The sequence below is a fragment of the Chenopodium quinoa genome, unplaced genomic scaffold (genome assembly GCF_001683475.1).
Source record: "Chenopodium quinoa cultivar QQ74 unplaced genomic scaffold, ASM168347v1, whole genome shotgun sequence".
NCBI classification, from domain to species: Eukaryota; Viridiplantae; Streptophyta; class Magnoliopsida; order Caryophyllales; family Amaranthaceae; genus Chenopodium; species Chenopodium quinoa.
The window spans coordinates 335,652-479,830 of record NW_018745082.1 but is presented as its reverse complement, the minus strand read 5'-3'; positions in this window follow the sequence as shown (position 1 = coordinate 479,830).

The following is a 144,179-nucleotide window of genomic DNA, read 5'->3' as shown; positions in this document are numbered from 1 at the left end:
GAATGTTCCGCTGGAGGATGCCTTTCCATCATCAATGGAATGTATCATCTTCTTCAGATAATCCTTGGTGCCCTGAATGGTCGGGCCACCACATCAGACAGCCCTTGGATTTGGATTCTCACTAGGTTGAACCGCCTGACATAGGAGCGGAGCCCTTATCTCTCTCCATGCTGGATGGTGCTCAAGTCTGGACTTGTTTTCTTGGCAGGGATGTTCATTGAGAAGTTGGAGGCAAAAAGGAAAACAAGCTTCCTAAAGCTGTCAATGCATCCGGCTGGCAGGTTGCCAAACCATTGTTGGGCAATGTCCTTTAATGTAGCCGGGAAGCACCGACACCACATAGCGTCCTCCAACCCTTGCATGTGCATGAGATTGGAGTAGGCCATGAGGTGGTCCTCCAGGTTGGCGGTACCATCATAGACACCTACCAATACATTCTTTACCTTAGCCGACTATGCCGCCTTGGTTATCTCCTTGGTGAACACACAAGTTTGTTCATCAAGTTTGAGCAGACGGAGATGCCAGTCCAAAGGTTGGACATTGTATGCTGCCTAACCCCCAAAGAGGGCTGGCTGCATAAAATAAGGAGAATACGGACCGTAGACCATGGGGGGTATGTATGGTGCATTCCCAATCATTTGAGAGCCAGAATGGACGGTATTACCGCCTGTATGGCTCTTATGAAAGGATTAAGTATTCAATGTAGATGTATTCTTGAAGCTGTCTTGAAAGCTTGAGGTAAAGGCTTACTCAGACAGCTGTTGGCTCCGATTTCGCTCGATGACATGCCGAGATTTGGTGTAAGTCTTCTTGGTGCCATCCGGTTCAACATGAAGGATGACCTTCCTAGTGCCCGTCCGGGGCAGAAGGATCTTTGACCAGTCAATGGCAGGTTCAATCTTATCCTTGGGTTGTTGAGTGGGCTGCCTGTCTTTGATTGACTTCTTCCTCGCAGCTCAAGAAGCCTTTTTAGCAGGCTGACCCTTGCTAGAGCCAGCCGTTTTCTTTTTGATCAGGTCCTTGATCTCACCCTTGAAACTCGTCATGAATTTCATGAGCCCGTCTCTGGTGACTGGAGCATGAACTTTTGCGGACTGGGTTTCCCCTTCTGGCTGACCAAGGGGCTTGCTTGTACCCGCCTGACTTTCACCTAGTTCCAGAGTGTCTTTGGGACGGATGCGCCTAGAGATGAGTGACGACCCATGTCTAGCCATGTATGTTTTGACCTGGGGATCATCCTCCTCATGGTCTGTAAAGACCTCCGACTGATGAATCTTAGGGTCAGGAGGCGGTACAGAATCTTGAACCATCCTTGTGGTACTCTCCCAACAGAGGACACCAAATGTTTTGGGTGTTTTTTTTCCCTCGGGAGAGTTACTGCTCGAAGTCTGGTTGCGCGCGGCCTGTACCTACAAAACAACAGACACTCTTGGTGGTTTGAGCTCTGCCTCCAACGGTCAAGTCAGTACTTGAACAAAAGTAGGAAAAAGGTGCGAAAATTTAGGTGAGATCTTCTCTGATTCCGAGATTAGGTGTTTCGCTAATGTAAGAGAGTGTAGGGTATGCTGTAATAAATTGTAGGTATCCCCAAAATGGGGGAAATCTCCCTATTTATAGGGTCATCGGGGACCGTGCCCTTGATTAGGTTATTCTTACATAATCCTGCTAGGCTGCGCCGAATTACATCTTTCTCGGGATTTGGGCCCATAACAGCCGCCTTTTTCACCTAAGCTTTAGGAGTGACACGTGTCAAATGGAGATTGGTCCAATTAGAGTATGACACATGTCACAACATAATTGGCCCACGTGGCATGGGTAAAATTACCCAATACAATTTCCACAAGGACCATGGGCATACCTTTGACAATGCACACACTTGAAAGACAACATAGAGGACTTAGTTCGGAGAGGATACTATAACCAGTCCAAGCAACATTCCGAATCTTCCAAAAGAGGAGAAGAGGACATGTATGGCCATGACTGTAGAGGAGGTCACAGAGGTCAAGCGGAAGGCGGAGACTTAGATAGCATACTAGTGGGCAGGGTGTACGTGATAAATGGTGGACCAGTGCATGGTGGAACCGTGAATAGAGCGCGGGTTGATTTGCGAGCAATGATCCACCAGTTAAACTATAACGAGAAGCATAGGTGGCCACTAGTTCCTCCACAACCCCAAGTTACGTTTGATGAGTATGACTAGGAAGGCGTAATTTACCCCCAAGACGACCCTCTGGTGGTGACAATGAGAATTGAAAACCGAGAAGTAGACAAAGTAATAATAGATGGTGGCAGCTCATCCAACATCATATACATCAACGCATTCAAAGAATTAAAGCTCGACAGAAAATACCTAAAGCGGGTGAGATATAAAGTTACCGGGTTAAATGGGTTCGGACTTATCCCGGATAGTATAATCTAGCTTTCAGTCCGAGTAAGGGAGAGGTCAAAGTGACACGATGTTCGAGCAGAATTCCTAGTAATGGATTCTCCATCACCATACAAAGTAATTATGGGAAGACCGCTCATTCTTAAAATAGGTTGAGTGGTATCCACTTATCACTATGCCATGGCATACACTACCAATGACGGACGGTCTGCAAAGCTTAGGGGGAGCCAAAAGACAGCCCAACAATGTTATATAAAAGTTGTTCCGGGTGTGGATCCAAGGGTTCTGCTGGGTGAGCCAGGCCCCGTCAACAACTTACACAAGTCAACACACGTAAACTCCCCTCGAGGGTGGCTCTAGGAACCCATCTTTGATTCTTAAGTTAGAGAGTGTTTAGAGAGAGAAAGTGTACTTAGACAGATGTAGAGAGTGTAATAACTTGTGTGTCTAACCTCCTTTTCGTTGTACTTATCCCTCTATTTATAGGTGTACGATCTCCTATGTGGAGAGTTCGGTCTATTCAACTCTACGGGCTGACTCTATCGGGGTAATAAGCCCCTACACATTTGTTCTCTCGATAATGATTGCGCACCCCGGGGAGCTAGGCAATAGTTTAGCGGGAGCTATCCTATACAACTAGCCCCTCAAGAGGTGGTATGAGGTCACTCATGCCGACTCTTCTTTTCATGCCGGAGCCTTCCTATCTTGAGCCCAGCCGGAAGGAATAGCTTAGCAGGAGTTATCCCCTACAACTAGCCCCTCAAGAGATGGTATGAGATCATTCACGCCAGCTATTCTGAGCGTTTAGCCTTATCGGCCATGACTCAACGGGTCGTCTGACCAAATTACCCAACACACTCCTAGCCCCTCCAGTCTCTAGGTTGGTGATGCGATCCAGAGACTTAAGTGGTCAGGTCGTAATCTTTGTGAGGACTCTATCGTATTATTGAGTGTTAAAGATGGCTCTGTTTCTGCTTTCTGTTTGCACACTTGGTCGCTGCTTGCTAAAACTGCAGGGTACGATTTTGATCATTCCCGCTTAAGTCCGAGAAACGACAATTTTGCGGAGAGGAATTTCGATAATTCCCGCTAAAGTCTGAGAAATGACTATCTTGCTGAGAGAAATTTCGATTACTCCCGCTGAAGTATGAGAAATGAAGACCTTGCTAAGAGGAATTTAGATCACTCCCGCTGAAGTCTAAGAAATGACGACCTTGCTGAGAGGAATTATGATCACTCCCGCTGAAGTCTGAGAAATGACGATCTTGCGGAGAGGAATTTCGATCACTCCCACCGAAGTCTGAGAAATAAAGACCTTGCTGATAGGAATTTCGATCACTCCCGCTAAAGTCTTTTTTTTTGGCGGGAATAACACATGCATGAATAGGACACTACAGTTTTGATTTTACCGAAGTGACATGGCGGTTTGGTTTTACTTCATGCCTAACTGCCCATTAATTCCGTATTAATTTCACTGTCCCCCACTTCTTTTTACCTTCCTTATTTTTTATCTTCCCCGTCTTCTTTCTTTTATTTCAAATTTCCTTTCTTTCCTGTACCTATTCTCAGACGCGCGTTCCCCTCCATTGTTGTGGTATGTACTTGCTTCTTTCGTCTTCATTTTTGCTTCAATTTCCAGTCATTTTTACTTTTCTCCTCCTTGTTCTTGCTTTCTTACTAAGTTTGTCTTTCTTTTTCTCTTGGTTGCAGTTTTGAACTCCTCTTTTGTTCGAGTTCTTGCGTTCGCCATTGTTGTTGTACTCTGTTGCTTTCTGCAACTTTTGCTCTAAAGGTACTTACTTTGTACCTTATATTGTATGTACTTACCCAATTTTACTTCTTTTGCATTTTTCCTCACAAAATTGTGTCTAGTGACTCGTTTCAATTGTCATTGTCCGATTTTTACCCCCTTGTTTTTTTGTTGTTGTGGTAATTGCGCTCTTGATTCCCTCTTTTCATTTATCCATAAAATACTTTTCAATTTTTGGTACCTTATTGCCTTCTTATTCCTTTCTGCGGGCTTTTTGTCTTTGTAGATTTCACAATGTCTGACGTTTCTGATAGTCAGAATATAAGTGAGACTCAAATGGTCATTGAGTCGGATTCTTCTTCTCGATCCTCTACTCCAGGTGAGCACTCTGCGCACACTCCTCCTGTTTTTCTTTCTTCTTCTCCCATTCCTATACAAATGGTTATGCCCCCTGATTTTCCCCCCGCTACGAGCAGGACGGGTACTGCTGTGACTCCCACTGCTGCATCTGGGTCAGGTAGTAGTCGTCTTGCTGAGGGTAGTGCTTTTCACCCTTTCCGACGGGAGCCTCGTTCTGACTTCTTTGATCCTTACTACGAACGGGTGCTTGTTAAGGATAAAATTCCTTTGTCCCAGCTCACCCGTTTGAGGCTGCACGCAATGCGCCATAAGATCTTAGCTGACGCTGTCAAGGCTAATCCCTCTGATGTGTCTCTTGTTAGCCCCATTCCCCATGTTCAGCCGATAAATAGTTTTGCTTGGCTGGATGATATGGCTTATATGAATCGGTTTGACCGTTATGTAGTGCGGGTTGGCGGTGTTGAGACTTCATCACCATATCCTTCTCCAGGCATCTCTTCGAGCAAGATGACTGAATCCCCAAATGATCGCTCTTTTATGACTGTCAGCCCACTTATGTTGTGGAGCATTTAGAGGAAGGCAAGACTGATTTTTTTCTGGATGACAAGTTCTATGGACCCAAGAAGTGCGTGCTGGACTCCAGTTGGCGTAAGGACCCCAAGAGGTTGAACCTTGCTTTTGTCGGGCAGAAGTTTTATGGTTTTAGTGAGGGATAAGAGTTGGTCCTGCGCGCTGGTGGTGCGAAGGTTTCTACTCCCCCTACTTATCATATTGCTGTTTTAACTTCTCAGCTGGATTCGGGTTTGAGGTTTCCTCTTGACCCTACTCTGGAGAAGGTGTTTCGTGCCTTCAATATTTGTATATCTTTGCTACATCTAGTTACTCTTCCAACTTTGATCTGCCTGTTACGGTTCCTGCGGTTTCGAAGGTATCCTGAGTCCCTGCACCTATTCAAGTCTTTAATCAGCCTGAAGAGGTCTGCTTCTGGGTTTGAATCTAGGTGGTACTATGTTGCTCCTAAGGAAGGCAGAGTTTTGTCCTTCCCAAAGCTTGGTCGCTTCAGGGATTTGACTGGAAAGTTTTTCTAGGTGAAGGTGCTCTCTACTTTTTATATACCGCGCAATTTAAGGGAGATTCGTACCAATATTGAAGGGGTTACTGTCTCCCCCTCTGAGTTTGGTCGTGACAGAGGCCTTTGACGCTCTTTAGGGAGCGAGGACTGGTGATTCAAAGTTTCCAAAGATTTGGCTACCCAACTCTATATACATTGTGGGCAACGAGCAGCTCTCTTCCATGCATTTGTGCTATACGCATGAGGCTGGTGTATTTTTTACCTTGCTTTCCTTCCTTTCTTCTTTTGCTTTCTTTGCCTTGGTCCTTATATTATTTTGTCTCCTTGTTTCCCCTCTTCAGGTTACGACAAGCTGGGCTGGCGCATTCTTGGGTTGGCTGACAATTGGAGGGATCCCTTGACTGCTACTCCCGATAATCCCCTAGAGCTTTTTGACACACGTAGGTGTATGCTAATTCCCTGAAGAATGAGGTGCGACTAGCTCCGGCTAAATTGCGGGCTGTCTTTGGCACTTAGACAACTGCTGACCGTGCGGGGTCTAGCCGTGCTGAAGCTGAGCCCTCATCCTCCACTGTTGGGAGTAGACACAAGACTCGGCCTGCCCCTCGAAGAGCGGCTTCAGAATCTAAGGCGTTATTGGCGCTAGGTGCTTCTCCCGAGAAGCAGCCTGCTGTGGCTTTCGGCCAGGTGGCACCTCAGACTTTTGTTGCCAAAAGATAACTTGATCAAGCTTCTAATGGTCCAAAGAATACTGGTGATGATTTTGCGGATAGCATTCTGAAGTTTTCCACTGATGATGTTGAGACTACTACTGCGAGTGTAAAGCCCACTTCTTCTGCTGAGCATGTTCTTCTCTTTTCATCTGACATCGATGCTGCTATTGTTGCAAAGGATTCTGTGGTTCCTTCTACTAAAGCCACTGACTTCCAGCTCCCTGATGAGACTATTATGGAGCTTCCAAAGTTTCTGCCACGCCCTGCCGGACTGAGAGGAAAACTCCGAAGCGCCACCAGAGGTGGGCACTCTTAGGCAGGGGGTACTAATAAGCAGGATCAACCAGTTATTAACTTGGAGGATGATCATGTGACCTCTCCCCTTACTGAGGATGAGCCTGCTGCAAAAAAGGCTCGCACCTCCTCTGGCCTTGATCCCTTTGCTTCTTACTCTGCTAACACTAGGCTTCCTGGTGGGAATGCTGACAGGGGGGTAGATACTCAGAACTCCAGTGAACTTAATCATTGTGTTTACCAATTTCTGAGTGATGTAAGAACCCGCTGCCTACTACCTCCATCTCTGTTAGGGGTACCTTCTGCCCTACTGGGCCCATTGAATTTTCTGAGGTTACCATATATATCCACCTTCGCCCTTTATTGTGCCCTGCTGGAGCTTAGAATGCTCCCTTTCGACTTGAGATGAATGTGAGGGCTGATGAATCCTTGTTTGTGGACGACCCCCAGAAGGGCGATACCTTGTGGTATTGTCTTACTCTGGGAGTTCGTCTTCTAACGGATTCTACGCGCAGCTTAGTCAGTCTTCCTGCTGCTACGGCTTGTCATGACTTGTAGAAGGTTAGCTCTTGCTTCTAGTCTTCTCTTCTTTGATTTTGGTTTTTCTTCCTTCTTTTGCTTATTCTTTAGAAAATATCTTGTCTAATTTTTCTCCTTAATTGATTTTTATTTTGTCTTACTCTTTTCTTTCTTTGCTTTTTTTTTTTCTAGTTTTTCAGGTCTGTTAGAGACTTGTCCAATGCCTTGCTTTCAGTGGAGAAGGAATATCAGAATCAGTGCCTGATTTATTCTCAGAAGAATTTAAAGGTTCAGTAGGCTCGTGCTGAGAGGGATTCCATGATCAGCGAGGTGACTCCTCTGAGGGAGAGGGCGGACGCCCTGCAGCTTCAGTTGGGAGAATTTCAGCTCACCCCGACCAAGCTGGCGAGCTGTGAGGAGCTACTATTAACCTCTCAGGCCAGGGTTCAAGTGTTGGAAGCAGAGATTGCTGATCTGCGAGCTGGGCATATAATCAAGCTAGAAACTGCTAGGAAGGAGGCTCTTAAGCCCTTCGCTCTCTCCCCTGCTTTTGCTAAGTTATTGGTTGATCGCCATGACGGTGGATGGGAGGCTGCAGCTCGCTGTGTGAGCAGCTTGTATGGTGAAGGTGCGGAGATGCAAGCTCACTTCAACACCTTTTAGGTTAAGGTGGAGGCTGCTGGGGAGGCTGGCTTGTTCGAGTTTCCTGCTGACCATCCTTGTGCTGCCAACTGCAAGGTACCTGACCATGTCGTGCTGAACTTAGAGGTTTCCCTCTGTCCTGACATTGTTGCGGCTATTGGGGTGGAGTCCTTTGCTGGTGGACAATAAAGGTTATGGCGGGTGTCACCTTCCTATTCCAGTGGTTTTTCTGAGTTTCCATCACCTAGATCTGTAGTGACTAGGTAGCTTTTGTTGTTGTCCTTAGGGTGTATAGCCGGTAAAGATTATATTTTCATGTGTCTTTTTCAAAATACTTTATCTTTTATTGTTGGGTCTGTCCAGCGTGACTTGAATTTATGTCTCCTTGGATTAATTTGCTGAGTGTTTCCTCGTCCTGGTGGACGAGGGCTCAGTTTTGCATATACTGTAACTGACTTGCTGGATGTTTACCCTGTCCTGGTGGGCAGGGGTTCAGCTTGATGTTGTATATACTTAATGATTTTTCTGCTATTTTTTCCACTGATTGTTTTGTAGTTTGCGTGCGTGTTTGAACCTGCTACTAAGCTAAGGTGTAGTAGCGCCTAGACCATAGCACAGTAGCCTCTTCGTTGCGTTTTAGTGAAGCCTTGTAGGTTGGGCCTCCCTGTTTTCTCGATTTTGATGTTGGGGGCTTTCTTACTTTCTTTCTCCCTTCTATATTTAGCTGGAGCTTCGATGAGCTTTGCTCTCTCTGCCCTGTTTGTGTTGTGTGCTTAGAAACATGCTTGCATATTAGTTAGCTAATACTATTTGTTGACTGTTTGGCACCATTCATTCAGTCTGCTTTGTTGAGACTTACTTGCGTTAACCAGCTTTCGGCTATTTGTTTGTGTCATTCAGCTTATTTATGTTGTGACTTGTTGTTCTATGTCATTCAGCTTATTTATGCTGTGACTTTCTTTTTTGTGTCATTCATCTTATTTATATTGTGACTTGCTATTTTGTGTCATTCATCTTATCTATGTTGTGACTTGATGTTTTGTGTCATTCAGCTTATTTATGCTGTGACTTGCTGTTTTGTGCCTCTTACTTCTCTTCGTAAGAGCTTGACATATATCTATCTCTTGCTCCTCTCCCCCTCAAAGAGGTGAGCAATGTGGGACTAAGAGAACCTTAGTGTTGCCCGCGCAGCTCATCCTTCTTCGCTTTCACTGCCCTCTCTTGCTCAAGTTGAACGTGCCAAGCCTCCCCCTTAGGCGTCCCCAAGGTGGTGCCCTGTTTTACTTAGAGCAGGTAAGGTGAGTTTTTAGGGAGGGATGTTCTTTTTTCCTTTAGCGCCGTTTCGCTGCCTCCTGCTAAGGTGCTTTCTTCCTTTAGCACTTGCATGCGTTCTTTCTCTTCTTTTTTTTTTTTTTTTTTTTTGCATGTTAGTATATGATGCTAAAGCATGATATATTTAAACAAATTTACGCAATATACTCCTCACATAGAGGCTCGTATTTCATTGAATTATAATGGCTTAAATGCTTTAATTGACATAACATGAACTAAAAAGAGTTTTTGCAATATTGAAACAATTATCCCCAGCTCTACTTAATTTCTTACTTTATCAAACAATATATTTCCTTAACACATCAGCATTGAAACTATTCCTTAAGACCTGACCTTCTTGATCTACGGGGAGAAATGCACAAGGTCCTACTTGCTCATGGATGATGAAGGGGCCTTCCCAATTGGCTGATAGTTTTCCATGCTGGTTTCCTCTTCCCACTGCTGCTGTCCTTCTGAGGACCAAGTCTTCAGGAAGGAGCTCCCGCTGCTTGACTTTTTTTGTTGAAAGCTTTGGAAATCCTGCTTGCAGCCTTAATTCTAGTAGGAAGTCTAACTCCTCCAGCATGCGCTTTTCATTTCCTTGTGGCTCATAGTGTTGTATCCTCAGGCTGGGAATTTGTACTTCCACTGGAACAACTACATCAGCCGCGTAGGCTAGAGTGAAAGGGCTTTACCAGTGGACTCTTTTTCTGTGGTTCTGTTTGCCCAAAACACCTCAGGGACTAGGTCAGCCCATAGGCCTTTGTGCTCCTCCAGCTTCCTCTGTAGGGCTATTTAGATCAGCTTGTTTGCTGCTTTAGCTTGGTCGTTACTCTGCAGGTGACAGACTGAGGCACTTGCATACTTGGTGCCCATGTCCTCCAGGTAGTCCTTGATTGTGTCGCAGTCAAACTGGCATCCGTGGTCAAAGACCATGCACTGTGGTACCTCGAACCATGTGATGATGTTTTTTCATATGAACGTCCTCACTTGGTTTTCCTTTAAGTACTTAGTGAGTTCAGCTTCTATCCACTTGGTAAAATAGTCTACTGCCACTATGAGGTACTTCCTACCCGCCGACCCAGTGGTGAAGGGTCCCAATATGTCTATTCCCCACTGAGCAAACGGGATCTGGCTGAGGATTGGAGTTAGATCATTTGCCGGTTGGTTTAAGGCTGGGGAGTATTTTTGACACTTGTTGCACCTTTTCACATATGTCATTCCGTCTTGAGCAAGAGTTGGCCAGTATGCACCCCTTTTGTTGACTTATATTCCCAATGTCTTTCCACCAATGTGGTTGGCACATATTCCCAAGTGTGCTCCTTCCATGATATTCTCCTGTTCCCACTCAGGAATACACCTTAGTAGTGGCTTTGAGAAACCCTTCTTGTTGAGCTCTCCATTCATTACCACGTACCAGTTAGCATCTTTTTTCACTTTCTTGGCTCGTACTTCATCGTTCGGCAGCGAGCTTTGAACTTTGTATGCCAGTATGTCTGTGAACCAGGCTTGTTGCTGTCCAATGCAGTTCACCTGCTCTTTTTCAGCGATGCTGCTTTCCTCCAGGACTTCTACCATCACTGTCCTCGTGAGGCTCTGCAGAGTGGAGCTAGCTAACTTCGATAATGCGTCAGCCTGGGAATATCCTGCTCTAGGGACCAGGACTATCTGAAAGTGAACTAGGTGAGCGGCCAGCTCCTTCACTTTGGTCACATACTTCAACATTGTGGATTCCCTAATCTCATACTCCCCCCTCAACTGACTGGCGATAAGCTGAGAGTCAGTCTGCAGGTTGACTTTCCTGGCTACGGCTGGGATACTCATACGCAGGCATGTCAAAGCTACCTCGTACTCTGCCTCATTGTTTGATGCTTTGAATTTGAACTTTGTGGCATACTCAAACACATTTCCCTCTGGGGATGTCATTATGATTCCTGCTCCGCTTCCTGTTTGGGCTGACGATCCGCCTACCTTCACCTTTCGGATTCCAATATCATCTTCCTTTTATTCATATGAGGCCTCCACAATGAAGTCTGCTAGGGCTTGTGCTTTGATAGTTGCCCTAGGTTTGACCTCTAACTCATACTCGGAAAGCTCAAAGGCCCACTTTTGTAACGCTTTCTCCAGTGGGTGATTTGTGAGGATTTGTATTATGTGTGTGTCAAAGTATTGCTTCAACTTTCTTGATGTTGTTACCACCGGAAAAACAAACTTCTCCGCCAACGGATACCTTTGTTCAGCCTCAGTCGGCACATGGGTCACAAAGTATATTGGTCTTTGTTGCTTTTGTCTTTCTACAAGAAGAATGGCTGCGATTATCTGAATTGATGCAGAAACGTACAACTGTAACTTTTCCTTCAGCTCCAGGCTGATCATTGTTGGGAGCTTGGTTAGATGCTCCTTAATGCCCTCAAAGGCCTCTTTTTATGCGGCTCCCCACTTAAATTCCCTATTTCGTTTTATAAGCTGATAGAATAGTAAGGCTTTGTCGGCTGACTTGCTGATGAATCTAGTCAGTGCGACCATTCTGCCTGTCAGCCGCATGATGTCTTTAATGCACTTAGGCTCAGATAAGCTTAAGACTGCTTCAACCTTCTCCGAATTTGCGTCTATTCCTCTCTCGCTTATCAGGAAGCCCAACAAATTTTCCTGAGCTTACCCCGAAGACACATTTCTTCGGGTTGAGTTTGATGTTATACTTGTTCAAGGTGGCAAATGTTTCTTCCAAATCCATGATATGCCCTGCCCGTGTGACGCTCTTAACAATTGAGTCGTCCACGTATACCTCAACATTTCTACCCTACTGGTGCATGAACACTTTATCCATTGTCTTCTGAAAAGTTGCTCCAGCATTCTTCAGCCTGAAGGGCAAATGTAATTGTACACTCCTCCTTCAATGATGAATGCGATTTTTTGCCTGTCCCAGTTGTGCAAGCTGATAAGATGGTACCCTAAGAAGGCATCCATGAAGCTTAGCAAAGCATGCCTGCTGGTTGAATCTACTAGCTGATCGATTCGCGGCAGCGGGTAACAGACTTTAGGGAAGGCTTTCTTGAGATATGTGAAATCAACACACATCCTCCACTGGCCATTTTCCTTCTTCACCATGACCACGTTGGCTAGCCAACCTGGGTAGTCACAGGGCTCGATGAATCCAGCTTCCAAGAGTTTTTCCACTTCTTCTTGGATTGCCTGATTTTTCTCTATGGAGAAGCTTCCCCTTCTGTGAGCTCAATTGTAACATGCTCCCCGCTGGGAAGTGATCTAGCCACTTCCTCCTTTGCGGGCTCAAAATTTTCAATGGCTAGCTTTTGTTTCTCCTTCTCCCTGTGATATTCCTCGTGCTTCCTCTTTCTTGACTTTTTCTGAGGTTGCTCAGTGGGCCTTTGCTCTGATACTGGATGCTGTCTAGTCCTAGCGGGTTGTTTTAGAGCAGTTATGTAACATTTTTGAGCCATCTTCTGGCTCCCTTGAGCTTTGCCGACCGCCCTTCATTAGTTCTGTAAGCCATGGCAAGATGATAGGGGGAAACTACTCCGCCGATCTTCTGGATGAGCGGCCTTCCCATGGTCACATTGTAAGGCGAAGGAGAGTCTATAACCAGGAACTTTGCTCGAAAATCAAGCCTTTTTTTACCTTTCACCTACTCAGACTGAGAGCTCGATTATGCCCTCCGGGGTCAATCTAGACCCGTTAAACCTAGTGACTTCATAACAAACCCTTTTTAGATCTTTCCTGTCTAACTTCAGGTCTTTGAATGCACTGATGTATATGATGTTGGATGAGCTCCCACCGTCTATCAGTATTCGGTCCACTTCCCAATTTGCTATTCTCATTTTCACCACTAAGGGATCATCACGAGGATAGATTATGCCCTCTTGATCATACTCATCAAATGTTGCTCGTGGCTGCGGGGGAAGAGGTGGCCACTTGCGCCTCTAATTATAGTTTATCTGATGTATCATTGCCCGCAGGTCTGCTCGTGCCTTGTTCACTGTTCCCCCATGTACCGGTCCTCCACTGATCACATACACCCTGCCCTCCGGCTTGCTATCTCTCTCTCTATCTTCAGCGGGACCCCTGTGACCTCCTATGTGGTCACGGCTTACTTTATCCTCATCCCTTCTTTTGGGGGGGTCAACATACTGCTTGAACTGATTTAAGTACCCCCTTTTGACTAGGTCTTCTATGTTATCTTTCAGATGTGTGCATTCATCAATTATGTGGCAATGATCCCTATGGAAGTCACACCACTTGCTGGGATCACGGTTCCTATTAACCATCCTCGGGGGTCACTGCCACTTATCATCAGCTTTGTTCACGCTGAAGATGTGAGACCTTGAGTGAGTGAGCGGGGTATACTGGTCGAACCTTCCAGGTCTTCCTCCTCTCTTCGGATCTGACCTTCTCACCCTAACAGCTTGATCAGCCTCCCCGCGACCATGTTCAGCTCTACCGGGCTGATCCGCCCTGGCTGCGTTTTCTGCCCTGGTGACTTCTGCCCGCTTCCTGGGTCGTTTGGCGCCTTCCTTCTCAGCATCGCCCTGTTAGTCTCGTCTTCCTTGATGAACTCGTGCACTTTACCTGGCGCTTTAGCTAGTGTTTTAAGGTTCTTACACCCCAAATACGCTCTAAACGGTGAGCCTGGTAGAAAACCGCTCTGCATTACCAGTAGCGCTACCTCCTGGCTCAAATTCGGGATGGTTGTTGCCTCCTTGTTGAATCTGGTGATGAACTCCCTCAGGAGATCGCGAACTAGTGACATCAACTCAGCTATCATCTTAGTTCGGTCTACCAAGGTTATAAAATGTCGCATGAACATCCTTTTCATATGATTATATGAGTACATAGAACCTTTGGAATGGCCCCATGCCACTCCGCTGCCAGCCCCTAAAGTGTTGGTGGGAAGGCTTTGCACCAGACTGAATCCGTCATGGTATAGAGCACCATATGATTCTCAAACGCCGATATATGGCTCTTAGGCGTTGTAGTTCCGTTGTATCTGCACCTTGGCATCTTTATTTTCTCCATCGGTTCCTCCAGAATCTCCCAACAAAATGAGGAATCATCTGGAATAACCTGGATCCGTGCTCGCTTCTCCCTACCCGGGCTCTAACTCCGCTCTGCGGCTGGTGACCTGCTGCGGGCTACTCCCCTCTCTGTGCTGCCTTTAGTCTGAACTATTTCGTGAAAGGAATGGTGTCCTTCGAACAACTGTACTATTCCATTATTGGGTTCAGAATTATTAGAAAGCTAACATATTCAGTAAGGTTAAGTGATCGGAATGCCTGGGTGGAGGCCGCTTCCGATCAGTAATATTAATGTATAATTAATATTACAACTTAATCTTGACTGAACCCTTCGGGTCACACCCAAGCAAAAAAACGAACCGAAGCGACGAATTAATCCGGAAGGTATTAATAAGTCAACCGAGTAATTAATATTAAGACGTCGGCAATTCGAGATTAGAGCATCGAAACTGAACGTCGGAAGTCGAGTCGAAAAATAGTAAAAGACGAGACATGAAAATAATGATAAATCAACAAAGACCAAAATACCCCTAGCATTTGAATGCCCCGAGCAAACCGAGTGCTAGGAGCATATGACCTAGCATGGCGGCAAGCATGCGCACCAAGCCGAGCCTAGGCTGGCTGGTGCGTGCTAGTGCACTATTGCTAGCATCGCAAGGCTAGCCGCGCCAACTGCAGCAACTAGCAATAGCATGGCTGGGCCAATGCGTGCTGCCTAGCAATGCTGGGCCAACGCGCAAGGCCTGCGGCAGCTCTCAGCAGCACCCAACATCTATGGTGCGTGGCTCGCTGGCTGAGAGCGCAAGCAGCCCGCACAAGTGATGAGTGTCATTTATGGCACTCATAGGGTAGTCTTTTCGGATGATTTCATCTCCTTTTCATGCTTTCTTATCTTATTTTTGGTCCATTTTCTTTAGTTCCTTTCTTTCTTTCTATCTTTGTGTTTTTCGTGTTTTCTTCGTGTTTTTCTTTTATTTGACCCCTTTTCCCTTTTATTCCTTTCCTTTGTTTGTTCTTGTAGGTACCTAGGAGTTGTCTTTGCAAGTGGATCAAGATGAGCTATATTGACTAAGCAAGGAGGAAGCAATCTTCTTCGAGAGGGCTTGGAGAGGCCTTAAAGAAGGCGTGGAGGGGGCTTGGAGAGGGCATCAAGTCTTGCCAGGTTGCTACAGGCGCGGGTCTTGAAGGCTGCATGCGCGGGCTCTATTGCACCAAATTAGCCACTTTCGACCAGGAACTCTCCGCTGTCTGGCCGCGGGCTCCCCGTGGGCGCGAGAAGATTGGAGAGAGCGCTCCAGAGTAGTGAGACCGCGACCCTCTAATTACTCTTGGGAGCAAGGGATTCGCCGCATCCTTGTCGCGGGCGCGGAGGCTTTTGCTGCGGGGGCGGGCTAGAAGACCCGCGCGGGCGCGGCTGTTGCCCAAATAGCCCGCGGAGTTTGTTATGGGTTCCGTACCCATTTCCCCGAGGGTGCGGGATTCCTTAGAGAGGGCGCGGGGATCCTGTTTTCCTTCTTTGCCTATAAATACACTTGTAACTCCTTTTTGAAAACTAACTTTTAGATAATTTTCATTAGCTTAGTTTTAGAGAGAGAAGTTAGAGACAAGTTCTTGGTTTTGGATTTGTATTTCAACATTGGATCAATTGAGCTTGGATTTCTTCATCTTCAATCATCAATATTAGTGAGAATCTCTTCTTTTAGTTCATCTCTTTAATTGTTTGCTTTAGATTCATGTTTGATTATTTGATTTCCTTGGATTTGAATTTGATAATGTTGTTGATATTGTTTTATCTTGATTTTTATTTAGAATGATGATCAATCCAATTTCTAGTGATTTGTTCTTGAATTACACCGTGATTAGTGAGTAGATTAGTTGCTAGGGAGAAGGGGAAGCATGCTTGATTAATAATTTGTGCTAGTTGATGATCATTGATTGATTAAATTGTTGCAATTAAATTGGTTGACATAGTTTTTCATGTGTTTAATTGTATTAGGGGTGATCAACCTATAAGATCAATCTAGATTGCATTGTAATTCTTAATGACATGAACCATCAATTTGAGAATTGCTTTAATTGATTGAGTTTGATAGTGAATTTCCTTGATTAGCCATTCATAGTGACTTCTAGCTTGGCCTCTAGGAGATAGCTCTTAAATTATTTTGATTGCTACTATTGTTTGTCTTTTGCAATGCTTGAATCAATTGAATGAACTATCAATTAGAATGATTATTGTACTTGCATGTGGAACCTACATCCCTAGTGTTTAGTTTCTTGAATTACTTGATTAATCTAGTTTTGTTACCATAGTTCAACCATTTTCTCACCACAATATTCGAAGTAGCTTGACTTAGGCTATAGTTAATACCGACCCACTCCTTTGGGTTCGACCCTATACTTGTCTTATACTTGTATTAGGTTTGTTTAGGTTGTTATAAATTGAGTTTGACCTAGGGATAGACTATTGACGACACGTTTATTCCTCAATCAACAAGCATGCTGGGCTTGCTGGCTGGCAGCGCTTGCAGCCCGCACGCTTGTGCTAGGCCAGCTGGGCGAGGCAGCCCACCTTGGGTGCCTTGATGCCCAAGGGTGGGTGCCACGTGGCGCGAATTGAGAGGAGCTTGAAGGGATGTGTTGACCGGTTTTTGGAGAGGGAGTGGGGAGCAAGTTTGGTCCCCCCTCCTCCAAATGGTTCTTACCTAACCTCTCACATGAGATTGCCACTTGTTAATATATTACTAGTTTGATTATTAATTTTACTTTAGCTTTAAAATAAAAGGGAAAAATCAAATTCTCCCACATTGATGGAAGAGCTTTTCACTCTCTTATTTTCCCTATAAATACCCAAGTTGGAGTATTGGGAAAATCACTTGAGTGAGAGTTGAAAAAGGCATCACCATTGTGAAACCCTTTGAACTCATTAATCACTCGGGTTTTTGGTCGGTCCTTGCTAACTCCAAGGCATTGGACCATTTTCGGTGGTCGGGTTGTGGGTGGACTATCGTTGGAGGCCATCGTATTTTCGAGGCTTGCTTTCGAAGTAAGAGCCCGTTCCGTTTGGGCGAAGCACGCTCCAAAGGTAATTATATTGTCTTAATCTTGTGAATAATTTATTTATGTTTATGGTTTTATTTATTGCGAGTGCAGTCTTGGTTTTGGGTTTGTTTCCGCAGTGAGTTGGACTCACCAAACCCCAACAGTGGTATCAGAGCCTCGCTCGTTTATTTTTAAAATCATAATATTTTTTCAAGGTGTTTTTATGGCTTAATTTTTCTGGTCTTGAAGTGCTAATTAGATTAGTAGCTCTTATTGTTTATTTTAACCTCGTATTAAAGCTATCATCAGCCCCGAACCCAGATTTCGACCCAAAAATAGTGAATTTTGGGTGAAAATGCATTCTGGAAATGGTTTTATCCTTTCAAGTCTCGATTTTTAGCCAAAAAACGACCAGAAATGCACTTTTCGAGGGATTTTTCGTTTTGACGAAATTTTTTAAGTCTTTCTAACCTTGAAAATTCATTGCATATTTATGGTGGTTATGTAATTTGTTTAATACATATTTTATATGTAATTTAAAACCTCTTTAGGCATGATTACTTGGTGGTAATTTGTGTTTCAAAGCTTGGTTTTATTTTTCACATAGTTGCAAACTAATTGTATTAAGTGTGAAATTGTTGTTCTTTGAGGCTTCCAAGTACTAAAGATTAAATCTTTAATTATGTTAAGTGATTGAAACTTTATGTTACTAAATTCCATGAATTTGTATTAAACTTTGTTGAATAAATCATTTTTGGTTGATTGAAATCATAAAGTTTGAAACTTTATGATAGAACACTGTTTATCTTCACATTGCAAGATATAATTTTTCAATGAAAAATTAGAAAAAATAATCCCAACTTTCATCAATTTTGATACAATAATCCCAACTTTGGATTATTCTGGAATAATTCGAACTTTAGGGGGTCTTCTTTTTCTTCAATCCCAAACCGGTCAACAAAAGTCAATGACCCATTATATTAGGTCACTTGACACGTAAGTCCTGATTGGTTTAATTTTTTTTTTTAAAAAAAAACAAAAAAGAAAAAAAAAACCTAAAAAATTAAAAAAAAAAACTTCCCTCCCTCAAAACCACCAGCCCCCCACCCAAACCACCCCCTCCACCAGCCCTTCCCCACCCCTTCCACCAGACCCCACCCGAAAACACCCCCCACGTAGCCGAAAAACTGCCCCACCCCCGACCACCACTCCCCACCTGCCGAAACTGACCCAAACCACCATCCCCGTTGCAACACCCAAAACCCTCACCGCCGTACTCCAAAATTGAAACCCCAACAACTGTTTTAAGGTTTCGATTACGGGTCAAAATTGAGGGAGAAATGGGCGGAAATGGTTGGGGAAGTGAAAACGTCGGCATAGAGGAGGAGTTGGGTGCCAGTGAGTGGTGATGGAGGGTTTTTTCAAGGAAGGGATTGAGGTGGTTTACGGGATGGAGGAAGGGAGGGGGGAGGGTTTCGTGGGTGGGGGAAGGGAGGGGGAGGTGTTTCGGCAGGTGGGGAATGGTGGTCGGGGGGTGAGGGCGGTTTCCGGCTGTGTCGGGGGTGTTTCCGGGTGGGGTCTGGTGGAAGAGGTGGGGGAGGGATGGTGGATGGGGTGGTTTGGGTGGGGGGCTGGTGGTTTAGGGGGAATTATGTTTTTTTTTTTTTAATTTTCAAATTTTTTTTAATTTTTTTTTTATTTTGGACTAATCATGTAGTGACACGTGGCTTTAAAAAACATAAAAAAATAACCTTCTCAACAGGTAACCGGTCATAAGGACTGAAGAAAAAGAAAACCCCCCAAAGTTCGAAATATTTCAGAATAATCCAAAGTTGGGATTATTGTAACAAAATTGATGAAAGTTGGGATTATTTTTTCTAATTTTTCCATTTTTCAAGGATTCACAAGTATTAAAGTTGGAATCTTTATTGAACTAATGTTTATTTTTCCAACTCCCTCATATTTTGTCAAAAACTCAAGATTAATTTAAATTAATTAAATTAATAGTGAGTAATTGCCCTCTTATTTTTGTTGCACCAAGTTAAACAAATTTAATTAAAGAATGGTTCTTGGGAATTATTTTGGTTGGATGCACTTTGAATTTTTTATTTTAAGTTAGACTGATTTAAATTTTCATTTTTGCTCAATGAGTTAATTCTAAAATTAATTTAGAATTGATTAGAGATGTCACACAAAATCGGGAATTAACCCCGAGGCACAAGCACGCAAACCAAGGCAGAATAGTAACGTGTATCCCTCGGCCAGTTGGGCTGCTTGCATAACTCGCATGTGGCTGCTGAGGGACGAGGCTCCTGCGCTTGGTGCGTGTGGTGCTAGGTGTGTGCAAAGAGCTGTGTGCTGACTTGGTGCATGAAGGCATGCGAGTTGGATGCAAGGCGTAGCAGCAGTGCTAGGCAGCTGCAGCTAGACGCGCATGGAGGGCGCGCTGCCAAGCAGTGCCCAGCAGCATCAGAGCACGCAAGGATGAGGCTATTAGGCAAGCGCTTAGCACTTACGTGCGTGTGAGTGTTCAAGGGTGCTAGCCTTGGGTAGTCGATGCATTTTCCCTCTCGTTTTAATTTTGCTTTTTGACCGTTTTGTTTATTTTAATTTATTTTAATTAAAATTTTGGAGGCTAGGCATCAGGTTTTGAGCGGCATTGGCAAAACTTATTTTGTTAAATTTTTGGTTTTACCGGCTTAATTAATTGGATTAATTGAGTTGGATGCGCAATTTAGTCGGAGCTTCAAATTTTAATTGCGCTTATTTACATAACCAGTTAAAACAACTTTGACTAGTTTTAATTAGGCGTGTTAATTGGATTAACCACCTAGATTAGTTACTAGTTCACGCGTGTTTATGCATTGTTACTTGTTTATCATCGTAAAATGCATGAGCCATTCACAAATAGTGAATGGATGAATGGAATGTATATTCTCTCACAGGTTTTATGAAATGGCAACTAGTGGGGCCCGATTAGGATAAAAAATACGAACTGTGATCCGTGATGTATTTTTGTAAATCTAAATACGGTCTACGTACCGTTGAGTATTTTTGTACCTTAATATTTAGATTAGTCCTAATCGTAGATACTAGTAGTTGCATTCAATTGTGGTCAAGTCTTGAAGATGGACGTTCTTGGAAGACGTAGCCATGAAGTTGCAAACAAAGACCTTTTGAAAATTTGAAGATCTCAAGGGGTCATGCTTGTTGCCAAATGTATCTATATTTATGTTTTTTGATAAATATATATGTATATGAATTATATGTTAGATGCATGTTTAGGATTTCAAATGTTGTGATGATTAGTTAAGTTCACTTAAATCAACCAACATAGAAACCCTAGGTCCCTAAATACACTACTACATTTTGATCAAATGCAACGACCAAAATATGGTTGATGCAACGGCAGCATACATAACCGTTGCAATAGTTAGGTCTATTGCAACGGCTGCTTCATACTTCCTCAATAAAATGGTCTAATACAACGGTTAAGAGATAGCCGTTGCAATAGGGCAATCTGATCATGAAAATATAGGAGCGTAAAAAATCCCTCCAAAATTTTCCCCAATATTAAAAGCCTTCACGTTTCCTACAAAATCCCACCCAATTAAAAGCCCACCCATCCAATTTATCTATCCTTCATACGAGTAATAATCATAATCTCAACTACTGTATATGTTCTCAGTAAAAGAAAAAAAAGCTGTAAAAAGAAAAAAAAAATTAGTTCTCTTCCTCACCCAAATTTACAAATTCGAAGTCCAAAAATTACCACCAGCATCTTGAAGTAAAGGAGTGATTAAAGAAACAGATGTGAGAGGAAGTAGTTAAAAATGGATCTCTCACCAACCGTCAGCTAGCAAGAGTAGGAACGACATTTTGCGGTAGCTGCGATGTTGGAGATAATATACCTGTCGAGGACGGTCCATTCTATATTTTCACCGGCGATTTGTGTATCTTTTGATCCGACGGTGTCCCTCAGTCTCTTCTGGTTTTCAGCTTTCCAAGTTGTAAGTTTTCGTCCAAAATTAAAACCCTAGATTCAATTTCATCTTTTTTTTTGTTTAAGTCTTTAAATTTGCGGTGCAATTTTACATTTCTCTGTGTTTTTTAAATCATAATTTGAACACCCTAATAGTTTCTGTGGTTTAAATTGCTAAAGTTGAGCAACTGAGAAGAAGAAGTTTCTGAGGTAATTTTCTTATTTTTTTTTATTCGTTTCAATTTTTTCTATATTATTGCAATTGGTCGATAATTAAATTACAATATATGTTTAGTGGTTACTGGAGACTCTAAACCTGATAATCTTTTTTCTGCCCGGAGCCTCAAAATAGATGTCTTGATGCATAGTAATAAATTAGGTATAAATTATCATGTATTGGATACAAATGTATTAACATATTTAATTGTCAGCATTATAGTCCATTACCATTAATTTAGCTTATTGTTACATTAGCAGAATAGCCTTCACTCTCTCCTTTAGCTTAATGTCAGGTTTCCACTAATTGTTTGTGAATGTTGTGCATTTATTGATAGCTCATGGGGTATGTTAGCCAACAGTATGCTCATGTTAAAGACCACATCATGTTCACCCTTATTGAGGTATATATTTATCATTTACTTGTCTTATTGCTTCTCTAAACATTAGTTATTTGCTTGTGATCTCAGTATCACCCTAATCACCTTCCTAGAAACAGGCCAATGAAATTTCGTCATGATTTGATATGTGATTGAGAGAATTTGCAGCAAGTCACTTGACAAAGGTTATTTATAAATTTCTGTCATCAAATGCTTTACAATGTCTTCAAAACCGACTGTATAAAGAAATTTAATGTTATATAAATTGTATTGAACTGATGTGGTTATATTGGAATTGTGACTTGTTTCATACTTAATAATCCTCTTGAATGTAAGCTATTGGCGTTATGGTATTATTTATGTGATTTTCTTGTGATATTGAAACAACAATTGTTCTTATGTTGATATTGATTTATCAAAGCCAAAGTATTAACTTTTGGGATTAATATACTTTTTTTTTCTTTGAAGAAACCATATGGAATTGATATACATTTTTTATGGCTAGTGTTACTTTATTGCTTAATTATCCTACAAATTTATACCTTCAAATTAAAGAACCTTACATCTAAGAATTTATCTTGGACATAAAACCTTAGCATCACAATTATCTTTACCCGACTTGGACTGTGCCCCTGCTGTTTATTAGTCACAATTTCTTCCATATAATGCTCTAAGTTGAGACAAGTAAAGCTCATAATTTGGGCTCTAATACTGGGGACTTTACTGCTCGAGCTGAGTTGCCTACAAAATCATCAAGTGTGAGCCTATTTCATTAGTAGTGCGCACTAGGGTTGACAGGTCACTTCTGACTCCTCCTGTAATCTGAGCTCTGCTGCAGGTGAGAGCTGTATTTATTTCATGGTACTGGCATTGCTAAGGTAGAGTATCTTACACCTTTAGTCTATGTCTTAAATTTTTGTATTATATCCTTCTAAGTTTTAGATCTTAGAAAAAATTATGTTTGGTGAGTTTAAAATATATAAAGGTGAATAATTAAACTATGTACTATATTATTATAGGAATAGTTAATATGCTCAAATAATCTAGAAACATCTTGCAGACTCTGCAATAGATTTGTGTATGCTAAAATTTTACATGTAAAACAAAGGAAATGCAATGACAGTTCGTACTAGCTTCCGTTACATATGATATGGTATTTGGTAATTTTTTTTAACATAATATTTTGTGTACTTATTTCATTTCCAATGACATTCAATTATCTAATATTGTGCGCATTATGCTTCTGTTGTGTGTGCATAATATCAGGTTTATACTTATGGTCAACATGGGGCAGTAATAGTAGGGCCAAGCCTCCTGTTTCAATTTAAAGGAGGAAAAAAAAAAAACAAACAAACATGAAGTTCCTTTTTTTTTTTGAGTGCTTGATTCTTCTATTATCCTACTTTGATTTGTATCTGTGTTTTGTTTAACAGGGGATTTAGATCCATTAAATATGTGTAAACATTGCTAGAGGTGGATATTTAAGCTGAAGAAGATGCTTCCTGTATTGCTGTACTTCAGAAATTGGAGAAGTAGGAGAAATTAATGATGATGCGGTCCAAAGAATTGTTAAAAATATTGTTTGGGGACAAAATAATTTAGTTTTAGCTTGTAATTGTTTTTTTCTTAGTTTAACTAGTGATAATTAAATTTTGTAATTTTCCTTAAGAGATAACAATGTATAAACTTTTAATTTATATTAATAAAATTCTAATTTTATTTTTTTGGAAAATTCTTAATATTATTATTATTATTATTATTATTATTATTATTATTATTATTATTATTATTATTATTATTATTATTATTATTATTATTATTATTATTATTATTATTATTATTATTATTATTATTATTATTATTATTATTATTATTATTATTATTATTATTATTATTATTATTATTATTATTATTATTTGGCATTAGGGTATATGCATTGTGGCATTAGGTATACGAAACCGTGGCATTAGGTGTTATAGCTAATGCCACGACAATAATGATGTCGTTGCATCATGTGTTGATCTAACGCAACGGATCATTGATGCCGTGGCATTAGGTGCAATATGTTGTTGCATTTGACCTACTGCAACGCCAGCAGATGCCACGGTACATGGTCGTTGCATTAGAACTAATGCCACGGATTTTAACACCTAACGCAACGGATTTGGGGGTTGCAACAGGTCAAAAATGTAGTAGTGATATTGAGTAAAATTTGCCATTCCAAAACAATACTTACCAACCGAACGAGGGTTGTGGTGGGCTACGCCAAAGCGAGGCATCACTACCTCTCCTAGGAGCGTAAAGAATACCGGGTATGCAAGTTGGTTTTGGTTCTACTCAACGATATGAGTGATGGAGTCCTAACATGTCGTGGAAAAGTGAATAAATTGTTGAGAGAGCATTAGATGCGACGATTTATTCAACAAAGAGTGGCTTGGAGCCATTAGCAAAGCATTGCTTACCTTAGGAGATTGAATGTTAAGACAAGCCAAAGCATGCTTAACCACTCTTTGTTTCTTTAGATCTTGGAATCAACTTATTCTCGCCAAATGGGGACAATTTTAATGTGTGGATAAGACGTTTAATAAGATTGAAGATTTGCATGAATACCTTTTAATTTTCAAACTTATTATGTTATTTACTTAATAAATGGTTATACTTTGCACTTATATTTGTAGAATTCCAAATCAAACTGTATTGCTTTCCATGATTGGTAAAGGAAATCTTTGAGAATGGTTCTCAAAGAAATGTAAAGCACTTCTAAAATACAACTCTCATAAATGACTTTTATAACATAGTCTGAAAGGACGGTTGGACATCATGTATTCAAAATACTAATCATGGATTTGTGTATGGCTAAGTGACTCAGTGGGAGCTAAGTGACTCAGTGGGAGCTCACCAGCTTAGCAAGAGCTAGGTGGTTGAGTGGGAGCTTAATGGCTCATTAAAGGCTAAGATAGCTCAAGTTGGAGCTAATTTTTTGTTTCATCACAACGAACTTTTAACCAAAGACAATATACATGTCTCTTTGTAAGGATTCAAGTGAGACCATGGGCATTACCTCCACAACCTAATTGAGAACATAGTGTTTGTTTCTCTAAGTGTGGTGTCTTTCTGGAAAGTAACACGTTTCCAAAACGACAAGTGGGAGGAAAATGAACTCGATGACCATCGAGCATAGCAACAAACTAAAACTAAGAATCTCGAAAGACCTTAAATGGGCTTCGTGAGAATACTTGATCAAGAATACTCAAAAGGACTTTACAAGTGCCTTAAAAGAGAATTCATTTCTCACAAAACTTTTGAAAAGTTGGAGTAAGATCAAGAATATCAAAGGGCTTTGGAAGCGCTTTGAAACTCAGTGTTTGATGCAATAACCCCGTATAGGAATAGAATTCACCAAAGGCTTGGGTTAAATCCTATAAATTTTCTATTAAGTTAGAAATAAACCTAAGACTTATAAGCATACTATTTACTATTAGATAGTAAAGGAATAATTTCTTGTAAGATGGCTACTACAAATCCAAATTCTGAATAATGGTTAGAGGCCAAAAAAAAAATCCGAGATAGACTCCATGTGTGAAAATCACGTTTGAAACTTGATAAATTTGCATAAAGGGTGAAAGACCCATCGATTGCAAATAAGTTTTCAAGGAGAAAACTAACAAATGTGGAAATGTATATTCATACATAGCTAGATTGGATGAAAAGGATACAATTAAATTCACGGAGTTGATTTAAATAAAAACCTATTCACCAATCGGAATGCTAAAGTCTTTTCGTGATTGTTTTAGCAAAATTGCTCATATAAAATATAGCAAAATAGATACCAAAACCACCTTCCCAAAATAGGATTTTTGAAGTGACTATGGAATAGTCTAAGGGTTTTGAAAATCTGAATAATTCTAGATTTGAAAGCAAGCTCAAGGAATTTGTCATAGGATTAAAGGAAGCATTGCATATAGGAACTGGAACATGTTTTCTCATAAAGTAAATAAGAGGATCGACTTATGGAGAAACATAGTAATTCTCATGAATAAGAAGTTTAGTAGGAGCAAGAGTAAAGGTCCAACGAGAAGTTTACGAACTCTATTGTGAAATAACTATCAAATGCTAAAAGCTTAGATTTGAAAGTATTTTCGACAATGGGACAAGCAAAAGACGATACTTAGTACGTATTGGGTATTAAGTTCTATTGTATAGACTTAACAAAATGTTTGAACGTGTAAAGGAGTTTACCGTGTTAGACATGAATTGAAGGACTAGAAAGACTTTCGACCCGTATGTATAAAACAGAGTAAATGTTTGAACTAAGTATAAGCTAGGCTAAATACTAAGTCAAACATGAAAGAATCTAATAGAGAATTTCAACCATATCACACAGCAAACTGTTTAGCAAAGACTCAGTGAGCTAAAATGACAAATTGATGGAAGAAGATTGAGAATTACTCTGCAATTTAATCCATCATGTACGCTTTGATAAGGAATCGTCGCACGACTTACTTTCTTAGAGCATCTAAAGTATGTATGTAGTACCAATCAACCTGAATCTATGTAATAGATCGTTAGATTATGGCCAAGAACATCCAAAGTACTTGGATAAGTAATAGGATGAGCTCTTGGCTTATGGAAACAGATACAATTTGAGAATTGATGTTGCAAGCACAAGCCTTAACAAGGAAGTATTTTATAAGCACGAGCTAACAATAAGTCGTGGCTTGAGAATGGTAACATGGACGTGGATCCATGTGTAATGTGCAGGAATTTAAGGAAAATTTCCATGATCACAAGTTATTAGGGTATCCCAAATCATTATGAGCCGTTTGGAATGAAACCCAAGCAAAGCATCATCACGAAGCCTACTAAAGTATATGTTGAGAATATTGTTGCCTTAATGGCAATAATAAAGAAGATGTTCTATGGAAAGTTCGTTACTGAACGTTAATGATTGTAGGTCGTCAAGTTGAAGGTTTCAATCATGAAAATGAGTGGGAGCCATCACTTGGAAAATAAATCCTAAATCACATATAATCCATGACACTCTCAAATTTTATCATCTTATTATGAAAGTGATCAGTAATGAAGATGCTAAGATTAGCAAAGTAATCATAACTAAACCTATGCAATAAGTGAATGTCAACATTCACAATTACATAAAATAAATTAAGCATATTAGATATGGGTATGATTTCTATAAATTTTTTAAAGAGTGATACTCTTAAAACATTCGGAAAAACCCTTTATCATAAGATGAACCATTTTGGTTTTGGAGTAATTTAAAATTTCATGCAATTTTATCACTCCGTTTGCTATTTAATTGTGGTTTAGAATTAAATAATGAGTCCATTCGATTCTTGGAATATTCAAAATAGGGAATCAAGACCAGTCTTGGTAAGGAAACACCTATTAAGTGAACGTTGAATATTATAATCGAAAATAATCCCTAATCGAGGTCATTTAAACGATGGACGATTAATGACCAGTTGAGATTAGTGTGTAGTTTGATTCATAGCACCGTTTCATGTGCTACAAGGACATGATTGTCATGAATCATTTGCACAGGTGTTGGCTTAGAGCCATACTGGATCGACTTATGAGAATACTTTAAGAGATTAAAAAATCGTCATAAGTATACTTCTCATTATGGTTATCGAAACCTATTTACTTGACCATGAGTATTGTGAGTTCTCTTGTTTGAGTACTAGTCCACTTTGATGTTGTCAAACGTCTGCCGTAATAGGGGATTATAACGGCAACATTCGGGCGGCTAGGTCCTCTCAGTAAGAGGAGCTACATTACAAGACTGGGAATGTCCCCATACTAAAATAGGGAAGATGTCTTTGTTGTATACAAGGCCTCTCGTAGAGCGAGACTGTACAAATGTATGGTCGTGCTCGGATGGATTTAGAAATCATCTGTTTATTGACAGTCAGACTTGGAATCGAGAAACAATTCTGGACGTAATAAGGATGAAAAAATAATCTTACCTTATAGTTCATGAAGAGACATTAAGCGACATAGGAAAAAGGTTGTACACTAAATGCGCACTTGTCCGGAAGGACAAGTGGGAGATTGATGGGCGTTGGAATGGTCGTACATTCCACACTCAATCAAACACATTTATTAACAAACACCTTACAAACCAAGCATAATGACAAGTAAGAGTTCAGTCCACAAGGAACGGGATATGATTGCCAAAGATCTTTACACTTAAGCTAACTCGAAGTCAATTGATGAATTGGGGTTCGTCAAGAAGACAAACAAACTATGGTTCTAAATCAATGAATTAAAGATACTAGGGAATGAGATCCACTCAACCAAGGCAAATAGGTAAACGGGGAGTAAAATAGACAAGATATAGCAAGGACTATATGTAAAATCAACCTCATGCAATTAGAAAACAACTCACACTACTAAACTTAGATTCCTCATTAGTTTAGCAATAGACGATACATAATCAAATTACAATAAGTAATGACGTACTCAATTTACACTTCCATGTCAAATTAGGCATATCATACTATCAAGCTCCTTAGTCAAGGGTAGCTAAACCTATCATGAGGAACTAACAAGCAATCTCATATAATCAATTTAATTGCAATTCAAACATCAATGCTTCTCCCACATTTGCATAGTTAACCCAAAAGGTCGAGCTTCACCCAACCCCTAGCAAGAAGACTACTCACAACTCATGTTTATCAACATGCAATCAAGAATTAGGGTTCTAAATACTTCAATAATTGGGGAAAAGTGGTTAACAATTGAAATAACTATCATCCAATAACAAATTACCAAGAACTAGGAAGATTTAAATAACATGCAAATACCAAATAAAATCTGAAATTAAAAGGAAGAAGGTTGGAGAAATTACTAATTGAAGCTTCAAATGTTGAATACAAATTGCCAAACTTTGAGAATAATTCTTGAATTTCACTAATACAATGATTTGATTTGATGAAAACTAAGCTAAATTAATCCTAAGGAATGTTTCAAACTAAGGGAGGTTTCTGAAAACTAGGCTACTGTCCTGCTTCTCCCGTCCTTTTAAACGATCACAAAAGGACCTTAAATAGTCCGTACAAAATTGGCTGAGATCGGGAAAAGGTCCGACCGAACTCTGGGTAAGTTCGGTCGGACTCAGGGTAGGTTCGGTCGAACCCTGTGTAGGTTCGGTCGAACCTCCCTGATCCTTGTTTGGTCGAACTTTTGAGGTTCGACCTCTCCTGCAAAATTGCTGAAAACAGGTTTGACACTGCCTTCACTGCACCCTGGAGGTTCGGTCGAACTTTTGAAAAGTTTGACCACACCAAGGTTCGACCGGACCTTCCAGAGGTTCGGCCACACCTCCTCTTGCACTTCCTTTTCTTGCTTCCTCTCCTTCCCTTTTGCTCCTCTTGCCTTTGTCCATGGCTTCCATGCTTGGCCAAGGGGCCTCCCACCGTGCATAGGACCGTCACGGAACCTGCAGAAGATACCAAAGTTCACGAGAGCATGGGGATGATAAAATAATGCATAAAGATTATCAAAATAAGCATTACTTTTCATCAACACAAAAAGAAGCCATAAGAGGACAATGAGGTGAAAACCTAAGAAAAATAAGAGGAAAAAGACCTAAATACTACCCCTAAGAGTGACATAAATGTCACTCATTAAACTCCCCCACGCTAAGCCTTTGCTCGCCCTCGAGCAAAGCAAAGGAAAAAGAACAAGGGAGAAAGAATTAGTTATTCAAACATGCAAGGAACAAAAGAAAAACCGAAATTGCTTTTAGCAAAAGCAACAAGCCATTTAAACCCCAAGGTCGCCGATGAGGACGAGTTGTGATCTCGTGAGGGTTTCCAGAGAGCATACCCCACAACTCTTACAAAATTGCGTTCAAGACAAACCAAAAACAAGGGAAAGAGAAACAACAAATCCAACACAAATCATAGCCAAATCAAGCTTTTGGAGATAACAAACATGAATGAGTGTCAAACTTTCTGAGTAGTAGAAGTGAGCATGCAAGGGGATGCCGAAAGTTGATTGAAGGATAAGTTATGCTAAGCATAGAGAACTTAAACATGCACCACTCCCCCCGCATTCCATACAATCTTACCGCGTTCCCTCATCTAGATTCAAATCCGCCCTTGGAGATAGCATCAAGTGACTCCTCGAAGGAACCGGAACAAAGATAAAACACTGCAAAATAGGGGAACCCGACATCTCACCAAGTCATGCCTTCTCTATATGCTTGAGTTCCAGCTCCCTCCACCGATTAGTGACTCAACCAACCTAGGTCAACAGGGCATTGGAAGGGTTATAACGATGGCTAGGGGGTAAGGGTGTGGAGGAATTTGGAAATTGGTGCTTAGCCTAACCGTGAAGCAAAGGGTGATCAAGCCTCTTTTTCAAAATCAATCATCAACCAATTTTCAAACTACGTTGCCACAATCTTGAACTATAATGCCAAACACTTTTGAGCTTTCGCTTTCCTCTTACATCATCATTCATCAACCCTTCGTTTGTCACATTCTCTCTCTTTTTTTTTTTTTAGCTTCAAAGGCTTTTTCTAGGATTTACATTTGCTTTTCTTGAACATATATTCACAAAAACACTGCTTCACTTTCCAAGTAGAACCATTCCCTTCCAAATTTCAAATCAAAACTACAATAAGCCCTCATGGCTTGAGCTTCACGATTCTAAGGGTGAAAGTAAAACAAAAGGGCCATGGGCTTGCAATGTGCTATAATCAAGGAGGGGAAGATTCAACATGGTAAGGGCAAATGCAACCCAAAATAGTCACCGAAGGAAGAATGCCTTTGTCATTTGTAGGTTAGTTCGGTCTCGATCTCGGGAGCCAGACGCCAAGTTCTAGATCTAAGCATGCCTTGGTGAGGATCCTACGCCGCTCATACAAGTAATGTTGGAGGCTTGAACAATAAAGCTCACATCGGGTTACAAAAACCATCTCTAGGGCTTCAAATCCCCTAATGAGAGCAACACCTTCTTACCACAAACAAGTGAATTTGGGTTCGATGGGCCTAACGAGTTCTAGAACAACTACCTTAGCATGAACATGTCCCAGAGTCAACCAATGGCAATCCCGAAGCATGCAAACTTATAACACTCAAGAAGCAAAGCATTCAAACACACGAGTCAACATTATTATGCTCGAAATGAAAATGAAACAACTAAGCTTTTCATGGTTTGCCATGAATAAAAAGGAAAATCTTTTTCATTTTTTTTTGTTCACATTTTCGAATTTTTTTTTTTTTTTTTTTTTTTTTTAAAGAAAGGAGTACCAGAGAGATAAGAGGCTAGTAAACATATAATTCTCAACCGACAAACAAAGATCGTTCGGCATCAATACCAACGATCACCAAATTCTGTGGAATCAAATGCAAACAACCTCGAACAATCAACTCCATTCTAGTCTAAACTAACTATGCACACAAAGAAAAATAAAGGAAAGTAGGGAAAGATCTCACCAAATGCTGCTTGAAATAAAACACAAGGCAAAATTGCGATCTCACTAAGGTTTCCGGAGCTTGAGTTGCTCCTTCTCCCATCATTTTGTGCTTCCGTTTTCAAGCTACAAGGAAAGTGAGCCAAAAGAAAAGAAACACTACAACTATACAAAGAAAAGTTAGTGAACAAAAGGAAAAGACTAGAATTATAAACAAAAGAAAAAGATTGACAAAAAGCTATCTACAAAATTTGGATTTTGGGATTTGGATTTTGGGATTTGGATTTTGGGATCAAGAGAGAAGAGGGAAAAACAAAAAAAATATTTTTTTTTTTTTTTTTTTTTTTAACATCATCATCATAAGAATATTACCAACCAAAAATCATCTCTAACTACAATAAATTCATTATCCGTGATGGTTCTCCATATGCACAAGCTACCATCCTACCACACTACCCTCCTATGTACACTTCAACCAAAAGGAACATCCTCCCCCACACTAGTCTTTTGCACGTCTCGAGCAAAAGGAATAGGCATGAAAGTCCGGGGGGGGGGGGAAATGGAGGGAGAGAACCCTCATTGGGGGTTTCTATCCTCTCGTTCCTGAGGGGGGTTCATGAAATCAAACCCCGGGCGATCCATGGATGGATGGAAAGGTTGGTTAAAGTGCTCATAGGGCCACCCTTGGGTACCCCAACCACCATCAAAAGGATTCGGGGTTGATGGACTTGCCGGATCATAGGCGTAGTCGCACCCACCCGGCCGATAAGGGTTGTATGGTGGGGTACCAACACGTTGGGATGGGTCGATAGGACCTTCCCAATAAGCATAGGTGTTGGGGGAGGGGTTGTTAGGGTCATAGGTGTCCCAATGTGGAACTGGGCCCTCTTGATGCGGGTGGTAGGGATAGTTAACATAGGGCGTTTGAACGCCCGCTTGCACAAGACTATCATAGTTCATCCTTGCGTAGTACCCCCATTGTTCAATAGAAGCCTGATTATCAAAACGAATACCATCGAGGGTACTACGCAGGGCACTCATATCAAAAGGAGAAGAGGAAGAAGAAGAAGATGTCTCACCTCCCCCACTAGGGGGGGGGGGGGAAATTATGCTCCACTTGGTAGACTGGTTGAGGGTGAGGGATTGCACCGCGGGCTTGTTTTTTCCTTAATTCATCGGGGATGAATTTTCGCGCAATCTTCCACCTTAGCGGGTTGGAAGGGTCTACCGAAGTGTGAGGAGGATCCGGGAGGACAAACCATTCTTCTCCATTATCTACCAAGAGGATAAATTTGCGATTCTGGGTGGAGTAGTTGATGAAGCGTTGGTTGCGGAGAGCAACAATAGAAAGAGCATAAGGAGGGTAGCCGACGGCCTCTTCTTCTTTGTTTTGGACCACATGGGGGAGCAAATCAATTTGGTCCTTGTAAGCTCCACCATTCAAAGAAAGGGCAATGAGGGTGATCATGCCCCCCATGTGTATCTCATCACCATGCCGCCCATCTCGAGTGTCCAACAATCTCGAGATAAAAGTGGTGGAGCATTTGAACTTTAAACGCTGAGGATTGTCGGCCAAGAAAAGGCAAGCTACCTCATCTTTCACCATAGAGCCGAGGTTTGCCTTGAAGAATACGGCATACTGAAGGAGCCGGGCAAAGTATCTCAAAGCAATATGGATGATGTTGTTGACCTTTGCGGTGTTAGTGCGAAAGATGGGCTTGGTGGAGATGCTCTGCCACCATTCTTGTTCATTATAGGGAATGCGACACATTGAGGTCATATCGGAAGGCCGATGCATCCCGGTTGCTTGCCAATGGAAGATCTCATTGAGCTCACTCTCGGATAGGGAATGGTCTTCGTTGAACATACGAAAGTGAAGAATAATTTGAGATTCATTCCCTTCATCATCTTCTTCAATGACTTCCTTGCGGAGGGAAGCAAGGAACTCCAATGTGACGCGCTCATAGGTGTGAGCGTGGAGGTCAATGAACTCGCCCCAACCAAAGTTTTGTGCGAGCCGGACTACTTCATCCATGATGCCAAGCTTTCTTAAGGTGTTCCCGCAGAAGAACCTTGTAGATCGAATGGGACGGTCTATGAGGGTTTTATAGACATCCCAAAAGTGTTTGTTTGGAGCGATGATGCCATGATCATAGATGCCGGGTGGAGGAGGAAAATTTGACGATGAAGATTCACCCGTCCTCTTCCTCTTGGACTTGCTTTTGCCAAAAAGATGCATTGTGAATCTACAAAAATCGCCAAGAATTAACATTAGGAAGATTCAAGCCAAAAGGGGGCACAAGAAGCTCGTCGAGATTAAAAGTGTGGGCAATGAGAGTAAAAGCCATGAGTTGTGAAATAGATGTAGGCGGTAGCAACAATACAATTCAAGGCATGAGCTAAAAATCCTATGGCAATCGAATGCAAATCCTAAGAAAACCTAGGCGAAAATGGGCATGACGTCCCCTAAAATTCATGAAATCCACTCAAAACTCATCGAAATCAAACCGAGAACAATGAGTAATAGTCACAAAATTCCATCCAACTCAAGAATTTCTCAATCAAAATGTAGCATGAACAACCTAGTGAAAGATTAACACATTCAAGCAAACAAATTGAAATCATGAAAACCCAAGTCATACATGCATATTCATCATGAAACAAGTTCTACTAACAACAACCAACCAATTACAACAAGGAAATCCCAATAACCATTTAAATCAAACAAGCCATGACTAACAATATCAATTGTACCACATATCATACTTGAACATGTAAAACATGGTAAAACAAAGAGAAATTGAAGAAATGAGCTTGCAAAAGTTAGAATAACCATACCACAATTGATTGGAAGTAAGTAGAAATCAAGAAGTTTCAAGTCACTCAAACCCTAGAAATTGGGGAAAATTCAAGGAGTGATTTTTATGGGAGATTTTAGGAATTGAGTAGTGGATGTAAATGAAGTGAGGAGGGAAAAAGATAGGAGTGATTTTTATGGAGATTTGAGGTTGAAGGAGGGGTGACTATGGAGTATTAGGGTGAGAAGGAGAAGAAAAGGGAGAGGGAGAGCCGAATGTAAGAAGTAAGAGTGAGAAAGCAGCGGCTCAAGTCTATTAAATCTGGGCAAAATCGAAAAAGGTTCGGTCGGACCTTACGAGGTTCGGTCGGACCATAATAAGTTCGACCAAACTTTTTAAAAGTTCGGTCGAACTTTTTGGATTTTCCAGAAACTGCCAGAATTCAGCCTAATTTGATTTCCAGAACAGGAGCGGCCGAACTTTCTGAAGGTTCGGTCGGACCAGCATGAGTTCGACCAAACTTATGAAAAGTTCGGTCGAACTCTTTGATTTTCCAGAATTCGACAGTTTTTAGCCCATTATGAGTTCTAGGGGAGGAGCGGCCGAACTCTTGGGTGGTTCGGTCAAACTTTTGCAAAGTTCGGCCGAACCTTGTTGCAGTTTGGTCGAACACCCCTAAATCCCTCTATCTGAAAATTTGCACAAAACTTCCCTTCAAGACACACTAAAATACAACACAATCATGCCTAAGGTATATGGAAAATGCATTCCTTTTTAAGGCAAGACAAACAAGAATACCAACACAAACCAAATACACGCAAAACCATCAATCCAAAGTTGTGAAAGAAGAAAAGAAAACATCAAGCAAATAGAATAGAGGAGGGTTAGAAACTCGGGTTGCCTCCCGGAAGCGCTTCTTTAACGTCACTAGCTTGACGTACTTCACACATTCAAGAGATGAGATTGCATTGCATTGACTCAATCAAACCAACATGAGCATCCTCATAATAAAGCTTGAGGCGATGCCCATTGACCTTGAAAGATCTCTTGCCGTCCATATCCCAAACTTCCACGGCTCCATGAGGAAACACTTCCTTGACAACAAAAGGTCCACTCCACCTTGATAAAAGTTTCCCGGGAAACAATTTCATCCTAGAATTGTAGAGGAGTACCTTATCGCCTTTTAGAAATGCTTTCTTTTCAATGTTCCGGTCGTGGCAATCCTTAGTGCGATTCTTATAGTTGCTAGCACACTCATAGGCTTCCAACCTTAGCTCTTCAAGCTCATGCAAATCAAGCCATCTTTGCTCTCCCGCGCTAGCCAAGTCGAAATTAATCTTCTTGATCGCCCATTGGGTCCGGTGCTCAAGCTCCACCGGTAGATGACAAGATTTTCCATACACTAGACGATATGGAGTTGTGCCTATTGGGGTCTTGTACGCCGTTCTTTATGCCCATAGAGCGTCATCAAGCTTTTCTGACCAATCCTTCCTGTTCTTAGCAACCGTCTTCTCGAGGATTAGCTTTATTTGACGGTTAGACACTTCCGCTTGTCCACTTGTTTGTGGATGATAGGTAAGGCCGAATATTTGGTGGACCCCGTGCTTTCTTAGCATCTTTTGAAAAGCACTATGAACAAAATGTGAACCATTGTCACTCACCACCGCCCTTGGAATACCGAATCTTGGAAATATGACTTTTTTGAACATCTTCATGACAACCTTGTGGTCATTAGTTGGGGAGGCAATGGCTTCCACCCATTTTGATACATAGTCGACCGCCACAAGGATGTATTGATTCCCATGAGAATTTGGGAATGGCCCCATGAAATCCATACCCCATACATCAAATACCTCAAGCTCAAGAATCGGTTGTTGGGGCATCTCATTGCGCTTGGATATGTTGCCGGTTCGTTGACACCGGTCACAAGTCTTCACAAATCCCCAAGCGTCCTTGAAGATGTGAGGCCACCACAAACCGCTATGCAAGATTTTCAATGCAGTTTTGTTGGCTCCCATATGCCCTCCACATGGATCGGAATGGCACATCTTGAGCACTCCTTGCACTTGTTCATCCGGGACACACCTACGGAGAAAACCGTCTACTCCTCGTTTGTAGAGAATGGGATCATCCCATACATAATGTCTTGCTTCCCTTTTTAGCTTCTTCCTTTGATTCTTGGAGAAATTGGGTGGGCATTCTCCACAAGCCAAGTAGTTTACCAAGTCGGCGAACCAAGGAAGCTCCTTTTCATTCAAGATGTAAAGCATATCATCTCTCAATTCATCACATATAGGGATTTCATCATCACTAGCTTGCACATTCTCTAGTCGGGAAAGATGGTCCGCAACCACATTCTCGGCCCCCTTTTTATCACGGATTTCAACATCAAATTGTTGGAGAGATAGGACCCACCGAAGAAGACGTGGCTTGGATTCTTTCTTTGCAATAAGGTACCTAATGGCTGCGTGATTGGTATAAACAATAGTTTTGGAACCAATGAGGTAGTTCCAAAACTTCTCAAAAGCATGAACCACGACAAGAAACTCTTTCTCCGTTGTGGTGTAGTTCCGTTGAGCTTCATTCAAAGTCTTAGACATGTAGTAAATCACGTGAAGCCTCTTCTCTATCCTTTGCCCCAATACTCCTCCAATCGCAACATCACTTGCATCGCACATAAGTTCAAATGGCAAATCCCATCTCGGCCCTTGCACAATTGGAGTTGAGATTAAAGCCTCCTTTAATTTGTTGAAAGCTTGGAGACACTCTTCATCAAAAATAAAGATGGCATCTTTTTGAAGAAGAGCATTTAGGGGTCTAGCAATTTGTGAGAAATCCTTGATGAATCTCCTATAGAACCCGGCATGCCCCAAAAATGACCTTACTCCTCTCACATTGATTGGTGGGGGAAGCTTCTCTATCACTTCAACTTTGGCCTTGTCAACCTCAATCCCTTTGTTTGAAATCTTGTGACCAAGGACAATTCCCTCTTCCACCATAAAGTGGCATTTCTCCCAATTCAAAACCAAATTGACCTTCTCACATCTTGTCAAGCACTTGCCCAAGTTGGACAAACAATCCTCGAACGAAAAGCCCCCTACCGAGAAATCATCCATGAAAACTTCCATTTCGGCTTCAAGCATGTCCCCAAAAATACTCATCATGCATCTTTGGAAGGTTTCCGGTGCGTTGCAAAGCCCGAAGGGCATCCTCCTGTATGCAAAGGTTCCATAGGGACAAGTAAAAGTTGTTTTCTCTTGGTCATCCGGGTTTATAGGGATTTGAAAGAAACCCGAATAGCCATCAAGAAAGCAATAATACTTGTGCTTGGTTAGTCTTTCAAGCATTTGGTCGATAAAAGGGAGAGGAAAATGATCCTTGTTGGTGGATGCATTTAGACGTCTATAGTCTATGCACATCCTCCAACCAGTCACCGTTCTAGTTGAAATGAGATTACCATTCTCATTTTCAACTACGGTCATTCCTCCCTTTTTAGGGACCACATGAACGGGGGAAACCCATCTAGAACTCGAAATGGGGAAGATGATGCCGGCATCAAGGAGTTTGGTGATTTCTTTCTTCACCACCTCCCCCATTTGAGGATTGAGCTTCCTTTGCCTCTCAATGGAAGGCTTAGCACCCTCCTCAAGTGTTATGTGGTGCATACATAAAGCGGGGCTAATACCTTTGAGGTTATCTATGGTATAGCCTAAAGCACCTTGGTGATCTCTCAAAACACCACATAACATTTGAGTTTGGCACTCGTTCAAAGAAGAATTCACAATAACCGGAAAAGTTGAATTGGGGCCCAAAAACTCATACCTTAGGTGTGATGGTAGAGGTTTCAACTCTACCATTGGAACACCCTTACCTTCACTTGAGGTAGCTACTTCTAATGCATCATGTGTTGTGATTCCCATGCACACTTGCTCATTGCTTGGTTCCGTACTTCCTTCAAGCATCTCTTCATACAATGCCATCTCTTTGCTTTTGTCACCTATCTTTTCCTTGTTCAAAAGGACATTCTCAAGGGCATCGTTAGTAGTGAGAAAGTGCTCATGCATAGAAGTTACAATAGAATCAATAGTATCAATCATCATGCAATTATCAAGACTAGAGCTTGGATATTTCATGCTCTCATTCAAATCAAATTCTATCACCTCATCTCCTACTTTTAGTGAAATTTTAGCACTTTGAACATCTATTAAAGCTCCCGAAGTAGCAAGAAAAGGTCTTCCTAGAATTATTGGAATGTTAACATCTTCATCCATCTCTAACACAACAAAATCCACCGGGATTACAAACTTCCCCACCCTTAGAGGAACATCCTCTACCTTACCCTTTGGGAATTTAATAGAGCGATCGGCCAATTGTAGGGTGATGTTGGTGGGTAGAAGTTCCCCTATCCCAAGTCTTTGGTATACCGAGTATGGCATTAGGCTAACACTAGCCCCTAGGTCACACAAAGCATTATCAATTTGCATCCTGTATATTGCACATGGGATAGAAAAGTTACCGGGGTCTTTTAATTTGGGTGGCATCTTGTTCATGATAATTGCACTACAATTCTCGGTGAGACTCACCGTTTCCACCACATCACACTTTCTCCTTCCACTCAAAATGTCTTTTAAAAACCTAGCATAGTTAGGCATTTGCTTGATAGCATCGGTAAAAGGGATTGAAAGGTGAATTTGCTTCAGTGTTTCAAGGAATTTTCCGAATTGCACATCTAATTTGTGTCTCACAAATTTATGGGGATATGGAAGTCTTTGCAATTGTTTGGTTTCTTTTTCACTCTCTTTTTCTCTTCTCTCTTCACTCTCTTTTTCAAAATCTTTTTCTTTCTCACATTCTTTCTCCTTTTCATTCTCATGGTTTTGCTCTCTCTCTTGTTTAAAATCACTTTTAAAGGGAGGCTCACTCATGTTCATTCTCTCGTTGCTTTTTTTAGGAACACTTTCTTCCAAAACTTTACCACTCCTTGTTGATATAACATTTACAGGCCTCTTAGGATCTAGTCCTTGGGGAGGTAGTTTAGAAGTGCTAGTCCCTTCCATCAAAGCATTGGCCAATTGTGAAATTTGTGTCTCTAGCATTTTATTATGGGTCATCACTTCACTAAATTTCTTTTCACTTGAGGCCATGAAAGAATTGAACATTTTAGTTTGATTTTCCAACATTTCCTCTAAGCTAGACCTATTATGTGGTGCTTGTGCATAGTGGTTGTCTTGGGAAGCCCTATTACCTCTAACATTCGAATTGGACGCATTTTGATTTGAAGAACCTCTATTATTATTGTTGTTCCAATTGTTCCGATTATTAGAGTTTCCTCCTTGGTGAAATTGCCCTTGATTCCCATAGTTTCCTTGATTATTATGATTATGGTTACCATAACCACCTTGTTGGTTGTAGTTACCTTGGGGATTTTGGTCCCTTTGGTTCCTATTTCCCCATTGATTTTGATTATGGTAATCGTAATCATTTCCTCTTTGGTTATAGGCATTCCCCCCTTGTTCTCTTCTATTTGGTGGTAAGTATCTTTGATTATCATTCCTATGTCTATTATCATAAGACAAGGCATTGACTTGTTCATTTTCATTTTCATTACCATCTTCGTATTGGGGTTGGGGTTGGAAATCATAATTACAAGAAGAGGTATCATGGTCATAAGACCCACAATTTTCACAAAACAAACATCCATGAGGCATGTTATTAGAAGTAGAGGGAGAAGAGTTAGAATTCATACCTCTCCCCTTAGATTGGGAGGGTTGCTCTTGTGTTGAACTAGAGGTCTCTAGTTTTGCCTTAATGGACGTCATCTCCTTTCCAAGGTTGGCGATTTGGGAGGTCAAATTGTTGATGGCATTAAGGTGATCAACGGAGTAAACCGCATTTCCTCCCTTGTTTAGAGAATCTCTCTCTCCTTCTTGCCAATCCATGTGGTGCCTCACCACATCCTCAATTATCTCTATGACTTGCTCCTCCGTCTTGTTCATAATCGGGCCACCCGCTCCTGCATCCAAGCTAGTCTTTCCTTGTGGGCTCAAACCCCCATAGAAAATTTGAAGCACTTGATATGACGGAATGCCATGATGAGGGCACTCCCTTTGATATTCCTTGTATCGTTCCCATGCTTCATAAATGGTTTCACTAGCTTTTTGACGGAAACCTTGGATCAAAGCTCTTGCCTCGGCCGTCTTCTTTTGGGAATAGAATCTTCCTAAGAAAGCCGTGGTGACCTCGTCCCAAGTTCTCAAGGAGTTAGGCCTCACCTCCTTCTCAAGCCATTCAAGAGCCCTTCCTATCAAAGAAAAAGGAAACAACTTTAGTCTCACAAACTCTTGAGTTACCCCATTTACCTTGATCGTGTTGCAATATTTTTCGAACTCGTTCAAGTGTGCAAGAGGGCTCTCATGTTTTGCTCCACTATATTGCCTCCTTTCAATCAAATTAATCATTGCGGGCCGAATCTCGAAGTCATTGGCTTGAGTAACGGGTGGAGCAATGCCGCTTGAAGCTCTATAAGCTCCCGGAGTTCCCAACTCCTTTAAAGGTCTTTGAGGTGGTGGTTCCGCGTCACCCATTTGATCTCGATCCTCCTCGAAATTGGTCCCTCTAGCTGGGGGAGTAGTAAACGGCCTAGAACCGGCTCTTTTTCTCCTTCTATAAGTTTGCTCAATCTCGGGATCGTAAGGTACCAAGATCCTGTTATGAGTTCTGCGCATACACTCTCAACAAACGCAATTAGTACCAAGGCTACAAGTGTAGCCAAAAAGAAACAATCTTTTTTTGAAATTTTTTTTATGGTGAACTAGACTCAAGTAATCAATTAGCTATCAACAACACCGTTCCCCGGCATCGGCGCCATTTTGATGGGCGTTGGAATGGTCGTACATTCCACACTCAATCAAACACATTTATTAACAAACACCTTACAAACCAAGCATAATGACAAGTAAGAGTTCAGTCCACAAGGAACGGGATATGATTGCCAAAGATCTTTACACTTAAGCTAACTCGAAGTCAATTGATGAATTGGGGTTCGTCAAGAAGACAAACAAACTATGGTTCTAAATCAATGAATTAAAGATACTAGGGAATGAGATCCACTCAACCAAGGCAAATAGGTAAACGGGGAGTAAAATAGACAAGATATAGCAAGGACTATATGTAAAATCAACCTCATGCAATTAGAAAACAACTCACACTACTAAACTTAGATTCCTCATTAGTTTAGCAATAGACGATACATAATCAAATTACAATAAGTAATGACGTACTCAATTTACACTTCCATGTCAAATTAGGCATATCATACTATCAAGCTCCTTAGTCAAGGGTAGCTAAACCTATCATGAGGAACTAACAAGCAATCTCATATAATCAATTTAATTTCAATTCAAACATCAATGCTTCTCCCACATTTGCATAGTTAACCCAAAAGGTCGAGCTTCACCCAACCCCTAGCAAGAAGACTACTCACAACTCATGTTTATCAACATGCAATCAAGAATTAGGGTTCTAAATACTTCAATAATTGGGGAAAAGTGGTTAACAATTGAAATAACTATCATCCAATAACAAATTACCAAGAACTAGGAAGATTTAAATAACATGCAAATACCAAATAAAATCTGAAATTAAAAGGAAGAAGGTTGGAGAAATTACTAATTGAAGCTTCAAATGTTGAATACAAATTGCCAAACTTTGAGAATAATTCTTGAATTTCACTAATACAATGATTTGATTTGATGAAAACTAAGCTAAATTAATCCTAAGGAATGTTTCAAACTAAGGGAGGTTTCTGAAAACTAGGCTACTGTCCTGCTTCTCCCGTCCTTTTAAACGATCAAAAAAGGACCTTAAATAGTCCGTACAAAATTGGCTGAGATCGGGAAAAGGTCCGACCGAACTCTGGGTAAGTTCGGTCGGACTCAGGGTAGGTTCGGTCGAACCCTGTGTAGGTTCGGTCGAACCTCCCTGATCCTTGTTTGGTCGAACTTTTGAGGTTCGACCTCTCCTGCAAAATTGCTGAAAACAGGTTTGACACTGCCTTCACTGCACCCTGGAGGTTCGGTCGAACTTTTGAAAAGTTTGACCACACCAAGGTTCGACCGGACCTTCCAGAGGTTCGGCCACACCTCCTCTTGCACTTCCTTTTCTTGCTTCCTCTCCTTCCCTTTGCTCCTCTTGCCTTTGTCCATGGCTTCCATGCTTGGCCAAGGGGCCTCCCTCCGTGCATAGGACCATCACGGAACCTGCAGAAGATACCAAAGTTCACGAGAGCATGGGGATGATAAAATAATGCATAAAGATTATCAAAATAAGCATTACTTTTCATCAACACAAAAAGAAGCCATAAGAGGACAATGAGGTGAAAACCTAAGAAAAATAAGAGGAAAAAGACCTAAATACTACCCCTAAGAGTGACATAAATGTCACTCATCAGAGATTGAAAAGAATGATGTCCTTCGAACAAGTGTACTATTCCATTAGTGGGTTAAGAATTATTAGAAAGCTAATATATTTAGTAAGGTCAAGTGATCGGAATGCCTGGGTGGAGGCCGCTTCCAATCAGTAATATTAATGCATAATTATTATTTGTAGACACCTAAAAATGTCTCCCCAAAACCAAACCAGATGATGAACAACCTTTCACCGCCATTATTGGTCGGGTTGAGTATTTAATCTTGGAGTGCTTAACTCTATATTTCCATTTTATAAACCAACCCAATTCCTAGCCCATTTCCCCAAACCATAACTTATTTTCCTCTTTTCGTGCCTTTAAACACAAAATAATTCATTTCGTGTCCTTCAAATCATTCATTTCGTGTCTTTTTTATAAAAACGTTCAATCCGGTTTATTTTGGTCCATAATATGGGTCCACTGATTGAATAGTTTGATGGGGTTTGAAAAGATCTTTCCAACGATATATTATAAGCCCAAATCCGAGTTATAACGAATGAGTTATGACCAAAATATTAAACTGAGCCCAAACCGAACCTTAGCCCACCTTACCTACGACCCAATGATCATATGGAGGGTCCAAAAGCTTTAATTCCAACCCTAAACCAATTAGGATTAATTAGAAACTTCTATAAGTTTCTAAAAGATCTTAATTTTCCTTTTGAAAAGATAAGATTAAAGAGTTTGATATTGAATAAAACTTTTCTTTTTGAAAATTTTATTTCTATCCGAATTGAAATACGTTCAAAGATAGACAGATATTATTTTCGTGCCACATAGTTTTTATCCAAATTTTATATGGTTGGATAGCCCTTGACATTATCTTTCCAATGATATGTTATAATATCAATTTCAATCTATAACGGAAAAGATATGAATGAAATGTCAAACTCTATCAAAAATTGACACCATCTCATTATTTCGGCCATATCTTTTATTATATAAAATATTTTAATCTAATTACAATTGTGTTAGAAATTAGATTTCAAGAGATTTCCAACGATATCTTATCCATCTCATTCCGATTTCTGGATCAAAAGGCATGATAAAAACAAAAACCGCAAATACTGTTGTCTATCGCAAGAGTTTTATTCCGATTCGAATTCTTATCTTTCTTGATTCTTCGACCCTTCTTTTTCCTTTTAAATAGAGGTCATATCTCCCCTTTTTCGATCATCAACAAGCTTGATCACCAAATACTTCTCTCTTTTACACCAAAAATTATTCTCTTCTCTCTCTCTCATATTCTAAGCCTTAAACCTATATTCCTAATTACACCATTCTTCCTTAAGCACTACAAGGAGTCCATACTTAACCCGAGGTTCCGTCCTTAAACCAAGGCGTGAAAGGTATAATTAACTGAGAGTTTGGACCAAATCAACTCTACTTTTTAATTAAATTTCCATTTGATTTATATTTTTATTGAAGTAACTAACAGTTTATTCATGATGTAGCAATTTAAAGGAACGCACAGAATGTGAGTAATTAATCAATTTAATTACTCTAATTTTATTTTAATATTTCTAGTATCATGATTAAGTTAATTTTATATTTGATTTGACTAACGCTATTATCTTTAATTTGCTTCCAATATTAATGTTTATTTTTTTATTATTAGGATCACCATATTTCATATTAAAGGGAATATGTAATTGAAAATCACGCCTAATAAGATAATTTGGACAACCGGTTTAGGATCCTTTTTAATATTGTTATTTAATTCAAGTGATCACAAATTTTATAGAATTATGTGTTGCATTAATAATCAACCAATTTAGCCTAATAATAGTTTGGAGCAAATTGAATCTTTGTTTGTATGCCTTTGATATCGCAAGAATCACTTTTCACTATAAGAATCGAGTAGAGGCCAATACGGGCGAATGTGACTCCATGACTTACTTCGTACCATCATCCCCGATCCTCCTTTCGTGGTTCCGAACCATATGGAGTTAGTAATCTCATGGATTATGAATGGGGTGTAACCTTCACGGGTCAATCGTTGTTGCCTATCGTTGTCCCTTATTCGTGGTTGCCTTTTATGATCCGTGAACAGTTTACAAGTTCCTTAAAAACTTGTTGGCGGCTCCCTACTTTGCTTTGTCCCTAATCGTAATGTGAATTCCTACTTCCTATGATTGCCAAGCATATTCACCACATGCTTTTACGTAGGCGCACAATATTATAGCTTAATCTTGACTAAACCCTTCGGGTCACACCCAAGCAACAAACAAACCGAAGCGATGAATTAATCTGGAAGGAACTAATAAGTCAACTGAGTAATTAATATTTAGACGTCAGGAATTTGAGTTTAGAGCGTCGAAACCGAAGTCGAAAAATAGTGAAAGACGAGACATGAAAATAATAATAAATCAACAAAGACCAAAATACCCCTAGCATCGGAATGCCCCGAGAAAACCGAGTGCTAGGGGCATATGCCCTAGCATAGTGGCTAGCATGCGCAAAAAGCCGAGCCTAGGCTGGCTGGTGCGTGCTAGCACACCAATGCTAGCATCGCAAGGCTAGTCGCGCCAACCACAGCAGCTAGCAGCATCATGGCTGGGCCAATGCGTAATGCCCAGCAATGTTGGGCCAAGGCGCAAGGCCAGCAGCAGCTCTCGGCAGCAGCACGAATCCTAGGTGCATGGCTCGCTGGTTGAGAGCGCAAGAAGCCTGCATAAGCATGTTGGGCTTGCTGGCTGTCAACTCTAGCAGCCCGCACGCTTGTGTTGGGCCTGCTGGGCGAGGCAGCCGCGGACAAGGCAGCCCACCTTGGGTGCCTTGATGCCTAAGGGTGGGTGCCACGTAGCACGAATTGAGAGGAGCTTGAAGGGATGTGCTGGGCGGTTTTTGGAGAGGGAGAGGGGAGCAAGTTTGGTCCCCCCCCCCTCCAAATGGTCCTCACCTAACCTCTCACATGAGCTTGCCACTTGTTGATTTATTACTAGTTTGATTATTAATATTATTTTAGCTTTAAAATAAAATGGAAAAATCAAATTCTCCCACATTGATGGGAGAGCTTTTCACTCTCTTATTTTCCCTATAAATACCCAAGTTGGGGTATTGGGAAAATCACTTGAGTGAGAGTTGAAAAAGGCATTGGACCATTTTCAGTGGTCGGGTTGTGGGTGGACTATCGTTGGAGGCCGTCGTATTTTCGAGGCTTGCTTTCGAAGTAAGAGCTTGTTTCGTTTTGGCGAAGCATGCTCCAAAGGTAATTATCTTGTCTTAATCTTGTGATTAATTTATTTATGTTTATGGTTTTATTTATTGCGAGTGCGGTCTTGGTTTTAGGTTTGTTTCCGCGGTGAGTTGGACTCACCAAACCCTAACAATTCCTCCACGCTCCATTCTCGGTTCAGATTCCGAGCTTCTAACTCCAGCACCTTCTTCCTTAGCTGAACGAGCTCCTTCGGCTATGGGGTGAGGGTTGTGGGTGCTGGCTTCTTTACCACTGGTTTTGCAGCTGCTACTATTGGTGAGGAGCTCGCTCCCTTACCAAAGTTGGCAAGGACTACTGTCATCGCTTCAACTGCTCCTTACTGCACTTATAGAGGTTTTGCAGGATGGCTGACATGTTTACGGGATGCGGTTTCTTGTTTATGGGTGTTGAAACAATGGGTTCATTGTTCACCCTTGTTAGTGGCATACCGTATTTGAAAATGGAACTAGATCCTATAAGATCTACTGGTTTGGACGCTGCTTTAGCTACAGTCGATGTCGACCCACTAGGGTTGGATTTTTGTGAGATGGTGGACTTGGGTTTCTTATTGGACCCTTTGGGATCAATGGTTGCTGGTGGTGTTTTTTGTGGTGTTTGGCTGGCGCCGTTGGCTTTGGGTATGGGTATTTGTATAGCTTCCTCCCCGGTCGTGGTGGTTTGTCAACTAGTCCCTAACCCAGTTGGTGAACCTCAGGTTAGATGATTCTACCCCTCCTTCTAGCGCCAACTGTTCCGGGTGTGGATCCAAGGGTTTTGCTGGGTGAGCTGGGCCCTGTCGACAACCTACACAAGGTAACACACGTAAACTGCCCCCGGGGGTGGCTCGAGGAACCCCCCTCCGATGCTTAAGTTAGAGAGTGTTTAGAGAGAGAAGTGTACTTAGAGAGTTTTAGAGATTGTAATAACTTGTGTGTCTAACCTCCTTTCCGTTTTACTTTTCCCTCAATTTATAGGTGTACGATCTCCTTTATGGAGAGTTCGGTCTAGTCAGCTCTGCGGGCTGACTCTATTGGGCTGGTGAGCCCCTCACAGTTTTTCTCTCGGCAATTAGTGTGCACCCTGGGGAGCTGGGCGATAGTTAAGCGGGAGCTATCCTATACAACAGCGCTAAAGCAGCCAGCTTGGACCAGGCAGCGGTCGGGCTTAGAGCAAGGGTCCGATGAGCACGCTGAAAGGAAATCAATGAAAAGGAAGCGAAAAGAATACCATAGGGAGAAGAATAAGCAGAGGTTAACCATGGAAAACTTCGAGCCCGCAAAATAAATGGTAGTTAAACGGCTGCACAACAGGGATCACATCACCATCGAGCTCACAGAGGGCGACAATTCAAGGACAATAAAAATTAGAAAAGATATGACCCTGGGGTAGAAGTTTACCTCATAGAGCTACTAAGGAAAAATAAGGACATTTTCGCATTCTTAGCAGATGAGATGCAAGGAATTGACCCTGTAGTTATGGTTCATAGGCTGAATGTGAATGAGGACATCAAGTCGGTTAGGCAGAAAAAACGAAGCTTCTCCACGGAGAAGAATCAAGCAATCATGGAGGAGGTTGATAAGCGCTTAGAAGCTACATTCGTAGAGCGTTGTGATTATCCGGAGTGGTTAGCTAATGTGGTCATGGTCAAGAAAGGAAACGACCAATGGAGGATGTTCGTTGATTTCACAAATCTCAACAAAGCATGTCCAAAGACTCAACCAGTGGCCACGTCATGCTAAGCTTCATGGACGCCTTCTCAGGATACCATCAAAACAGCCTGCACAAGCCAGATAGATAGAAGACCGCGTTCATCACCAAAGGGGGAGTGTACAATTAAATAGCTATGCCCTTTGGGTTGAAGAATACGGGGGCCACTTTTTAGAAGACAATGGATAGAGTGTTCATGCACCCAAAAGGTAGAAACTTTGAAGTATACATTGATGACTTAATTGTCAAGAGCGTCACGCTGGCATGGCATATCATGGACTTGGAAGATACATTTGCCACCCTAAAAAAGTACAATATCAAGCTCAACCCAAAGAAATGTGTTTTTGGGATGAGCTCTGGGAAGTTCTTAGGTTTCCTAATCAGTGAGAGGGGAATCGACGCCGACCCAGAGAAAGTGGAGGCAATCCTGGGCCTCGTAGAACCCAAGTGCAATAAAGACATTGTGCGACTAACCAGGAAGAATGGCAGCACTGACTCGATTCATCAGCAAGTCAGCTGACAAAGCCTTACCATTCTACCAGCTCTAGAAAGGGAACAAGGAATTTAATTGGGGCGTTGTGGAAAAAGAAGCTTTTGAGGGAATCAAGGAGCATCTAACCAAACTCCCAACCATGATCAGCCCGGAACTAAGCAAAAAGCTACAACTGTAAGTTTCTGCCTCAATTCAAACGATTGCGTCAGTTCTCCTGGTCGAAAGGCAAAAATAGCTGAAGCCAGTATACTTTGTAAGCCACCTATTGACCGAGGCAAAGAAGAGATACCCATTGGTAGAGAAACTAACCTTCGCGGTGGTAACAACAGTAAGAAAGCTAAAGCCTTACTTCAACGCGCTCACAATCCAAATCCTTACAAATCACCTAGTGGAGAAGGCCTTAAAAAAATGGACGCTTCAGGCAGGCTCCTAAAATAGGAAATAGAACTCTGTAAGTACGAATTTGAGGTTAAACCTAGGGCATCCATAAAAGCTCAAGCCTTAGCATAATTCATAGTGGAAGCCTCTTATAAGGAGAAAGAGGATGAAGTTGGAATTTGGAAAGTGGCAGTGGATGGATCCTCAGCCCAAACAGGAAATGGAGCAAGAATTATAATAACATCGCCAGAGGGAAATGTATTTGAGTGTACTATTAAGTTCAAGTTCAAGGCGTCTAACAATGAGGCACAATATGAAGCAACTCTGGCAGGCCTGAGAATGAGTATTGCAGCAGGGGCCAAAAATATGCACCCGTAGACCGACTCTGACCTGGTTTCCGTCCAGCTTAAAGGGGAGTATGAGGCTAGAGATCCCATAATGCTAAGGTACACAACCAAGGTGAAAGAATTGGTGGCTCATCTAATGCATTTTCAAGTACACTTGGTCTCCAGAGCGGAAAATTGCCAAGCCGATGCATTATCAAAGTTAGCCAGTTCTACCCTACAAAGCCTCACAAGGACAGTCATGGTGGAAGTGCTAGAGGAAAGCAGCATTGCAGAAGGCAAGTAGGTGAATTGCACTAGACAACAGCAAGGTTCAAGCCAAGAAAGTAAAAAAAGACGCCAACTGGTACATGGTAATGAATAGGGAGCTAAAAAAAAAAAGGTTCTTAAAACCACTACTAAGGTGTATTCGAGAATGGGAGCAAGAGAAAATCATGGAGGAAGCACACTCAGGAATCTTTGCTAACCACATCGGTGGAAAAGTACTGGGAGTTGAAGTGCTCAAAAGTGGAGCTTACTGGTCAACTATGACACAAGACACATTATCATATTTTAAGAAGTGAAAAAAGTGCCAAAAGTATGCCCTAGTCATAAACTAGTCAGCAAACGATCTGACCCTGAATCTTTGCCCCTTCCCATTTTCCCAGTGGGAAATGGACATATTAGGACCCTTCACCACCGGGTCAGCGGGCAGGAAGTATCTCATAGTGACAGTAGACCATTTCACCAAATGGATTAAAGCTGAGCCTATTAAGTACATAAAGGCAGTCCAGGTGAGAACGTTCATATGGAAGAACATCATAACAAGATTCGGGGTGCCATATAGCACAGTCTTTGATCGTGGGTGCAAATTTGACTAAGACACTATCAAAGACTACTTAGAGGAAATGGGCACCAAGTTTGCAAGTGCCTTAGTATTGGAGCCGCTGAGTAATGGCCAGGCAGAAGCAGCAAACAAGTTGATCCTAACAGCATTGCAAAGGAAGCTGGAAGAGCATAAAGGCCTCTAGGATGACCTGGTCGCAGAAGTATTATAGGCAAACAGAACAACTAAGAAAGAGTCTCATCCTTTCACCCTGGCTTACGGTGCAGACGCAGTTGTTCCAATGGAAGTGCAAATCCCCAACCCTAGAATCCAACACTATGAGCAGCAAGGGAATGAAAAGAGCATGCTAGAGGAGCTGGACCTTCTGCCGGAGATGAGGCTATGAGCATCTCTCAAGCTAGCAGCTCAAAAAAGTAGAATTTCAAAGGCATTCTACAAAAGAGTCAAGCACTGAGAATTACAACATGGAGACCTGGTTCTCAAAAGGACAGTAACAGTGGGGAGAGGAAACTAGCACGGAAAGTTATCAGCTAACTAGGAAGGCCCTTTCATCATTCATGAGTAAGTGGGCCATGTGCTTTCCTCCTCGCAGATCAAGAAGGTAAGGTCTTAAGAAAAAGTTTAAATGTTAATGTGTTAAAGAAATACTTTGTTTAAAAAGCAAATAGCTAAGTAGAAATCGAAAACTTTACGTCAATCACGCAAGAACTCTCATTAGTTCATATTATGTTAATCAAGGCAATTCAAGCCATTTAAATTCAATGAAATACGAGCCTCTACGTGAGGAGTATGTTGCACAAACTTGTTCAAAAAAATGTTAAGTTATGCTATAGCATCGTACACTAACATGTAGAAAATTCCATACAAGCGTTAAAAGCAAAAAACATCATAATATGGTGTATCAAAACACCGTTAAGTAGAGGACAACACGTTTCCCTATGTTTCACTTACCTGCTCAAAGTAAAACGGGGTACCATCTTGGGGATGCCTGAGGGGGAGGCTTGACACGTTTAATTTGAGTAGGGAAAGATTAACGAAAAGCAAAAGGATAGGCTGAGTGGGCAGCACTAAGGTTCTCTTGGTCCCACCCAGCTCACCTCTTTTGTGTGGAGGAGAAGGAGATGGATTAGCAATAAGCCCTTACAAAAATAAAGTAGGAGGCATAAAACAATAAGTCGCAGCAGAATAAGCTGAACGACATAAAATAAGTCACAGCAGAATAAGCTGAACGACATAAATAAGTCGTAGCAGAACAAGCTGAACGACATAAATAAGTCACATCAGAACAAGTTGAACAACATTAGTAAGTGGCAACAAAACAAGCTGAGTGACATATAAACGAGCAGCTAAAAAGCTGAATGACATGAACAAGTCACAGTAAAACAAGTTGAAGGATACACAAACAGGCTACATCCAAGCATGCTAAATAGTATGCAAGCAAGTTTATACAAAAACTAAGTAAAGAGCACAATACGTAAGCCTTCATCATAAACAAAATAAAGGCATGAAATTTGGCGAATTCCCAGTAAGTGCAGTAGAAGGCCAAAAAGCGAGAAGGCCTCATACAGCCAGGTTAGGAAGAGAAGTAAGAAAAACAGCTCGAATAAGAGTAACAGAAAAGCCCAACCTACGAGGCTCCACCTAGCATGGCAAACGGGTTGCTGAGCTAAGGTTTAGGTACTACTACACCATGGCCCAACAACATATCGAAACAAACATACAGACTGCGAGACAAGAAACTTATGAAATAACAGAGAAGTTATCAAATGCATACACCAACAAGCTGAACCTCTGCCCACCAAGACAGAGTAAACATTCAGCGTGAAGGTTATAGTATTCATAAAGTCGAACCCTCATCCACCAGGACGTGGAAACATTCAGCTAAATAGTTAAGGAAATAGTTAAAAAAAACACAGTATCCAAGTCAAGCTGGACAAGCACGGCAGTCAGAAAATAAAATGTTATAAGACAAGCACATAAAAAATACAATATTTTACGGCTAAACACCCCAAAGATGATAACAAAAGCTACCTAGTAACCATAGACCTAGGGGAAGGAAACATAGATGAACCGCTGAAGTAACAGGGAGACAGCCGCCAAAACTTTTATTGCTCATCAGCCTAAGCTTCCAACCTAATGGCTGCAGCAACATCAGTGCATAATGGCACTAAGTTTAGCACTGCATGGTCATGGACTTTGTAGCTAGCAATGCGAGAATGGTTAAAAGGAAGATAAAAAAGGCCCGCCTCTCTAGCAGCCTCAACTTTATCCCAGAAGGCATTTAAACAAGCCTGCTACTCCTTACTCCCATCATAGAGGCTGCTAACGCAACGGGCTGCGGCCTCCCAGCCCCCATCATGGCGATTAGCGAGCAACTTGGCAAAAACGGGAGAAAGCACAAAAGACCTAAGTGCCTCCTTTTTAGTAGCTCCAAACTCATTCTCTCGTCCAGCCAACAAGTCAACCATCTCCACCTCTAACGCTTGCACCCTGGCTTGAGAAGCCCCCAACTATTCCTCACGTTTCGCCAGCTTTGTCTTAGTGAACTGAAATTCTCCCAACTGAAGTTGCAAGGCATCCGCCTTCTCTTTCAAGGGGGTCACCTCACCAGCTATTATTTTTCTCACAAATTGAGCCTGATGGATTTCCTTATCCTTTTGAGTAAGGACCAGATTCTGATTCAGGTACTCCTTCTCAACTGTGAGCAAGGCATTAGCCAAGTCACCCAAAAACTTGGTGTAAAGAGGGTGATCCCATCGTAGGGGGTCCTTCCTTAGATGCCCATGGCCACTTAAAAGCCTAGGACTTTACACTTGTTAGGGTGTATTAGGATTTGAATTCCTGACTGTTTTGGAGACCTTGAACTAGAAATGATACTCTCATCACGCTTTTTTGTAAGAAACAAGTAGGAGTCGCCAATGAGTTTTAGGATAACTCATAAACCTCGGTCATGCCTTTCTTCCATGTGGAGTTCATGGTATAATTAGCACGAATCGTAAGTTTACCCATGGCCAAGTTGGTCTAAATAAACAAGAAATGAGTTCGGGAGCGAGGGTACTAAAATAACGTTCCTTTTAGGGAGGAATCGCTAGCCCTAGTACGACCTCTACTAGCTCTTCTGTTTTTGCAATTTCATTACCAAACAACATATGCAACGCGATACCTAAAACTAAGTTAGTTAATTTTATTTACACACGTTAATTCACGTAGGAATTACATTGCAACGTCGTTATTCGTTATTTAATCAAATTCGTGAAAAGAACAAGAAAATAAACAATATTCTCCTTGGCTTAAGTGATCAACCAACAATTAATTATCCAATTATAATCTTTATTTAACGCAAGATACTATGTGAAAATAAATAATTAGTCCTTTAAAAAAAGGATCAAACAACACTAATTAATTAATTAAGGCTCTTTTAAACAAGAAAATAAATGTGATTTATCTAAGTGTTCGGGAATTTACCACTTTTATTTGCTAGATATCCGTTTAGAACACTTATGGACACCTTCTTGTTGGGGAACCTCCACCGTAGTAACAAAAGATCAATGGGTGAGTGTTTGGGACAAGAGGGTTTAGGTAGCATAAGTTCACAAGTATTTTGCCAAAGTTTTAGGTTATTTTCCGTGTGTTTAAGCCTCGGATTAAGCCTCTATTTATAGGGAATAAGTAGGTTTAGGGTTTTGAAAATCCTGCCGCAGCAGGTGTCGTGCGCATCTGGATGAGTTACGCGCGGCATCCTAGCGCAAGTGATTCTTGCGCGCGGCTTTATGATAAGATTTGATTCTATATTTTTACAAAATTTAGAATCTTCAACGAGCGCATCTCTAGGGGTTGCGTTGAGCGTCGCGCGCAACTGAATTAGTTGCGCGCGCCTGCCCAGCGTGTCTGATTGAGATGTGCGCGGATTCTTGTGCGGCAGCACTTAAATTTAACCTAGGCGCTCCTAAATCCATCATTATTGGGTTTTAAGCATGGGCTTAAGCCTAATATTTATCGGATTTAGTTAATTGAACCTCGTTTTAGCTTTGTTTATTTAGTTCGGGCTAGTTTTTGCGTTTTAAGGCTTAACCAGTTATCCATAAGCATTCTCCACTTCGATCCCACACGAAGAAGGTTTTATTTATCGTCATTTCACTTCCTGTAGGGACGGGAGGCAAAAGGTAGATGTCTATAGTTAGCCCCCACTTTGATCGAGTCTAGAATAGACGATGATCAAAGTAGTCAAGGAAATAAATCCGAGACTCATTCTGCGAAGTTCTTAAAGAATAGAGAAGCTTTTAGAAATGTTTAAGGATGTCGAAACGATCCTTGCTACTCTAAGTGTTCGAAACAAGTAGATTATAAGGCTAGAAAAGTCTTTCCCTAGTCTTAACGCACTAAAGAATCTAGATTGACCTTTTGCAATTGTAGAACGCTTTTACAAGTAAAGGTGTTCTGGGTGATGTCAAGTCATGAGAAGAGATAGGTTTTAATAGAATAAAAGGGGATGATTTCCTCTCAATCATGTCATCGTTGGTCTAAAGTCCCTCTATATGTCATTGAAACTTTAGCCTGACTTTAACAAAGTAAAAAGAGGAAAAAGGGGTTTTGGTATTCGAGCCGAAATGGTCCGATATTCGAGCCAAGTCCGGTATTCGAGCCGGATGTCCACAAGATAGAAATATATGTCAAAAGACAGGAGGTGTAAGGAATGGTGTCCTTCGAACAAGTGTACTATTCCGTTAGTGGGTTCAAAATTATTAGAAAGCTAATATATTCAGTAAGGTCAAGTAATCAGAATGCCTGGGTGGAGACCGCTTCCGATCAGTAATATTAATGCGTAATTAATATTAGAGCATAATCTTGACTGAACCCTTCGGGTCACACCCAAGCAACTAACGAACTGAAGCGACTAATTAATTATGAATTCATTATTAAGTCAACCGAGTAATCAATATTTAGACGTCGGGAATTCGAGCTTAGAGTGTCGAAACCGAACGTCGAAAGTTGAGTCGGAAAATAATAAAAGACGAGACATGAAAATAATAAATCAACAAAGACCAAAATACCCCTAGCATCGGAATGCCTCGAGCAAACCGAGTGTTAGGGGCGTGGTGGCTAGCATCGCAATACTAGGCATAACCTAGTACGTGCTAGCGCTGCTAAGAGGTTTCCTTATGCGCGCATTAGCTAACAAACATGCCACAACAAGCCGCAGCAGCTAGCACACAATGGGCGCCAACCACAGCAACTAGCAGCATCTTGGCTAGGCCATTGAGCGCATGCTAGCGCTGCTGCACCAGCTGGGCAGCCGCGGCAAGACAGCCCACCTTGGGTGCCTTGGTGCCCAAGTGTGGGTGCCACGTGGCGCAAATTGAGAGGAGATTGAAATGTGTGTTGGCCAGTTTTTGGAGAGGGAGTGGGGAGCAAGTTTGGTCCCCCCTTTCTCCAAATGGTCCTCACCTAACCTTTCACATGAGCTTGCCACTTGTTGATTTATTACTAGTTTGATTGTTAATTTTATTTTAGCTTTAAAATAAAATGGAAAAATCAAATTCTCCCACATTGATGGGGAGAGCTTTTCACTCTCTTATTTTCCCTATAAATACCCAAGTTGGGGTATTGGGAAAATCACTTGAGTGACAGTTGAAAAAGGCATCACCATTGTGAAAACCTTTGAACTCATTAATCACTCAGGTTTTTGGTCGGGCCTTGCTAACTCCAAGGCATTGGACTATTTTTGGTGGTCGGGTTAGGGTGGACTATCGTAGGAGGTCGTCGTATTTTCAAGGCTTGCTTTCGAAGTAAGAGCCCGTTCCATTTGGGCGAAGCACGCTCCAAAGTTAATTATCTTGTCATAATCTTGTGATTAATTTATTTATGTTTATGGTTTTATTTATTGCGAGTACAGTCTTGGTGTTGGGTTTGTTTCCGCGGTGAGTTGGACTCACCATACCCCAACAGCGGTATCGGAGCCTCGCTCATTTATTTTTAAAATCATAATTGTAGACACCCATTTGTGTCTCCCCAAAACCAAACCCAGTGATGAGTGTCTTTCACGTCAAATCATAATCGAATGAAACGAAAGTGTGGAAAGGTCTAGTGTTGCGGAAAGTTTTATTTCTTTTCTTTTCTCTTCTCTTCTCTTTGTTTTTGAAAACTTTATTTTAAGAAAACAGCCAATCCAGTTTGGTTGGTCCATGATATGGGTCCAATAGTGGTGTAGTTGGATGGGGCTTGCAAAGAACTTTCCAACGATATATTATAAGCCCAATTCCGATGAATATTGAGGAATTTATGGCCAATTTACTAAACTGGGCCCGGTTTGAACTTTAAATACGGTCCAATGATCTTGGGGAGGGCCTAATATGATTTATCATTCCTAATGTAATTAGGAATGGTTTTGGTCCTCTTGAACATTCTAGAAGGTCTTATCATTCTTAATTCAATTAGGATTCTTCAGAGTTTTAATTAGATCAAATAGCATTTTCGACTAAAATTATATTATTTTATCTTCCAGTACAATAAAATTATCAGATTTTCGAAAACGCGTTGAAATCCGATTTAGGGTCCAACCCCAGGCCTTGGTGCCTGGAATCAGGATTGGCACCAGACGCCAGCCATTGGCGCCTGGCGCTAGCCACTGGTCCTGGCGCCAAGTTGGTTTTTCGATGTTCAGACTCTGTTTTGATAAATTATCTTTTTTGGATGTTTTTCTCTATAAATATCGTATCATAAAATCCGTTTTCATCATCAATTATCATTCATTAATTCTCTTCAAGAATAATAATCTACATCTATCATTCACCAATTCTTTTTATTCTTAAGTTTTAATAAACTCCGTTTTCATTCATCAATTTTCCTAATCTTCAATCCTCTTCATTCATCTTCATCATTCATTCATCAATTTTCGATAACATTGATCTTTTAGCATTCTTTCTAAACTTTTCTCTTTAATACAAAACTCCGCATTCACAAGATCTTGATACACCTAGCCATATTCGAAGTTGCCTTCGCCCTAGACGTGAAAGGTTTTAATTTCTGAGAGTTTGGTACCAAATCTCTCTTTCAATTATTTAATTTAATTGTTTTGATTACTATTTTTCCTTGAAGTTACTAACGTGTGTATTTTGTTATTAGAAAGAGGTACGAGGCATCCAAGTAAGTAATTTAATGGTTTAATTGATTTATGATGTAGATATCATGCTTAGATTGTTATTTATGATATTCCTAGTATCATGTCTAGAGTTTTTTTAATATTAAGTATGATAAAGTACGATGCTTCCTATATTCTCCCTAATATTTATGATTATTATGATTATGATTGATTATTATTATTTATTATGTTGCTTGATATGCATATTATTTATTCTTTATTGCTTGATCACCTTTTATTGCAGGTTAAAGGGAATTGGTATTTGCAATCACGCTTAATAAGATATTTAATAATCTTGTTAGGTTAATTGTGATTACAATTCAAGTGATCGCCAATAATAGTTTATTTGTGCATTAAATTCAACCAACATAGTTTAAACAGGTTTAGGGTTAATCCTATTGATTGCATGTTAATCAGAAAGCGCACATGAATACGATCAGAATAAAGTAGAGGCCTATTATTGGGGCAGGTTCAGTCTCTTTTAGGTTGGATTTGTACCTTCATCCCCGAACCCTTATTTGGTTCATGACCTTATGGAGTTGGCGATCTCTTGGATCGTTAAGGGGTGTAACCTTCACCTCGTGAACGGTTTACAAGTTCCTTAAAAACTTGTTGGCGACTCTTTTGCTCTATCTTCTTCCCTTTTGGACGCCACCGTACTTTAGTGTATGATCACAGTGGGGTTCAAGCTAGTGGGATTTTTAAAGGCTTGAAACTATTCCCTACAGTTTTTGGCGACTCCACTGGGGAGGATTTCTATTTTAATTCCTGAATTTGTTTCGGGAATGATTTAGAATGAGTGGATGAGACTCAAAAAGTTCTAAGTATTTCATGTTCGTAATTTTGATTAACATTATTGTCATATGCATAAAAAGGTTCTCATTGGAAAGACCATCCGTAATGAGTAAAAAACATTGGATTTTACACGTAGGAAACTTGAGAAATGTCTTTCATAACTAGGACTGAAATAACACCGCGCGAAACTGGATGATTTTATTGAGCACAGAAAGCTGCTGAGGCATGTGGGTAATAGCGTCAGGGTCCAGAGCTTGGCGCCAAACTTTTAGCCGTAGCGCTAGACGCCAGTATTGGCGCCAGGCGCTACAGTTAAAAGTTGGCGCCAATCTCTATTTGTTGGCGCCAATTTTCCCCAATACCGAGGCATAAATATGCGTTCTAATTTCGACCGGTTTTTCGTATTATTTGCTCGATCCTGCTTCCTGATCGAATTTTTTCTCACTTTTCTGAAACCCATATGTGTTCTACATATGGACATAACCCTCTGGGAATTCATGCTCTATCTACCCGATTGAACGCTCCTGGCAACAAAGGGTACATCTGAGAGGTTGAATTCACCAAACCATGGAAGCGAGTTTTTTCTAAAAACTCACGGTGTCCTATCCACACGCGTTAACCCTTCACGGTTAGGCTTCTACGTGGTGCATCTGGACAATTAACCATGGACCCTATTTAACCAAACCATATCCTGAACTTTAGAGAACTAGAGCCATGGTTAGGTTGCGAACTCATTGCATCATATTGTGCCTACTTGACTAAATTGTGCATTATTTGTTGTGCATATATATTCCATGTTCCTCTTAACCGTTTGTTGATTTGTGTTGAGATTATAATTAATGACTTAAAGAACTTTGCCTAATTAATTAATTAATTAATTAAATAATTTGAGTCAACAAAGTTTTTTCTTCTTTTAATCGGAATCGACCTAGTACGACTTTAGGCATACCCTAGTTGACTAATAATACCGAAAACAGTCCCAGCCCGAGGCTCCAATATTGGTGCCAAAATATGTGCTGTAGCGCCACTGTATGGTGTGTAGCACCAGACATTTACTAAAAAGTCTGGCGCCAATCACCATATTGTGGCGCCAGTCCTGTCGCTTGGCATTTTCGGATTATTTGTCGAGTCATCACCTAATGTCTAATTAACCAGTTTGCTAATTAATTCGGTTATTTCCGCTGTCAATAACACCTTGTCAGGTCATTAATCGAGTCTTCGTCACATAGTCTAGCCACATGGTCATGACACGAGTCTTAACATGTCACCTACACTCACTAGTCTTAGCACACACTTTGAGTACACATCACCATGGCCATGTCTTAGGTTCATGCATAAGTCGGTCTTTTCCGTCATTTGAGTTGGGGTACATTCTACTCCTAATTCTTCATATCCCTCCATCTAAATTTTTCTTCACATTCTTTCATCTTTCTTCACCTCCTCCATCCATTGCATGTTGAATAAAGTTTGAGTCAAATAATTAACAATAAGTATCCCCAAATTCCTTTTCCACAATACTTGGTGAAGGAGAGAAGGGCGATTAATCAAGGACAACCTCTTTATTCAAGTCTCGCTTTTTGATAAACCGATTCGTCAAAAGAGGAAGGCTAAGAAGATAATGACAACTCAAGAAGAAGTCAATGAGCTTAGAAACCAATTGGTTACCATAACTGAAACACTGAAGCTGCTCACCCTCAAGGTTGATGATCCCGTGAAACTACAACAGATGGACCTCATGCAAGAGAGCCTAAGCAAGTTGTCTTGCGATTACAAGTTTCAAGAGCTTACATCACAAGGGGTCTCGGTGGACAAAGATCTTCTTCCGCAGAAGTTCAATGCCAACGACATCCCAAAATTCAAGGCAACAGATAATCCTTACTTCCATCTAAGAGCTTTTGAAACTATAATGACCATTAAGGGTATCGATAAGAAGGTTTTCCCCTCTCTGTTCCCACTATCTCTTGAAACCGTTTGGCAACAATGGTTCTTCTCCCTTGACAAGGAGAAAACCTCTACCTGGGAATCGATAGCAAACGCTTTCGTTGATAGGTACAAGTGCAATTTCCAAGTTGAAACCGATCATAGACAACTTGAGATGCTAAGACAAAAAGAAAATGAAGGCTTTACTTCTTTCTTTAATAAATGGAGGGAAACTTCCGCCAAGATGATTGAGGTCCCCACCGAAAAGGAATCTGTGAGGATGTTTATCAAGAATCTCCAAGAAAAGTATTCAAAGCACCTAAAATATCAACACAATTTGAATACTTTCAAGGTCGTTTATGACATCGGAATTGAAATCGAAGATGACCTTGCAAAGCAAAAAGCTACTAACAATAGCAACCACGGTGGCTGGAAAGGAAAGAAGAACGACAATCCTTTTTCTTCCGAAAGCGCCCACTCTAGTAACAATGTTAGTACCTTTGATCTCAGTGAAGTTTTAGCCATAGATAACCAAGGATCTAAGAAGCAACTAAGGAAAGACTTCACCCCCATCGGGATGAGCTACGATACTGCCTTCGATCGACTCCATGCCAAAGGACTCATTACTCCCATTGGACCCATTCAAGATCCCGCACCTGAAAACAGATTGCCTAGTTGGAATCCAGACGAACACTGCAAGTACCATCAAGGTAGGGGTCATACTACTGAGAGCTGTTGGAAGCTAAAGGAGGCTATCCAACATTTGATTGATGACAACAAGCTTCCCATGCCTCCACTTAACAAGAAGAGCGAGTAATGATAAAGCAAACAACACAAGACAAGAGGCGAGCTTCAACGACAAGATTTCATGGCCTCTTTTTCTATTTCTTTTTCATCTTTTCTTTCCCCAATAAGTCTAGCATAAGCACCTTTTCTTTTCCTTTAGATTAATTTTGTAGATTTTTCCTTTTTCCCTTAATAAAATGAGCATTTATTTCCTTGCATATGATCATCACATTGCATTGCATTCAAAAAAAAAAAAAAAAAAACCCATGTCGAGCTAAGCACAAGGTATACCAATGATTTGAGGCACCCCTTGTAGCCACATCATATCTCCTTTCGCCCTTCAATTATACAATCCTTTATTCATAAACCACTTTGAGCCTCGTCTAATGATAAACCCTTCTTTTTTCAACCTACATCTACCTAACCTTGGGATGGGATGGCGTGCAACTTATGCAATTCTAAAAGAGCTTGAGCAAATTCAAAAGGAAGCAATAGCAAAAAATAATCAATAATAAAAAACGAAAACAAGTGTACAAAAGGGCAAGTTTTCCAATGTCTTTGATATGAAAATATCTTCGATAAGAACACGTCTGAGATTGCGTCTCTTATCGAGTGCTCGGCACCGTGCCTGAGAAACATGAATGCCAAGTGAGTGATAGACCGCATGATCGGGATTGTCTTCACTTATAAAAATAAAATAAATGCTAAAGCAAGAAGAGCTAAAAAGAGTAGAAACTCAAGCATAAATACAAAGATTCAAAAGCGAGGTTGCACACCTTGGGGCTTATCTAGGGTCTTGAGCCTTTATCCCCTTCTTCTATAACCTTTAGCCTAACCGCGTTACAACCCTTAAAAAGACCTTTTTGAGGTACACACACTTGTGCGAGTTTCAGCTAGAGCTACGTTCGGCCTGATTCCTAACAGATACGTAGGCAACCTCACATCGAGGTGCGGCCATAATAAACATGCATTCATATTCACATTCACACACTTGCACCATGATCATACCAAGGGATCTCCTATGCTCATCCTTATTCATTTAGAGCTAGACTTGGGGGCTTGATCCCTATATTATTAGCTTATCTAGCCTAAGAGTCACCATCATTTGACTCTTTTCAATATATTTTTCCACACACTTAGCTCTTGCGGCCTAGCTTTAGTGTCACTTTCACACACTGCACAAATTCATGACCAAATATGCTTCCCTTAGGAACCCTTTGTCACGAAATCTTAACATAACGTTGAAGCATGCCTTGTCACATCGCTCATCAATCATAATCATCATTGCATCACAAAGTATGAAGTGCTTAGCCTCCGTGCCTAAGTTACCTAAATACTTTCATCATTGAGTTGACCATTGAGATAGCCTAGGATGGATTAATCCTTGAACCTTGAGAGATAGTATCGAATGACATTTGACTAAGCTCATTCAACATGCATCTTCAAACTTTTGATTTTCTTTTTTCGCGTCTTTCTTTTTCTGGAGAAAGTCAATACCCTCCACAAAAATGACGGAAATTTTTTGCTTTTTGCATTTCCGAGTCGCACGATCACATTACAATGCACACACGAGTCATGTACACATTGAGTCATGTCGTGCCATATCACTTTGATTTGAGTCACACGTGTCATGTTACTTCGAGTCGAGTCAACCTCGAGTCAGTCAAACAACGAGTCAAGTTTATACCTTGAGTCGTGTCAAGTCAATGAGTCAAGCAACGTTAAGCCTTAGGTCAACCCTAAGATGATTAAAGAGATTGGAAAAGTTCTATAGTCAAAATAAATACAGGTGCAACAGAACAGGGAAGACCCTATCGCAACGTTCGTGACGAACAGAGCAAGAAATAAAACGGAAAACTGAATTTAAAGAATAATCCGTGCTGGCGCCAGTCCCTAGGCATTGGCGTCACTTTCTGTGCTTGGCGCTAGACGCCAATTCCAGCGCCTGGCGCTAATGACATATGTTTGGCGCTGATTAATTTTCAGCGACGCCAAAGCAGCCAGCCACCTGTTGGGATTGTGCTAGCCTTCTGCAATATATTTTTGGGTTCCTTGGTATGCCAGTTAGCCCCTATAAGCAATATTGACATGATTGAGTAGTTGATTTGTTTACAACAACAAATAAGTGATCGACCTGATGAAAGATCGTCTTACTTAGCTTAAGGCGCCTAAGAATTGGCTCATTAACAAAAAGCACCGACATACTAGTTCATTCGCAAAAGGACACTGACGTATAGGTTCAAAGCAACGAGAGCGCCGACGTGCAGGCATAGCGGAAGCAAAGTTCGAGCGAGCTTTAAAGATCGACAAGTGTTGGTCTTCGATAATTCTCTTTGGAATATTATGGTAACAATTGAGGATGACTTCAAGTAAAGTTATTTTCGACAGCATTCGCTAAGATTGTGGAGGTTGTCACCAAAGATTTGAGAAGATAGCACGAGATGGGCGGTCTTCGACAGCGTTTGCTAAGATTGTGAAAGTTGTCACCAAAGATTTGAGAAGATAGCACGAGATGGGCGGTCTTCGACAGCGTTCGCTAAGATTGTGGAGGTTGTCTCCCAAGATTTGAGAAGATAGCACGAGATGGGCAGTCTTCGACGACTTTTGCTATGATTGGAAAGTTTGTCACTATGATTCAAGAAAAGGCTCAAGATGTAGCAACATTGATCGACGGCGTTCCGTAGATTGTGGAAGATCGTCAAAACAAACAGCAAGATGGCGTTCCCTAGATTGTGGAGGGTTGTCATAAAAAAACTATGGATTGTTTCAAGAGAAATAATCTTTGATGATGTTCCCTAGGACGTGGAATATTATCAATGCAGGAGAGGATAGTTTCGGGCGAAGCAATCTTCTAATTTGGAAGCAGTTACGAGGCATAGCGGTTTTCAAGCGGGATGGCATTCTCTAGCTTGCAGGAGTTCGTCAAAACAACAAAAACAACAGCAACAATTGGTTACTTTCAGAGACGTGTGCTCGACGGTGCAAGATACGCGTTTCTTAACTCTTTTATCTGTTTAACTAATGCTAGTTTTGCAGGTATCAGCGTTACAAGAGTGATTTAGGATCGCAGAACGTTCTGAATCATTCTCCGTCCCTATCGATACTTTGACTTTCGTTTTTGAAACTTGCGTTTCTCCAAACTCAGTCAAAGTGGGGGCTTCTGTAGACACTCATTTGTGTCTCCCCAAAACCAAACCCAGTGATGAGTGTCTTTCACGTCGAATCATAATCGAATGAAACAAAAATGTGGAAAGGTCTAGTGTTGCAGAAAGTTTTATTTCTTTTCTTTTCTTTTCTCTTCTCTTTGTTTTTGAAAACTTTATTTTAAGAAAACAGCCAATCCAGTTTGGTTGGTCCATGATATGGGTCCAATAATGGTGTAGTTGGATGGGACTTGCAAAGACCTTTCCAACGATATATTATAAGCCCAATTCCGATGAATATTGAGGAATTTATGGCCAATTTACTAAACTTTGCCCGGTTTGAGCTTTAAGTAAGGCCCAATGATCTTGGGGAGGGCCTAATATGATTTATCATTCCTAATGTAATTAGGTTTGGTTTTGGTCTTCTAGAACATTCTAGAAGGTCTTATCATTCTTAATTCAATTAGGATTCTTCAGAGTTTTAATTAGATCAAATAGCATTTTTCGACTGAAATTATATTATTTTATCTTCCAGTACAATAAAATTATCAGATTTTCGAAAACGCGTTGAAATCCGGTTTGGCGTCCAACCCCAGGCCTTGGCGCCTGGAATCAGGATTGGCGCCAGACGCCAGCCATTGGCGCCTGGCGCTAGCCACTGGTCCTGGCGCCAATGAGCCAGGGCTGGCGCCAAGTTGGTTTTTCGATCTTCAGACTCTGTTTTGATAAACTCCGTTTTCGTCATCAATTATCATTCATTAATTCTCTTCAAGAATAATAATCTACATCTATCATTCACCAATTCTTTTTATTCTTAATTTTAATAAACTCCGTTTTCATTCATCAATTTTCCTAATCTTCAATCCTCTTCATTCATCTTCATCATTCATTCATCAATTTTCGATAACATTGATCTTTTAGCATTCTTTCTAAACTTTTCTCTTTAATACAAAACTCCGCATTCACAAGATCTTGATACACCTAGCCATATTCGAAGTTGCCTTTGCCCTAGACGTGAAAGGTTTTAATTTCTGAGGGTTTGGTCCCAAATCTCTCTTTCAATTATTTAATTTAATTATTTTGATTACTATTTTTCCTTGAAGTTACTAACGTGTGTATTTTGTTATTAGAAAGAGGTACGAGGCATCCAAGTAAGTAATTTAATGGTTTAATTGATTTATGATGTAGATATCATGCTTAGATTGTTATTTATGATATTCCTAGTATCATGTCTAGGGTATTTTTAATATTAAGTTTGATAAAGTACGATGCTTCCTATATTTTCCCTAATATTTATGATTATTATGATTATGATTGATTATTATTATTTATTATGTTGCTTGATATGCATATTATTTATTCTTTATTGTTTGATCACCTTTTATTGCAGGTTTAAGGGAATTGGTATTTGCAATCACGCTTAATAAGATATTAAATAATCTTGTTAGGTTAATTGTGATTACTATTCAAGTGATCACCAATAATAGTTTATTTGTGCATTAAATTCAACCAACATAGTTTAAACAGGTTTAGGGTTAATCCTATTGATTGCATGTTAATCAGAAAGCGCACATGAATACGATCAGAATAAAGTAGAGGCCTATTATTGGGGCAGGTTCAGTCTCTTTTAGGTTGGACTTGTACATTCATCCCCGAACCCTTATTTGGTTCATGACCTTATGGAGTTGGCGATCTCTTGGATCGTTAAGGGGTGTAACCTTCACCTCGTGAACGGTTTACAAGTTCCTTAAAAACTTGTTGGCGACTTTTTTTTCTCTATCTTCTTCCCTTTTGGACGCCACCGTACTTTAGTGTATGATCACAGTGGGGTTCAAGCTAGTGGGATTTTTAAAGGCTTGAAACTATTCCCTACAATAATATTATTTTTCAAGGTGTTTTATGGCTTAATTATCTGGTTTTGAAGTGCTAATTAGATTAGTAGGTCGTTTTATTTATTTTAACCTCGTATTAAAGCTATCATCAGCCCCGAATCAAGATTTTGACCTAAAAATAGTGAATTTTTGGTGGAAAATGTGTTCAGGAAATGATTTTACCCTCCTTGGACTCGGTTTTTAGCAAAAAAACGACCAAAAATGCACTTTTCGAGGGATTTTTCGTTTTGATGAAAATTTTCAAGTCTTTCTAACATTGGATATTTGATTGCATATTTATGGTGGTTATGTAATTGGTTCAATACATATTTTATATGCTATTTTAAACGTCTTTAGGCATGATTACTTCGTGGTAATTTGTGTTTGAAAGCTTGGTTTTATTTTTCACATAATTGCAAACTAATTGCATTAAGTGTGAAATTGTTGTTCTTTGAGGCTTCTAAGTACTAAAGATTCAATCTTTAATTATGTTAAGTGATTGTAACTTTATGTTACTAAATTCCATGAATTTTTGTTAAACTTTGTTGATTTAATCATTTTTTAGTTGATTGGAATCATAAAGTTTGAAACTTTGTGATAGAAATTTGTTTATCTTCATATTGGAAGATATAAATTTTTCAAGGATTCACAAGTATTAAAGTTGGAATCTTTATTGAACATATGTTCATTTTTCCAACTCCCTTTTATTTTGTCACAAAAAACTCAAGATTAATTTAAATTAATTAAATTAATAGTGAGTAATTGCCCTCTTATTTTTGTTGCACCAAGTTAAACCAACTTAATTAAAGAATGGTTCTTGGGAATTATTTTGGTTAGATGCACTTTGAATATTTTATTTTAAGTTAGACTTGTTTAAATTTTCATTGTTGCTAAATGAATTAATTCTAAAATTAATTTAGAATTGATTAGAGACGTCACACAAAATCGGGAATTAATGCCAAGGCACAAGCACGCAAACCAAGTTACAATAGCCATGTGCATCCCTCGGCCAGCTAGGCTGCTCGCACAGCCCGCAAGTGGCTGCCGAGGGACGAGGCTGCTGCGCTTGGTGCGTGTGGTGCTAGGTGTGTGCGAGGAGCTGTGTGCTGACTTAATACATGAGGGGAGTGCGAGAAGATGCTAGGCGAAGCAGGAGTGCTAGGCAGCTGCACCTAGACGCGCATTGAGTGCACGCTGCCAAGCAGCGCCCTGTAGCAACACAGGACGCAAGGCTGAGGCTGCTAGGCAAGCGCCCAGCACTTGCGTGCGTGTGAGTGCTCAAGGGTGATAGCCTTTGGTAGTCGATGCACTTTTCTCTCATTTTTAATTTTTCATTTTGGGCGTTTTGTTTATTTTAATTTATTTTAATTATTTCAATTTAAATTTTGGAGGCTAGGCCTCGGGTTTTGAGCGACATTGGCAAAATTTATTTTGACAAATTTTGGGTTTTACCGGCTTAATTAATTGGATTAATTGAGTTGGATGCGGAATTTAGTGGGAGCTTAAAATTTTAATTGCGCTTATTTACGTAAGAGGTTAAAAACATTTTGACTAGTTTTAATTAGGCGTGTTAATTGGATTAACCACCTAGATTAGTTACTAGTTCTCGCGCGTTTATGCATTGTTACTTGTTTATAGTTGTAAAATGCATGGGCCATTCACAAATAGTGAATGGATGAATGGAATGTATATACTCTCACAGAATTTATGAAATGGCAACTAGTGGGGCCCGATTAGGATTAAAAATACGGATTTCGATCCGTGATGTATTTTTGTAAATCTAAATACGGTCTGCGTACCGCTGAGTATTTTTGTAACTTAATATTTAGATCAGTCCTAATCGTAGTTACTAGTAGTTGTATTTAATTATGGTCAAGTCTTGAAGATGAAGGTTCTTGGAAGACGTAGCCATGAAGTTGCAAATGAAGACCTTTTAATGATTGAAGATCTCAAGGGGTTATGCTAGTTGCCAAATGTATCTCTATTTATGTTTTTCGATATATATATGTGTTTATGGATATGAATTATATGTTAGTTGCATGTTTAGGATTTCGAATGTTGTGATGATTAATTAAGCTCACTTAAATCAACCAACATAGAAACCCTAGGTCCCTAAATATTGAGTAAAACTTGCCATTCCAAAACAACACTTACAAACCAAACGAGGGTAGTGGTGGGCTACTCCAAAGCGAGGCATCACTACCTCTCCAAGGAGCGTAAGACATACCGGGTATGCAAGTTGGTTTTGGTTCTACTCAACGATATGAGTGATGGAGTCCTAACATGTCGTGGCAAAGTGAATAAATTGTTGAGAGAACATTAGATGCGACGATTTATTCAACCAAGAGTGGCTTGGAGCCATTAGTAAAGCGTTGCTTACCTTAGGAGATTGAGTGTTAAGACAAGCCAAAGCATGCTTAACCACTCTTTGTTTCTTTGGATCTTGAAATCGACTTATTCTCGCCAAATGAGGACAATTTTAATGCGTGGATAAGACGTTAAATAAGATTGAAAATTTGCATGAATATCATTTGATTGTAAAACTTATTATGTTATTTACATGATAAATGGTTATACTTTGCACTTATATTTGTAGAATTCCAAATCAAACTGTATTGCTTTCCATGATTGGTAAAGGAAATCTTTGAGAATGGTTCTAAAAGAAAAGTAAAGCATTTCTAAAATACAATTCTCATAAATGACTTTTATAACAAAGTCCGAAAGGACGGTTGGACATCATGTATTCGAATTACTAGGTAGTTTTGATAAAACATGAAGTATTGAGTTGCAAACTAAAATTGTCAATATTGACAACCAACATATCTTTTCGCTTAATACATAGATGAGTAAGACTCATTGATATAGTAATTCAAGCGTGAATTAAAGGAAAAGATGGAACTTTGTTTTACGGCGCATTAGATGCTTAATAATGCCTAACAAAGTATAAAAGTCTAAGACTCTTAAAGAAATGGTTCTTAAGAGATTATGAGCAAAAGTATGATATGAAATATAGGAAACGAGGAATGAAGAAAAGGAATAAATTCCATTTCAAACCATAAGTTCATATTATTGAAGTTTACTTAACAATTCGTTATCTTCACAAGTATCGGATACTGCTTGAGTGTTCCACTAAGAAAATGACCTCAAACTATTGAAGATAACCTAAGTTATCGACTTACAAGCTAAGAATGAAGCAAGTGGTGCTACATCAATTGTAAGGACGTATGCTTTGTTTAAAGACCTTTAAGCTAAGGCTAGAACAAATAAATGGTTATTGTGTTCCATAATCAACAATTGATCTGAGTACACACGGAAAGACTCACATTCAAAGAAATGAGCAATAGTTGCAAATTTATTTGAATAGCATGGTTGTCTAAACCATGAGTCAAGAATGCTTGATTATAAACAAACATTATCTTAAAATGATAAACTAACAAAAGCTCAAATTCATGGGCATGACTTGCGTTTCGAACATCTTTAGCAATGTCACATCGACAAGAACGTACTTAATGCTCTATTAGATAAGATCTTGATAGTTGATCGATTCGGAATCGTTCTAAGACAAGCAAGTCTTACTTGTTGAAACCGACAAAGTAAAGAGCTATTGTTCTTGGTATAGACAATCAACTCTGAAAGCTAAAGAGGATTCATTTACTTCAACGTCTCACAAAGAATTTGAAAGAATATGGCTACATTCATCAAATGTGAAAAAACTTGATCTTGAATAGTTCAAGAGTTCAGTGAAGTACAAAATCGACTTGGCAATATATTAAAGCGTCTAGATTAGATCGAGCGATGTTTGCTTGAGCCAAGCGTGACCATCACAAAGTTATGAAATTAAAATTTTCATAAATAACTCACAAAGAACATAGTTTGTATTCACGGAGACCTCAATGCCATTTAAAAATGACTCGAACAATGACGGATCAAATCCCTTCCTATAAAGTTCTTAAGATTTGCACGAAGGACTAATGTTACACTAAACAAAATGTCGAAGCTAAAAAAGGACGCCATATTAAGTTATGGATAGAATTATCTTCTAAATGTCTTTTCAAGTATATGTCTAAAACTCTTAGCCACAGTGGGAGTTCATTGGCTCACTGGGAGCTAAGTGACTCAGTGAGAGCTCACCAGCTTAGCACGAGCTAGGTGGTTGAGTGGGAGCTTAATGGCTCATGAAAGGCTAAGATAGTTCAAGTGGGAGCTAACTGTTTGTTTTACAACGAACTTTTACCCAAAGATAATATACATGTCTCTTTGTAAGCATTCAAGTGAGACTATGGGCATTAGCTCCACAACCTAATTGAGAACATAGTGTTTGTTTCTCTAAGTGGTGTCTTTCTGGGAATTAACACGTTTCCAAAACGACAAGTGGGAGGAAAGCAACAAACTAGAACTGAGAATCTCGGAAGACCTTAAAAGGGCTTCGTGAGAATGCTTGATCACTCAAAAGGACTTTACAAGTGCCTTAAAAGAGAATTCATTACTCACAAAACATCAGAAATGTTGGAGTAATTTTAACATAATAAAAGGGCTTTGGAAGCGCCTTGAAACTCAGTGGTTAATGCAATTTCCCCGTATAGGTATAGAATTCACCAAAGGCTTGGATTGAATCCTATAAATTTCTATTAAGTTAGAAATAAACCTAAGACTTACAAGAATACTATTTACTATTAGATATTAAAGGAATAATGTCTTGTAAGATAGCTACGACAAATCCAAATTCCGAATAATGGTTAGAGGCCATGAAAATCCGAAACAGACACATGTTTGAAAATCATGTTCGAAACTTGATTAATTTGCATAAAGGGTGAAAGACCCATCGATTGCAAATAAGTTTTCAAGTAGAAAACTAAAAAATGTGGAAATGTATATGCATACATAGCTAGATTGGTTGAAGGATACAATTAAATTCACGGAGTTGATTTTAATAAAAACCTATTCACCAATCGGAATGCTAAAGTCTTTTCGTGATTGTTTCAGCAAAATTGCTCATATGAAATATGGCAAAATGGATACCAAAACCACCTTCCCAAAATAGGATTTTGGAAGTGACTATGGAATAGTCTAAGGGTTTTAAAAATCTAAATAATGCTAGATTTGAAAGCAAGCTTAAGGAATCGGTCATGCGATTAAAGGAAGCATTGCATATAGGAATTAAAACGTGTTTTCTCATAAAGTTAATAAGAGGATTGACTTATAGAGAAACATAGGAATTCTCATGAATAAGAAGTTTAGTGGGAGCAAAATTAAATTATATAAAGGTCCAATAAGAAGTCTATGAACTATATTGTGAAATAACTATCAAATGTTAAATGCTTAGATTTGAAAATATTTTCGACAATGGACCAAGCAAAAGACGATACTTAGTACGTATTGGGTATTAAGTTCTATTGTATAAACTTAATAAAATGTTTGAACGTGTAAAGGAGTTTACCGTGTTAAACATGAATTGAAGGATTTTGAAAGACTTTCGACCTGTATGTATAAAACTAAGTAAATGTTTGAACTAAGTATAAGCTAGGCTAAATACTAAGTCAAACATGAAAGACTCTAATAGAGACTTTCAACCATATCACATAGCAAACAATTTAGCAAAGACTCAGTGAAATTTAATGAGCTAAAATGACAAATTGAAGGAATAAGATTGAGAATTACTCTACAATTTAATCCATCATGTACGTTGTGATATGGAATCGTCCTAGGACTTACTTGCTTAGAGCATGTGAAGTATGTATGAAGCACCAATTAACCTGAATCTATGTATTAGATCGTTAGATTATGGCCAAGAACATCCAAAGTACTTGGATAAGTAACAGGATGCATGAGCTTCTAACTTATGGAAACAAATACAATTTGAATTGATGTTGCAAGCACAAGCCTTAACAAGGATTAGATCCTTAGCAAGGAAGTCGTTGATAAGCACGATCTAATAATAAGTCGTGGCTTGAGAGTGGTAAAATGGACGTGGATCCATGGGTAATGTGCATTAATTTAAGGAAAATTTCCATGATCACAAGTGATTAGGGTATCCCAAATCATTGTGAGCCGTTTGGAATGAAACCCAATCAAAGCATCACCAGGAAGTCTTCTAAAATATATGTTGAGAATATTATTGCCTTAATGGCGATAATAAAGAAGATGTTCTATGGAAAGTTCGTTCCTGGACGTTAATGATTGTAGGTTGTCAAGTTGAAGGTTTTAATCACGAAAATGAGTGGGAGCCATCACTTGGACAATAAATCCTAAATCACATATAATCCATGACACTCTCAAATTTTATCATCTTATTATGAAAGTGATCAGTAATGAAGATGCTAAGATTAGCAAAGTAGTTATAACTAAACCTATGCAATAAGTGAACGTCAACATTCACAATTGCATGAAAGAAATCAAGCATATTAGATATGGGTGTGATTTCTTAGATGTTTTATAAAGAGTGATACTCTTAAAACATCCGGAAAAACCATTTATCATTTATCATAAGATGAACCATTCAGGTTTTGGAGTAATTTAAAATTTCATGCAATTTTGTCACTCCGTTTTCTATTTAAGTGTGGTTTAGAATTAAATAATGAGTCCATTCGGTTCATGGAATATTCAAAATAGGGTATCAAGACCAGTCTTGGTAAGGAAACACCTATTAAGTGAACATTGTATATTATAATCGAAAATTATCCCTAATCGAGGTCATTTAAACGATGGACGATTAATGACCAATTGAGATTAGTGTGTATCCTGATTTATAGCACCGTTTCTTGTGCTACGAAGACATGATTGTCATAAATCATTTGCACAGGTATTGGTTTAGAACCATACTAGATCGACCTATGAGACTACTTTAAGAGATTAAAAATCGTCATAAGTATACTTCTCATTATGGCTATCGAAACTTATTTCCTTGACCATGAGTATTGTGAGTTCTCTTGTTTGAGTACTAGTCCGCTTTGATGTTTTCAAACGTCTGCCGTAATAGGGGATTATAACGGCAACACCCAGCCGGCTAGGACCTCTTAGTACGAGGAACTACATTACAAGACTGGGAATGTCCCCCTTCTAAAATAGGGAAGATGTCTTTGTTGTATACAAGGCCTCTCGTAGAGCAAGACTATAAAAATGCATGGCCGTGCTCGGATGGATTTTAGAAATTGTCTGTTTATTGAAAGTCGGACTCAAAATCGAGAAACACTTCTGGACGTAATAAGGATGACGAAATAATCTTACCTTATAATTCATGAAGAGACATTAAGCGACATAGGAAAAAGGTTGTACACTAAATGCACATTTGTCCGGAAGGACAAGTGGGAGATTGAAAGGAATGGTGTCCTTCAAACAAGTGTACTAATCCGTTATAAGTGGGTTTAGAATTATTAGAAAGCTAATATATTCAGTAAGGTCAAGTGATCGGAATGCCTAGGTGGAGGCCGCTTCCGATCAGTAATATTTAAGCATAATTAAAATTATAGCTTAATCTTAACTGAACCCTTCGGGTCACACCCAAGCAACTAACGAACCGAAGCGACTAATTAATTATGAATTAATTATTAAGTCAACCGAGTAATTAATATTTAGACGTCGGGAATTCGAGCTTAGAGCGTCGAAACCGAACGTCGAAAGTCGAGTCGAAAAATAATAAAAGACGAGACATGAAAATAATAAATCAAAAAGACAAAAATACCCCTAACATCGGAATGCCCCGAGAAAACCGAGTGCTAGGGGCGTGGTGGCTAGCATCGCAATACTAAGTATATCCTAGTGCATGCTAGCGTTGCTAAGAGGCTGCCTTGTGCGCGCATTGGCTAGCAACCATGCCGCAACAAGCCGCAACAGTTAGCACGCAATATGCGCCAGCCACAGCAGCTAGCAGCAGCATGGCTAGGCCATTGTGCGCATGCTAGTGCTGCTGGGCCAGCTGGGCAGCCACGGCAAGGCATCCCACCTTGGGTGCCTTGGTGCCCAAGTGTGAATGCCACGTGGCGCGAATTGAGAGGAGCTTAAAAGGTGTGTTGGCCGGTTTTTGGAGAGGGAGGGGGAGCAAGTTTGGTCCCCTCCTCCTCCAAATGGTCCTCACCGTGTCTCTCACATGAACTTGCCACTTGTTGATTTATTACTAGTTTGATTATTAATTTTATTTTAGCATTAAAATAAAATGGAAAAATCAAATTCTCCCACATTTATGGGGAGAGCTTTTCACTCTCTTATTTTCCCTATAAATACCCAAGTTGGGGTATTGGGAAAATCACTTGAGTGAGAGTTGAAAAAGGCATCACCATTGTGAAAACCTTTTAACTCATTAATCACTCAGGTTTTTGGTTGGGCCTTGCTAACTCCAAGGCATTGGACCATTTTCGGTGGTCGGGTTGTGGGTGGACTATCGTAGGAGACCGTCATTTTTGAGGCTTGCTTTCGAAGTAAGAGCCTGTTCCGTTTGGGCGAAGCACACTCCAAAGGTAATTATCTTGTCTTAATCTTGTGACTAATTTATTTATGTTTATGGTTTTATTTATTGCGAGTGCGGTCTTGGTTATGGTTTTGTTTCCGCGGTGAGTTGGACTCACTAAACCCCAACACGAGGCATATATCCAAATCCAGTGAGAGGAAAGTAAGTAAGCAACTCTCTCAGCAGTTTTTTCCACAAGATGCCACAAGATGAGTACACGTGTCTCAGGACCGGGGGCACGTCTGGGGGCACGTGACTACATAGGCGCAACATCGTCTCGTCGCTTCTTTATACATGGGGTGGAAGGACACCCTAACTGTCCTATAAGATAGTAAGCGCACTAACTACCGTAATTGCTTCCATTCAAGAAGTGTCTTTTCCTGATGGTTCAGCGCCTATTGACTCGTGAGCTGAAGCCTACAGTAATCCTCACCTTTTAGTTCCGAGAGGTGGATCTTGCAATAGCTTGGGCTGAAGTGAAATTTTACGCAACACCGACGCCGTACAATTTTGCGCCGTACGATACGCCTTTAGCATTTTTACGCTGCATGACAATGCCTTCCTTTTTGCTTTGGACGTGAAAAAGGAAGAAAAGCTGGACATTTGTAACGTCAGTACAATATAATGACAAACCGGTCTATGGGTTTTGTTACGTAAAGCACCACCGCGGAATGTCTAAAGACACTCGTACAAAAAATGTTCAAAACGTATGCTTAGGGAAGGCACAAAGCACGGTGTGCATGCAAGATTGATGCAAAAAACTAACAAAGAAGAAAACAAACTACAATATGAAAAGAAATTTAAAAGATTTTGATATGTGCGCCTTACGTCTAATAACGAGCAAAAACCGTTAAAAAATGATCAAACGGATCAAAATCAGGATTCCGGTCATTTTAGTGACCAGTATCCGTGCACAACTCAGTGGGTCGCGCTGGCCAGGTGCTCTTATCGTTCTGGGTTGCGCTAGTATGTCATACACAACAGAATCAGTTGCGTGCCAAATTTATGTCAGTAAAATGAAATTGCTGAGCGCGATTTTCATTTCGCTCTTTCTTTCTCCTTCCTTCGCCATTTTTGCCCCTTTCTCTCTCTAGGAAGCTCGGATTTTCTTATTTTTTTTGAAGCTAAAGGAAGTAGATCTCGTCCCTTATTCGTATTTTCCATCATTCAATGTAAGTTCTTTGTTATTTTTCGTTTGATTTAGGCTTAATTGGGACGATTTTTGAACCGTTGAACCCTAAATTTCGAATTTGGGGATTTTCGATTCGGTCCATTTTTCTTGAAATTGTTTGTTCCATGTTGTTATACTACGTTTAATGAGTGTTTTGCAACAAATTTCATGATAAATGGTTATGTATTGAACCTTACATGAGCACTTCTTTGTTCAAGCTCGTTCTTGCTCTTTTTCTTCGAATTTTGCTTGATTTTATTGCTTTTTTTGCTCATTTTGGTCATAATTGCTTATTATAAAGTAGATTATAGTGATGGAACCAATAATAGTTTCATAATTCATTTTTGCGAATTTTGAATTGTTATAAAATGGCGCGAAACATACTCTTAGCTTATTTTTTGCCATGTTTAAACCTCAAAATTTTTTGGTAGACGATAATCATGTATATATTACTGTTATTCGTCTAGGATTAGTTGATTCTTTGAGATTTTGAAATACAATCTCTTGAATGCTTAGTTGAAACTGGTATAGGATGGCTTTTGTGGGTGTTAAAAGCCCCCATTTATTGAGTTTAACTGCAGGTATCGTAGCCCCCAAGTCAACCGTTATGCTGCTGAAATGGGTCTAGAATACATATAGTTTAGTTTAGGAAATAAAGTAAACTAATAAAGAAACTTTATCCATCATAGCATGGACTCGCCTCCATTTGTCGATGCTGAGGAAATTCTAGGTGATCCTAACGAGGCGGTTCACCCTCGGAAAAGGGTACCCGTCCTCGAGAGGAGGTTCGAGAGCGACGCGTCGCAGCTGATCGACGTCGCAAGGAGGATGTGGTTTGGGAGGCTCCTCCCAACTGGGACCCTAGCTAGGGTCCTTAAGTAGGACCTAGACCATCATGTCTCGATTAGAGGGTGGCGCGGCATCGTGAGTTCTTCGCACCTTTGTTTCTTCTCCTTTTTATAACTATAGTCGTTTTTTATTTTTATTTTTTTATTTTCCTTAGAGCGAGCCTAGCATACGTTTATACGGCTCTGGTAACTTGCTAGCTTGTTTTGAGAGTTTTCCAGAGGTGGTAAAGGAGATTGTGGCACTTTCCGGGATTGACTCCGTGCTGGTGGCTCTTCGGGATTTATTGAGTCAGCCTGCGTCGTTTGCTTTCCTCCGTGGATAGCTGGAGTTTTGATGGGATTCCACCAACACTTTCCACTTTTAATGGGGAGAGATGACAGTTACCCCTTTTGATTTCTCTATGATTATGGGTTTTCCTTTTGGAGGCGAGCCCGTAGCTATAGAGTTCGTTAAGGGGTCAAACGATAGAATGGGCGACCTTGTGGGGGACCGTCTTGCGTCCCCCCTTCATGTGTACATGCAGTATTGTCCGTACTTGGTTCTTGCCAACGATTTGTCGGCTGATGAGCTTGATCGGCAGTGTACACCTGAGCAGTTGGCTCGGATATACATTGCTCACGTTCTTTCCGTCACTATCATGAGTGATCGAGGAGAGAGTTTCTCCATTGGGTTACTTATTTGCCTCAGTGATTTGGGGCAAATAGGTAACCTGAGTTAGGCGGAGGTGTCGTATGTCAGTATGCTTACAGCTATGGGCAAGGCGACCCGAATGATGGATTCCGCGACAGCTACTGAGGTGCCTCGGATCTCCCTTACTTAGCATGGTCGTATCCTTGAGGTATGTATATTAAGCTTCGTTCGATTATTTTTTCTTTTTTCTTTAGGCTTATCTTTTCTCGATTTCAGGCTTGGGGATACTCGTACTTGCCTTTCTTAGCCTCCAGGATGCTTGGGGCTGCTTGTTTTCCTATCGGCCATCGATTGGTCACGATTAAGAAGAGATGAGTCACTTATGCCGTCGACCTTTGCCAGAGGATCCTTTCGGCGACTCGTGCGTCGGTGAGTATTCCAACTACATGTGCATGTTTTGATTTTTATTTTTTTTTCTGACGATTTTTCATGTGGTTGTGTTCGTAGATCGATCTCCGTCCTTGGAGCTTGATCGTCGGAGTCCCTGAGGTTGTCCTGGCCGGCATGATTTGTTGTCATTTCCAAGCTCTTTATTAGGGACTTCCAGTCCTTCAGAGGACATACGCTTGGTTTTTAGGCAAGCTTGTTCTCTGGCAGTCTGCATTCGAGGAGCCCCTGGTTCCCGTGGATCCTCTTATCCGGATGTAACATCCGGACTTGCTGTCTACCGAGGATCAAGTTCAGGCGATCCTTGGTTATCCAGCGGAGCAGTTGGTGCTTCCAGATGCATCTTATCCGACTTTCATTGCATCCAAGCTGACTCATTTCCCTGCTTTTGTTCCAGTTTGTACTTTAACTCTCTTTTTTTATTAATGTTTATTTTTATTTGGAACTTTAACCCTTTTATTTATTTTTCAGCGGATTGAGCTAGGTGGTTGGGTGCCTCCTATAACGGAGATCACGTATACCGATGACGTTGGGTCGGTAATTTGTGAGATCCTTCTAGCAGCGGAGGATGAGGAGGGGATACCGTTCGTTCCTGAGATGGTTGAGTCGGTATGTTCCCTATGCATATGTATTTATACATAATTTCATATAGATTTTTGCTAACTGTCCTTGTATTTTGGAACAAGTTCCGTGAGAGACCGTGAACGGCATGGTGAGGACTTCGCGCGCTTTCCGAGCTGCTTATCAGAGAGCTCTCCTCACTTTGTCATGTCCTGATCATTGGATGGTCGCGGTAAGTTTATTATTTATTTTCCTTTTAACAAATTTATCACATATTTTATGTATTAATCTTCGTTTGGATTTTGCAGGATGTGCAGCAGCCGTCTGAGAGTCGCCGACCATCCTGACTCCCTTTGTGCACGTATATTTTTTTTTTATATTACGAAACAAATGTATATGTTTTTTTGTTGTACATATGACACGTTTTTTGTATGTATGCATTTTATTTTGTTTCCATGTGTATAGTTTTTATTATTATTAATTTTTTTTTTTACCCTTTTTCTCTATTTTTATTATTATAAAAATTTTGCAAACAAAAAAAAAATCCAAGCAAAAATTATCGAAGGGAGGGAAAGGTTCCTGACTTACCCCCCTTGAAAAAAAACAAAAAGGAAACAAGAGAATAGAAAAACGTAAGGAAAACAAGAAAAAGAAAGTAAAGAAAAATAAAAAAGAATAAGAAAATATTAAGGAAAAGGACACAAAGGTTAGTAAAAGGTAAACGTATGATTCGTCTTAAGATCTCGTGGGATTCCGTTATTATGTAGTTCAAAATACGGAAAAAAATCGTAACTCACATGTTGCGACAGTGCAGACACGCGCAACTGATATGATGGAGTTGCGCGCGGCTGTCGTGTGCATGTGAATTGGTTGCGCGCGACACCTTCTAGTGACCTTTCCTTCGAGCGAAAATTGCCAAAAATTTGCCCCTTTGGGTCTATTTAAACGAGATTTCGTGTAGGCTTTTAAGTATCTCGCATTATTCGCTTAGTAATAAGAAACTAAAAAGAATTAATCTCTCTAAAATCTCTCTTTTTTTTTATTTGAACAATGGTGAAAACCTTTGAACAACGCTTGAAGCAATGGGTCACCTATCTCTCTACCGAGGATAAACTAGCTTTCAAAATTTACCACCTAGAACCTTTATTGAACTATATGCAACTAGTGATCAATTTTGATTTTCTTCATGTCGTCGTCAACCATTGGGACTCTAACCATCATCTTTTCTTTTTTAAAGGGGACGAGATTGTCCCACATCCTGGTGAGTTTTAGGCCTTGCTAGGCTTCCCTACAAACACTCTCCCTATGACTTATGCGCCTACCTTGTAGGATTCCAAATCTATATTCCAAAGATTTTTTGGTTTGTTTGACAATGATATGACTAACATTGGAAGTGAAGAAGGCGTGAATTTGATCCAATTTATTGAACACTTCGTCGCCCCTCGTGACAACATGACTAAACAACGCTTTAAAATTCGTGCTTTATGTTATTGTCTTGTTGATAATTGTTTACTTAGGACAAACAAAGAGTATGGAGATTATTCCATGGTGTCCATAGTAGAGCAAATAGAGGGATGTCATTCATTCACCCGCTCCGTTGGCTTTAGTGGAAACCGTTCTATGCTTGAATCGCCTTTGAGGAGACCCCAACGAAAAGGTCCACTCCTATTACACATACGTTTTTTTGTTACGTCGTATTCCAGCGCAAGTTACGAAGTTGCGCTGGAAAGACCAGCGCAATGTTTTGAGATGCGCGCGGTTGGCGTGCGTAACTGATTTTGATGCGCGCGCCACCTGCTTATGTAAATCGAAAACTAATTTTTGTCTCTGTTTTTAGATTTGGCTCATCGAGCGTTTGTGAATTGTTGATCAGCCACAAAATCTTGAGGCTAACGGAGTGAAGACATTCCCTGGACGTCGAATCCTTTACAAGCATAAAAATGAAGAAGAATGGACGTCGTTTTTATGTCACGGGGTTCCCAACATACGCTTTGTGATTCCTTGGTGGAACTTAAGTAGTACGGTGGGAAATAGTTTCAATTGCCCTTATATTAGGCTTCTAGGCCTATCTAGTACCACTTATATTTTTCCTTGTAAGGTAATGAGACAATACGGGATAAAACAAATCATTCCCCCACAAGATTGTGATTCCTCTAAAGATGTGATTTTTCAAACCGAAAGAATTCCACGTTGGATGGAATATTGGTCAAGCCTTTATAGGTGGGTAGTACAAAGTCCTACAACAAGTATTCTATTATCTTCCTTTTACAAAGCTTGGATGAATTCGGCGGATAAGGGCAAATTAAACAAGGCTCGATCCCAACTTCAAGCCGCCACCGCTCGCAATCCACCTAACCCTTTAATGCATTCAACCACTACTACTCCTCCTAGTGGCCAAAACAAAGGACGGAGTAAGAAGAAAATTAGACCTCTCATCCCCTAAGGCTCGTTCGAATTGAAGGAAACAAAAAGGAAGGCTCCCTCCAAACCTACGCAATAAGGTGTGAAAATCAAAGAACCTTCACCAAACACTCGCAAGAAAGCTCTAATCGTCAAAGGGAAAGGAAAACAGGTTGCAAAGGCCCCAATCCCTAAATTGAAAAACAATGTTTGGTTGAAAAAGAAGTGTAGGGGAGAACTCCAAGTCTTCTGAAAATACAGCGATGGAAACTACTCCTCCATCATCTGTGACAATCGAGGACATAGTAAAACCTTAGAGTGTTACACAATTTTATCATTATTTTAATTCAAATAAAGTGTAATCACTACTATGTTTTTTTTGTTTACTATCTAATTCAATAATGTCTCTCTTTATTTCTTTTGATTTTCAATAAAAAATGAGCTTTATTATATATATTTTTAATTTTGATATGACAGAATCATAGAGATTTATGTATTCGTAACACGAAACCAGATCTTTGCGTAGTTCTCTTTTTATTGTTCAATATATATTATTATTTTTATATATTTTTTCTTTAATATCTTGTAGAAATTAAATGAAAAAATTAATCAAACTTTGTTTAAAGAAAACATTCAAAACAAAGTTTAATTTTTTTTATTTTCCAAGTATATGTTATTTTTAAGAAACGCCCTCTTTTTGTCGCAAGTAAAAGTCGAAACTTTTTTCAAGCATAAAAATTCGGGTTCGCAGTTTATCGTCAGGTGGCGCGCGCATTAGCCGAGGTTGCGCGAGCCTGTCACATTCGCGCGTGACATTTGTCACATTTTTTGCGCGCGACACCTGTGCTACAAGCGTTAAATTTTTTTTTATTATTTTTTGCATTATTACCCCCCAAGTGTGAAGAGTTTTTCGTGTTGTTTGAAAAAACCTGAACACTTACAATGATCTTTTATTTACATTACACTTAGAATCTTTCAACTGAATGCTAAAAATTATTTATTTAAGGAAAATTTTTCAGGAACTAATCGCTTAGTAGGGGTATTTGGAAACAACTACCCACTAAAAAATTTTATCAAAAAAACTACCCCCTAAATATAAAAAATTAGAGTAGCACTACCCATTTGCATTTTCCAGCAAGAATGTCCGACGCATGGGCCCACTTTTCAATTTTTCTCTAAAAAGACACTATACAATGACAAATTGAACCTTAATTCGTAACCCTAAGATAACCAATTTGAATTAAAAGCAACAAATTCAACCAATTTTAAATTATCCCCAATTTCTAAGAACCCTAATTTTTCTAATTGTTACACCCTAACATCAAAATTCATAATTAATGGATTAAAAGAGAAGAATTACCTATGAATTGTATACCCTACTTGTTTTCACTTCTTCAATTAGGAATTTTTAGAAGAAAATTTGAAAAAGTGGGTCCCACACGCCAGACTTTCTCGCCGGAAAATGCAAATGGGTAGTGTTACTTTAACTTTTTAAATTTAGGGGGTAGTTTTTTTGATAAAATTTTTTAGTGGGTAGTTGTTTCCAAATACACCTATTAAGCATGTATTTCCTAACAATTTTTCCTTTATTTGATGAATGAACGAGTTTATACGGGTTTCATATGTAATATTTTTTAAGTCGATCAATGTTTATTAATTGGCAAATTTCGTCTCCTCCAATATCCATTAATCTGACGGCTCCTCCTGATAGGATTTCAATTAGGCTTGAATTTCCCTCTTGGATCGGTCGGTGGACCCCTAACCTCCTTTAGTACAAAGTCACCTTCTTTGATATTTTTGGGTTTTACCCTTTTATTAAAATCACGTGCAATGTGCCGTTGGTAGACTTGTACATGATGCAAAACTCTTAATCGTCGTTAATCAAGGAATAAAAGCTCTTCATACCTTGCTCTTACCCATTCAGCTTCCGGTAGCTTACTTTCAAGTATGATGCGTAGGGATGGTACATCAAGTTCGATTGGTTGAACTGCGTCCATTCCAAAAACTAAAGAGTATGGAGTTATCCCTATTGATGTTCGTATGGACTATCTATAACCCCATAATGCGAAGTGTAGTTTATTCGGCCAGTCTTTATAATTTTCTCCCATTTTCTTAATGATGACTGTTATGTTTTTTTTGCCGATTCTACAGCTCCATTCATTTGAGGTTTGTATAGAAATGAGTGATGATGATTTACTTTGTAACGAGTTAAGATGGTCTTAACTTTAGCTTTGAATTGAGATCCCTGATCACTAATTAGTTCGTGTGGAACCCCATATCTACAAAATATGTTTCGTTCAAGAAACTTTGCGACATGTTTAGAAGTGATATTCACGTATGAAGCGGCCTCAAACCACTTGGTAAAGTAATCGATGGCTACTAATACGTACTCGTGCCCTCCTACTCCTGTTGGAGAAACTTTACCAATTAAATCAATTCCCCAAGTTGAAAAAGGCCAAGGGAAAGTGAGGTTGTATTGTTCGGATGGTGGAAGGTGTTGTAAATTAGCAAACATTTGGCACTCTGGATACTTTTTGACATATTGTATGCAATCATGTTCCATAGTGGACCAATAGTACCATTGTCGTGAAATTATCTTTGCAAGCATTTTACCATTCATGTGAGGTCCACAAACACCTTTGTGAGTAGCTTCCATAAGGCGTGTGGATTCGGGTTGGTCTATACATAATAAGCTTTGACAATTAGGTCCTTTTTTGCATAGTTGACCATTTACTAGACCGTATTGTGCCGCAAGTGTTCTTAAGGCTCTTTGGTCTTTCGATGAAGTATTTTTTGGGTATGTGCCATTAGTATTATATTGGAGGATATAATCATACCAAGGATTATCTCCTCCAATGTCATTTATTTCCTCTATTGTGTTGCAATACGATGGTTCTTCTCTTCTATCAACACATAATGGCATCATATTTAGGTGATCTGGAATGTTGATCATTGAGGCTAATTTTTCTAGCGCATCGACAAATTAAATCCCTTAAGAGATATTTAAAATCAATATATTCAAAATGCTGGATGAGTTGCTCTAGGTGTGCTTGGTATAATATCATTGTGGAGTTCTTTATTTTCCATTTTTTCAGTATATGATTTATAATCAAACTAGAATCTCCATATACCTCTAATTTTTGCACACCTATGCTAGCGGCTGCTTCTAATCCAATAATACACGCTTCACATTCCGCGGCATTATTAGCAACCTCAAAGTCTAATTTGACAGAGATTGGAGTATGTGTTCCCTCTGGACTTATGAGTAACACCCCTACGCCACATCCTTTTTTATTGGACGCACCGTCGAAGTACATATCCCTTTTCTCATCTTGTGTCATGAGAATCTCTTCATCCGGAAGATGAGTAGTTTATGCATGACTTGTTTGAATTGGATGTTGGGCTAGAAAGTCAGAAATCACTTTTCCTTTCATTGACTTTTCAGGAATATATTTTAGCTCGAATTCAGCCAACATCACCAACCACTTGGATATCCTTCCTTGTATAGGTGGTTGTTCAAACAAAAACTTTATCGGATTTTTTTTTAGAAATTACATGAGTGGTGTGTGGTAGCATATAATGTCGTAATTTTTTAGTTGCCCACACTAATGCTAGATTGTTTTTTCCAAGGTGCTATATTTTGTTTCATATTGAATGAATTTTTTACTTACGTAATATATTGCACGCTCGACTTTTTCTACCTCTTGTGCTAACACGGCGCCTGTAGTTGTGTCTGTAACTGTGATGTATAGCCTAAGAGGTAGTTTGGGTACTGGTGGTGCTAAAATTGGTGGACTTTTGAGATAATCTTTAATTTTCTCAAAAGCCATTTCGCATTCATTGTCCCATTCATGTATTTCCTCTATTTTCAGTTTTTTAAATATTGGCTCAAAAGTCATAGTCAGTTTATTGATGAATCGACTAATATATTGCAATTTGCCAAGGAACCCCCTAATTTCTTTTTCTGTTTGAGGGGGAGGCATGTCAACAATTGCCTTTATTTTAGAGGGATCGATCTCAATACCACGTGTGCTTACTACGTATCCGAGTAACTTGCCGGAAGTTACTCCGAAGGCGCATTTTTGTGGATTTAATCGCATTTTGTATTATTTTATGCGAGTGAAAAATTTGCATAAGGCTTTTATATGTCCCATTCTATCTTTGGACTTTACTATCATGTCATCCACATATACTTCTATCTCTTTATGCATCATATCATGCAAGAGAGTCGTAGCCGTTCTTTGGTACGTAGCTCCTGCATTTTTTAAACCAAATGGCATGACTGTGTAGCAATATGTAACCTAAGGGGTAATAAAGCATGTCTTTTCTCCGTCTTCCTTTGCCATTAAAATTTGGTTGTAACCTGCGTATCCATCCATTAAAGATAACATCGCATGTTCAGCCGTGTTATCTACCAATATGTCAATATGTGGTAGAGGAAAATCGTCTTTAGGGATAGCCTTATTAAGATCCCTAAAATCGACACACATGCAAACTCGTCCATCCTTTTTGGGGGACTGGGACGATGTTCGCCACCCATTCTGGGTAATTACACACGCGAATGAAACTAGCGTCCAATTGTTTCTGTACTTCTTCTTTTATTTTTAATGCGACATAAGGTTTCTTTCGTCGAAGTTTTTGTTTTACTGGTTTTGAGGTAGGGTTCAAGGGAATGGTATGTTCTGTGATTTCCCTATCTATTCCTGGCATGTCCTTGTATGACCAAGCGAACACATCTTCGAATTCTTTGAGCGTCGATATGAGAGTCGATCGCTCTTTTGGATTTAGAGTTAAGCCAATTTTGACTTCTCTTTTGTTTACATTGGTTCCTATATTGGCTGTTTTAGTTTCTTCAATGATAGGGTTCTTTTGTTCTCATTCATTCATTAGTTCAACCAATTTATTAATGTCATCATCTTTATTAGATTGATTGTTATAGCATTCGAAAGATTCAAGAGAAGGCATATACTCAGAAATAGAGTTCATATTATCAAATTTAAAAGAGTGTACATCAAGATAAGAATCCTTTTTCGGATCCTTATCCTTAGAACTAGAAAATGAAGACTCGGTAATGGCTACAAGGCCTAAACTTTCAGCTTCCCTAGAGTCTATGCTGGATTCGTCGTCTAATTCTTCAAACATCTTCCCTTCGCCTGTGATGATCTCCAATTTATCGCTTTTGTAATTGGTCCATTTGAAAGATCATATCCATGCATGCTCAATGGTTTCATTAGAAAGGGTAATCAACGAGGTTGGATCAAAAGCTTCATCTTGATTGGCATTCTGAATGGTCATTGTAGCGACATGATTTTGCTCTAGTCCAAATAGCAAGTTAAATGCTTGCCCATCATAGCACCCTGGAATTGGGCGTTTTGATTCAACTATTTTAAGATCGTCATTCAAGAAGTAGAAATCGTGGAATATTTCGAATCCAGGCTTCTTGATTCCTTCCAGAACTAATGGTTCTAGACGTTGTAGCATGGGTAATCTTCTCCCTCCCTAATGAATTGTCCATTAAGGGTTCGTTGGTAGGATGGGAGTAAAGTGACTATCCTTTTCTTGTTGTTGTCTCTACGTGTTTTATTCTGTAATTGCATCGTGAGACTCTAATTCTTCTCTGGTTGGTTTATATCCCAATCCAAAAGAGAAGCTTTTCTTTGGGATAGGAAGTAAGAGCGATTTCTTCATTCCCATTACCAAAGGCATCCCAGGAAAGTAACTACTCTTGAATAAGATGTTGTTTCCTATCTTAGTAGAATATGGATCAAGCTAGAATGATTCTTCAAGGCCTTCTTCCAATTAGATTATGTAGATTGGCTCTACGGCAAATTCCCACATGTCCTCTTCATCATTATCATGGTTTAATTCCAAAAGTGGTTGGTCATTTATGGCTATTTTGAGTGGAGAAGCATGTATAGTCATAGGAAGCTTTTGATAGTTCAACCTAATCATTTGATGAAGTGAGGATGGTATTGCACCAAGCTCATGTATCCAAGGACGTCCAAGCAGAAGGTTGAATGTAGGTTTAATGTCCATAACATGGAATTCAACCATCTTTTGAATTGGGCCTGTGGTAATTGGTAGCTTAACAGATCCACACACCGATCTTCTCGAGGTGTCGTAGGCCCTAATACTTTGTCTTGTTGATTAAAAGTCTTTTTCTAGATTAAGGCCTAAATATTTCGCAGTTCACAATGGGCATACGTTTACAGCTGACCCATTATCTACCAAAGTAAGAGGGATGTTGTATCCCTTGCACACCACAGTTAAGTATAATGCATTATTGTGGGTAGTGTCTTTTGAAGGCAAATCATCATTATTGAAAATGATTGATTTGTCGGTGATGAGTTTCATTTATGGCACTCATTTAGTTCTTTTTAGGGTGAATTTCATGTTATTCTATAGCTCTTTTACTTAGCTTTTCCTTGATTTTACTCTTTATTTCTTTTAGTTTGCATTTTCTTAGTTGGATTTCTTTCTTTATGTATTTTTTGGTTTATTTTGTTATTTTCTCTTTTATTTTCTTGTTTTCCTTTATTTTTCAGGTTAAGGTCGTTATCCAAGTTTCCCGAGGCCGCTTCACAAGTTTGGCATTGATTAGGATGTCTAGTGTTCTTCTAGACACCGAAAAATGTCTCCCCAAAACCAAACCCGATGATGAACAACCTTTCACCGCCATTATTGGTCGGGTTGAGTATTTAATCTTGGAGTGCTTAAATCCATATTTCCATTTCATAAACCAATTCAACTTCTAGCCCATTTTCCCAAACCATAACTTATTTTCCTCTTTTCGTGTCTTTAAACCCAAAATAATTCATTTCGTGTCCTTTAAAATCAATTATTTCGTGTCTTTTTATAAAAACGTTTAATCCAGTTTATTTTGATCCATAATCTGGGTTCAATGATTAAATAGTTGGATGGGGATTTAAAAGAGCTTTCCAACGATATATTATAAGCCCAAATCTGAGTTATAACGAATAAGTTATGGCCAAAATATTAAACTGAGCCCAAACCGAACCTAAGCCCACCTTACCTACGACCCAATAATCATGTAGAGTGTCCAAATTATTTAATCCCATTCCTAAACAAATTAGGATTAATTAGAAGCTTCTATAAGTTTCTAAAATATCTTAATTATCATTTTTAAGAAGATAAGATTAAAGAGTTTGAAATTGAATAAAACGTTTTTTTTTGAAAATCCTATTTCTAACCGAATTGAAAGATGTTCAAAGATAGACAGATATTATTTTCTTGCCTCATAGTTTTTATCCAAATTTGATATGGTTGGGTATCCCTTGAAATAATCTTTCCAATGATATATTATAATATCAATTCCGAGCTATAACGGAAAAGATACGAATAAAATGTCAAACTCAATCCAAAGCTGACACCGTCTCACTATTTCGGCAATATCTTTTATTCTATAAATTATTTTAATCTGATTGTAATTGGGTTAGAAATTAGACTTCAAGAGCTTTCCAACGACATCTTATTGATCTTATTCCAATTTCTGGATCAAAAGATATGATAAAAACAAAAACCGCAAAAACTGTTGTCTATCGAGTTTTATTTTGATTTAATTCGGATCTTATCTTTTCTTGATTCTTCGACCTTCTTTTTTTTCATATAAATAGATGTCATATCTCCCCTTTTCCAATCATCAACAATCTTGATCATCAAATCATTCTCTTCTCCCTCTTTAGCCTAAACACTAGCCTCCCTATTCTTTCATTCCTTCCTTAAGCACTCCAAGGAGTTCATACCATACCCAAAGTTCTATACTTTAACCAAGGCATGAAAGGTAGAATTAACTGAGGGTTTGGATCAAATCAACTCTACCTTTATTTAATTTATTTTTTTCAATTTGAATTATATTTTACTGAAAGTACTAACAATTTATTCATGATGTAGCAATTTAAAGGAACGCGCTGAATGTGAGTAATTAGTTAATTTAATTACTCTTATTTTATTTTCTTATTGCTCGTATCATGATTAGGTTATTTTATATTTGATTTGACTAACGCTATCATTGTTAAATTGCTTCAAATATTAATGTTTATTCTATTGTTATTATTGATCACTATATTGCATGTTAAAGGGAATATGTAATTGAAAATCACGCCTAATAAGATAATTTGGACAACCGGTTTAGGTTCCTTTTTAATCTTGTTATTTAATCAAGTGATCACAAATATTTTAGAATTATATGTTACATTAATATTCAACCAATTTAGCATAATAATAGTTTGGAGCAAATCGAATCTTTGTTTGTATGCCTTTGAGATCGCAGGAATCACTTTTCACTATAAGAATCGAGTAGAGGCCCATACGGGCGAATGTGACTCCATGACTCACTTAGTACCATCATCCCCGATCCTCCATTTGTGGTTCCGAACCATATGGAGTTAGTAATCTCATGGATTATGAATGGGGTGTAACCTTCACGGGTCAATCGTTGTTGCCTTCGTTGTCCCTTTATCGTGGTTGCCTTTTATAATCCGTGAACGGTTTACAAGTTCCTTAAAAACTTGTTGGCGGATCCCTACTTTCCTTGTCCCTAATCGTATTATGTCAATTCCCACTTCCTATGAGTGCCAAGCATATTCACACATGCTTTAACGTATGCGCAATTCGAGTGACGCCTAAAGTTCTCCATTTGAAGCTCAAACATGGAGAAGTGCAAGTTCCTAAAGTCCTTGAGCTGTGCATTCAAGCCATGGGGGCATGATTTCTAGTCTTAAACCCGCATGGGGGCATGATTTCTAGTCTTGAACCCGCAAAAATGTTGTTTAGAAACTGCAAGGTCACGTGTTTATCAAGAGCATTAAGTGGAACGCACGAGGAGCATCGGCATGATAGGGAAGAAGGCTCCTCTGCTCCAAGGCACGGGTAGGCACGCATCTTTCGGGCATAGGCGTGCCTGTCTGGGTCCCTATTCCGTACCTAGATTTATGCGGTCGCGCTCTCCCTTATGGTTGGCCACACCTGTATGGGTGTATTTGAGGACGATCTCACTAACTTCTCTTAGTTAGTTTTACTATATATAGATTTTCATTCTATTTTTAGAGGGAGAAGGAATGAGAATTAATTTCAGAAATTAGAATAGAATTAGATTTAGAATTGTAGAGAGATAAACTTTAGATTGTAGAGAGAGAAGTTCTTGATTGATGAGTGATGATTGAAGATTGTTTATTCTAGCATTTTCTTCATTGAATTGAAGCAAGTTTGTAAGGATTTCTTTTACTTTAATGCAATTTTTAGCTTATCATTTCAATTGCTTTGTTGATTGTTCAAGTTTGAATTGAATTTGTGATTGAATTAGTTTTATTGATATGATGATGATGAAATTGTTGATTAGCTTAGTTTTGATCTTAATTTCAATGGATTGTGAGTAGTTCCCTTGCTAGGGGAATGGTGAAGCATGTATGAGTGATGGATTGATGCTAATTGGGGGAAATTGATGGAGTTGATGTTGTGATTAAATTGGTTGATTGATTAAGTGCATGTGTGTGATTAATTGAAGAGTATCTAACTTTGATTGATACACTAGAATGCATTGTAAGCTTACATTGATACGGAAAATTGATTTGTGGCTTGCTTTTGTCGATTGAGTAGGTTAGCAAGGTTCCTAGTTAGAGTCTCTCGTAGTTGGCGCTAGCTTGACCTCTAGGAGATTAGCCTACCTTACTATCTTGATTTCTTAATTAATTTTCCCTCGCAACACTTGACTTAGCCATCTCCAATCCCAATTAGCTATTTCCATTCCGAATACATGCGGATCCTAACCCTAGTGCTTGATAAATTTAATTTCATTTTGATTGTTTGATTGTTTTGAGTACACACACCTCACTTTATTTCTTTAAAATAGCTTAGCTTTGACATTAGCACTCACCTCCCATTCATAGTGGTTCGACCCTCGACTTACTCTATGCTTTGTATAGGGGTGTGTTGAGAGATTATAAATTTAGTTTTGAACAAGGGTAGATTAGTTTTCAACGACCTAGTCTCGCCCTAGATTAGTTGGATTTTTCGCTAGTAAGCAAGCTAACGAGATCCTGAGGGGTCGTGTCTGTGCTTAAAGACAAGGCCGTTAGAGCATTCATAAGAGAATTCCTATGTTCTTTTGAAGTACTTAAGAGTTCCCAAATGCTAACATTCTCCTTGGATTGGCGAAGTTGTTTAACCAATGGATCTTCTACCTCGAGTGGAGGTGATATTGTGTTTTGCATTTGACGTTGAGTTTGATTTTGTGTGGTCGAAGATTCATTTGGTAGTGGTGGTGCTTGATAAACTCACCTAGAACGAGTTAGATGATCTACCTCATTTGGATTAGTCGTAGGACTCAAAAACCAACTTTTTTCTAGAGCCTTTGGGTGTGCCTCCATTTCAAGATGTTCCATGAGTTGTGCTTGATGCCATTGTTCATCCAAGGAGAGATTTGATAGGTCTTGTGTCTTCCCCAAGAAATGATCCCAATCAAGCGCTCCATTTGTCTCATTTTGTAAACAAGATGGAGGTGGGACGGCGCCATACTTAGAGACATATAAGTCTTGAAAGTCGTCGCCCCATAATCCACATACTTCGTTAGTTTCCCCTATGAGTATTGTAGTTAGAGGTTTTTCAATAGGTGTGATATAATCCAATGGATTAAACGTACCACTTCCCATATAATCCTCATCAATATGAAACACCCCTAATGGGGATGCATTATTGTTAGGTTTAGGCGTGGGAATTCTTCCATCGTCTACTAAATCTTGAATTTTGTGCTTAAGGACGTAGCATCGTTCAGTATCGTGCCCAACTCCCCTATGATAAGAACAATAACCATTACCATCCCATTGAGGAAATATAAACCTTCTTTCTGGTGGAGTGGGTGGTATTGGCCCTGTTGGCGCAAGTAAGCCTTTTTCTCTTAATTTTTCTAGTTACTCTTTATATCTTACAGGAAATGGTGTAAATTTTCTTTCTTTTGTCCACCTACTTCTAGGACCTTTATTATTTTATTGATTTGTATTATTATATTGCGTGGTGGTCGCAAATACATCAATAGAGGATGATGTATTATCATTCCTCTTTTTTGTAGTTATTCTTAGGTTGATGATGATAATGTGGTTTATTTTCTTTTTCTTTAGCAAGATCATCTTCAATCCTAGTAGCCACAGAATAGACCTTTTGAAAAGTGTCTAGACCAAGGTAGCATAGATGTTTGTTGTACTTTTCATGACAGTTGTCGATGAATTTTTGTACCAACTCGAGTTCAGGTGGCCTTTGGGCAAGGTGGGCCACCTTTTCTCGCCATCTACCATAGAAAGCAAGGAAACCTTCATCGTGGCCTTGCTTAAGCATTTCGAGCTCACATAGAGTTGATTTGAACTCTACGTTACTCTCATATTGGGTAATGAAAGCCGAAACTACATCTTCCCATGTTGTTTTAAATTTTGGATCCAAACACTAGTACCATTCTCTCGTTGTTGGGTCAGAAGATAAAGGGAAAGTCAAAGCATAGAGCTTATGATCAACTCCCTTTAATGCCATGGTGCCAGTAAAACACATTAAGTTGTTTTGTGGATTATTGGTCACCTTAAATATTTGCATGTCCGTAGCTACGAACTTTTCTGGCATAGCAAGTCCTGAGGGAGGAGCAAACTTTTCTGCGTCAAAGTACTTGTTCCCCATGGTAGAACGAAGAACAAGCTTCTCTAACGAATTTTCTTTGACGGATAATTGTTCCATCTTTTTTTGCAAGGCTAGAGCCTCGGCATTTTTCTTTTCAGCTTTTTCAAGTTTCTTAATTCTTCTTTCCTCAGCCTCTTGAGCCTTTTCTTCTCTTAATCGAGCAATCTCTTCTTAGACTTGTTCGATGGTCGACATTGTTGTTGGATTAGGACTATTTGTCGAGGGAAGGTGGTTTGAAAGAGGTGGGTTCCTTGATGATAAACGTAGAATACGAGCGCCGGTGAGTCTTCGTGCCCAAGCTTGAGAACCGGCCCTAAATGAAGTACGAGAGGATAAGTGAATCGATACGTGTAGAAACCCATTTGTGTCTCCCCAAAACCAAACCCGGTGATGAGTATCTTTCACGTTTAATTATAATCAAATGAAGTGAAAGTGTGGAAAGTCTAGTGTTGCGGATAGTTTTTAATTCCTTTCTCTTCTCTCTGTTTTTGAAAACCTGTTTTAAGAAAATAGCCAATCCAGTTTTTTTTGGTCCATAGCAAGGGTCCAATAATGGTGTAGTTGGATGGGGCTTGAAAAGAGCTATCCAACGATATATTATAAGCCTAATTCCGATGAATAATGAGGAAGTTATGGCGAAATTACTGAACTAGGCCCGGTTTGATCCTTATATACGGCCCAATGATCTAGACGAGGGCCTAATATTGATTTATCATTCCTAATGCAATTAAAATTGATTTTAGTGTTCTAGATTCTTCTAGAAGGTTATTTTCATTCCTAATTCAATTAGCATTGATAAATTGACGTTCGTTGACTTTTTAGAGTTTTAATCGGAATAAAAGAGTGTTTTTGAGGAAAATACGATTTTTCCCCTCTGTACGGCTAAATTTTATCGAAATTAAGAAATCGCGTGAAATTAATTGTTAGCACCTTACGATTGGGATTAGCGCCTGGTGCTAATGCTTGGCGCCTGGCGCTAATGTTCAGCATCTGGCGCTAACCTGTTTTATTCTCGTCGAAACTCTGATTTGTTTTTCTATTCGTTTGCCTGATTTTTGTCTATAAATGGCCTCTTAAAACCTCCTTTTTCAATCATCAAACATCATCAATTCTAAAGAATTAGCATCAATTCTCTAGTTTCCTTATTCTCTCTAGCTTTTAAGAAATCTTCTCTCTCTAGCTTTCTCTACAAAATTCCGCATTATTCACAAGACCTAGAAGCACCTAGCCAAATTCAAAGTTTCCTTCGCCCTAGACGTGAAAGGTTTTAATTTATGAGGGTTTGGTCAAAAATCTCTATTTCAATTCTTTAATTTAATTATTTGTTTTATTATTTTCCTTGAAGTTACTAACGAGTGTATTTTGTTATTAGAAAGAGATACGAGGCATCCAAGTAAGTGCTTTAATTGATTTTTATTGATATTATGATATAGAAATCATGTCTAGGTTGTTATGATTCCTAGTGTCATGTTAGGGTGTTTTGATCTTCCTAGTATCATGTTTAGGGTAATTTTTAATATCAAATATGACAATTATGATTTCTATGATGCCTTTTATTGTCTTTCCTTATATTTTTGTTAGTATCATGTAAGGGCTAAAGCTTTGATTTTTATATGCATAGTGACATGTTAGTGTTTGTTATTAATCTTGTTAGTATCATGCCTAGGATCTTGCTATTATTATGCTTTAACATGATTATGATTATTTTTATAATCGTTATAATAATTGTTATTATTATGTTGCTTGATATATATTTATTGTTATTGCTTGATCACGCCTTTTATGCATGTTTAAAGGGAATTTGTACTTATAATAACGCTTAAATAAGATAATTAATAATCTTGTTAGAGTTAATTTGATTACAATTCAAGTGATCGTCAATAATAGTTTTATTTGTGCATTAATATTCAATCAACATAGATAAACAGGTTTAGGGTTAAACCTAATGGTTGCATGTTAGTCAGAAAGCGCACATGAATACGATCAGAATAAAGTAGCGGCCTATTATTGGGGTAGGTTCAATCTCTTTTAGGTTGGATTTGTACCTTCATCCCCGAACTACTAGTCATGGTTCCAAACCTATTAGAGTTGACGATCTCCTGGATCGTTAAGGGGTGTAACCTTCACCTCATGGACAGTTTACAAGTTTCTAAAACTTGTTGGCGACTCTTTTGCTCTATCTTCTTTCCCTTTGGACGCCTTCGTACTTTAGTGTATGATCACAGTGGGGTTCAAGCTAGGGATAATGCTTGAAATATTCCATACAGTTTTTGACGACTTCACTGGGGAGGATTTCTATTTTAATTCCTGAAATTTATTTCGGCAATGATTTAGAATGAGTGGATGAGACTCGAAAAGTTCTAAGTATTTCATGTGCGTAATTTTGATTAACATTATTGTCATATGCATAAAAAAGATCTCATTGCAAAGACCATCTGTAATGAGTTAAAACATGGGATTTTTACACGTAGGAAATTTAAGGAATATCTTTCACAACTAGGACCGAAATAATGCTGTGCGAAATTGGAAAATTTTATCGAGCACAGAAAGTTGTTGAGGCATGTAGGAACTAGCGTCAGGAAACAAAGTCTAGCGCCACTGATTTGACCTTAGCGCCAGGCGAGAGCTTCTGTCGCCAGGCGCTAAAGCCGAATCGTTGGCGTCGGCCTGTGTTTGCTAGCGCCAAGTTCTTCCAATACCGAGCCAGAAATATGCATTCTAATTTTGACCAGTTTTTAGCACTATTTGCTCGATCCTACTTCCTGATTGAGTTTTTATCACTTTTCTGAAACCCATATGTGTTTTATATATGGACATAACCCTCTGGGAATTCATGCTCCATCTACCTAATTGAACACTCTGTGCAACAAAGGGTACATCCGAGAATGTTAAATTCACCAAACCATGGAAGCGAGTTTTTTCTTAACTCGCGGTGTCCCATCCTCCACTCGCGCCAACCGTTCACGGTTAGGCTTCCACGCGGTGCATCCGGAAAATTAACCATGGACCCTCTTTGACTAACCCATATCCCGAACTTTAGAGAACTAGAGCCATGGTTAGATTGCGAACTCATTGCATCATGTTGTTCATATTTGACTAATTGTGCGTTATTGGTTGTGCATACTCTATGTGTTTTTCCTAACTGTTTGTTTAATTTGTGTTAAGACTAAATAAACTGATTTATTACAAAAAGAACTTCGCCTAATTAATTAATCAATTAATTAATTTGAGTAATTAAAGTCTAATAATTTAATCAGATTTGACGTAGTACGACTTTAGGCATACCCTGTAGTGTAATAATACCAAAAGCAGTTCTAGATAGACGTTCTAGCAATGGCGCCAAGATTCAAACTGCAGCGCCACTCCGTGGAGCGTAGCGCCTGGCGACAGCCTTGTCGTCTGGCGCTACATGCAAAGAGAGGCGCCAGTCCTGTTGTTTTGGCGACAGTTCTGTTCATTGCTCGAGTCATCACCTTATGTCTAATTGAACAGTTTGCTAATCAATTCTGTAAATTTTTACAGGTAATAATACCGTTTCAAGTCCTTAATCGAGTCTAGGCACTAAGTCCCATGGTCTTACACAAAAGTCAAAGCATGTCACTTGCACTCACCTTATAAAGGACACACTAATATACACTTTGACCATGTCTAAAAGAGTCTTGTATGCGCGTATTTTCCGTCATTTTTTAGGGGGGTAAGTCGGATATTAATCCTCCAATTTAAACCACTTGTTTGAACCCTATACTTGATTCCCAAAAATATACACCTTATTTTTTCCAAAAATATGCACCCCATTTTTGCTTTTTTCTTTTTCATAACTCGTAAAGTTAAAGTCAATTTGAGTCAAGTCATTAAAACAAAAATGTTTTAATTTACATCGTGTTGTCAAGAAAGGAAGGGCGTTTGATCAAAGACAATATTTTTATTCAAGTTCAACTTTTCGACTGACCAATCTCCCGGAAAAGGAAAGCTAAGAAGATAATGGCAACTCAAGAGGAAGTTAATGAGCTCATGAACCAATTGATTACTGTGACTGAGGCGTTGAAGGTTTTAACCCTCAAAATCGATGATGATCCTATGAAGCAACAACAGATGGACCTCATGCAAGAAAGTTTGATCAAGTTGTCTAGTGACTATAAGTTTCAAGGAATTAGCTCACAAGGGTTCTCGGTGGACAAGGAGCTTCTTCCGCAGAAGTTCAATGCCAATGACATCCCGAAATTCAAGGCGACTGAAAACCCTTACTTTCACCTAAGAGCTTTTGAAACAATAATGAGCATTAAGGGTATTGACAAGAAGGTGTTTCCCTCTCTGTTTTCTCTATCTCTTGAAATCGTTTGCCAACAATGGTTCTTCTCTCTTGAGAAAAAAAGAACCTCTACTTGGGAGTCAATAGTAAACGCTTTCATTGATAGGTACACGTGCAACATTCAAGTTGAAACTTACTATAGGGAACTTGAAATTCTCAAGCGGAAGGTGAATGAAGTATTCACTTCCTTCTTCAACAAATGAATAGAAACCTCTGCTAAGATGATTGAAGTACCAAGTGAGAAAGAATTTGTGAGGTTATTCATCAATAACCTTCAAGAGAAGTACTCCAAGCATCTCAAATACCAAAATAATATCCATACCTTCAAGGTCGTCTATGACATTGGAATTAATATTGAAGACCACCTGGCTAAGCTAAAAGCTGCTAACAGTAACTCCAACAGTGGCTGGAAAGGCAAGAAGAACGACAATCCTTCTTCTTCCAAAACCACCCACTCAAAAAATGTTAGTACCTTTAACTTAAGTGAAGTCCTTGCTATGAATAACCAAGGACAAAAGAAACCATTTAGGAGGAACTTTACTCCTATATGTATGAGTTATGACACCGCATTTGACCGACTAAATCCAAAAGTTCTTATAACTCCTATTTGATCATTTGGGGACCCAGCGGTCGAGAAGAGGACAGCTAACTGGAACCCCAATGCACATTGCAAATATCACCAAGGTAGGGGCCATCTTACAGAAAATTGTTGGAAGCTTAAGGAAAATATCCAAGATATAATCGATAACAACAAACTGCCATTGCCTCCTGCTAGTAAGAAGCCGAGCATTGACAATGTGCCTCTCGCTCATTCCTTGGCCATTTCTAATGAAGAAAACGAGGTTGATCCCTCATCTTTCATCAAGCCTATAGAAGAAATCCATGCTATCGAAAAAGAGGAGGAGATCTTTTTCGATGCCATGGATGACTTTCCTTAACTAGCAAGTAAAGAAGATGTACGGTTGCTTACAGTGTCCATATGGGATGGATCAAGCTTGCTATGTGAAGCTCTTGAAGTCGCGAAGAAACAATTAGACGAGCTTCAGAAAAAGTGTGACAAGTTTCCACCCACGAAAAAGTAACCTAGGAGAGAGTTCACACCCATTGGAATGACCTATGATGCTAATCTTGATCGTCTCTATGATCGAGGATTAATCAAACCTATTGGCCCTACCGAGGGTCCAACACCAGGAAAGCGATCTTCAAGATGGGATCCCAATTCCTATTGCAAGTACCATCGAGGAAACGGTCATACCACTGATGAATGCTACAGGTTTCAAAACCTTATTTAAGATCTCATAAAAGCAAACAAGATCCCATAACCTCTAGCTAGCGAGGAGACTCAAGTAATTGACAAACCGAAGAAGATTAATAAACTCTATACTCCAATTGGGATTTCATACGCTAAAATGTTCAACATGCTCTTTGAGAGTGGCAAGGTCAAACCTCTCGAACCGAGACCATTTGAATCGCTAAAAAGGACAGATAGGTTTTACTGTCAATACCATCAATCAGGGGGTCACACTATTGAAAACTGTTTTAAATTTAAAGATTTAATTTAGAAAATGATTGATGATGAAAAGCTAGTCCAAGTCCCACAAGAGGAAGATATTAGCATCAATGGGGTTTGGGAACGCGATGATGAAGATGTCTATCTTAAGTATATAGAATGACCTCCAATTTCAGTCATATACCCAATAAGCAATTTTTGGGATGAAGAAGACTCATCTATAGACGTCCTTACAAGGTCAGGGAGAATGCAACCTCCCATCTCAACACAACCTATGCTGACTACGCAGCAAGTTCCCATACTTATCATAGAAGGCAATGATATTGTCAAACAGTTCAAGAAAACCAAAGTTGAGATGAATGTATGCAAGCTTCTAGCAACATCTCGAGAACATAGGTTGGCAGTGATGAATGCCTTGGATAAGATAGGGATAGATTCTGACACCACTCCTGAGGGGTTAGCTATCTTCCTTACGAGTGATCTCCCTAGTCCTATCAACTTGATCACCTTTTTCGACAAAGATTTACCTCCAAAGGTGATAAGCATCATAAGGCACTAAACCTCACAGTAGTTTGCAAGAGGATGAACGTCCCTATGACTCTTGTAGACAATGGATCGGCAATTAATGTATGTCCACCTAGAACTGCAAGGATGCTAGGCATAAGGAATGAAGACTTAACCCCGTCAACGTAAGGAATAAGAGCTTATGACAACACTCGTCGTCAAGATCTTGGCAAGATTACCATGAATATAACGGCGGGAGCGTTAGAACACGCTACTATATTTCAAGTAGTAGATATCAAATCTTCATTCAATTTATTGTTGGGACGCCCTTGGCTTTATGGCCTAAAGGTCGTCCCTTCATCTCTCCACCAACAGGTAAAGGCCATAGTTGGAGAAATTCCTATCACGATCGATGCTTCACCCATGAGGATTAAAGCTATAGGAAGTCCAATAATTAATGTGGAGCACGATGAAGACGTTGAAGATTTGTGGGGGTTTAATGAAGAGGTCTCCTTAATCGAGGAAGATGAAAGGACCCCCTTGTCACCTTTGGAGGTAAATCTTTGTCGAAAAAGGTGATCAAGTTGATAGGACTAGGGAGATCACTCGTAACGAAGTTAGCCAACCCCTCACGAGTGGTGTCAGAATCTATCCCTATCTTATCCAAGGCAGTGATGAATGCCTTGGATAATATAGGGATAGATTCTAACACCACTCCTGAGGGGTTGTCTAATTTCCTTACGAGTGATCTCCTTAGTCCTATCAACTTGATCACCTTTTTCGACAAAGATTTACCTCCAAAGGTGACAAGCATTATAAGGCACTAAACCTCACAGTAGTTTGCAAGAGGATGAACGTCCCTATGACTCTTTTAGACAATGGATCGACAATTAATGTCTGTCCACTTAGAGCTGCAAGGATGATAGGCATGAGGAATGAAGACTTAACCCCGTCAACGCAAGGAATAAGAGCTTATGACAACACTCGTCGTCAAGATCTTGGCAATATTACCTTGAATATAACGGTGGTAGCGATAGAACACGTTACTACATTTCAAGTAGTAGATATCAAAGCTTCATTCAATTTATTATTGGGACGCCCTTGGCTTCATGACCTAAAGGTCGTCCCTTCATCTCTCCACCAACAGGTAAAGGCCATAGTTGGAAGAATTCCTATTACGATCGATGCTTCACCCATGAGGATTAAAGCGTTTAGAAAATCCAATAAATAATGTGGAGCACGATGAAGATGATGAAGATTTGTGGGGCTTTAATGAAGAGGTCTCCTTAATCAAGGAAGATGAAAGGACCCCTCTCTGTCACGACCCCTACTCCAATATGACAGTAAACGCTATTCTAAAGAAACAAGTGCATTTTCCTGGAATGACTCAAGGAAAGAAGAAAGGAATAGTAAAATCATGGAATTTCCTGGCCTCCCTATGTTAGACACTTTTGGACTTGGTTTCGAACCAACTCAGGAAGATCTCAAGCGAGCCGAGGAAAAGTCTAAGGCACGTAGGAACGCTCGCATCCAAAAGAAAGAAATCCCAATGGATCAGTATCCTCTTACTCTCAATGGATAATTCATAAACGAAGGAGAGGACTATCCATGCTACAAATATCCCTAGCCTTTTGCTGTAAATGGCATAAGGCAACCGGGGTTCGAAATTTTCCTAGATTGCTATTTTCTAGATAAAATCCCAACTCCTATCCACAAGGAGAAAGCACCCCCATGCTTTGACTTTAATATCATGGGATTACTATTTTGGCGAGAAAAAGATGAGCCGAAGTACATATAGGATAACTCCTCGCTCATCCAAACGGTCCTACAAAGCGAAAGCTTTGACCCCTCAAAGTTCATCACTCCAGTAGAAGGATCACTACAAGGATGGCGCAAGACAGTCAAGGTGATTACTCCAAGTGGAAGGAGAATCTCCATTACGACAGGGCAAGGACCGATGTTCGAAGATTCGTCAGAGTCAGAGTCCTTTCCTGTAGAGTCATCTAAATCCTCAGTTGTAGCACCCCCTTCTTCTACCTCTTCCCCTAGGATAGTTAGCAATCAAGTCCCCGAGGACATCTCTCTTTTTTATTTAATGGTTTCTGAGTTTAATAATGTCTTCTTCCTCTTAATCCTCGTGCTTTTCTTTAACCCAAGATGACGAGCATTGCTTAACTAACAATGAAAATGAAAAAGAACTTATTAAAGCAATGGAAACACTTGAAAAGAAAACACCGATAATTGAGGAAACTAAGACGGTTGATATCTCAAATGATTCAACCATCAAAAGAGAAGTTAAAATCGGGATAACACTTAATGAACAAGAAAGAACTGATTTAATCAATCTACTTAAAGAATTTATCGATGTATCTGCTTGGTCATATGAAGCTATGCCAGGCATTAATAGAGAAATAGCTCAACACACCATACCGCTAATTCTAGGAATGAAACCTGTAAAAAAAAAGTTGCGTCGAATGAAACGCGACGTAGCTCTTAAAATAAAAGAAGAATTTCAAAAACAAATAATTGCAGGTTTCATCAGGGTATCGTTCCAACGTCGTCCTAGTTCCGAAAAAGGATGGAAGGGTAAGAATGTTTGTCAACTATCGAGATCCATATAAGGCAAGTCCAAAGGATGACTACCCTTTACCACACATCAATACTTTGGTAGATAATATAGCAAATCATGCATTTCTCTCGTTCATGGATGGATACACGGGGTACAATCAAATTCTCATCGCAGAAGAAGACATGGAGAAAACAACCTTCATAACACCATGGGGTACTTACTGCTACACGGTAATGCCATTCGGGTTGAAAAACGTGGGTGCTACTTACCAACGAGCAGCGACTGCCTTGCTCCATGACATGATGCACAAAGAAGTTGAAGTATATGTAGACGGTATGATGGTGAAGTTAAAATATCGCTCAGGCTATCAAGTAGCCTTGAGAAAATTCTTCGAAAGGCTAAGAAAATACAACATGAGGTTTAACCCATCCAAGTGTGCTTTTGGAGTCACCTCAGGCAAGCTTTTGGGTTATGTCATAAGCTCTAGAGGAATAGAGATAGACCCAACCAAGATTATGGCAATCATGTCAATGCCACCGTCCAAAACCGAGAAGCAAATTCGAGGATTTTCTGGCCGGTTGCAATACATAAGCAGGTTAATATCAAAATTGACAACAATATGTGAACAAATATTCAAGAAGCTTAAAAAGAATGTACCCGTATTATGGAATGATGAGTGTCAAAAAGCCTTTGAAAAGATCAAAGCCTATCTCGCAAATCCTCCCATATTAGCACCAGCACTTCCAAAAATAATCTTGGGTGGTACTTAACAGTCACCAAAGAAACAATGGGAGCCATGCTTGCACAAGAAGTATAAGGTAAAGAAAATGCAATCTACTATCTAAGTAAAAAGATGCTCGAGAAGTTGTGCCTCGCATTGGTGTGGGCCACAACCAAGTTAAGACATTACATGCCCGTGCATACAGTCTTTGTAGTTTCCCGAATGCATCAACTCAAGTATTTATTCGATAAGTCTACACTCAATGGGCGCATATCGAGATGGATAGTCAACTTAGCCCAGTTCGATGTAAGATTCATGCCTTAAAAAGCTATCAAAGGATCTGTGGTCTCAGATTTTCTAGCGGACTTTCCAATATAAATTCAACACCAATACACGACAATGAATTTCCAGACGAAGACTTGATGGTCACAGAAGATGATAATTGGACCTTATAATTCGATGGAGCCTCAAGCCAAAAAGGATGTGGCGTTGGAGTATTACTAGTATCACCGAAAGAAGAGCATGTTCCAATCTCCATAAAGCTAGATTTTAACGTTACCAACAACGCTGCTGAATATGAAGCATGCGTGGTAGGCCTTGAAACAGCTTTGGCCTTGGGAGTGAAGAAATTACGAATATTTGGGGACTCTTCATTGATCATCAACCAGATCTCTAAGAGATGGAAAGTAAGGAGTGAAAGTCTAGCCCCTCACCAAACTTATCTAAAAACTCTCACTAATCAGTTAGAGAAGGTAGAATACACGTATCTACCTAGAGAGGAAAATCAATTTGCTGATGCTTTGGCAAGACTAGCCTCAATGGTTAGGATTCCTACGGAAATCGAGCAAATGCCTCTAACTATAGAAAAAAGGCATAAACCGGCTTATATTCAGGCTATAGAAGATGATGAAGTGATCCAAGAAGAAGAAGAAGAATTAGAAGAAGAACCGTGGTATACGGATATACTTAATTATGTCACCAACGGAGAGTACCCTCCTCATGCTGACAAAAGAACAAAACGAGCATTAAGACTTTTGGCTTCCCAATACGTACTCATAGACAACGAGTTACATAAAAGGGTACCTAAGAGTCCAGCTCTCTTATGTGTAGGGAAAAAGGACGCTCAAAGAGCAACGAGGATAGTCCACGAAGGCATTTGTAGGACTCATGTGAATGGCAAAATGCTAGTCCAAAAGATAATGCAAGAAGGATACTATTGGACTTCCATGAATAGGGATTGTCATCAATATGTAAAAAGATGCCCTAAGTGCCAAATTTACGCTTCTTACAACATGTTCCTCCATCTCTACTCTACACCTACACTTCACCATGGCCATTCTCTACATGGGGAATTGACATTATTGGTAAAATCACTCCCCCAGGAACATGAGGTCATGAATATATCTTAGTAGCAATTGATTACTTCACAAAGTGGGTCGAAGCACAATCATATGCTAAACTCACTGCAAAACATGTAGCACTCTTTATTGAAAGAAATATTATTTGTCGATATGGAGTCCCACATGAAATGATAAGTGACAATGGAACTCACTTTCAAGCTGAGTATGAAGAATTGTTACAAAAATATTGAATTGAACACCATCATTCTTCTTATTATAGACCTCAAGCAAACGGAGCAGTCAAAGCGGCTAATAAAAATCTAAAGACTATCATCGAGAAAATGACAGAAAATTACCAGGATTGGCCTGACAAACTCCATTTCGCACTGTGTGGTTATCGCACGTCGATTCGCACATCAACAGGAAATACGTCATTCTCCTTGGTTTATGGAATGGATGTCGTACAACCTGTAGAGCTAGAGATACCATCTCTACGCATCGCATTAGAAAGAAAAATCGATGAAGTTGAATGGACTAGGGCGAGATATGAGGAGCTAATTCTACTTGATGAAAAACGACTAGAAGCTCTACATCATAGTTAATGCTATCAAACTCGTATGGCTAGGCATTTTAATAAGAAGGTCAAGATAAGAAATATCAAAGTACGAGACTTGGTGTTGAAAGCATTAAGGAAGAATGTTTTAGATCTAAGGGGTAAATTTAGGCCTAATTGGTCTGGGCCCTCTAATTATTCAAAACAATTCTATCAGGAGGTGCAGCAAAATTAACTGATATGGATGGCAATGAATTCTCGAACATTACAAATCTTGACCAACTTGAAAAATACTACCCATAATTACTTGAGTAGGATACTCAAGAGAGCTACGTTTGGCCTGATTCCTTAAGAAAGGATACGTAGGCAACCCTTTACGGTTGCGGCCACTTTACTTTTTCGCAAATTTCGCATCCCAGACTTAAAAATAAATTCGACAGAAATTCGACGAAGCATCGGCGTCACAGAAAAAGTTCTGTTGCTAGCCTATTAACTCTAGCGTCAGACGACAATGTCTGTCGCCTGAGGCCAGACTGTCGCAGCAGGCGCCAGTCGTGAAAAAGCGACGCCATTTTTCTGGGAGTACATGGGAATATTTCAGTGATTTTCAGAAAATTTTCGACTTCCGTACTCGAAAAAATTTCTGGAAAATTAAATTTTTAGTTTTCATTGCTTTAATAAATTAAATTTAAAGGAGATGATTTAATTAAAAAGCTAAAATTTCATTAATAAAATAAACTAACAAATTGTATTATTGATGGAATTTAAATAATAAAGCTTAAACAAATTAACTTTAAATTTAAAACTAAGTCTAATAATTGAAATTTAAGCAATCTTTAATCTTTTTTTCTCTTTCTTTGCTCTCTTCCAATTTTTGTCTACATCCTCTTCATCATCCATGACTTTAACTAGTAGGCATCCTTTAGAGGACCTACATTCAATTTTGGAGTAAATAGTTTCTCCCTTAGCTAGGACTCCATTTTTCTTCTCTACCCAAGCCTTCTTCTCTGAAGTGTCAGCTTTTCTTTTCCCTTTATCCTTCGTAGAGCTCTTCTTCCTCGGCATTTTAGGTGTTTTGAATTCAACCTTTTCACTCAAGCATTCCTTAACAGGAATCACTTTGTCACCTAGACGACTCTTCACATTAGTTTTACTCTGATTTTTCTTCATGTCCTTTGAAGGTTTCTTGAGAAGCCACCACTTCACATCATTGGGCAAGGAAGGAGGAAACTTTTGGGTAATCACTTTCCATAAAGGTCTAGCGCTCCAATAAGCATCAAATTTTTCTACTTCTTGAGAAATAGGGAATTCATAAGGACGATGAAGATCCCCAATAGGAATTGTTTGAAGTAGGTCGTACTATTTTTTTACCCTGCAGGGATAATACAAAGTCATCTTGGATAAACTTGGAAGAAGGCAGAAGGGTTGCTTGTTTACACCAACCATCTTCTCTATTTTCCAACAAGGGATAACCCCCTTGATGGCAAAGTTGCAAGAGGCAAAGACTTTCTTCCACTCATGGCGCCCCATCTTAGAGAAGTGTTTCTTCCTTCTCACAAAGCAATTTGAAGTGTATTTTTCAACATTTTCAGGAGGACTAATCAATTCTAGTCTCTCCATTAGCCACATCTGCAAAAAAAAAAAAACAATTGAATGCAAATAAATCATTATTACTATACAAAAATATGTTTTTGATTTCAGTAATTAAAAATATTATTTTTCTACCTGTAATAAAATTGGAGAGCCCCGAAAAGGTGCTTTTGGATTTCTTTTTAATTCATCAAGACTAAGCATAGTCTCTCCAACAATTAGTGGCATTGGATTTCTCCCAGATTCAATCTGCTCCAAAACAGTTAATATAATTGTTTGACCCTCATTAGTTCTACCACTAGTGAGAAGATATTGGTTAATCATACAAAAGAGAAAAGCCCTTCTTATATAAACATGAAAAGACTCAGAAAAAGGTCTATCAAAATAATGGCAAGCAAATTCTTTCAAATTAACTATGCTACCATCTACTATATTTGTTAGATCTTTGTCTTTTAAATTAAAGAAGCGCTCAAAATCCTTATAATAATATTCATTTATTCTAGGGATGACTGCAAGATCTAATGCAAGGAAGCCTAAGATAGCACCAAATTATTCCGGCAAAGGGCTAATTTCATCACACCCTAGTATAAAACAATGAGTATCTACATCCCAATATTCTAAGGCGGTATGACTATAGTCTATATGATCAAGATCTATCGCCTTGACACCATAAATACATCTCATATGAAAAAAATCTAATTCTTTTCTCTCGTTGGCAGTTAAAGACCGACACCATTCATGAGTGAAGTTTGTAAAACTCTTAGTGATTAAAGACATGATTATTTTCGAAAGCTAAGACTATATTTAATCTGCTAAAATAATGAAGAAAATCGGCTGATCAGGGGGCTATTTATACACAACATCGGCATAGTTTCAATCCGGAAAGGATTCGAAGTCAGCGCTCATCAGTGCCAGACAACAGAGTCTGGCGCTTAGCGCCAGAGCTTGGCGCCAAGATGGCGCTAACGTGTCTTATCATACGAGCTTTTCAAAAACCGCGTTTTTCTGGCTGATTCGAGTCTGAACATTGGCTTTACGATCTTTTATCCTTTTTATCCCTTTTTTTCTATACAAAGTCAAAATAAAAAATAAAAAAGCACAGGTATAAACTACGGCGCCGAAGGACGTAGATGATGAGAGACGCTCATCATATCATAAAACTGCGCAGTACGTGGAGTAATCTCTCCACCAGCTCCAGCTCCAGTCTCATCGAGAGGTGGAAAACTCAGCTCAGATTCCGTCCACCAAGGGTCACCATGAGGCTGAGGCTGCGGAGGCTGCAGCGATGACGAGCCGACCTAGTACATCCCACCACCTCTAAGAGCCGAGGTAGCCTCTCCCTGGCCTAGCGGCCCAGCACGTGCACCCTCAGTTGAAGAACTCGAGCCTTCCACCACCTCAGTCCAAGCAGCCTCAGAACGACCACCCCGACTGCTAGAGCCAGTACGACGACGTCTTAAGCTAGACCTCGTCGGGTATCTCCGCACCTCAGGTCTCGTCCGGGTACGAGAAGGAATGGGTCAACCCTGCAAGAAGGAACTAAGTCAGAAACAATCTAAATAGAAGCAATAATACGGAAAAAAGAAGGTGGAATCCACCGGCCTGAAAGTACCCTCCCCTGCTAGCACTCCGCAGACGACCTCGCAACCCAGGATGGCGAGGTGGAATCCTTGGGAGCTCCATGATAGCCTTATCTAGGAGCTGGAAATCAGATTCTTCAGTAACAAGACCAGTAGCGTCTGTAGAAGCCATAGTAGTATTAATTCTTGGAGAATAGAGCAAAACATGCTTAGTAAAAGTTGCGGGTTTCTCACCAAATGCAGTAGTAGTCTTAGCCTCCTTAGTAGGAAACTTAAGAACGATGTTAGCAAAGTCATCAGCATTATTTTTGGAATCATCAACAACTTGATTCAGTGGCTCTTTCGCCATAGAAATCTGAGGTGCCACCCGGTCGAAAGCCCCAGTAGATAGCTTCGCAAGAGAAACACTCTGCGCCACTAACGACTAAGACCCTGAAGCAAGTTCCCTTGTTGTAGGACGAGAGTCTCGCTAACCCCCGACGATAGACAAAGAAGGCTCCGCTTCAGCACGACTAGACCCTGCACGATCAACAGCAGTCATAGTGCCAATAATAGCTCTCAACTCAGCCGGAGCCAAACGCACCTCACTCTTCAAAGAACCTACATAAACCTCTAAGATTTCAAAGAGTTCTGGAGGATTATCAGGCGTAGTAGTGAGAGGGTCATTCTAGTTGTCTGCCAGCCCAAGAATACTCATATCCAGCTTGTTGTAGCCTACAAACCAGGTAGTAAAAAAAAACACATAAGGATGCAGCGTAGACAAGAGAAAAAAATAAGACAAATACTTAGAAATATATAAGAGGCAAAGTAAAGAGTGCCAGACTCGTGAGTAGGGAACAAGTGCATAGCAGACAGTTGCGCATTGCAAACAATTTACATATAGTTGGGCAGCCAGACCTTAGGGAACATTGCATCACCTGTGCCAGCTCCCTGTAAAGCATCAAAAGCTTCAGTTTTGTTGGAAGGCTTAGAGGGGGAAACAGTAACTCCAACCATATTAGTGCGAATCTCTCGAAAATTACGTGTCACACTAAAAGAGGAAGGCATTTCAACCCTAAAGAATTTGCCAACCCAGTCCCTGAAGTGGCCAAGTTTAGAGTAAGATAGGACTCTACCCTCTTTTGGAGCCACGTGATACCACCCTGACTCCGAGCAAAAAGCATACCTTTTTAGATTCATCAAAGATTTAAATAGATGCAAAGACTCAGGATACCTCCGAAACCGCAAAGTCTGTAGAGAGGAAGGATGTAATAAAGCAATGCAAAGATTGAAGGCACGAAAAACCTTCTCCAAAGTAGGATCGAGAGGAAATCTCAAGCCCAATTCTAACAGAGAAGCAAAGACTGCGATATGACCGGCAGGAGGTGTATATAGCTTTGAACCCTCGGCTGGCAAGACTAACTTATAACCTTGGCCAAATCCGTAAAACTTATGTCCCACAGCGGCAAGATTTAACTTCATGGCATCCTTACGCCATTTGGAATCTAGCACGCAGTTCTTGGGACCATGGCACTTATCATCTAAAAAGAAGTCATACTTGCCCTCTTCCACGGGTTCAATCACATAAGTAGGCTAGTAGTCATAGAAGGCACGCTCGCTGGGAGACTCGACCATCCTGCTCAAAGTAACAACCGAAGAGAGGGATGGTGAAGAAGTTGCAACATTGCCTCCACACACAACATAATGGTCAAACCGATTCACATCATCCATGTCATCAAGCCAAGCAAAACTGTTTAAAGGTTGAACATGGGGAATGGGGCTAACTAAGAAAACATCAGGGGGATTAGCCTTGACCATGTGAGCTAAAATCTCATAACACATCGCGTGCCTCCTCAAACGAGCGAGGTGGGGCACAGGCACCCTGTCCTGAATAAGCTCCCGCTCGTAGTAAGGGTCAAAGAAATCCGGACGTGGTCCAGGCTGGAAAGGACAGAACACACTACTTTTAGTAGGGAAATTCTACCCGACTCAGGCACAGCAGAAGAAGTCGCTGCAGTACCCGCCCTGCCTGCAACAGGGGGACAATGTAAAGGCATAACCATTAGTATAGGGGGAGAGAAGCAAGAAAAGTAAAAGAAGTGTGCGCAGAGCGCTCACCTAAGCGGGAGGACTTAGAAGAGGAAGAATCTAGCTGAGTGGATGCGCATGGCTCACTCATTTTCTGACTGTCAAAAGAGTCAAACATTTGAAGATCTACAAAGACAAAAATCTCCCCAAAGGAGACGAAGAAAATGGGGTGCCAATAAATCAAAGATCAGTTTAGTCCCAAAAGAGCAAGCATAGAAAAAGTAACGCAAGAATGGGAAGAAGAATTGAGAAAACAAATACAACAACAGAAAAGGATAAATTGGGCAAAGAAAATCAAAGCCGATCAAAAGGTACAATTTTGCGAAGAAAAATATAAAAAGAAACAAAATTGGGCATACAAACACAAGAAATGGTACAAAGCAAGTACCTTTATAGAAAGAAGATGCAAACACAAAAAAATACAACAACAATGGAGTTCCGAGAAACCAAATAGAAAACAGGGTTTCAAACAGCAACGAAGAAAGTATGAAAATTCAGTGAAAAGGGAAGAGTAAAAGAAAACAAACAAGCACAACATGAAATTAAAGCAAGAACAAAAATGGAAAAACGAGGAACTTACAACAACAACACTGGAGGAATGATGCACGTCTAAAAAGAAGACAAAGGGTGAGAAAGTTTGAAAATTAAAGGGAAAGAGGAAGATGGAAAAAAGAGAAAGATAAAAACAAGAAAAATAAAGCAGTAAATTAAATAGGGGATTAAATTGGCGGTTGAGCTAATAATAAAGTCAAACCGCCATGTCACCTTAGTAAAAATAAACTAACCACTCAGATGGCTTACACGTGTCCCACTCATGCAAGACACTGTTCCCGCCAAAAAAATAACTTCAGCAGGAGTAATCGAAATTCTTCGCTGCAAGCTCGCCATTTCTAAAACTTCAGCGAGAATAATCGAAATGCCTCACTTCAAGCTCGTCGTTTCTCAGACATCTGTGGGTCTAATCGAAATTCCTACCTGCAAGCTCGTCATTTCTCAGACTTCAGCGGGAGTAATCAAAATTCCTCCCCACAAGCTCGTCATTTCTTAAACTTCAGCAGGGAGTATACAGAATTCCTCTCTACAAGCTTGTTATTTCTTAAACTTTAACGGGAGTAATCGAAATTCCTCCCTATAATCTCATCATTTCTCAGACTTCTGTATGAGTGTAGACACCCATTTTTGTGTCCCTAAAACCCAACCCGGTGATGAGTACCTTTTCACGTCAAATCATAATCGAATGAAGTGAAAGTGTGGAAAGTCTAGTGTTGCGGAAAGTTTTATTTCTTTTCTCTTCTCTCTGTTTTTGAAAACTTATTTTAAGAAAACAGCCAATCCAGTTTGTTTGGTAAATAATATGGGTCCAATAGTAGAGTAGTTGGATGGGGCTTGCAAAGACCTTTCCAACGATATATTATAAGCCCAATTCCGATGAATATTGAGGAAGTTATGGCCAATTTACTAAACTGGGCCCGGTTTGACCTTTATATACGGCCCAATGATCTAGGGGAGGGCCTAATATGATTTATCATTCCTAATGCAATTAGGAATGGTTTTAGTCCTCTAGAATCTTCTAGAAGGTTTTTTTCATTCCTAATTCAATTAGCATTGATAAATTGACTTTTGACTTTTTAGAGTTTTAATTAAAATCAAATAGCATTTTTGAGGAAATTATATGATTTTATCCTCCAGTACGGCAAATTTATCTGATTTTTGAAAACGCGTTAAAATCAGGCTTGGCGCCTAACCCCAGGCCTTGGCGCCTGGAAACAGGCCTGGCGCTAGCCATTGGCGCTAGTGTTGGCGCCAGCTCTGTTTTCTATGCGTCTGACTCTGTTTTGTTTAATTTATCTTTTTGGCAGATTTTCTCTATAAATATCGTATTAAAAACTCCATTTTCATTCACCAATTATCATCATCTACGTCCATCATTCACCAATTCTCATGATCTATAATCAGTTTTAATTAGCATTCATCAATTCATTCTCTCTTTTTCTAAAACTTTGTTTTTCATACAAAATTCCGCATTCACAAGATCTAGAAACACCTAGCCATATTCGAAGTTGCCTTCGCTGTAGACGTGAAAGGTTTAATTTCTGAGGGTTTGGTCCCAAATCTCTCTTTCGATTATTTAATTTAATTGTTTGATTATTATTTTCCTTGAAGTTACTAACGTGTGTATTTTGTAATTAGAAAGAGGTACGAGGCATCAAAGTAAGTACTTTAATGATTAATTGATGTTATGATGTAGAAATCATGTTTATATTGTTATTATGATATTCCTAGTATCATGTCTAGGGTAACTTTAATATTAAATATGATTGTTACGATGCTTCCTATTTTCTTCCTAATATTTATGATTGTTAGTATCATGTTAGGGCTAAAGATTTGATTTTTATTGCTTAGTGACATGCTAGGGTTTGTTATTAATCTTGTTAGTATCATGCCTAGGATCTTGCTATTTTTATTATGCTTTAACATAATTCATGATTATTATTATTATTATTATTATTGATGTTATGATTATAATTTTATTATTATGATTATTATTATTATGTTGCTTGATGCTTATTTATAATTGTTGCTTGATCACGCCTTTTATGTATGTTTAAAGGGAATTTGTACTTGTAATCACGCTTAATAAGATAATTAATAATCTTGTTTAGGGTTAATTTTGATTATAATTCAAGTGATCGCCAATAATAGTTTATTTGTGCATTATATTCAACCAACATAGATAAACAGGTTTAGGGTTAACCTATTGATTGCATGTTAATCAGAAAGCGCACATGAATACGATCAGAATAAAGTAGAGGCCTATTATTAGGGCAGGTTCAATCTCTTTTAGGTTTGATTTGTACCTTCATCCCCGAACCCTTATTTGGTTCTAGACCTTGTGGAGTTGAAGATCTCTTGGATCGTTAAGGGGTGTAACCTTCACCTCGTGAACGGTTTACAAGTTCCTAAAAAACCTTGTTGGCGACTCTTTTGCTCTATCTTCTTCCCGTTTGGACGCCACCGTACTTTAGTGTATGATCACAGTGGGGTTCAAACTATTGGGATTAAAGCTTGAAATTATTCCCTAAAGTTTTTGGCGACTCCACTGGGGAGGATTTCTATTTTAATTCCTGAATTTGTTTCGGCAATGATTTAGAATGAGTGAATGAGACTCGAAAAATTCTAAGTATTTCATGTGCGTAATTTTGATTAACATTATTGTCATATGCATAAAAAAGATCTCATTGGAAAGACCATCAGTAATGAGTTAAAAACATAGGATTTTACACGTAGGAAATTTGAGGAATGTCTTTCACAACTAGGACTGAAATACCATCGCGTGAAACTGGAAAATTTTATTGAGCACAGAAAGCTGCTGAGGCATGTGGGAAGTAGCGTCTGGGGCCAGAGCTTAGCGCCAGTGTTTTAGTTGTAGTGCCAGACGCCAGTATTGGCGCCAGGAGCTACAGTTAAAAGTAGGCGCCAGTCTCTGATTGCTGGCGCCAATTTCCCCTAATACCGAGCCAGAAATATGCGTTCTAATTTCGACCGGTTTTTCGTATTGTTTGCTCGATCATACTTCCTGATTGAATTTTTTCTCACTTTTCTGAAACCCATATGTGTTCTACATATGGACATAACCCTCTGGGAATTCATGCTCCATCTACCGGATTAAACGCTCCGTGCAACAAAGGGTACATCCGAGATGTTGAATTCACCAAACCATGGAAGCGAGTTTATTTTTCTAAAACTCGCGGTGTCCCATCCACTCGCGCCAACCCTTCACGGTTAGGCTTCCGCGCGGTGAATTTGGACAATTAACCATGGACCCTCTTTGACCAAACCATATCCTGAACTTTAGAGAACTAGAGCCATGGTTAGATTGCGAACGCATTGCATCATATTGTGCCTACTTGACTAATTGTGCATTATTTGTTGTGCATATATATTCTATGTTTCTCTTAACCGTTTGTTGACTTGTGTTAAGACTAAATAAATTAATGACTTAAATAACTTTGCCTAATTAATTAATTAAATAATTAATTTGAGTCAATAAAGTCTAATATTTTAATCGGAATTGACCTAGTACGACTTTAGGCATACCTCAGTTGACTAATAACACCGAAAACAGTCCCAAACCGAAGCTCCAATATTGGCGCCAAGGTCTGAGCTGTAGCGCCACATTATGGAGTGTAGCGCCTGACGACAGTTTTGTCGCCTGGCGCCAAGCTCCACAGTGCGACGCCAGTCCTGTTGCTTGGCCGACAGTTCGGATTATTGGTCGAGTCATCACCTAGGGTCTAACTAATCAGTCTTCTGTTTAATTCGGTTAATTTTGCTGTCAATAATATTTAATTGAATCAATGATCAAGTTTAGGCACTAAGTCCCATGGTCTTACACAAGAGTCCAAGCATGTCACTTACACTCAACGCACACACCAATGCACATACTTTGACCATGATTAAGAGAGTCTTGTGTACGCGTTTTTCCCGTCATTATTTTTAGGGGGGTAAGTCGGATATTAATCCTCCAATAAAAAATAATAATACTTAGTTCCCTAAAAATATGTACATTATTTTTTCTTTTCTTTTTCCTTTAAAATAAACCATAAAGTCAAGTTGATTTGAGTCAAGTAATTAAAACGCAAAATGGTTTAATTTACAGCGCGTGGTCAAGAAACGAAGGACGATTAATCAAAGACAACCTCTTCGTACATGTCCAACTTTTCGACAAACCCATAGCTCGCAAGAGAAAAGCTAAGACTATAATGGCAACTCAAGAAGAAGTCAATGATCTTAAGAACCAACTGGCTACTGTGACTGAGACACTGAAGCTTCTCGCACTTAGGATCGATGATCCCGTGAAGCAACAACAAATGGACCTCATGCAAGAGAGTTTAAGCAAGTTGTCTAGCGACTACAAGTTTCAAGAGCTTACATCACAAGGGGTCTCGGTGGACAAAGAGCTTCTTCCGCAGAAGTTCAGCGCCAACGACATCCCAAAATTCAGAGCAATTGACAACCCTTACTTTCATTTAAGAGCATTTGAAACAATAATGAGTATCAAGGGTATCGATAAGAAGGTCTTCCCTTCTCTGTTCTCACTATCTCTCGAGACCGTTTGCCAACAATGGTTCTTTTCTCTCGAAAAAGAAAAGACCTCTACCTGGGAGTCAATAGCAAACGCTTTCGTTGATAGATACAAGTGCAACATTCAAGTCGAGACTGACCATAGAGAACTTGAAATCCTCAAACAAAAAGAGAATGAAGGCTTTACCTATTTCTTTAACAAGTGGAGAGAAACCTCAGCAAAGATGATTGAGGTGCCAAGTGAAAAAGAATCCGTGAGACTGTTCATCAAAAATCTTCAAGAAAAATATTCCAAGCATCTCAAGTATCAAAATAATCTCCATTCCTTCAAGGTCGTTTATGACATTGGGATCAATATTGAAGATGACTTGGCTAAGTCAAAAGCTGCCAACAATAACTCCAACAATGGCTGGAAAGGAAAAAAGAACGACAATCCTTCTTCTTCCAAAACCACCCACTCAAATAATGCTAGCACCTATAATTTAGGAGAAGTTCTTGCCATGAACAACCAAGGACAGAAGAAACCATTTAGGAGGAACTTCACCCCTATTGGTATGAGTTATGACACCGCATTTGATCGATTAAATGCAAAAGGTCTTATAACTCCCATTGGACCATTTGGGGACCCACCAGTTGAGAAGAGGTCGGTTAACTAGAACCCGAATGCACACTGCAAGTATCACCAAGGTAGGGGCCATTCCACTGAAAGCTGTTGGAAGCTTAAGGAAGCTATCCAAGACCTAATCGACAACAACAAACTGTCGTTACCCCCTGCCAGTAAGAAGTCAAGCATCGACAATGCACCTCTAGCTCATACCCTGGCTATCTCCGATGAGGAAAACGAGGTTGACCCCTCCTCTCTCAAAACCTGTCAAAGAAATCAGTGCCATAGAAAAAGAAGAGGAGATCTTTTTTGATGTCAAGGATAGACTTCCAGAACTGGCAAATAAAGATGATATACATTTTCTCACACTGTCTATGAGGGAGGTATCACAATTACTACGTGAAGCTCTCAAAGTTATGAACAAACTCCATAAGAAATATGATGAGCTTCCACTTCCGAAAGAAGAACCTAAAAAAGAATTCACACCAGTGAGAACGACTTATGAGGCAAAGCACTTTCCCTTACAAGTCATTGAAAAACCCAAGAAGAGCAATAGAATCTACACTCCGATTGGGATCCCATATGTGCAAATGTTTTAAATGCTCTCCGAGAGTGGCGAGGTCAAACCTCTCGAACCGAGACCATTCGAGTCATTGAAAAGGACAGATACATATTACTGTCAGTATCATCAATCAGGGAGTCACACTATAGAAAACTGTTTCAATTTCAAGGATTTGGTACAGAAAATGATTAATGAAAAGAAACTGGTCCAAGTTCAACAAGAAGAGGATACAACCATTAATGAAGTCTAGGACAGTGATGAAGAAGATGTCTATCTAAAGGACATAGTAGGACCTTCACCTTCTGTGTCATACACCACAGATGATATTTAGGGTGAAGAAGATTCGTCAATAGATGTCCTCATAAGATCTGGGAGAATGCAACCTCCTGTTTCTGCACAACTTATGCCAACCATACACCAAGTTCCCATACCTATCATCGAAGACAATGACATTGTTAAACAGTTTAAGAAGACAAAAGTTGAGATGAATGTGTGGAAACTTCTGGCAACATCTCGAGAACATGGGTTTGTTGTAATGAATGTCTTGGACAAAATCGGGATAGATTCTGATACTACTCCTGAGGGACTAGCCAACTTCCTCACAAGTGACCTTCCTAGTACGATTAATTTGATCACCTTTTCTGACAAAGATTTACCCCAGAAGGTGACAAACATTACAAGGCATTAAACCTCACAGTAGTTTGCAAAAGGATGAATGTTCCTATGACTCTTGTAGACAATGGATCGGCTATCAATGTCTGTCCACTTAGAACTGGGAGGATGCTCGGCATAAGGGACGAAGATTTAACTCTGTCCACACAAGGAATAAGGGCCTACGATAACACTCGTCGTCAAGCTCTTGGCAAGATTACCCTAAATGTAACGGCAGGAGCAATAGAACATGCTACTACTTTCCAAGTAGTAGACATCAAAGCTTCATTAAACTTGTTGTTGGGACGCCCTTGGCTTCATGATCTAAAGGTCGTCCCTTCATCCTTCCACCAACAAGTAAAAGCTATAGTTGGGGAAATTCCAATCACCATAGATGCTTCGCCCATGAGAATCAAATCCATAGAGAATCCAATCATTAACATAGAGCACGACGAGAATGATGAAGACCAATGGGGCTTTAACGAAGAAGTCTCCTTAATCCAGGAGGATGAAGGGACCCCTCTTTGCCATGACCCCCATTCCAACATGATTGTCAACGCCATGCTGAAGAAACAAGGACACTTTCCTGGGATGACTTTAGGAAAGAAGAATGGAATGGCAAAACCACTGGAGTCACCTGGCCTCCCTAAGTTAGATACTTTCGGACTTAGTTTTGAACCGACTCGGAAAGATCTCAAGCAAGCCCAGGAAAAGTTGAAAGCACGTAGGGACGCTCGCATTCAAAAGAAAGCAATTCCAATGGATCAGTACCCTCTTACGCTTAATGGTCAGTTCATAAAAGAAGGAGAGGACTATCCATGCCATGAATTTCCCGAGCCATTTGTTGTAAACGGCATAAGACAACCAAGATTCGAGATTTTCTTAGATTGCTACTTCACTGATGAAATCCTAACTCCCATCCATAAGGAGAAAGCACCCCCATGCTTTGACTTTAACGTCATGGGATTACTGTTTGGGCGAGAAAAGAATGAGCCAACCTATGAAGAAGATAACTCCTCGCTCATTCAAACAGTCCTACAGAGTGAAAGCTTCGACCCCTCAAAGCTAATTACTCCAGCTGAAGGATCACTACAAGGGTGGCGCAAGACTATCAAAGTGACTACTCCAAGCGGAAGGAAGATATCAATCACGACAGGGCAAGGACCGATGTTTGAGGAGTTGTCTGAGTCAGAGTCTGAGTCGGAGTCTTTCCCTTTAGAGTTGTCTAAGTCTTTAGTAGTAACACCTCCCCCTCTTATTTCTTCTCTTAGGATAGTTAGTGATCTAGTCCGTGAGGACATATCACTCTTTGATGTAATGATCTCAGAGTACAATATATTTCTCATTCTTCTTACTTCTTGTGTTCTTCCCTAACCCAAGATGACGAGCATTGCTTAGATAACGATGAAAAAGTCAAAGAAATTATTAAAGCAATGGAAACACTCGAAAAGAAAACACCGATAATTGAAGAAACTGAAACAATTGACATCTCGAATGATTCAACTCATAAAAGAGAAGTTAAAATCGGATTAACATTGAATAAACAAGAAAGAACCAATTTAATTAACTTACTTAAAGAATTTATCGATGTATTTGCTTGGTCATATGAAGATATGCCAGGCATTAATAGAGAAATAGCTCAACACACTATACCACTAATTCCAGGAATGAAACCTGTAAAACAAAAGTTGCGTCGAATGAAACCCGACGTAGCACTTAAAATAAAAGAAGAAGTCCAAAAACAAATAATTTCTGGTTTCATCAAGGTATCCAAATACCCCGAATGGGTCGCCAACGTCGTCCCAGTTCCGAAAAAAGACGGAAGGGTAAGAATGTGTGTCGACTATCGAGTTCTAAATAAGGCAAGTCCAAAGGACGACTTCCCTTTGCCACACATCGACTTCCCTTTCCCAAGGCACTTCTCTCGTTCATGGACGGGTACGCAGGTTACAACCAGATTCTCATGGAAGAAGAAGACATGGAGAAAACAACCTTTATAACACCATGGAGCACTTACTGCTACACGGTAATGCCATTCGGGTTAAAAAAACGCGAGTGCTACTTACCAACGTGCAGCAACTGCCTTACTCCATGACATGATGCACAAAGAAGTTGAGGTATATGTCGACGACATGATTGTAAAATCAAAAGACCGTCCAGGCCATCAAGTAGCCTTAAGGAAATTTTTCGAAAGGCTAAGAAAATATAACATGAGGTTGAATTCATCAAAATGTGCTTTTGGAGTCACCTCAGGCAAGCTCTTGGGATACGTCATAAGCTCTAGAGGAATAGAGGTAGATCCAACCAAGATTAAAGCAATCATGTCAATGCCACCGCCCAAGACTGAGAAACAGATTCGAGGATTTATTGGCCGGTTGCAATACATAAGTAGGTTCATATCAAAAACTGACGACAATATGTGAACCAATCTTCAAGAAGCTCAAGAAGAATGTACCAGTAATATGGGATGACGAGTGTCAAAAAGCCATTGAAAAGATCAAAGCCTATCTCGCAAATCCTCCCGTATTAGCGCCAGCACTTCCCGGAATACCTCTTAGGTTATATTTTACGGTTACCAAAGAGACAATGGGAGCCATGCTAGCACAAGAGGTAGAAGGCAAAGAGTACGCAATCTATTACCTAAGTAAAAAGATGCTCGAATACGAAACACGCTATACACCGCTCAAAAAATTGTGCCTTGCCTTGGTGTGGGCCACAACTAAGTTAAGACATTACATGTTGGTACATACCGTTTTCGTAGTCTCCCGATTTGATCCACTCAAGTATCTGTTCAAGAAATCTACACTCAATGGACACATATCAAGATGGATAGTCAATCTAGCCCAGTTCGATGTAAGGTTTATGCCACAAAAAGCTATTAAAGGATCCGTGGTGTCAGACTTTCTAGCAGACTTTCCAATAGAAGATTCGACGCCGATACAAGACAATGAATTCCCAGATGAAGACCTAATGGTTACCAAAAATGATACTTGGACCTTGTATTTCGACGGAGCCTCAAACCAAAAGGAATGTGGCGATGGAGTACTACTAGTATCACCTAAAGAGGAGCATGTTCCAATCTTCATAAAGCTTGATTTCGACGTTTCCAACAATGCTGCTGAATATGAAGCATGCGTGGTAGGCCTTGAAACAGTTGTGGCATTGGGAGTAAAAAGTTAAGGATATTCGGAGAATCTTCTTTGATCATCAATCAGATATCTAAAAGGTGGAAAGTAAGGAGCGAAAGCCTAGCCCCTTACCAAACCTATCTGGAAACTCTTACCGATCAGTTAGAGAAGGTAGAATACAATCATCTACCTAGAGAAGAAAACCAATTTACTGATGCCTTGGCAAGATTAGCCTCAATGGTTAGGATTCCCACGGAAATCGAGCAAAGGCCTCTAACTATCGAAAAAAGGCATAAACCAGCATACATCCAGGCCATAGAAGACGACGAAGTAGTCCAAGGCAAAGAAGAAGAAGTAAGAAGAAGAAGAAGAAGAAAGAAGAAGAAGAAGAAGAAGAAGAAGAAGAAGAAGAAGAAAAGAAGAAGAAGAAGAAGAAGAAGAAGAAGAAAGAAGAAGAAGAAGAAGAAGAAAGAAGAAGAAGAAGAAGAAGAAGAAGAAGAAGAAGAAGAAGAAGAAGAAGAAGAAGAAGAAAGAAGAAAGAAGAAGAAGAAGAAGAAGAAGAAAGAAGAAGAAGAAGAAGAACAATGGTACACGGATATACTCAATTATGTCACCAATGGAGAATACCCTCCTCATGATGACAAAAGAGCAAAGCGAGCATTAAGACTTTTGGCTTCTCAATATGTACTCATAGACAACGAGCTACATAAAAGGGTACCTAAAGGTCGAGCTCTACTATGCATAGGAAAGAAGGATGCACAAAGAGCAATGCGAATAGTCCATGAAGGAATCTGTGGGACACATATAAATGGCAAAATGTTAGTCCAGAAAATAATACGAGAAGGATATTATTGGACTACAATGAATAGGGATTGCCATCAATACGTAAAAAGATGCCCTAAGTGCCAAATTTACGCTAATTTACAACATGTCCCTCCATCTTTGCTCTACACCTACACATCGCCATGGCCATTCTCTACATGGGGAATTGACATCATTGGAAAAATCACTCCCCCAGGAACAGGAGGCCACGAATTTATTCTAGTAGCAATTGATTACTTTACAAAGTGGGTCGAAGCGCAATCGTACGCTAAACGCATTGCAAAACATGTAGTACTCTTTATCGAAAGAAATATTATTTGTTGATATGGAGTCCCACATGAAATGATAAGTGACAATGGAACTCACTTTCAAGCCAACTGTGAAGAATTGCTACAAAAATACGATATTCAACACCATCATTCTTCCCCTTATAGACCTCAAACAAACGGAGCAGTCGAGGCAGCTAATAAAAATTTAAAGACTATCATAAAAAAAATGACGGAAAATTATAAGGATTGGCCTGACAAGCTTCACTTCGCATTGTGGGGTTATGGCAAGTCAATCCGTACATCAACAGGAAATACGTCATTTTCCTTGGTATATGGAATGGATGTCGTGCAACCTGTCGAACTAGAAATACTATCTCTACGCATCGCGTTAGAGAGTAAACTCGATGAAGTTGAATGGACTAGGGCAAGATACGAAGAATTGATTCTACTCGATGAGAAACGACTAGAAGCTCTACATCACACTCAGTGTTACCAAACTCGTATGGCTAGGCATTTTAATAAGAAGGTCAAGACAAGAAATATCAAAGTGGGAGACTTAGTATTAAAAGCAATGTTTTAGATCCAAGGGGTAAATTTAGACCTAATTGGTCAGAACCCTACATTGTCAAAACAATCCTGTCTGGAGGTGCAGCGAAACTAACTGATATGGATGGCAATGAATTCTCAAACATGACAAATCTTGACCAACTTAAGAAATACTACCCATAATTACTTGAGTAGGATACTCAAGAGAGCTACGTTCGGCCTGATTCCTTAAGAAAGGATACGTAGGCAACCCTTTACGGGTGCGGCCACTTTATTTTTCGACATCTTTGCGTTCCAGAATTAATTAGAAATTCAACAGAAAATCGGCGAATTATTGGCGTCGCAGAAAAGAACCTGGCGCCAATCAGAAGTCATCAACACCAGCCGATGGAATTGGCACCTGGCGCCAGACTTTAATGGCAGGCGCCAAATGCCAATAACTGGCGCCAATCTGGAAATAAGCTCTGGGCGAATTTCGGTGTATTTCGGAAAATTTTCGACTTCCGTACTCGAAGAATTTCTGGAAAATTAATTTTTCGAGTTCCTTTGCTTTAATAAAATAAATTTAAAGTAAATAATTTAATTGAAAGCTGAAATTTCATTAATAAAAAAGAATTACATTATTGATGGAATTTAAATAAAGCTAAAATAAATTAACTTTAAATAAAAAATAATAATCTAAGTCCAATAAATTTAAGTTTAACCAATGCTCTTAATCTTCCTTTTTCATCCATAACCTTAGCTAGTAGGCATCCTTTAGAGGACCTACATTCAATTTTGGAGTAGATAGTCTCCCCTTCAGCTAACACTCCATGCTTCTTTTCCACCCAAGCCTTTTTATCTGTGGTGTTAGCTTTCCATTTTCCTTTGTCTTTGGTAGCACCTTTCTTTCTAGGCATTGTAGGTGTTTTAAATTCAATTCTTGCACCTAAGCGTTCCTTGGAAGGAATCACCCTGTCACCTAGACGATTCTTCACATCGGTTCTACCCTGATCAATCAAAGATTTCTTCAGCAACCACTTCTTTACATCATTGAGCAAAGAAGGAGGAACCTTTTGGGTAATCACTTCCCATAAAGGTCTAGCACCCCAGTAAGCATCAAATCTGTCTACTTCTTGAGAAATAGGGTACTCAAAGGGAGGACGAAGATCCCTGGAAGGAATATTTTGAAGCAAGTCGTATTATCTTTTTACCCTGCAGGGATAATAATAAGTTACACGAGACAAGCTTGGAAGACGGCAGAAAGGTTGCTTGTTAACACCAACCATCCTTTCTATTTTCCACCATGGGACGACCCACTTGATAGCAAAATCACGTGATTCAAAGACTTTTCTCCACCCATGGCACCCAATTTTCGGGATGCGCTTCTTCCTTCTCACGAAGCAATTGGGAGTATATTTCTTAATATCGTCTGGAGGGCTAATTAATCCTAGCCTCTCCATTAGCCACATCTGCGAAAAAAAAATTGCAATACAAATAAATTATTATTACAATACAAAAATATATTTTTTTGATTTCTGTAATTAAAAATATTATTTTTCTACCTGTAATGAAATTGGAGAGCCGCGAAGAGGCGCTCTTGGGTCCCTTTTCAATTCATCTAGACTAATCATAGTCTCTCCAACTATTAATGGCATTGGATTTCTCCCTGATTCAATTTGTTCTAGTACAGTGGTTATAATTGATTGACCTTCATTATTTTTACCACTACTAAGGAAAAATTGATTAAGCATGCAAAACAGGAACGCCCTTCTTCTATATATATGAAAAGATTCAGAAAGAGGTTTATCAAAATAATGGCGTGCAAATTCTTTCAAATTAACTATGTTGCCATCTACTATTTTTGATAAATCCCTTTCCTTTAAATTAAAGAAGCGCTCAAAATTCTTATAATAGTATACGTCTACTCTAGGGATTACTACAAGATCTATTGCAGGGAAGCCTAAAATAGCACCAAATTCCTCCGGCAAAGGGCTAATCTCATCATACCCTATTCTGAAACAATGAGTATCAACATTCTAAAATTCTAAAGCGGTATGTATGAAGTCTAGGTCAAGATCTACCCCTTTGATGCCATAAATTCCCCCCAAGTGAAATAAATATAATTCCTTTATGTCTCTAGCATTAAGAGATCGATACCATTCATGAGTGTATTGGGTGAAGGTTTTGGTGACTAAAGACATGATTATTGTTTTTATAAAGAAGAGAATTATTTATTCGCTGGAATTATGAGAAGAATCGGCTGGGCAGGGGGATATTTATACACAAATTGCGAAGAATTTTAATCAGAATGAAATACGGTATCAGCGTCAATTGGCGTCAAAATCCCGTGATTGGCGCCAACCACCAGCGCTTGGCGCCACACGCTAAGTGTAGCGCCTGGCGCGACGCGCCATAGTGTGGCGCCAGCTGGCGCCAAGTTGCAAGACCAGTCGCGCGTTCTCAACTTGCGTTTTTAATATTAAACTCGAGTCGGTTAATGACTTTATGGCTCCGTTTATTTTTCCTAAACATCCTTTTTTTATCCTTTTTCTTAATTAATTAAAAATAGCTATTATTTTTAATTTATATTATTCTTTTTGGACTTTATTTTAAATTCCAAACACCCGACATTTTATTCGATTTTTTTTCCTTTTTTTATTTTTTCTTTTTGGGGGATAGAGTCGGATATCCTCGATCAATAATAAAAATGACGGCATTTTTGTGCAAAATTGTTGTCACACTTCTCTTGCACACACAAACATACACATAACAGTAAATAAATTCATAATAGCATAAATATACAAAATGTGTCTATAAATAATGAGTCTAAGGCAAACTTCTATAAAAAAGGTCAAAATAAAATATACACAGGAACAAACTACGGCGCTGGAGGACGTAGGCCCATCATATCATAAAATTGCGCCGTACGAGGAGTCACCTCTCCACCATCTCCAGCTCCAGTCTCCGTAGGAGGAGGAAGACTCAATATAGGACCACTCCAGCCAGGATCAACCTGAGGCTGAGGCCGCGGAGGCTGCTGCGATGACGAGCCTATCTCGTACATCCCACCACCTCTGAAAGCCGAGGTAGCCTCTCCTACCGGTGCAGCATGAGCACCCTGAGAAGAAGATCCCGAGCCCTCTGCAACGTCAGCTCGAGCAGCCTCGGAGCGACCACCTCTACCCCTGACAAAGTACGACGACGTCTCGAGCTGGACCTCGCCGGATCCCTCCGCCCCTCAGGTATCGCGCGGGTGTGAGAAGCGATAGGTTGGCCCTGCAAAAAGAATTAAATCAAAAACAGGGCAAAATTGAAAAACAGTAATGCAAGGAAATACATAAAGAAAGACTACCTCTCGGGTGACGTCATCCCGAAGGCATGTGGCCGCGTTCCTCATCTGGACGAGCTGGCTCCGGAAGGCATCTATGCATCGTGTCATCGCCGAAACGACCTCGCGTGAGAACTGTCAGAAAAATAAGTCAGTAAAAATGCATGATATATGAACACAAAAATTCTGAAAAAACTAGGCTTACTCGAGTCTGGTGGCGAGGAATCGACCGCTCTTTGAAGCGCTCGCCCTCGGGAGTCGGAGAAATCATCTCCTCGATCGGCCCGTACATCCCCTGGTAGTACAACATATTTTTGGGTTCCTTGGTACGCTAGTTAGCCCCTCTAAGCAATCTGACATGATTTAGTAATCGGCTTGATTACATAAAGTGATCGACCTGATAAAAGATCGTCTCACTTAGCTTAAAGCGCATAAGCATTAGCTCATTAGCAAAAAGCACCGACATATAGGTTCAAAAGCAAAAAGCGCCGACATACAGGTTTAAAGCGACGGAAGCGCCGACGTACAAGCATAGCGGAAGCAAAGTTCAGGCGAACTCTTAAAGATCGACAGGCGTGGATCTTCGGTAATTTCCTTTGGAAAATTATCGCATTAAATGAGGATGACTTCAAGAGAAGATATCTTCGACAACGTTCCCTAGCTTTCAGAGAGTCGTCACAAACAACTGGAGGTAATTTCGGGCGAAGTTGTCATCGATCATATTCCCTCAGGCATGGAAGATGGTCATAATGCATATGAGGATTATTTCAAGAGAAATAATCTTCGATGGTGTTCCCTAGGATGTGGAATATTATCAATGCGGATGAGGATTGTTTCAAGAGAAATAATCTTCGATAGTATTCCCTTGGACGCGGAATATTATCAATACGGAGGAGGATCGTTTTAGGCGAAGCAATCTTCTATATTGGAAGCAGTTACAGGCGTAGCAGTTTTCAAGCGGGATGGCATTCTCTAGCTTGCAGAAGGTCATCAAGACAATTTGGTTACTTTCAGAGACGTGTGCTCAACAGTGCAAGATATGCGTTTCTTAAATTTTTTATCTGTTTAACTAATGCTAGTTTGCAAATATCGGCGTTACAAGAGTGATTTAGGATCGCAGAACGTTCTGAATCATTCTCCATCCTTATCGATACTTTGACTTCTGTTTTCAAAACTTGCGTTTCTCCAAACTCAGTCAAAGTGGGGGCTTATGTACACACCCATTTGTGTCTCCCCAAAACCAAACCCGGTGATGAGTACCTTTCACGTCGAATCATAATGGAATGAAGTGAAGTTGTGGAAAGTCTAGTGTTGCGGAAAGTTTTATTTCTTTTCTCTTCTCTCTGTTTTTGAAAACTTATTTTAAGAAAACAGCCAATCCAGTTTGTTTGGTCCATGATATGGGTCCAATAGTAGTGTAGTTGGATGGGGCTTGCAAAAACCTTTCCAACGATATATTATAAGCCCAATTTTGATGAATATTGAGGAAGTTATGGCCAATTTACTAAACTGGGCCTGGTTTGACCTTTATATACGGCCCAATGATCTAGGGAGGGCCTAATATGATTTATCATTCCTAATGCAATTAGGAATGGTTTTAGTCTTCTTGGATTTTCTAGAAGGTTCTTTTCATTCCTAATTCAATTAGCATTGATAAATTGACTTTTGACTTTTTTCAGAGTTTTAATTAAAATCAAATAGCATTTTCGAGGAAATTATATGATTTTATCCTCCAGTACGACAAATTTATCTGATTTTCGAAAACGCATTAAAATCAGGCTTGGCGCCTAACCCCAGGCCTTGGCGCCTGGAACCAGGCCTGGCGCCTGGCGCTAGTGTTGGTGCCTAACGCCAGTTAGCCAGGGTTGGCGCCAACTCTGTTTTCTATGCGTCTGAATCTGTTTTGTTTAATTTATCTTTTTGGCTGATTTTCTCTATAAATATCGTATTAAAAACTCCGTTTTCATTCACCAATTATCATCATCTACATCCATCATTCACCAATTCTCATGATCTATAATCAGTTTTAATTAGCATTCATCAATTCATTCTCTCTTTTTCTAAAACTTTGTTTTTCATACAAAATTCCGCATTCACAAGATCTAGAAACACCTAGCCATATTCGATGTTGCCTTCTCTCTAGACGTGAAAGGTTTAATTTCCGAGGGTTTGGTCCCAAATCTCTCTTTCGGTTATTTAATTTAATTGTTTGATTATTATTTTCCTTGAAGTTACTAACGTGTGTATTTTGTAATTAGAAAGAGGTACGAGGCATCAAAGTAAGTACTTTAATGATTAATTGATGTTATGATGTAGAAATCATGTTTATATTGTTATTATGATATTCCTAGTATCATGTCTAGGGTAACTTTAATATTAAATATGATTGTTACGATGTTTCCTATTTTCTTCCTAATATTTATGATTGTTAGTATCATGTTAGGGCTAAAGATTTGATTTTTTTTGCTTAGTGACATGTTAGGGTTTGTTATTAATCTTGTTAGTATCATGCCTAGGATCTTGCTATTTTTATTATGCTTTAACATAATTCATGATTATTATTATTATTATTGTTATGATTATAATTTTATTATTATTATTATGTTACTTGATGCTTATTTATAATTGTTGCTTGATCACGCCTTTTATGTATGTTTAAAGGGAATTTGTACTTGTAATCACGCTTAATAAGATAATTAATAATCTTATTTAGGGTTAATTTTGATTATAATTCAAGTGATCGCCAATAATAGTTTATTTGTGCATTAATTCAACCAACATAGATAAACAGGTTTAGGGTTAACCTATTGATTGCATGTTAATCAGAAAGCACACATGAATACGATCAGAATAAAGTAGAGGCCTATTATTAGGGCAGGTTCTATCTCTTTTAGGTTTGATTTGTACCTTCATCTCCGAACCCTTATTTGGTTCTAGACCTTGTGGAATTGACGATCTCTTGGATCGTTAAGGGGTGTAACCTTCACCTCATGAACGGTTTACAAGTTCCTAAAATAAACTTGTTGGCGACTCTTTTGCTCTATCTTCTTCCCTTTTGGACGCCACTGTACTTTAGTGTATGATCACAGTGGGGTTCAAGCTAGTGGGATTAAAGCTTGAAATTATTCCCTACAATGAGTAATCGAAATTCCTCCCCATAAGCTCATCATTTCTCAAACTTCAGCGAGAATAATCAAAATTCCTCCATGTAACCTCGTCATTTCTCAGACTTTAGCGGGAGTAATCGAAATTCTTCCCTACAAGCTCGTCATTTTTCAGACTTTAGCGGGATTAATTGTTATTTCTCCATGTAAGCTCATCATTTCTTAGAATTTAGCGGGAGTAATCGAAATTCCTCCCTACAAGCTCGTCATTTCTCAAAATTTAGCGGGAGTAATCAAAATTCCTCCATGTAAGCTCGTCATTTCTCAGACTTCAGCCGGAGTAATCGAAATTCCTCCCAACAAGCTCGTCATTTCTTAGACTTTAGTAGGACTAATCGAAATTCCTCCTTGCAAGTTTGTCATTTTTGGATTTCCAGAAAGAACAATTTAAGCATAATAAAAATTGTTCTCCTAGCATCAGTAGAAATAAACAACATGCTCCAACGCAATGCATCTCCACCGACCTGTAACATGACCACTCAAGTCTTAGAATCACGTCGTCAATCTAGAGACTTGGGGGCCACTGGTATATGAGGTATCTCAGCCAGAAGACCCGTTGAGCACTGGCCGATAAGACCATACGCTCAGAATAGTTGGCATAAGTAACCTCATACCACCTCTTGAGGGGCTAGTTGTGGGGGATAACTCCTGCTCAGCTATTTTCTCCAGCGGGAACCAGTAAAAAAAGGGAGATTCGCCGCACAAGTAAGAGCCAGCATGAGTGACCTCAAACCACCTCTTGAGGGGCTAGTGTTATAGGAAGCTTATGCTGAGCTACCCTCGGGCTCCCAGATTGTCCCCCGAGGTGTGCAATCATTAATGGAAGAATAGCTAAAGGGGCTCCTTAGCCCGATAGAGTCAGCCCACAGGCTGACCATGTACGACTCTCCCTAAAGAAGATAGTAAGCCTATAAATAGAGAGCAAAGTACAATGGAAAAGAGGTTAGACACACGAGTTATTAAACTCTCTCTATCTTTCTAAGTACACTTTCTCTCTCTAAAACATATTCTAACTTAAGCTTCGGAGGGGGTTCCTTGAGCCACCCCCGAGGGCAGTTTACGTGTGCTACCTTGCGTAGGTCGCTAGCAGGAACCAACTCGTGCCAACATAACCCTTGGATCAATAAAGTTAATAATATATTTAATTAATCTTTTCTAATTAAATATTAAAATATTGGACATTTGAAAATTGTAGTTTCATATTTAATTTGAAAGTAATAAGGAAACAGAGGAAGTAGTGTCTTCTCTCAATATGAGCTAAAGAACTATATGTGCATCTCATGGGACTGACATAGTATAGTGATATATAGATTACTATAAAACTAGATCGAATCTGTTTTGATTCATCTATTGTAATCATTTAGTTTTGTGAAGTTATGTCCTAATCGAATTCTTAATTACTGATACTCGCCAGTTACCACTTTTAAGCACTGTTCTTTTAAGTTGTTCTGCTCCGTCTTGCTCTGCTCTACTTTGCTTGTTATGCCTTGCTCTACTTTGCTGAAATATGGTCTGCTCAAATGTGCTTAGCCTTGCTGAAATCTGCTCTACAATGTGTTGGAAGCGGTGGCGGGTTTAGAAAAACTATGTAACGGGGTCAAAATACATTTGATAAATTTAAATGGGATTATTTGATGAAAAATATAAAAAAATTATAGAAATAAAAATTGATTAGAATTTTTTTTTTACATTCAAGTAGGGTCGAGGGACCCCACTAAATAGCCTTGAACACTACTAGATAAAAGGCCATTTTTGATGGAATTTTTCCATTGGAAAAACCCTGAATTCCGTCGGAAATGCCCTTTCCGACGGAATTCTGTCGGAACTGGTTGTCGAAAAACCTTTTGTAGGAAAAACGACATGTTTTGAAGAAATTTATGTCGGAAACCTTTTTCTGATGGAATTTCCGACGGTATTCCGTTGTCGGAACAGATTATCAGGTTCCAGAAAATTCTGTCGCAACTTTCCGACAAAATTGTGTTAGTTAAAATGTTGCGACGGAATTTCCATCGGAAAATATTTTAATTAAAATAAAAAAAGACACGTCGCACAACCACGGGCACGCTGTGTCAACACCCTAACCACAATAGCAGATCACTACCGCCACTACCCCCCCACATCAGCCACAACCTGCCTCTAACCCTAACACTTAGCTCAGACCCACCCATTAACCAGAACCACTCACCCTAACCCGAACAAGACCCATCCACTAACCTGAACCAGACCTACCCCTAACCCTTAACATTACCTAATCCCACCACTCTTCCCACCATTACCCTAAACCCGCCTCAACCCACAACCCCTAACTAACCCAACCCTAAGCCTACACGCACCACCAACCCCTAACTAACCCAAACCTAAGCCCACACACACCACCAGCACCACCCACCCTAACCCGAAACGACCAAACTCACCCTCTTGACCCACCCCACCTAACCCTAACCCACCCAAACCCATATCTACAACCCTAACAAATTTGGCCGAACTACCCATCCTAAAAAACCACCCCACCACCCACACCTAACCCTAAACGACCAAATTCACCCCCTTAAACCACCCCACCTAACCCTAATCTACCCAAACCAAGATCTACAACTCTAACAAATCAGGCCGAACAACCCATCCTAAAAAAACCATCCCACCACCCACCTAAAACAACAACCACTATCGAAAACCATCCACCTCAAACCCAAATACTAACAAAAAAAAAACATACCTTAATACGGCCGAACCTTCAAAATTCATTTCGAATTTGGTTTAAAACGACCAAATTCGACCATGAAACCTCTAGATCTAGGGATTTCAAGGTCGAATTTGATCGTAAAACCAAAAATTTGACAGTATATACCAAAAATTTGACCATGAACCTTCGATTTCATGTTGATGTCGATGATTCTTGACGGAGAGAAAGAGGAGGACAGAGAGAGAAGGAAAAGGAATTGAAGAAGACAAGAGAAGAGGAGGGAGAAGAAGGCCAAGAAAGGTAGAGGAGAGAGGAGGAGATGAGAGAGAAAGAGAAGGAGTAGAGAGGAGGACGGAGAGAGGGAAAAAGAATTGAGGAAATCAGAGGAGAGAGAATGAAAAAGGGAAGGAGTAGGAGAAAACAACGACTAAAGGGCTTTGGATGTTTAGGGCTTCGGTTTATTTTTTAAAAATATATTACGATGGAATATTCCGTTAAAAATTTCTGACGGATTTTAATTCCATCAAAAATTTAATTTTCCGACAGAATATTCCGTTGGAAAGCCCAAATATTCCTACGGATTTATATTCTGTCGTACATTTTTTACGGATTGTTAAAATCCGTCAGAAATGTCAGACAGAATAAAAATCCGTTGGAATTTCATATTTTTTCGACGCATTTACGTTTCTGTCGGAACCAGTCCGTCGTAAATACCCCTATTTCTAGTAGTGGCATCCGCCACTGGTTGAAAGCTCTGCTCTGCTCTACTGAAATCTTCACCGCTCTATAAACCTTACTGTGGTCAGCTCTTCCTGTAGAAACCTAATTGTGTCTCCCCAAACACCTAACCTAGTGATGAGTACCTTTCACCTCATTTGATTTTCTAACAAAGTGAGAGTGTGAAAAGTCTTGTGATGTGATTGTTTTAATAAAATATCTTTCTTTCTGTTTTTAAATTGAACTCTATTTATTTAAAATGTCCAGTCTAATTTAGTTTGGTTCATGACAAGGGTCCAATAATAGTGTAGTTGGATTGAGCTCACAAAGTGCTTCCCAACGATATATTATAAGCCCAATTCCGATAAATAATGAGGATTTTATGGCCAAGATACTAAATTGGGCTAAAATGGTTTTATGGCCCAATGATCTAGTGGAGGGCTCATTAATTAATATTTCTAAAGTAATAAGAATTGATTTTAATCTTCTATAATAATCTAGAAGGTTTTTTTGAGTTGTAATGGGATTAGGAATAATAATTATATCTTTTATGAAAATAAAGAATTCTGTTTGGATTAAAACAAGTGTTTTAAAGAGATTAACTCTGCTTTTCGAAGATAAGTACGGACGTTATTAATCGAATTTAATTAGATTGAGGATTCCGTATAGATTTTTAGAAAACGCGTGAACCATCGTGAAACGACAAAGATAACGCGCCACGACAAGCTTGTCTCGTCACGCTGGATTATGTCGTTTTGCGACAGAGCCAGTTTTATTCCTGGTAGAATTTGGTCTTTTTCTGATCGTTTACGGCCTATTTCTCTTATAAATAGGATTGTATTCCTTGTTTTAATTCATTCACAATCATCAATATTCATCTAATTCTATTCTTTTCTCTCTCTTAAGCTAGAAGCTTATTCTTTCTCCCTCTTTCTAAGCCTTCTCTTTTTAATAAAAAATACCACATTCACGAGGACACACCTAGCCAAGCTCGAAATTGCCTTCGCCTTAGATGGGAAAGGTTGATAATTTCTGAGGGTTTAATCCCAAATCCCTATTTTAATTTTTTAAATTAATTGTTTGATTTAATATTTTCCTTGAAGTTACTAATGTGTGTATTGTTTTGATAGAAAGGGATACGAGGCAAAAAAGTAAGTTATTTTATTGCTCTACATCTTTATAAAGCATGTATTTTAATTTCTAGTATCAAGTTAGGATATTATTTATTGCTTTCTAGTATCATATCATAGGTTGCTTCCTATTTATCTATCATGTTAGTATCATGTTTGGATTAAAGTTTTGATCTTTATTGTTAAGTGACATGTTAGGATTTGTTATTAATCTTGTTAGTATCATGCCTAGGATCTTGCTAATATTATTATGCTTTGATGAGATTGAGATTATTATGATGATGATTTGTTGACAATTATTATTATGTTGCTTGATATATTATTGTTATTTCTTGATCAAGCCCTCTCTTGCAAGATTAAAGGAAATTTGTAGTTGAAATCACGCTTAAAAAGATAATTAATAATCTTGTTTAGGCTAATATATATGATTACGTAGGAAATTTTTGAAGCCATCCCACACTTGAGCCCCACTTTGATCATACACTTAAGCATGGTAGCGTCCAAAGGGAAGGAAGCTAGAGTAAAAGAGTTGTCAACAAGTTTTAAGAACTTGTATAGGGTAGAGGTTACACCTCTTAATGATCCAGGAGATTGTTAACTCCAATAGGCTTGGAACCATCACTGGAAGTTTGGGGATGAAGGTACAAATCCAACCTAAAAGAGGTTGAACCTGCCCTTAAAATAGGCCTCTACTTTATTCTTCTCGTATTCATGTGCGCTTTCTGACTAACATGCAATCATTAGATTAACTCTAAACCTATTTATCTATGTTGGTTGAATATTAATGCACAAACAAAACTATTATTGGCGATCACTTGAATTATAATCATATTAACCTAAACAAGATTATTAATTATCTTATTAAGTGTGATTACAAGTATAAATTCCCTTTAGACATGATTAAAAGGTGTGATCAAGCAATAACAATAATAATCATCAAGTAACATAATAATCATAATAACAATCATAATCATAATCATGTTAACAATAAAACATAATATTAATAGTAAGATCATAGGCATGATACCAACAATATTAATAATAAACCCTAGCACGTCACTAAACTTTAAAGATTAAAGCCCTAACATGATAATAACATGATATTAGGAAAGAAATAGGAAGCATCATAATAATATACATGATATTAGAAATTTTAGTTAACCCTAAACATGATACTAGGAAGCAATATAACATCCTAACATGATAATAGGAATCAACAAAATAATCTAAGCATGATTTCTATATCAAAAGAATAATGAAGCAATTAAAGTACTTACTTCGATGTCTCATACCTCTTTCTAATAACAAAATACACACATTAGTAACTTCAAGGAAAAATATTAAAACAATAAATCTAATCAAAGAATTGTAAAAAGATTTGGGACCAAACCCTCAGAAATTATCAACCTTTCACATCTAGGGCGAAGGCAATCTCGAACTTGGCTAGGTGTGTCTAGAGCTAATGTATGTGGAAATTTGTAAAATGGAAGGTTTAGAAAAAGAATAGAGAGAGAAGGAAATATTCTAGCTTTTAGAGAAAGAATAGAGAGAGATGATTATTGTGAATATTCATTGGGAATGGGGGATATATGACCTCTATTTATAGGAAAAAAAAAGAGTCAAAGAATAAGAAAAGAATCCGAATTCAAATCGAAATAAAACTCAATGGACAACAGTTTTTGCGAATTTTATTTTTATCATTACTATTGATTCAGATGTCCAAATAAAGCATATATTATGTCGTTGGAAAGCTCTTGAAATCTAATTTTAAACCTAGTTAAAATCAGATTAAAATCATTTATAGATAAAAAGATATGGCCGAAATAGTGGAAGGGTGTCCGTTTTTTATAGAGTTTTGTATTCCATTCATATCTTTTTTGTTATAGCTCGTAATTAATATTATAATACTACCTCCGTTTCATATTATGTGCAACAAAGGGGTATTATTTATGAGACATAAAATATTCCTTTGTTGCACATAATAAGAAACAGAGGTAGTATATCATTGGAAAGATAATTTTAAGATCTATCCAACCATATAAGATTTGGATAAAGATTATGAGGCACAAAAATAATATCTAACTGTCTTTGAACATCTTTAAATTCGAATAGAATTAGGATTTAAAAATAGGAAAGTTTTATTCAACTTCAAACTCTTTGATTTTATCTTTTCAAAAAAAGGATAATTAAGATCTTTTAGAAACTTATGGAAGTTTCTAACAAATCCTATTTAGTACAGGAATAGGATTAAACCTTTGGACCCTCCACATGATCATTGGGCCGTAGGTAAAATCCGGTTTGAGCCCAGTTTAGTATTTTGGCCATAACTTCCTCATTATTCATCGAAATTGGGCTTATAATATATCGTTGGAAATGTCTTTTCAAGCCCCATCCAAATACACCATTATTAGACCCATATCATGGACCAAACTAAACTAGAATGCACATTTTTCAAAAATAGGGTAAGAAAAAAAAATATTTTTAAAAACAGAAAGAAGAGATATTTTAATAAAAACATCCTCATCACTAGACTTTTCACACTTTCGCTTTGTTCGATAACAAATGACATGAAAGGTATTCATAACTGGTTTGGTTTTGGGGAGACACATTTGGGTGTCTACACATTATAATTCAAGTGATCGCCAATAATAGATTTGTTTGTGCATCAATGTTCAACAAACATATATTAAACAGGTTTAGGGTTAACCTATTGATTGCATGTTAGTCAGAAAGCGCACATGAATATGAGAAAAAAAAAGTAGAGGCCTATTTTTAGGGCAGGTTCAATCTCTTTTAGGTTGGATTTGTACCTTCATCCCTGAATATGCAGTCATGATTCTAGACCACTATGAAGTTAGCGATCTCATGGGTCGTGAACGGGTGTAACCTTCACCCTGTGAACGGTTTACAAGTTCCTAAAACTTGTTGCCGACTCTTTTGCTCTAGCTTCCTTCCCTTTGGACGCCACCATGCTTAATTGTATGATCACAGTGGGGCTCAAGTGTAGGATGCTTGAAATATTCCCTACACCTCCACAAAAATAATGAAATTTTTTTGCTTTTCTGCATTTTGAGTCAAGCACATCACAATACAATGCACGTAGACACAAGTGATGAGTCATGTCATGTCACATCAAGTTGAGTCTACACACGTGTCAAAACACTTTAAGTCAACCTCAAGTCAAAGCAATCATAATGTCAAGCACAAAAAGACTTAGGTCAACTATTAGAAAACAGGCCATTTTCGACGGAAAAATTCTGTCAGAAACACCATGAAATCCGTAAAAAAACCAATTTTTGACGGAAATCCGTTGGAACTGGTTGTCGAAAAACACATTGTAGGAATATTGGACTTTTCCGATGGAATTATCCGTCGGAAGACATTTTCCAGCATCGCAAAAATCCGTCAAAAAATTCCGACAGATATAACTCAGTTGGAAATCTCTGACGGAAATTTCGTCAAAAAATTCTTTTAGGAATTTAAAAAAAACACGCCGTACCACAACTGGCACAGTGTATCACTGCCTCCAACCCCTAACTAACCCTAACCCCAACATTAGACAACCACAAATTCACCCCTATCCCACCACCTTAAAACCCACTGTTAACCTAACCACTACCCAACTAACCGAACCACATCATCATACCCCTACCCAACCACCGAACCACACCACCATCGCCACTTGACCCACCGCAAAAAATATAAAACCCTCAAAAAAACACATCTAACCACCCTTGTCCACCTTCTACCACCACCACCACTCACCTGGCCACCTCCAACTCAGATCTGCCTGCAAAGCCCACCACCACAACCCTAACCCTAACCGCCCACCACCACCATGATAAAAAAGAATCCATATAAAATCAAAATTAAATAAAATTAAAAAGAGATACTTACCTTAATTCCACCATAAAACTTCAAAATCGGGTTTATAAGGAGAAATTCAACCATGAATACTCTAGATCTAGAGTTTTCATGGTTCAATTTCACAAAAAAAAAACCCTTTGTTTTCATACAAATAAATTCAATAAGAGAAGAAGGGGAAATGGAGAAGTAGGGGCGGAGAAGACGAGGAGGAGGGAGAAGAAGAACAAGAGGCAAAGATGAAGAGGAGGGAGAAGAAGAACAAGAGGCAAAGATGAAGAGGAGGGAGAAGAAGAAATGGAAAAGATAAAGGGTAAAGGGAGAAGAAGAAGGGGCGAAGAAGAAGAGGAGGAGGCAGAAGGAGAAATGGAAAGAATAAGGGGAAAGAAGAAAGGGCGAAGAAAAAAAGAGGAGGAGAAAGAAGGAGAACAGGAAGAATGAAGGGAAGAGAGAGAAAGAGAGCGAGGAAAGAAAAACGAAGGGGTAAGGGCGGCTGACTAGTGTTTTAATTAGGGTTGTTAATTTTTCAAGTTTTAAATTCTAAATTCCGTCAAAATATCCGACGGAATTAAATTCCATCGAAAATTACTTATTTTCTAACAGATTAATTCGTGGTAAAATTCCAGCGGAATAAAATCCGTAAGAAATTAAGTATTTTCTGACGGAATTTGAATTCCGTCGGAAATTTCCGACGAAAATTCCTAATTCATCGAAAATTTTCAAAGACATAAGCAAAGTCCTGTGTCCAAATCATAGATGCAGGTGCAGTAAGTCACATACGGACAAGTGATCTTTACAATGATCTAAGGCAGAAGACGCAAGTTTTCAAAGACATGCAAAGCTATCACTTCCAAGGCGAGGAGATGAGAAAATTTGAACAAGGCGGCTCAAGGCATAGTGGTCTTTGACAACATTCCCTAGGATATGAAAGTTTTCATTCAATTTGAGAAGATGGTTCAAGGCGAATCAACCTTTGACGGTGCTGCCCAGGATGTGGAGGTTGTCGAACAAAACAACTTTGATTCAAAAAAAAAAAATTTGTATCCTAAGGCATGGAAGACTCACACATCAAGTTTCTCAAGCGAAGAGACCCATAGTTATCGGACAAGTTTTCCCAAGACGAAGAGAAATTGTCGATTGATGCACACTTCCCAAGGCGTAGAAGTTTGTGATTGCATCCCAAGGCGTGGGTGCTTAGTGGAATTTCAATTTCAAGCTACTCAAGGAGTAGGAGCTCAGGAAAGGATTCTCAAGGCGTAGAAATTATTAAACTATTAGACTTCCCAAGGCGTGGAAAATTATCATTCCGAAGACTGCTCAAGACGAAGGAGTGTACGAATGTTTTCCGAGGCGAGGAAATTTGTCATCGTTCATTTGTGAGTTGCTCGAGGCGCAGAAGCTCTTGATAAGAATTCCAAAGGAGTGGAAAACCATCATCCAATGGATCACTCGAGACGTAGTGTTTCACAATAAGAATTCCCAAGGCGCGGAAGACCGTCATTCCCAAGACGAGGAAGGACGTCACAACAAAACTGAAGATGACTACAAGCAGAGTCACCTTCAACTATGTTCCCTAGCTTGCGGAAGATGGTCACAAACCAGCAGAAGATCAGTACAAGCAAAGCAATCTTTGATGGTGTTCCCTAGCTTGCGGAGGATTGTCACAACAAAAATACAAATGCAACTGTACATACCCATTTGTGTCTCCCTAAAACCAAACCCAGTGATGAATACCTTTCACGTCATTTGATTATGAAAAAAAGAGAAAGTGTGAAAAGTCTAGTGATGAGGATATTTTTATTATAATATATCTTCTTTATGTTTTTGAAAATATTTCTTTTCTTACCCTATTTTTGAAAAACGTGCATTCCAGTTTAGTTTGGTCCAATATAAGGGTCCAATAATGGTGTAGTTGGATGGGGCTTGAAAAGAAATTTCCAACGATATATTATAAGTCCAATTCCGATGAATAATGAGGAAGTTAGGACCAAAATACTAAACTGGGCCCAAACCGGTTTTTACCTACGACCCAATGATCATGTGGAGCGTCCAAAAGTTTAATCCTATTCCTAAACTAATTAGGATTAATTAGAAGCTTATATAAGTTTTTAAAAAATATTAATTATCCTTTTTGAAAAGATAAGATCGAAGAATTTGAGTTAAATAAAAACTTTCCTTTTTTAAAACTTTCCTTTTTCTTAAATCCTAATTCTATTCGAATTTAAAGATGTTCAAAGACAGTCAGATTTTATTTTTGTGCCTTATAATATTTATTCAAATCTTATATGTTTGGATAGATCTTGAAATTATCTTTCCAATGATATATTATAATATTAATTCCGAGCTATAACGAAAAAGATATGAATGAGATACAAAACTCTATCCAAAACTGACACCCTTCCACTATTTCGGACATATCTTTTTATATAAAAAAGATTTTAATCTTATTTTAATTGGGTTAGAAAATATACTTCAATAGCTTTCCAACGACATATTATCTGCCTTATTTGAACTTGTGGATCAAAAGATATGATAAAAACAAAAACGCGTGAAACTGATTATTAGCGCCTGACGACAAGCATTAGCACCTGGCGCTAAGGCTTGGCGCCTGGCGCTAACCTTCAGCGTCTGGCGCCAATGACCAGCGTCAGGAGCTAATAATATTTTATTCCCATTGAAACTCTAATTCGTTGTTTTATCCATCCGACTGATTTTCTCTATAAATAGTCTCTTAAAATTCGGTTTTCAATCATCAATTCTCATCAATTCATTCTTTCTAATTTTTTTTTCTCACCAACTCTCATCAAGAATTTCTTGATTCTCTCTCTCTCTTTCTAAATCAACCCTTTTTACAAACACAATTCCTCATAAATTAGCACTAGACACACCTAGCATAGTTCGAAGTTGCCTTCGCCCAAGACGTGAAAGGTTTTAATTTCTGAGGGTTTGGTCCCCTATCTCTCTTTCAATTATTTAATTTAATTGTTGTTTTATTATTTTCCTTGAAGTTACTAACGCGTGTATTTTGTTATTAGAAAGAGGTACGAGGCATCCAAGTAAGTGCTTTAATTGATTTATTGATATTATGATATAGAAACAATGTCTAGCTTATTATTATGATTCCTAGTGTCCTGTTAGGATGTTTTGATCTTCCTAGTATCATGTTTAGGGTAATAACTATAATTTCTAATATCAAATATGACAATTATGATTTTTGTGATGCTTCCTATGTTCTTTCCTAATAGCATGTTAGTATCATGTTAGGGCTAAATATTTGATCTTTGATGTTGAGTGACATGCCAGGGGTTGTTATTAATCTTGTTAGTATCATGTCTAGGATCTTGCTATTATTATTATGCTTTAACATAATTATTTTAATTATGGTTATTATTTTGACGATTATAATAATAATTGTTATTATAATTATTATTATGTTGCTTGATTTATATTGTTATTGCTTGATCACGCCTTTTATGCTTGTTAAAGGGAATTTGTACTTTTAATCATGCTTAATAAGATAATTCATAATCTTTTTTAGGGTTAATATGATTATAATTCAAGTGATCGCCAATAATAGTTTTATTTGTGCATTAATATTTAACCAACATAGATAAACAGGTTTAGGGTTAACCTATTGCTTGTATGTTAGTCAGAAAGCGCACATGAATACGATCAGAATAAAGTAGAGGCCTATTATTAGGGCAGGTTCAATCTCTTTGAGATTGGATTTGTACCTTCATCCCCGAACTACCAGTCATGGTTCCAGACCTATTGGAGTTGACGATCTCCTGGATCGTTAAGGGTTGTAACCTTCATCCGGTGAACTGTTTACAAGTTCCTAAAACTTGTTGGCGACTCTTTTGCTCTATCGTCTTTCCCTTTGAACGCCATCGTACTTTAGTGTATAATCATAGTGGGGTTCAAGCTAGGTGTAATGCTTGAAATATTCCCTACAACAACAAAATTGGTTACCCTAGAGATGTGTACTTGGCAGTGCAAGATACGTGTTTCCAAATCTTTTATCTTTTAAACTTTTGCTTGTTTGCAGGTATTGGCGTTACAAGAATATTTAGGATCGCAGAACGTTCTGAATCATTCTCTGTCCCTATCGCTACTTTGACTTATTTTTTCAAAACTTACGTTTCACCAAAATCAGTCAAAGTGGGGGCTTATGTAGACACCTAATTGTGTCTCCCCAAAAACAAAACCTAGTGGTCAGTACCTTCACGTCATTTGATTATCGAACGAAGTGAGAGTGTGAAAAGTCTTGTGATGTGATTTTTTTAATAAAATATCGTTCTCTCTGTTTTTAAAAGGAACTCTATTTATTGAAAATGTCCAGTCCAATTTATTTTGGTCCATGATAAGGGTTCAATAATAGTGTAGTTGTATTGGGCTCACAAAGAACTTTCCAACGATATATTATAAGCCCAATTCCGATGAATAATGGGGATGTTATGGCCAAGATACTAAATTGAGCCTGAAATCGTTTTATGGCCCAATGATCTAGTGGAGGGCCCATTAATTAATATTCCTAAAGTTATAAGGATTGATTTTAATCTTCTAGAATAATCTAGAAGTTTTGAGTTCTTTTGGGATTAGGAATAATAATTAAATCTTTTATAAAAATAAAGAATTCTATTTGGATTAAAACCAGTGTTTTAAAGAGATTAAATACGATTTTCAAAGAGAAGTACGGGCGTTATTAATCGAATTTAATGAAATGAGGATTCTGTACAGATTTTTAGAAAACGCGTGAACCATCGCAAAACGACAAATCTAGCGCGCCACGACAAGCCTGTCTCGTCGAGCTGGATCATGTCGTTCTACAACAGAGACATTTTTATTCTTGGTAGAATTCGGTGTTTTTCTTATTGTTTTCGGGCTATATTCTCCTATAAATAGGGTCATATTTCTCCGTTTTTATTCATTCACAATCATCAGCAATAATCTAATTCTATTCTCTTTTCTCTCTTAAGCTTAAAGCTTATTCTTTCTCCCACTTTTTAAGCCTTCCTCTTTTAATAAAAATACCGCATTCACGAGTTTTAGACACACCTAGCCAAGCTCAAAGTTGCCTTCACCCTAAATGTGAAAAAGTTGATAATTTCTGAGGGTTTGGTCCCAAATCCCTACTTCAATTATTTAAAGTAATTGTTTGATTTAATATTTTCATTGAAGTTACTAACGCGTGTATTGTTTAGATAGAAAGAGATATGAGACAATAAAGTAAGTTATTTTATTGCTCTATATCTATAGAAATCATGCTTAGATTATTTTAATTCCTAGTATCATGTTAGGATGTTATTTATTGGTTTCTAGTATCATATCATAGGTTGCTTCCTATTTCTTCTATCATGTTAGTATCATGTTAGGATTAAAGATTTGATCTTTATTATTAAGTGACATGTTAGGATTTTTTATTTATCTTGTTAGTATCATGCCCAGGATCTTGCTAATATTACTATGCTTTGATGAGATTTAGGATTATTATGATGATGATTTGTTGTCAATTATTATTATGTTGCTTGATATATTATTGTGATTGCTTGATCAAACCCTCTATTGCAGAATTAAAGAAAATTTTTACTTGAAATCACGCTTAATAAGATAATTAATAATCTTGTTTAGGCTAATATGATTATAATTCAAGTGATCGCCAATAATAATTTTGTTTGTGCATTAATATTCAACCAACATAGATAAATAGGTTTAGGATTAATATATTGATTGTATGTTAGTCACAAAGCGCACATGAATATGAGAAGAATAAAGTAAAAGCTTATTTTTAAGGCAGGTTCAATCTTTTTTAGGTTGGATTTGTACCTTCATCCCCGAATATCAAGTCATGGTTCCAGGCTGCTATTGAGTTAGCGATCTCTTGGATTGTTGAGAGGTGTAGCCTTCACCCTTGGAACGGTTTACAAGTTACATAAACTTTTTGGCGACTCTTTTGATCTAGCTTCCTTCCCTTTGAACGCCACCATACTTAAGTGAATGATCATAGTGGGGCTCAAGTGTGGGATGCTTGAAATTATTCCCTACACTGCCCTACCTAGAAGCTCAAAAGAATAAGGTCGTATTGTTGTGTATCCAATTTAGTTTAGCCTCCATATACAACTCTACTCTGCTCTAATTAACAAATTAATAATTCAGAAAAAATAATAAATAAGAATTAATAAATGATGATTAATAAAATTAATAATATTACTGCATGCGTTAACTTTTAGTTGCTATTTTGGGGTATAATTAGTGAGATATATATAAATTATTCCAAAGTTGCAACTAAAAGTTAACGAAGGTAGCTAGTAATAAATAATACATAAAAATTAATTAATTAAATAATTATTAACATTAATATCATATATAAATGGTAAAAAAAAAAAAAAAAAAAAAAAAAAAAAAAAAAAAAAAAAAACCTACTACTGAATAGTATGATTGATATGATTTGCATTATAATGGTGGTCAAATTTCCTTTGATAAAATATTTTAGTAATTTATATGATTAATTTGTTTTGATCCTAATATATTGGATGTATCATGTAATCACATTTTCTTTATTAAAAGATTTTATTAATTTATAGGAATAAATTGATTTATCCTAGTATTGGATGTATCATGTAATTGCATTTCCTTTATTGAAAGATTTTATTGAATATAGGACTAAATTTATTTGATCCTATATTAGATGTATCATATAATCACATTTCCTTATTAAAAGATTTTATTGATTTATATGAATAATTTGATTTGATCCAGCGCGTTTTGTGTGCGGTTGGCCACATGGTGCAACCACTTATATAATAACAAAATAATCTCTATAACACTTTTTGAGTAACTCGTGTAATACTAATTGAGTAACCATTATAACACTAATAAAGTATTTCCTATAACATTGATCGAGTAACCCTTATAACATTAATGAAGTAACCCCATGATCGCCGGCCATCACGGGGTTGCTTCATTAATAAAAAAGGCCGGAGTTACTTATCATTGTTACAAGTGTTACTTAGTCAATGTTATAGTGGTTATCCAATCATTAGTATTACACAGGTAATTCGGTTAGTGTTATAGGGATTATTTTGTTCGTTTTAAGTGGCCATATGATATGGCCAACAATACACAACACGATGCATTTCTATATTTGGTTGTAAAATTTTATTTAGGTGAGCAATAAAATTACTTTTACTTATTAAAAATAAAATAAAATAAAGATCTATGTTAAATCATGTAATTTGGTTGTATGGAAGTATCTGTAATACTACATCATGGACCTTTCTTCATTTCTAAATCATTTTTATGAAAATAAATTTGGTTGGTGTCATGGTATTCAATAACCGTATTGAATGAGATATAAGTACACAAAATAAAATTAGACATTGAGTAGTAATTTTGCATAAATAATAGTTACAACTATTACATCCTATAATCTTTTATTAAATATACTCTCATATATGAGTCTCATGTAGCTGCTATCAAAAGTGCATATTTCAAACGATTTTTAAACTTTTACCACCGAAACTTCTAAACTTTTATTTAACAATTAAATAAAAAGATTATAAAGTGTTTTTTATCACCTATCATCAAAAACCTTACAAAAATTTTAAATTCTTCAATTTTTGTGTCAAATACATAGTCTTTAGGGGTTTTGGGGGGCATTTTGGTCATTTAATAATTGAACGAAAGAATAATGTTGAAAAATTAGTATCTAAAATAATTTATATCATCTCAAAAAAAAAAACATTACTTTTTTGCTAGGGTACTTATTTGAGATAAATATTTAGTTTTAATAAAAAATTCCTATCAACTATATATTACTAAAGCATGTTTTAAAAAAAATATTACTAAAGCATGCCACGTAGACATAACTATTGCTTATGTACAGTGTCATAATAAAAAATCTATTTCCAGCTTAATCTAAAGCTAATGTTATCAAAGTGTTTTTTTTTTCATTAGTTTTATTTGGTAATCATGTTTTATTTATTTAATTTTTAATATAATGAGATGCAGTTTGAATTAAGTTGGAAAAATCTAATATACATATATATATATATAAAGGAGAGTTTTTTCCCGATTTTTGAGAGAGCCACATAGGATCTAATTTTCTTAATGTTCCATGTAGGATTTTAAATTTTATTAGTAGTCAATTAAATAAGAGATTATTAAAAGATTATTAAAATCTTTTATAATTAAATAATTCAAATGTCACGTATGAAAAATTAGCGAATTAAATTTAATTAATTAATTATCAAATATTATCTGTTGATATTAGGAATTTTATCTAATTATATAACCTATTTTAGCACATAAATTTAATATATATATATATATATTAAAAAATTCAAACAAATCGTGCATTACACGGGCTTCGTCTAGTATAACTGATTTTACTCTTTTCTTTTTCATAAAAGATCGCTTTGACTGTCGAATAATCGAGCTAAACTCTGTCTCCTCTATTTCATCTCATTTCATCGTATCTCATCCCTATTTCATGTGTTTTTCTTAGCCACTTCCTATGTACCATTGAATTATTGATTAGAGTATCCAACATTATTATTAAAGTAAGTTACATATTGATTTTTAAACTAATTTAATAATACGAAACTTAATATAAATTATTTTTGGTTAGATCCGTGCATCGCACAAGCACTAATCACTCTAGCATTATTTGTATAATATACCGTACAGAATAAATTTAAAGATACAATTTTGGTTTGGTTGTTTACTCAAACTATAGTGTTGCTTATCTTTATTTAGTCAAAAGTATTTCTAATAAGTTACTAGTACTTTTAAGGTTGCGTTCACTTCACCTTATTTTTGCTGAATTGAAATTATTTATTGAACTTAAATTAGTTTTAATTAACATAAATTATTTGTGATGAACTTACAATATTTTAATGAATTATGATGATACTGAACTAAAATTATTTTTGCTAAACTTTAATTATTTTTACTGATTTTTCATTATATTTCTTCTTTAAAGATACTGAATTGAAATGATTTTTGCTAAATTGAAATGATTTTTTCTAAATTGAAATTATTTTTACTGAACTGAACTTATTTTACTGAACTGAAATTATTTTTACGGAACTAAAATTATTTTTACTGACTTAAATTATTTGACCTAAACTGAAATTATTTAATATTATTTTTTCTAGGTGAAGTGAACAGGGCCAAAGAACTGAGTCGATAACTCATAAATACCCAATTTTTTGAACTTACATACACTAAAATATTAAACTCATCAAGATTATTATCAACTATATATATTGAGTGTAGTTAGTTTTCTTACTTATATAGAAAATTAATACATGTGATGGAGTTACCCTCTAAATTTTTTTAAGGTAAAATAATTTCTTAATTGGCTTTAGTGTAGTTCTATAAACCCAACTATTTTTTTTTTTTAGGAAACGTTAGTGCTTTTATTAATCAAGGTTCAAAACGACTTTGTTCGAAAGGACATACGGGGAAATCTCCCGAGGGCAGTGATTTTCCCATAATTGTTCAACACCAAACGACACTAACTTAGCTAAGTGATGGGCAACAGAATTACCCTCATGTTTTACATGAGACCAACTTATATAATCAAAATGAGAGCTAGTAAACAAGATATCATCCAAGATCTTATCTAGGTCTGAGAAATATGTTGAGGCTGTATCGAGCCTAGAGACAATGCCTTGGAAATCGGACTCCACTACAACCTTTTTTAGCCCATAGCTTTGT